The sequence below is a fragment of the Phalacrocorax aristotelis genome, chromosome 1, assembly GCF_949628215.1.
Source record: "Phalacrocorax aristotelis chromosome 1, bGulAri2.1, whole genome shotgun sequence".
NCBI lineage: Eukaryota > Metazoa > Chordata > Aves > Suliformes > Phalacrocoracidae > Phalacrocorax > Phalacrocorax aristotelis.
In genome coordinates this window covers 23,274,799-23,418,977 of record NC_134276.1, presented here as the reverse complement: position 1 = coordinate 23,418,977, position 144,179 = coordinate 23,274,799, and the positions used below count along the sequence as shown (strand labels likewise).

At 43.4% G+C, this 144,179-nt stretch overlaps 3 protein-coding genes across 5 annotated transcripts; 1 reads left to right on the top strand and 2 right to left on the bottom strand.

Annotated features, from left to right (window-relative positions):
* Nucleotides 1-6,753: 6,753 nt before the first annotated feature.
* On the bottom strand, nt 6,754-7,895 carry GSX1 (GS homeobox 1). The gene is made up of 2 exons (XM_075081905.1): nt 7,508-7,895; nt 6,754-7,109 (listed from the first exon to the last, which is right to left on the bottom strand). Exons 1-2 carry the CDS (start codon nt 7,893-7,895, stop codon nt 6,754-6,756), a joined length of 744 nt encoding a protein of 247 aa, XP_074938006.1.
* A 54,108-nt stretch (nt 7,896-62,003) lies between these two features.
* On the bottom strand, nt 62,004-81,402 carry POLR1D (RNA polymerase I and III subunit D). 2 transcript variants are annotated; one of them, XM_075084198.1, is made up of 4 exons: nt 81,022-81,402; nt 71,425-71,499; nt 68,742-68,915; nt 62,004-63,389 (listed from the first exon to the last, which is right to left on the bottom strand). In XM_075084198.1, exons 1-4 carry the CDS (start codon nt 81,374-81,376, stop codon nt 63,385-63,387), a joined length of 609 nt encoding a protein of 202 aa, XP_074940299.1. In that variant the 5' UTR covers nt 81,377-81,402; the 3' UTR covers nt 62,004-63,384. The 2 variants fall into 2 exon arrangements, with proteins under 2 accessions (XP_074940299.1, XP_074940308.1); XM_075084207.1 differs by lacking the exon at nt 68,742-68,915 and having other exon boundaries at nt 81,022-81,176.
* A 356-nt stretch (nt 81,403-81,758) lies between these two features.
* On the top strand, nt 81,759-141,964 carry LNX2 (ligand of numb-protein X 2). Of its 2 annotated transcripts, none has more exons than XM_075084186.1 (10): nt 81,759-81,971; nt 113,749-114,267; nt 122,753-122,991; nt 124,063-124,262; nt 128,392-128,763; nt 130,288-130,434; nt 132,636-132,813; nt 134,585-134,816; nt 136,581-136,739; nt 139,577-141,964. In XM_075084186.1, exons 2-10 carry the CDS (start codon nt 113,867-113,869, stop codon nt 139,710-139,712), a joined length of 2,064 nt encoding a protein of 687 aa, XP_074940287.1. In that variant the 5' UTR covers nt 81,759-81,971; nt 113,749-113,866; the 3' UTR covers nt 139,713-141,964. The 2 variants fall into 2 exon arrangements, with proteins under 2 accessions (XP_074940287.1, XP_074940278.1); XM_075084177.1 differs by lacking the exon at nt 81,759-81,971 and adding an exon at nt 110,455-110,520.
* The last annotated feature ends 2,215 nt before the right edge of the window (nt 141,965-144,179 follow it).

Genomic DNA, 144,179 nt, shown 5'->3' with positions numbered 1-144,179 from the left:
TCAAGAATGCTTTGTGTCACTCTACTGTATTCGGCCTCTGCAAACACATTGAAAGGTTTCTTTACATGTATGCTTAACTAAAGAAAACGAAAGGAAGAGAAAGGGGAAGAGAGCTTCACTTTTGGTAGCATGCTTCATACAAAGTGTAACCTAAACTGTGTGCAAAATTAAACATTAGAGCTGGATATATGTCCTCCTTATGTTCTGGGGAAACGGTGAGGGGGTAGTTATCAAACAGAGGGTGGAAAACAACCTAAGAAAATCTAGGGCTCATTCTGGCAGGGTATTTAAGCATGTGCTTAACTTTAAACAGATGATCAACTGAAATACAGGAAAGGAAAATGAAAATACATGGAGATGTGAGAAAAGATAGGTTAGCAGAAGAAGAGAGAATAGTCATGATGTGGATTCAGCCATAGAAGGGCCAGGATGGGTGTGTAGGGTGAAGGCGGTGTTGGCTGGGAGGAGCTAGCTGGTGGGTCGGAAGGGTGCATGGAGAGCTGCACTGGGACGCCCTGTCTAGGGAAGTCAGTGTGGCGGTCAGTGGTGCATCCAGGTATCAGCTCGTATAAATTGATGTGGGTCCTCTGCACTGAATGAAGCTCTGCTTGCTCACCGCTGCTGGCAAGCTAAGTAATGTCTTCAACGGTTGTGCGGGCAGGGCTGGGGGTGAAACAGAACCACAGAAGCTCTCTGGAAGGGTGGGGCCTGGGGAGAAGACAGGAATTGAGGGAAGAATTGTGAATGATGGGAGAAAATGGCCAAGAGCATGCAAAGCCAAAGCTGGGGTCTGCCAGGGAGGTAGAGATGTCACCAGTCAGTGCCAGTTGGGCTGGAAGTCCTGGAGGTGACGCTAAGCAAATGTGCAAGAGCAGAGCAGACTTTTCAGGGTGCTGGAGCAGCTAGGATCTGGGTCACAAAAGGTTAAATCAGCTCTGGGTGGGGCCAGGGTAGGACTCAGACGGGCCACAGACACCATCAGAACCATTTTACTGCAGTTATGGGCACCTAGGTAGAAGGCGTGAGGTCCAGCACGTTTGACATTGGCAACTCTCTAGCTGCCTTGTCTCCCCTCCATGCCCATAGCACAGCTAGGCTGAGGGCTGCTCATGCTCGAGAGAGCATCTTCATGATCAGGAACTAAGGACAGGAGTTTCCCATGTCATCAACTTTCACTTACCTACCTCCTAGCACAGTGTGGTGTCCTCCCTGCTTGGGCACTTAAGAAAATTCAGGTTTGCCATGGTAGCATGGAAGATAAATATCTTTTGTGGATTCTGTGAACCTTTGAGACTCTGGTTGACTTTTCAGTAAGGCATGTTAATATTTCTGTGCCTGCTAAAATAAATGATTCTGCAATTCCATATACTACTCATAGCAACTGGAGGCCAATCCAGACCTGATACTCCTACCCAAGATCAAAAATACTAGCACACACTTTTGTGTAAGCGTGGGAGCCACTACCCGTCTGGCTGCAAAGTGCATAAAATAATGTATTCATAGTCTGTGACTGATGCTAATGCTTTTAATAACTGGAAAGTTGAGACTGAGGAAGGGAAGAGAAGAGACACGGGTTTGACAGGAATGTCCATCTCCAAGGCACATTTTGGGTCCATCCTGAGATTCTTTTGATGGTTTTTCCAATTTGGTCTATATGGACTTGTAATAAATATATGCAGAAAATCTACTCTTTTCCAGGTGTCCTTTGTTGGGAACAAGCCTAATAGAAAATGCCAAGAGGGAAAAGGGAAATTTGAGAAAGTTCCAGCAGAATGAGAGAGGGGATAGAGCAAAGCTAAGAATGAAGATTTTTGTTTTCCTGTTTATGATTATTGTACTACTTCTTTTAGGTTTGTTTTGTTTTAATTTTAAAAATTATATATATTAGAGTATATATGGGTTATATAGTAGATAGAGTTATAGGGTACCTCCAGAGAAGTTAGCTGTCCAGCACCAGGCAGCCACACCTGTCTGGCTACAGCCACATTAAGCAATAGGCCCAGCCATTTGCTGCTGTCATCAGTGTCAGTATCCTAGGAGATCTCCTGGTCTTGCACAATTACATCCTGATAAATTAGTACTTTGTGTTCATAGCAAAACACTTTCAAAATTAGTGTAACTGAGAGATAGCTACTGTTGATGTATGTCTTCAAATTATTAGGAATATCATGCAAAAACATTTTATTCAGAGTCTTTAGTTAACACTCACCTATATTTTAAAGTAATTGCATTCACAGACAAAATTATATAATCGTTACAGAATCAAATTTCATAGCCTCTCTCAGGAACTTAAGGATTAAAAATGAAGCCTCGTTATCCCAGTAAATTCATAGGTAAGATCCATTTGAAGTAAACAAAAGTGAAAGAAATACCCAGCTACACCTGAGGTAATGCTGTTTCAAAGCAGAGAGAGTCTGTTTACTCCTAACACTATTCCAGATCCATGGGGCCAGCTCAGACTTGACGCTGTACAAATGCATTAACTGCAGATAAACTGAATTATGAAATTCCTGGGTTAATAATATTAGTTTTGTGGTTAAGAGCAACAACCTTTAACATACCAATACATTATTTCAACCATAAAACTATTCAGTGCAGCCTTTGTGTGGAATGAAGTGAGGACTAGGGATAAAAATCAAAATCACATGAATATAAAAGTCAAATGATGCAAATTAATATTATGATAGCCCAAAAAAAATACAGTAATTTAGTGCTGAAAAGCTTCTTTGTTCCAAAGCTTTGTTTTTTCCAGGTATGTGTAATTTCTTATGGTCACATTTTGTGCCTGGACTGGTGAAGGGAGAGTGGCTGGGTATGGGATGGGGTGTGGGACACTCATACTTAGCGATGCCAGAGGGGAGACCCAAACACTGGCATCATCCTCTGTCCTCCTTCCCCTGCCAGGATCGCCACCTTCGCTCTGGGACACAGTCTTTAAAGCCTCAATAGCATCCAAAGAGTCTCCTCTCTGCATGCTAGGGCAGAAATAATTCAACTTCTAGATAGAAATATGGTAAAAAAAGTATGTGCTGGAAAATACGCAAACTCTTTTTGTGGATTTGCAAATGTGGCTCCCATCACAATCAGGAGAGAGTGGGCATTTTAGATGCTAAAATGCTTAAGTAACTTTCAGAAACCTGCCGTCAAAACGGCTAGAGAAAGTTGAAAATTGGTGTGTTATGACATTCGCTTTAGCAGAGGTGCCCACACTCTTCCCACAGCAAAATGACTTTAATTTGCCCAACCCCAGAGTCCTTGAAAATGACACTCCGAGCATTTGCCATAATGATTTCTCACTAAATTAGAAAAATGCCCAACTAAGGAGGGATTATCTCTGCATGTGGATGTGGCATAATGACTGTCAAGTGCACTGAGAGCCCCACTGGGCTTTGCAATGTACACAGGGTCTGCAGCAGAGGCCAGCGTGTATTGGAGAATATTAATACTGTCTTGTTGGGGGCATCCATTGTGATACTCTACTGCTGTTCAGACAAAATTATACCATATGGGGGAATTCTCTTTGCTACTTTACATATATGAGGTACCTTTTAGGGACGAGGATTAGTCCTAATTTGTCTAGCTGACAAACTCAGTCCATAAAGGACACAGGCACATGTGTGCACACCCTCTTGGTGATGTGCACACCCATGGTGACAGTGTCATTGGAACATTCTGCCTAGCAGCCCATGGCCACTGTGCCTGCAGTGAGGATGTGCTAGTGAACTTGCATCCGTACATCCGGAAGGTGTCCTGGCTGCTCCCCAGAAGGAGCCCAGCAGCTCTTATCCTACAGGATGAAATGTGTTTGTCCCCCAGATGCTGGTACGTTGCTGCCCAGGTTTCAGGGTGAGTGAGGAGCTGGGTGGGCAGTGCCACTGCCTCATCATTCCTACCACAAGGGACAAAAACTGTCCCTGGCTGCCTCCACTCAGCCCCAAAACAGGAGAATGAGGAGACACATTTCTTTTTTAAATCAGTGCTTGTGCCATGAAGGACTAGAGAGATGGTGGGAATGTACAGGCAGACAAGGATGTCAGGAGCTTCAACACAACTGCCACAACAGCACTTTAATAGTAGCACTCAAATGCCGAGCGTTGGTGTTCCTCACATCCCACTTCCAGACTTCTGGCTCAAACCCATGCTGCTGAACAGGCACAAGGAGCACACACGCATGCCTCTACGATGCTCGTTCACTTCAGTGCCAGGGCCCTGTTTATGAGCATGCCAGATCCTTTGGTAAACCCGCATCAGGCTGTTTCTGTCTCTGTGTGCTGCAATGACTTTTCAAAACAAGCCTGATAAATGTGGGCAGAAAGGGTTGGAGGGGCTGCAGGGCCTCACTGAGCCAATTAGTGTCCCCTGAGGGGTCTTCCCTGTTGGAACAGGGCCACTGCGGAAGGACACACAGGAAACGTCACGGTGCCAAGCATCAGGCGAGACTGACTCCTGTAGCAAGGTCAGGTTTTGATCCTTCATCTGCCAAGTTCATCCCCAACAGTCACAGGAAAAGGAGCTAGAAAGGTGCTGCCCACAGAGTGTCCTAACCATTAGCCTGCCTGGCTGTCATATCTCAGATGGGCGATGCAGGGAGCCAGCAGAGAAGGAAGCAAGGAGGGAGAAGCTAGAGAGGCTCTTCAGATGTGAGAAGCCAGACGTCTGATCTCAGATGGACTCTTGGCCTAATATCACCAAGGCCTTGCCGTCTTCCAGCCAGGGGGAACACAAATCAGGACAGTCACAGCAGGGCATGGGTACTGCCTAGTGTTTGTCCTGCACTGCCACGTCTTCAGAGCCCTCCTGCCCCACCTCACATTGTCCTGGGCTGGCCAGAAATATCCACAGTGCATCGTGGTCTGCAGGGTCGTGCTCTCCCCTCACCAGTGCACGGGAGCTGTAGGAGCCTGTAGGTGTCCCAGCCATGCAGCTATACAAAGAGCTGCAGGGTCCTGGGAAGGGCAGAGCGTGACACATTTGTTTTATGGACAGGGCTTGAGGCTGTCCCAGCAGTGGCAATTTTACCAGCTCTGCCTTCACCCTCAGTGCTCGGGGATCCCAGACCCACAGCTACCCACACCAAGCTCAGCCCCTGTGCGGAGCTGCGTGGGCCTTCTCCACGGGGATGATCCGGGAGGGATGACATCTCCATTCCTGGCTCTTCCCGGTGGCCTCGTTTACTTCAGGCCTGCTCCGGGATGAAAAGCAGGTCCCATCCCGGTGTGAAGAGGGACCGATGGCAGCCCAGGGACCCAAGCACGTTCCCCAGGCTGCAGGGCGTGAAACCCGCCAGGCCAGGTGGTGCAGCTCTGCGGCCCTGCGGGGAGACCCGAGGCACCGGCTGCCCGTGCAGGGCCGGCCGCTGCGGCCCCCCGAAGAGCGTGTCCCCGTGACCCGCAGGGAGCTGGTGGTCCCCGCACAAAGAGCCTTTCCCTGCACAACCGGAGTGGCGGCGGAAGCGCGGGGCGCGGGGTGTCCCGCAGCCTCGGGGTGGGCAGGTGCCGCCGCGACCCCGCGTTTGGCACCGCCGGGGGCTGCGGGACCTGCAGGCTGCTTTTCCGCCGGGGCTTTCCACCGAGAAGCCGCGCGTAAAAACGGGCGCCCCGCTTCCCCGACGGCAAAGCGGGGCCGGGAGGCTGCGGGGCCGGAGCGGGGCTGCCGGAGCGGGGCGGCAGTGCAAGCGGGAGCCCCGGCAGGGCCGGCCCCGGCCCCGGCGGTTAGCGGAAGGCCGGGTCCGCCCTTCCCGGGTAGAGGCGGCGGGCACCTGGAGCAAGGAGCCGACCCCAGCCGCCAGCCGGGTGTTTATATTCACCTATAGCCGTACCTATAGGTGTGTGCAAATGGCGTATCTCTCTCCCGCAGAGCTGCTAACGGGAAGAGAGGCGTGATGGAAAAGGAAAGGTGTTCAGCTGAGCCAGACTCCTTTAGCTTTGCGGGGAGGACCGAGAGAGCCTCCGGGACAGGAGGGGGTCCCCCGCAGCCCTGTACCTTCAACACGGGCCGGAGAATGGAAGAGTTCCCGCCATCCGCGGTCGCCGGGGCGGGCGAGTCCCGGTGGCGGGCTACAGCGGAGAGGGATGGGGAGCAACGCCCACAGACCTCGAGCGGCTGCTTTCTACGTGAGAGGAGGGAAATAAACCAACAACGAGCTTTTATTGTTGTCATCATCATTATTATCATCGCCATCGTCGTTTCTCTGCACATAAATAAATAAATAAATATCTCCCGGGGCGGGGGAACAGTACAACCACAGCTGCGCACCCGGCAGCGACCAAGTGAAAACAAAACTGAGAACAATTATAGAAGAAAAACAAATAAAATAGAAGAGTTAAAAATAGCCCAAACATCCCCCGACCCTCCCCATCCACCGGTTTTCGGGCCCCGCCGAGTTACCAGAGCGAGCCCCGGGGCAGCATCCCTCCGGCGGCCCGCACTGCCCGCCGCCACGCAGCATCCCCCGGAGCGCGGGGAGGTCTATGAGGAGCCTCCCGGGCCCGGGGCTCTGCCTGCGGGGAGACAAGTGAGACAGCACTACGGGGGGAGGCCTGGGGTCCTAGGGAGCAGTTTATTTACAACAGGGTGCACGGACCCCCGGCCCTTGGGCCGGGGGTCTAGAAAGGCAAGGAAGTCCTTCGTAAATTACACAGATTATACAAAACGGTATAAAATCCTTCGGCTGCGTGTCAGCACCGGAGCAGGTAGGACTCCCCCTCCTGCTCTCGCCACAGTTCCTGGGGAGCCGAGGTGGGCGTCGGGGAGCTAAGGGGTGACTGCGAGGCCTCTGTCGTCCTTCCCCGAGGAGGACGGAGACATACGCAAGTCCTCGTCGTCTTCCGAGCACTTGGTGGTGGAAAGGGACGAGCATTTGCAGCTGTGGCCGGCCCCCCCGCCCCGGTGGGAGCTGCTTTTGCCTTCTTTCTTGTGCTTGACCCGTCGGTTCTGGAACCAGATCTTCACCTGCTTCTCGGAGAGGTTCAGGTAGGTGGCGATCTCGATTCGCCGCAGCCGGGAGAGGTACATGTTGGAGGCGAACTCCCTCTCCAGCTCCAGGAGCTGGGTGCTGGTGAAGGCGGTGCGCATCCGCTTGCTGCTGGGCAGCTGGCTGGACGTGCTGTCTGCGGAGCGGAGCGGGGCGCACCATCAGGGCCTGCCGGACCCGCCGCCCCCCGCCCCGCAGCGCCCGCACCCCCCGGGCCCTGCTGCGCCCCCGCCCCGCCGCCCTCTCTGCGGGGCCGCAACGCTCCCTCCCCGGGCGCCCCGGCAAGCGGCTGCCGGGCTCACGGTGTGCCGGGGCCGCCTTCCCCCCGTTTCCACCGCCTGGGGCGGAGGCTCGGCGGGCAGCGACGGCGCTTCCCCTGCGCATCCCTCGGGGCACCGGCGAAGGGAAGCGCTCGGACTCCCCGTCCAGCCCTTCGGCATGGACCTGCCCCCCTCCTCGGGATCCCCATCAGCTCCCCGCAGCGACCACGGCTGGCATGCAGGCGTGTTCCCCCCCCACGCGTGCCCCCCTTACCCACGGAGATGCAGTGGAACTGCCGGGGGTCGGGCAGCGGGTAGGCGCCCTGGTAGAGCGCCGGTGCGTGCCCGACGCTGACGGCGGAGACGGAGTGCTGCTGGCGGGCCAGGGGCGAGTGGCAGTACTGGGAGCCGAAGGGAGGGAAGGAAGCCTTGATGAGGGGGATGGCGGGCGGCGGCGGGTGCAGCTGGGAGGCGGTGACACAGAGCGGGCAGACGCAGAGCAGCCCGGCCTTCCCGGCGTGGCAGGCGCCGGCCGGCAGCCCGGGCAGCGGGTGCGAGGGATGCACGGCGTAGGGGAAGAGCGGCGGCGGCGGGCTGCCCTCCCCCTTCTTCTCGCCCGCCTCCCGCAGCACCAGCGAATCCACCAGGAAGGAGCGCGGCATGGCCCCGCGCAGCGCCCCGCGCAGCGCCCGCGCAGCGCCGCTGGCCAGCCCGAGTGGTGCTGAACGCCGCCCGCCCGCCCGCTTTAAATAGCACCCGCGCCATGTGATGGCGGCGCCGGGGCGCTCAATAGGCTTTCTGTGCCTCTTCTCTTGGCATTCACGCCGCACGCTCCCTCATTATTTCCCTTGTTAACTAAATGAACTGCATAATGTACTCTATTCTTGTCGACCCCACCCACGCCGTAGCAGGCGGCCTCTCCCCTCCTCTCCCTTTGGCGGGGTTATTTTCTCATTCTCTCGCGATTTAATATTCTTTTCTTTCTCTTTATCGCTCTCCTTCGCTTTCAGCCCAGCTTTCAGCCCGCTCCCCCTTGTTTATTTTGCCGGCTGCAGCCGCGGTCTCCGCCGGCGCCAGCTTCCCCTGCCAGCCCCCCGGCGCCTTTCCCACCTGTGGCACCGGCTCGGCCCCCCAGCCACGCCGGCCCCTCTTTCTCCCTCTCTCCCCTCGCCGCCGGGCTGCTTCGTCCCTGTTACCGCGCCCACCGCCGGCCCCAGCCCCGTCTCTTTGTTCCCAGCCCGGTAGCCGGGACCTGCCGCTTATCGCTGTTGCCGCCGTCGGGCGAGACCCCCGGCTACCGGGATGTGCCAGCCGGCGCTCCACTCCCAGGTGCTCCCTGCGTGGGCGTGGGCACCGATACGGGCCACGGAGCGCCACGAGCATCGCGGGTGTGCCGGTGCGGGTATAGAAACCCCGCCACGCAAGATGCCGTGCCGTCTCGGCGGCACCCACGGCCAGCGCTTCAGCGGAGGGAGAAGAGGCGCTCGAAACATTCCGCACCTCTTTATACCTGCTCCCTTTGCCCCGTTTTAGCGGTAACACCCGCCTCTCACCGTCGTGCCCCGGTCCTGGTCCCCGTCCCCGTCCCGCACCGCCCGGGACCGCAGCTGGGGCTGCGGGGACCGGCAGGGAAACGGCTTATTTCTCCCGTACGGCGAGAATTAGCATCAGTACACCGGCCGGGGTCTGGATTTCTTAGCACAGGGATCTGCAAAACTTCTAGCGGGGTCTAAAGCTCGTTTCTGCGCGTTCGTCTGAGCTAATGCGCACCGGCGCTTCCCCGCGCAGGAGCTCCCGGCGTGGGGCTCCCCGCAGCTTGCTCAGTTTGTAGGTGAATAAGGGATGCTAACAATAAGAAGGAAAAAAAATATTAATCGGGATACATTTTCTTCCCCCATCTTCCCGTTTAATATACGGGAGGGAAAAAAAGGCAAAGGCACCCGCCAACTCCCGTCAAAATGTGGGGAGATTTCTCCCTACAGTAACCTGCCCGCCTCAAAAACAAATGGACTTTTTAAAATGAAGGGAAGGAAAAGCCTTGGAAGCAGTGTACGTGGCTTGTACATGGCTTGTACAAAGGCTGTTCTTGCCTGCAGCCGCATTTCTCACCGAAGCTCAGCCGAGGTACTGTTGATGCCCGAGCTAGAAGTGTACATATGTGCACAAATAAATGATGAAAAATACAGAACGGACAAAAACGAATGCTAGTTAAAAACTCGGTCCCGCAATGATTTAGAAAGGATTTCCAAGCGCCCTTCCCCTGAAAACGTTGATGGGGTTTGGATTTTTTTGTTTTGTTTTGTTTTTAAGGAACTGAAATTTAAAGCATTTTCCCCCGGAGCTGGCGCCCGGGAAGGGGCATCTCTCCCCGCTGAGAAGTGGCCAGCCGCCGATGGGGGGGTTTGATTCAGTCTGAGCCCGAGGGATTCCCGCTGCCCAGGGGCTGAACCCCAGGGCTCCGAGCCGCAGGGAGGCAAAGGGTTAACAGCCCCTGAATGCACACCAAGCCCAAAGCTACTGGGAAAGAATATCCAAAAAAATAACCAGTTTTTTTTTTTTTTTCCAGCCGCTGGACCTTATTGAATGTCATTGAAGAAAGTTTTGAATGCCAGATAAAGAGAGGCGAATTAAAGTGTGTGACAGCAGAGGATAAGCAAACACAAAGAGAACTCTGTCACACTTTGGGCAAAATCCGTGGGCTTTTTACCAAGCCTCTTCGCTATGATTGAATTAAGTAATAGGAAAACATTTTCTTTCAGTTTAGAGCCATTAGACAAAAACTTCAAAGCGAATAACACTTTTTAATGTGCAGCCCAACAATGGAATCTGTTTTGTGCTGAAATGTTTAAATGGTTTGTTGTGCAACTGTGGGCTGAAATAACCCAGACTGCAGCAAAATAGCATCCTTCAGGCCGTTTTATGAGCGCCTGAAACTAGCACAGACCTTTAATCCCAGCTCTTTAAACTAGCCTCCCCTGTCTTTTTCGCCGCCCCCCCCATTTTCTTAATAGGGGAAATTCTCGTATATTTGCCGCCTCGAAGCCATCGCCGCTAAACGAAAACGGCACCGGGAGCGGGGGAGAGGCTGCCGCCGAGGGGGTAGGCGCTGCCGGCGGCTCGGGGTGTCGCGGGGGGACAGGGGGAGCCCCCCCTGCGGCTGCGGGGTTACCCCCGGACAGGCTGCCCCGGCCCCGCGGAGGTCGTGCCGGGACAGGGTCGCCGGTGCCACCGGGACGTGCCGGCACTCGGGCTCCGGAGGTTGAGAAATGCCCGGTGGTGAATCCTGGCCCCCGCGCCCTGCGCTGGCTCTCGGACCCCCCACCCCAACCCGCGGGTGGAGCATGAGAAGAGGGAGACATTACGGTGCGCAGCAGCCGGGGGGACCCTCGATGAAGGGAGGGTCCGGTACCGCTGCGGGGGATGAAGGAGAGGGAGCAAAAGCGTTAGCACTGACTGAGGCGCGTCTTCCCGTTTGGGAGCTGTGGGGTCTATGGCACTGCTGCCTGCGAGGGGAGAAGGTGTCAGCCTGCCACTGCCTGGGGACAGCTGTATGGACACTGGCTGGAGAGAGGTCCCTCATCGTCTGGAGGGACCAGCCGTTGCCTTTTGTGACGAGGCCCTCACTGTCCGGGGTAGCGGCCATTAATATCTGGGGGTGGGAGGTGACAAACCCTATTAGGAGAGCACGGAGAGGTGCGTTAGCTCAGGGACAGAGGGGGTGAGGCTGGGATCCTGCTGGGGTGGGATGGACTCACTGTCACTACCACACGGTAGCTGAGAAGGACTCATGATTTTGGGGGGACTGTAATATTCCCCCGCCTAGCCCAATAAATGATTTTCTAATGGCAAATAACAAAACATAAATGAAAGCCACTACTGAACCACAAGCCACACACCACGTGGTGGATTATCCAAAGAATGTGTCTTTTTGAAGACACACCCAGGAGCAAGACCATGAGGTACCTGTGCACCCCTTTAATTAACTTGTCCACAGAATGAACCTGAGTTTACTTGAGTAACCAGAAATATATTTTTAAAAAATCACTGCTTTATCAGCAACATTGATTTTTGTGCCTGCTGCACTTTCCTCACTGGCCTCTTGCTTTGCTGAACAGGACTAACTGCATGAACAGATACCCAAAGCACATTATTTTGGGCTCCTGACTCAAACTGTACTCTGTACAGAATGGTTGTTTCCTCATGGACTTATCTTGCACCCTGACACAACAGAGCCTGCGTGACCAGCCAGTTTTGCAGTGTTTATTTCCACAGCATCTCAGAGGAGAGGTAGTGCAAGCTCCATTCTGCTGAAGGACCAACCAAGACAAAGTGGTGAGGACTGGTACCCTTCTGGGACCGGCAGATAGATGATGCCAGTGGGGTGCTCATGTCACTCTATGTTTATGTGAAGCTCAGTGTCTGAAAACTGCAGTGTGTATTTTGTGCCCTGCCTTTGGTCAAATGCTGAAAGTGTTTGGCACCCTCAAAGCCAGGCTTCAGGGGAGGGAAGCAGTCTGTGAGACAGTGAGAAGAACAGCGGTATTGAGTACCTGCAGAAAAAGAGAGATCCCTTTCAAGCATTTGCTGGGTGATCTACTTTGCACTGTCTGTGAATACAGTCAGAGAAGCAGAAATAAACTCCAGTCTAAACACAGGCCACTTTGCATCACACCAGAAGCCCATCTACAGCTGTAATTTCTCTGCAGCAGTGGCTGTAGTGGAAAGCTGAGGAAGCCTATGGGAAAAAGGCAAGTGTAGGGTGATCATTCCCTGGCTTCTAGAAACAGAGGTTAGATGTTTACGTTCAAACCCAGTTCTTCCAAAATAAAAGGCAAAACCACAGCTTGATTTGTCATGAAGTTGCCCTATGTTTTCCTTCAGCTCTTGTCGTATCTATCAATTCCTTCCAAATTTATCATTGTATAAGTTTGGTAGCCTGCCAGCAATGGCTTTCACCATGCAGCCCTGCTACATTTCCGTCACAGTTGATTCAGTTTTATCTAGTTTCCTTCACAAACTGTCAAGGCAATAATTAATCTATGTCAGTAAAACCTGTGCCAGAGGAGGACCAAATCAAAGCTGCCTGTTTCCAGGACCTGGATTTTTTTTCCTTTGATTACTTTCAACAGCAGATATTGAAGGTGGAGATTTGCCATTTAGTTTTCCTTCGGGCCTGTTGCTTGCTAACAGAGTGGGTCTATAAGTGAATCCTTTAATCACCTTCCAAGGAGACAGTTTGGTCCTCTGTTTCCCCTCCGTGATTTGACCTTTCAGTCAGGAGGAGTCAAAGAAGTAGTTGGACGGAAATGGGAAAAAGTAACAGAAAAAGTAGGAATGTGTAAAATACACAATTTAAAATAGACCTTTGCTTTTATAGAGAGACCACATTTCAGATTGCTGGTGACCTTGTAAGACAAAAGGACACACAGGATAGAGAAGTCCCTGAGAGTAATGAAGACAAGGAATTGCAAAAAGGAGCTGCATGTGAGTTCTGCAAATCTGGTTAAATTATTAAATTGTTAGAGAAATGTTAATTCAACCTCAGAATCCATGCTGTTTCCCAGGCATTTATGATTGTCATCTTCTCCTTTCTCCAAATTTCTCACCTTTACATATGCTGAGTCCTTTACAAACTGAACGTTTTTGAAGTTGTCAGTCTGCCCTTTGAGAACATCCAAGGGGAAATTCTGTCATCTCTTACAGTAAGACACTATATTGTATCTATTATTTCTGTGAATCATTTGAACAGTTTTCTGCAGCCTGATGGGCTTATTTGCAGGTTTTAATCACATTCCTGTGGCAAGTACTCAACAAACCATTTTGATCTGTAGCATGTTTACCTGGGATTATGGAGATGCTGGTTTCAGTGTTGGCTTCTCATCCCCTGCTGGTAGATTTGGAAGGTTCTGCATTAATTATGGTTATTACTGAATGAGGCATCCAGTTAGTTCATTCCGTGATGGAAGAGAGTCAAATAAAGGTCTATTAGAGGTATTTTAGAGTCACTGTTAAAGATTTTTCTTCAACTCCTCCTAAGTGAAGTGGTACATGAAACTGGTAGGAAAAAGCAGAATTTTCCTGTCATTTAAAAAAGAATATCATAGAGCTGAAGACGTTGGAGTCAATAAAGATACTCAAGATCAAACTCTGCTTGAAAGACTACCAGGACTTGTACTTCCCAGGCAGAGTTCCCCAACACACAGAAGACATTTCCTAGATGTTTTTGCAGTGTGGCTACACAGCCACATGCAGAAACACACCATGAGTGTTGTCGGAGGAGTATAGCAAATGGGACATGGTATCTTGCTTTGGATCAATGGCTAGTAGGTTGTGCACGGTGAGTGGCAAGGGTTGAGAGAAAAGAGGGAGGCCTGCTCGTCTGCAGCAAGGTTTCCTGGCCATTGCTGGTGGTGTAGAGGTAGAGCCTAAAAGCTGCAGACAAGAACTGCGTAGCTTGGTTCTTTCTTTGATGTTGGTGAATGCATGTTCCTCAAGTGTTTATCACACATGTATGTGAAATGATTATCTTGGATGTTTATTCGGCATGTGGAAAGCAGATCTCACCAAGTTAATTCGTTTAACTTGCCAGTCCTGGCAGTAGACTGAGAAGAGGAACACTCTGAACTGGCAAAATTATTTTCTTCTTTTTATGGTATTTTGAAGACTTAAGAAACCATTTTGAATACAGTAGAGTATTCAGAACATACTAGGTTACATGTGTTTGTGTATCTGGATATGAACTTGTATATTATATTATTAAATATATCGATCAATATATCAAGTGTATAGGATAAGATTGTACAGCCGTACACAATAATATTGTAAAATTTAATAGAAATAATTTCCTGGAAGCTGATCACAGTAATTTGTTGACCTCCTTATATATGCATGGAAGTCTTCCAGTACAGAGCAGAACATTTTTTTAGAGACACAAAACAAGCATTAGTTAACAAAAACAGCAACATGGGTATCCAAGTTAGCGTATGACAAAAGTATGTGATGGCACTGTGGTTTTCTGTACATTTCAAATGGAAGTAAAGCCTGCAAACCTCATTCTTCCACTTCCTTGGTTTTGCAAGTATAATGACCCAACACAAAGAAAGTTTGGATCCGTAGTTGTTGCACAGCTGAGCTACTGCTGGTGATGTGCACGAGCAAGGAAGCTTGAAGTTTCTCTTGAAGGAGCTCACTTCTTGACTTTAGTCTAATGCCCCAATCACTCCCATCATGGGCTAAGGTGTTTCCCTCCATCATGCTTTAGAGATCCTGTTGATCAGATGATCCCAAGCAGAGCTGTCTTATGTTTTGGGAAGGTAAGCCAAAGCTGTGTGCTCTGGTAGCTCTATGAAAGACACCACCACAGGTTAAGGGCCTTATTCCAGTGAAGTTCAATGGGAAGACAGCATATACCAATATCCAAGTTGGTTATCATGGACTTTTGGAATCCCACAGAGTTTGTCAGACCCTTGAACTTCAACTCTTGCAGTCTGCATGAAATACTTACCTATGAAAAGATACATTTGTGGCAGTATAAATGCTTACCAGCAGCCGTTCAAAATATACTTTATCCCCTGTAAGAAGTTAAATAATCATTGTCAAACTTTGTAGTACTACTGTGTGTTAACTTCCGCTGTACCTATTACAGATATATAGAGAATGTGCTGTTGCAAAAGGAGGGAGTCTACATAAGAGCTGTGGTCCTCTTTGGCTCCCTTTGTAGTCAGTGGGGAGAAGCAAGTACCTGCAGGGAGGGATTAATTTGACTTACTTCAGAAATCCTTAAAGTGAAATAAAACCCACCAGAAATGTCTGTCTTGTGCTACAAAGAATCCCTAAATGCCTAATCCAGATGTATGTGTCCAGGTGAAGTCCACTCATGCTGTCTCTCTGTACTGCTCTGTTTAAGCTGTTGCCTTTTCTCATGGGTGGAGGCTCCAACATTTTGGAGCATGGACTCTCCAAAAGCAGTGAGTTTGCACAGCAAGGTAGCCAGGAGCAGGCTATGAGGAGCCCCTCTACTCTATGGCTTCCCCCACTTGTTACGTCTATGCTTGTTTCCTTGCTCTTCTGCTACCTTTGGCAGCTTATACAGGTGAGGTCAGAGCCCATTAACTCCACCCCCGTCCCAGAGTACAGAAACTAATTAGAGCCCTGGGTGTTAAAAATGTGTCTTGGGAGATCAAAGTGATCCATTAGATTTTAGTCAGCCATTCTTCTTCACTCTGTATTTTCTACATTTTCCCTCCAGTTTTCCAACTTCACTCCTTCTTTGGATGCTCTTCTTATTTTTCCTCCTCTTCTTCAGTGTCTATAATTTTGTCCATCACCATCTTCATTAGCTGTCTTTGTTTTCTTCTCTTCAGCCAGATCACTATCTCAGTAAATGGAGCAATTCTTCTAATAGCCCTTCACTCAGAAGTGTGAGAGAAGAGGTCAGAGTCTGGATGAATGAAGTCTTCCACTTATCCCTGCCAAAAGATCAAACTAGGAGGGAGGACAAACAGGACTGATAGTATCTTCTCCAAATTTTTCATGTTGCCCAGATACAGGGCTTGGGGTGTGGGGTGGGGTGGGGTAAGAATATACCATAGAAGGACAGCATTTTGTCTGCTGCAGATTAGGAGACTCTACTGTCTTGGTCACAGACACATAAAATGAAATAATAAATTAATCTCACCATTAAGAACAGGCTGGGGGAAAAATCAATGTTGCAGTCAAGTAAGATGAGAGAAATTTCAGAATTTTCTACATATGTCATGAGACCAGTTGTGGCCAGAGATGAATAAACACAGACCCAATCTTCAGCACCAATTGATAAACCTCAGCAACTGCACAAACCATTCCTTTTTCTTCCTGAGAGATTTTAACCAAACTTCGTTCTGCTCTTTTTTTCATGTCCAAGCTCAGATCAAATATTGAAATAGTTTCCTTCATGGTTAAAAACAGCTGGAAAGGGACTGGAAGTGGGGAGGGTGTCAGAGGTCTCCAGACCCAGGCTGGCTTTTGGTGTGTTCATCGATATGCTTAATGTACACACAAAAGCACCTAGGAGATCTTCTTTGCTAAGTAGTATCCTGGCCAGGTTGCTTAAGGAAAAGACGGGGACTCTCTGGAGGCATCATTATTATGGCGATGCCTGAAGGGCAAAACTATGGCCAATGCATGTCCTCCAGCTGTTTTGTCATTAAAATAGACCATATTTGGCTTGATCAAAGAGAGAAAGCAGGGTCACATAAAGGAGCTTAAACATCCTGGCAAATGCTCACCAGTATTGTCATCACAGAGACATCTCTTCTCTGCGGCCTCTGGGCCACGAGAGGTATGTAGTGCAGAGTCTTCTCTGCAGCCTTGCTGGTATCCACAGAAACTCTTCAGTACTGGCAAAAGCAGAGCAAGGAAAAGCAGCAGTAAACCTCTTACTTGTGTTTTCAGTTTTACCCCCTTTAACAAACGAGCTGGCCTACAGAAAGAAAAAATAGACTGGACTGTGTCTGCCACAAGTTTTAATCTCTTTCTTCCTGTGGACACTCTCTGTCTTTTATTTTCTTGATTCTTTTTCTTTCCAGCAGTATAATCAACCTCATGTCAGGAAAGAAGATCCTCCCTTCAGAAGGGATGGGGTTTTCTTTATCACCAATGGCCTCAAAACTACATCTTCCTTTTTCAGAGGTGAAGCAGCGAGGGAAGGCTCCTGAACCAAATTTCCTTTGCTGTTCTGGGCAAGATCCTACAGCATCTCTCAGTATAGGAAGCACCTTGCTCTTAAAGGCAGCAGCACTTTCGAGGAGTCTTTGACCAACCTGGGTGCTGCTGGGCTTTTCTCTCCAGTACAGGACTCATTTTGGTAGCTGTAGCTCACAAGTCTTGGCCTTACCATCGTCCTCTTCATGAAGCTGCAGCACCCTCTCTTACCTTTGCCCAGGGTACTTGCCTGGGCTGATCTGTTTTATGGTACCAACTTTTTCTTTGTCTGGTCCATCTGTGCTTTGTTCAGAGTGCTATTTTTGGCCTAGGGAAGCTTGGCTTCTCTCAGCAGAGATAACAACCAAATCATTTGCAACACTGAGTGCTTCCACAGGGAAAAAACAATCCTACAGCTCTCTCTTATTTTAGACATTTTGAGGCAGTTATTTTTAGACTTGATTACTAATCATTTCACTTTCATGTACATTTTGGCTTTACTATAGTACTTAAAATGAAAAGTTACTATAATATATGGGGTTAGCAGAACTTCCATGAGGCACAGCTGTTCAGCACCCCATTAGGTACAGTCCACAGCATTTATCATTTTTTTACACACACACACAGATACAGAGGCAGACAGTGAGCACAACTACATGTCTCTCCCAGGGCAGCAAAGCTATAGACTCATTTCTCACAGACACCGGGGCTTAGGCTCTGCTCCCCAGATGTGTTAGGATTGGAGAAGACCTGCAGGTAAATCCAGCTGGAGCTGCAGGCTGTTACTGCCCTGGGGACATAGCCTTCTGCGGCTTGACCCCACATCGTCCCTGCTCCATGGACATCACATCTGCTCCTGCCCCGCCTGGGGTGGTTGGGTTAACCACCTTTTTGCAAGCTCAACAAAATAGATTTTTAAAAGTGAGAGAAAGTGTCTGACGTGTTTATGCTGTGTTATTTAAGCAGTAGATTCAGCAGAGCACAAATGTGGTTCTTAGAGAAATAAAAAAGGGTTAGGAAGAAAGAGGAAAGCATTACCATAAGGAGGCAGAAGTGCAGGACTTTCATTGTCTTGTGCCATACTGTTGTGTGAAGGTGTATATCTGTGTGTTGGTTGTTCGCTCCCCTGGTGTGGTGGGTGACCCAGCAGAAACACACTTGTCTGAAGAATCTCATTGTCCCAGTTTTGGAAACATGGGTTTTCTTTAAGGTACTCTGGCTGTGGCCTGTGGGGAGGGCAGCGCACACCACGGTGGGTCCATCCCAGGGCTGATTGTAGTCACTGTGCAGCAGAGGGGCCCCATCCCAGCTTGGCGTCTCTGGAGCGCAGCAGCTCTGTGGCCAGCCCCTCTCCTATCAGTCACCCTCCCACATGGCCAGCCAGGACTCCAGGGGTGGCTGGAGAGGCTCTCCAGGAGCCCCCACAGTGCTTTCCCGAGCCAACCCTGGAGACATCAGCAGTCACAGAGCCAAGGTTGGGGTCAGAGTTGTTTGTTTCTCCCCAGCAAGTTGGCAAAGAATGAGTGGCGTACATGGTGCTCCCCCTGCCCCCCGCTCGGCTGGGGGGTGCAGCCCTCTTGTTGCCCCTCGGCCTCTCCTGCTGACCTTTTCTCCACCGCCACGTTTTCCCACACAGAGGATGTTTGTGTGTGGCTGTGAAAGGGGGTCTCCCGATTGTCCCGTGGCCGTTGCTGCACAGCACATGCCGAAACAGCTGTAGCAGGGTGAGAGCATTGCTCAGGGACAGCCTCTGAGATGCTGGGGCCAGCGGCTTTGCAGTGCCTGCCAGCTGGGTTTTGGCAGCACGTGGTGCTGGCTGTAGCCAGCAGTCCTCAAGGTTGGTGTCTGTGGTGGCAACAGCTCCACAACTTCAGTGTTGCTGTATATTTCAGAAAGGCTCCTCTGCCTCTTCATAGAGTAACACAATTTAGATCAACAGTAAAATCTCCCTTTGAAGGGAAGAGACCTTAGAGTGAATGATTGTATTGGCTGCATGTGACATGGAAAAGGATCACAATAGTACATGTGTGTTTGTGCCTGTGTATTCAGGACTGTCCCATGTTTGTCTGTAAAAAAGATGCTCCATTGAGGCAGGTGTTTGCAATCTAAATTAGATGGCAAGAAATATTTTGCAGACACGACAGCGAATCAAATATAAAGCATGACCAGAAGTAGACTGAATAGCTGGTGAAGGCTCCTAATACAGTCAAAGTCATGACAAATGTTTCCCTTTCCCTGAAAAACAAAGTCAAAGAAATACCAAAGATAAACTTTTAAAAAATCCAAAATACAAACACACGCAGAGATGCAATACCTGAGGCTGAAAATCACCGTTGTGGGCCCCGTGAAGCCTACCAGCATGCAGAATTTAATTCAGCTGCAGGTCCTGTAAGTGGGGGAAAGGCAGCCAAGATGTGAGTGTAAGCAAAGGGAAGAGCTCTGGCACTGCCATACCAGAGCATGTGTGGCATTGGATGGGAAAGGCAAAGACTACTTACCCTCCATCCCCCTGAGGGGATACACACTGCCACCTGCTTTCTAGCAATTTCCTCAGCTCTGCATTTTCACCATGTAATTTTTGCAGTATAATGCCTATATCTGCTGAAAAGCCTTTCAGATTTGTGTTGAGTATCATGAAGAATAGTGTGAGGTTCTCAACTGGGGCATCTCCCTAAGTTTAAAAGTGTAAAAATCTCAGCTACCTGTTCCTTAACTAACATGTGCCAGAAGGCTGAAGTGTTGAGCATTACAGTGCCAGAGAAACCTGGTCCAGGGCAGCACAGCACGGTGGGGTTCAGACATGTATCTGCAGCAACAGCACACTGCAGACTGTTGCTGTGCTGCTTTCACTTGGCCAAGTCGCGTATTGTCCCACTTGGGATTAATGACCATGGAATAGACCCTCCTCAGGATGCTGTTGGGTACATGGGTTTGAGTTGATTTGCCTGCTGTTTCACTGCTGACATGGCCATTCGGGGAGCCATGTCTGAGGACAGGGCTGCACCCACACCTCCCTCCTGCACAGGCAGAGCTCACAGTGGTTGCTGGACCAGTAAATGAAAAGGAAGGGCAAGTCACCTTTGTGGTATTACTGGCTGGATGCTGAGAAACAAGTACGTTTAACTTTGATTAGAAGAATTAGATTAGAAGTGAAACTTGTTTCCCTGTCTTTTCTCAAAGCTTCACCTCAGCCTTTGCTCACACAGACAGAGCTTGCACACAGAGAAAGGTCAGAAAAAGCGCCAGCAAATGAGTGCTTGTGAGACAGGCTTGGGACAGCTGAATGTGCATGTGTGTGCACATCTCTGTGCGTTTGCAGGTCTTTTGGTACCATGACAATGCCAATTTACACTTTGCCTTGAAGTCGTGGAGTTATGAAAAACTGATGTGGCCAAAACAAACAGAAAAGAGTGTAACGTCATAACATTTTGAAATGCAACCCCTCTGGCACTCACACTGTCCTTCAGCCTGTCTTTCAGTGTCCATCCTCAGGTCTTTCCTTAGGCTCCTCAGGGCAGAAACCACTTTCTGAGTGAGTGTTTGTACAGCACCAGGCTCTCCCAGGATCAGCCCCAAAAGCCTTCTATTTCCACAAACCAACCCCAAACCAAAGGTGTGGAAGCCCAAGCTGGCAGAGTGACACTTTATCACAGCTTTTTGCAGCTCTTCTTTCAGTTCAGAGATCCTGGAGCAGCTCAGACTTCAAATGTAAATCAAACTGGAGAAAATTTTACCCTTCTCCAGCCCAGAGGAGGGGAGGAATTAGGTCCTTCCTGAAATGCCGCTCAAAAAGAGCGTTTTTTTCAAGCAAGAATCCTTTTGTGCCAGTTGGAGAGATGGGTCCGAGAAGAGCAGAAAACAAAATCGTTGTGATGTATTCACATTATTTTGTGCACTTTCTCTTAATTCGGCATACAGGCTGACATGGAGAAGTTTTTTTAACATTGAGTGCCTGTGGCAGTATTTTAGATAGTGAGGCAAATGATTTCTCCTACATGGAGAGCTTGGTCAGGGAAACTTTATGATCTCTCACATATTTTAGTACACACTTGCTTGGAAATATACTTATGGTAGAGATATATAACATAAAGCAAATTAGGAGGAAGTAAAAGCCACAGAAAGGTGTTCTGGTTAGCAGGGCATTCAGAAAAATTATAAAATAATTAATATTGAAGAGGATGAAGAACTCCAGAACAGATAGAGTAATTATTTTACCATGAGATTTTTATGTGTGTTAAAATGCAAGGGAATAACCTAGAGCTCGGTGGGTCAGAGGAGAAGCCTGACTCCCTTTGGTTGCATTAGTCTCAAATCTCTGAGTGCACCCATGTATTTGTCCCTGGGAAGATGGCAATGCAATTCCACCCACCACAGCATCTTATGAAACACACCATGGTGTGAGAGTTGGAAGAATATGGTTCAATCAAGGTGTTAAGAAAGTTGCTGCTGCACTCTAAATTATTGGGTTTTCACCTCAGTGATGAAGGTCTTCACCCCAGCACCCCTCTGGACCAGCTGAAGGCAGTCTGTGCAGTGGAGCCGTCCTAGGTGGGACGGTCCCTGTAAATGGGGTATTTCTGGTCGAGGCGTACTTGAAATCATAGTAAAACTGATAGAAAACTAGAAAGCTAGCTGCAAGAAAAAAATAGGCATCTCTGGAGTTTGCAGACATAACAGTGAGTGTATCTTTGTTAATGCCGGGTATTGGACAGAAATGGCTGGTGGCTAAATGTTTTGTGTATCAACAAATATCTCACTGTTCTTCCTCTCATGGCCATGAAGAGAAGAAGGAAAAAGCAGGTCCTCTGGACCCCTGGGCGGAGCAAGCACAGACACTGTCTAAAGGAGAGCAGAGGGAATGTGCAAGCAATGCCATACCCGAGGGTTGCCTACCTGAGCACAACAGCTCCCTGCTAAGCCACCTGCATGATGGGCTGAGGTCCCAGGCGGTGGCTTTCTCGGCACTTTAAGTAAAGACAGCTTGGGACTCCACCAATTCACTTAATGGCAACATTTTGCGGAGTCAGTAGGTGAACTTCTAAAGGTTAAGGCCTTAATCCATAAAGATTAAGGTCTAGCAAAATCAAGAGATGAGTGCTATTAATGCAAATGTAACACATGGAAGACAAATACCATATATTTCTGAGGCTTCCTTTATGGTTTTTCATTGCTTTGGTTTGGCAGTGTTAGACAGCTTCACAGCTAGAGGGGAAAACTGCCAGAGGTTGTTTTTCTACTGTTTTCATATCTTAAAGTATCTTTTTCAGTATAGCTTAACAATATCTCACCATAAAAAAAAAAAACCCCACAAAAAAAACCCCAACCCCAACCAAGTCGAAAACAACAAAAGCCAACCAAAACAAACTTCCCTCTTTCAAGCTGGCTGGTGCTCACTGCCATTCTCCATGTCCCCATCATCACTTTCAAATGAAAACCAGCAGCTCTGTAAACTGGACAGAGAGAAGAGTAACTGTCAGTTTTCTCCAACTGGAATTTATGGATTATGCTTTCTTGCAGAAAAAACAAACCTTCTGAAGACTTTAGTGGCATCTGAAAATATTAGATATTATCTATGTCTAGATACTGTGAATTACTATGTTCCCCACACTTTCAACAAATACTATTTTTACTATTTAAATTTTTCTTGTAAAAATGAGGTAATAATCAAGAGAAATTCTCCCTTAATCATGGAAAAATGCCCCAGCAGACTCTCACAGAATGGCTCAGGAGACAGAGGCACGCCTTTCATTAGGATTAAAAATTAACAAAGGACACAGTGAGCACCCAAACATGAGAAACATCAGACAAAAATCCATTCATTCTACCTTTTTAAAAAATTGTGAATCAGGGAAAAAAACCCAACTTTTCATAAAAATGTTGCTGTTCACAATGCATATGGTGATTTTTTTTCCTCAAACAAACATATTCTACCTGCTCTGTTACTTCTTTATCTTGTTTCACGTCAGCCTCTGGGCAGCAGAGCACAGTGGGTGGCTCCTGGCATTTGTCCACCTCTCAGCCTCCAAACAGGACTGGTGCTGAGAGACTGTGCATCCTTGCAAGGAGAAAAAGTACTACACCTCCTTGCCTCAAATTAAACCTTATTTCTTAAATATTACCATGTGTTTGGGATCCTGGTCAAATGTGCTTTGAAGTCAGTGGACGAACTGCCATTACTTCCAATGGCTTTTGAACACCTATCACCTTGCAATGCTTTCTGGCGTTTTGTTGTTGTCCACTCTTCAGTGCTGCTGTTTTGTGCTGCTCTCCATACCAGCACAAGGAATAAGGTTCAGAGGTCTTTGATTCTCCTTCCCCTTCATGGTTTATCTTCACAAAGCTTTATTTCCCATTCTGACATCATGGCATCCCTGAAGAACAGTCCAGCCATCCTCCCTGTGTCCTGAAGGTGCCAATAGCAACAGCAGCAGCTGCTGAGCACTTTAGGGGGCCTCCAGACAAGGGGAAGTCCTGTGTGACTAAACTGAAGGCAGGAGCTCATGTCAGGCAATGCATCATGCTTAGGCTGTGTTTACATTAGTGTTTTTGTAGGGGGCAATAACACTGTTTGAAGTAACCCCTGATCATCTCCTTATAACACACTTGGGCTTGGCCAACAGCACGGTTTGAGTGTGGGCAAACCAGGTGCCTTCTGGAGAAAAGCCAAATGGGAAGCTCTGCCCAAGAGGCACATCAAGTAGGCTCCAACCAGTCAATGTGGACATGAGGGTCTGAACTAGTCACTGCCCCCTTGAAAAGAAACAAAGCAGAGGCCCAGTGGAGACATTTGATCCAGGGGACAACACCAAAGCTTGTTCAGAAGATAGCCCTTCATCTGAAAATGAATGTAAAAGGGGTTGCAGCACTGGTGGCTTCAGGCTACACACTTGTCCCTACTACGCTGCTTTACTGCTGGGGTGGGTGCAGCCCTGGAAGGCGAAGGGCACCCACCCACAGGGACAAGCGCATCCTGTCCCTAGCCAGGCCATCTAAATTCACCATGCTGAGTCTGCGTCTTTGTTTCAAAGTTATCAAGTGGATGGAAAGCTGAGCTACAATGGAAAAACAATACATCTAAAACCTAAATACTGTTTTTTCTACTCCTAAGAAATGTCCAGGTTTTGACCATTTTGCTGAAGAAGTAACAAGGATTTGGGGCCTTAAACTCAGCTTTCTCGTACTTGGCAATCACTGACAACCATGAGTGCTACTCGCACTACTAACACATCAGTCCTAGAGCAGAGGAAGCCACAATTAGTGCATGGTTTGGCCCCCTCCATCTGCACATCTGTGGCTATTTCCCAGAAGGTCACTTTTCTGAAAGCTCATCTCCAGAAGAAGAGCGTGAAGCAGAGTGCATGCTTGCTGCTATGTGCCACGGCTTCTCCTAGAGGACAATTACCCCACAAGCTGCACACAATACAACATTTCTTCCAACACAGGAGGCTAAATCCCAAAGAGAGAATTATGAGGTGCCTGAGTCACGTTCACTACCTCCTCGTCCATGAAAGAGAAGTGCACCCAGAAGTGGGAAAACACTGAAGAACAAGAGTATTAAAGCAGAGAAACAACTGAAGTCCCATTTCCGTGTTAAGTCCAGTGCAATACATCCACCTTACTACACAGACTTTGTAAAATCAATGGTATTTTTACCTTTCATGACTTTAGGGTAGGAGACAGCTCTGCATTTATAGATTTTACATTGGCTGACATTTTTAACCATTTTGCAGATTTTGCTTATTAATTTTATCATTAGAATAGAATGAACAGTTTTGTGAGAGATAAGGACATAAGTGCAATGCAATTAATTAATGTGATTAGTAAAAGGAAGGACACTTGTCTTTCTATAGCACAAGAAGAAAACCAGACACGAACATATTCTTGAGCTTTTTTCTGCATATGAAACTGCCTCAAAGGTTTCTTTGTCCACTTTCTAGATTGCTCATAGAAATGCCTTTCTCAAGCGGTGATTATTCATGGTTTCACAATGGACATGGAGGTCACTATTAGAAACAAAAATTAAAACCTCCAAATTTTTCTTTTACCATTAACTTCAAATATGGAACAAAAAAGTCTTTATTTCCATCAATAATAGTTAAGGGTCAAAGGCTACACATTAAAATCCCCTCCATTAGGCACAGTCAATTGAATTTTGAAGTTTGGTTTTCTATTCTGGAGTCTTGGTTGGGAACTAAATGTAAGAAGAAGTCACACTTCCTGGAAAAAAAAAAAAGCCTGAGGACAAAGGGACCTGCTGATGAGTGTTCACACGACTGTGGGCTATGGCAGCAATACGGACCAGGTTCTGACTCCTGGCTTTAAGGAGGCAGTGATGGATGATGTCCCAGTGTGAAGGCTGAGCAGTGATAAATGAGGCAGCCACACTGAGCACACTCAGGGTAGCGTGGTAGTTTTACAACACATCATAAAACAACACTGGCTGCTGCTTTGATGGACAAAACTCATGGAGACTGTAGAGGAAATATCAGCTGTCTGTGATAAGGCATTGGGAATGTCTGCCTGGTGACCACATGCAAACAAGAGCACCTTTGCTGGTGCCTTTGCTGGGAGAGCAGGCACAGCCATTTGGTAGGTAAAGACAGCTTGTTCCTTTGCTCTGTGGATGGCCATCAAGGGGCTGTGGGTGAAGAACACTGAGCAACACTGGACAGAAAACCTCTGAGGTGTTTTGAGCTTTAGTCTCAGACACACAGGTATGGTGGGATATTTGGGACCTTGCTCCTGGACTTTGGAAAGAGATAGGTGCCAAAAGTGGGTGGTACAAAACTCAGAGAGATTAACCGAGTCTGTGTTCATGTTTGTATTGGTCCTTTGAGTGGATTTTCCACATTGAAGGTATGAGATCTCAAGACTGAATAAGAGGAGACTGGCCAGATGGCACAGGCCTCATGACAGGGGACCTGTCCCTGTAACCCGCAGATCTGCAAAAGCAAGCAGGGCTGGGGCTGGGGATGGCTGCAACAGGCAAGGTGGTGTGGGCAGTTGGAGGCACGAGGGAAAGAGGTGTTGGAGAGGATTGAGGTGAAATCAAAGTAACAGGCCTTTGCTAATGCCTGTTCCATTGTCTCGTCTGTTGGCCATGGATGGCACAGAGCCACATGGTAAGTAAAAGTCCTGACGCAATGAAGGCATGTCAGAGAGTGGGAGTTCAAGGCACCAAAGCATGGGCTTAGCAGAGCAAACACTGACTAGTTTTGTGGTGGAATACAACACCACACATACAGTTTCTGACCGCAGAGGCTGGAGAGGGGAAGCAGGAGGAAGGGGAAGGCTGGCTGACCCTCACTGCTAAGCAGGAACCAGCAGCAGATACCCTCTGAAGGTGGCCCCAGCCACCCCTTGGAAGTACAAAGGCATTCCCTTCTGTCTGGCAGTTACCTAAAAATGGGGGGTACTGAACCTTCTTCATGGACCTCCAGAATCACATCCACCCTTGGCTGCCCAAAATTTTGGAGGCAGAAGTAGGTGAGTCAGCTGGGCTCCTGCTGCAGCTCATGGAGAGAGGTAGGGATCTCCAGCTGGCAATTCATCCTCTGGCAGGGCAACCTCACTTCTCTAGGACCCCACCCCAAAACTCAACCACATACGTCATCTGTCAAAGTCACATTCTACCTCTGAGCTGTGACAGTAACCATGGTGCAGTTACATTACCCAAGGCTGCAAACTCTCCTGCATGTGCCTGGCTTTCCCCATGTGAGCAGTCCCTCTGAAATAAGTGAAGTTAAGGACACGCATCAGGTGTTGCATTATCAATGACTAAATTAATAATATGGATCCTGAATTATTAGTACAGATCCTATCTAAAAATTATTAAAATGAATAGGTTCATGCAATACTGAGGTCATATGCTGAACACTATAAAAATCTTAAGCTGATTCATTTTCATGTTAATATAATTAAAAAAATATGTTTATACACATGACAATTTGCATACACTGCACAATCCAACAGGTAGGCCATATACAATCTTCAGATTGTGATTACAAGTGTGGATCAGTGAAACCAACAAAGTGAGCCAAGATTGAAAGAGGAGATAAAAAAGCTTATTTATTTATAAATGTTTGTTTGGTTTATTTAATGCAGAATTGTCAATTCAGCAGCAGTTCTCAAAGGGAAGACAAAACACAGAGACCCTATGAGGCAACTTTCAGTTCCTTTTGCCATCCACGAAGTCAGGGTGCCTTTAAAAAGGACTCATCGTTTATTCAACTGAATGATTCAATTTATTTTATTTGATTAAATTATCCTGTGTAATGGGTAGATAGATAACCTACAGTATCCCTAGAATGTTGGCTTGTTTTAGGTCTGGCTAAGATGGAGTTAATTTTCCCCATAGCAGCCCTCATAGTGCTGTTCTTTTTATCGGTAGCTAGAGAGGTGTTGGTAACACACCAGTATTTTGGCTACTGCTGAGCAGTGCCTGCACAGCATCAAGGCTCTCTCTCCCACATTCCCCCCTCACCAGTAGGCTAGGGGTGGGCAAGATCTTGGGAGGGGACATAGCCAGGACAGCTGACCCAAACTGACTTTCCTGGTTTTGGCTGGGATAGAGTTCGTTTTCTTTCTAGAAGCTGCTATAGTGCTTTGTTTTGTGTTTAGGATAAGAATAATGTTGATAACACAGGGATGTTTCAGTTAACACTGAGCAGTGCTTACACAGAGTCAAGGTCCTTTCCTGCTTCTCATACCATCCCACCAGCTAGTAGGCTGGGGGTGCACAAGAAGTTGGGAGGGGACATGGCTGGAACAGTCTAGTCTAGACATATCAAGCTGACAACTGACATCCCTGACCAAAGGGATATTCCATACCATATAATGTCATGCTCAGTATATAAACTAGGGGAAAAACTGGTTGGGGGGGGGGGGGGCTGCTGCTTGGGAACTGGCTGGGCATTGGTCAATGGGTGGTGAGCAATTTGCATTGTGCATCACCTGTTTTCTATATTCTTTTGTCAATTATTATAATTTTCCCTTTCTTTTCTGTCCTATGAAATTGTCTTTATTTCAAGCCATGAGTTTTACCTTTTTTTTTAGATTCTCTCCCCCATCCCACGTGGTGGGAATGGGTGAACAGCTGTGTGGTGTTTAGCTGCCTGCCAGGTTAAACAACAACACTGACCAAAGGGATATTCCATACCATGTGATATCTGCTCAGCAATAAAAGCTAAGGGAAAGGAGGGGGAGGGTGGCATTTGTTATTATGATGTTTGTCTTCTGGAACAACCGCTACATGTACTGAGGTTCCACTTCCCGGGAAGTGGCTGGACATTGCCTGCTCATGGGAAGTAGAGAATACATCTTCTTTTTACCTTTGCTTCCATGTGCAGCCTTTGCTTCTGCTTTATTAAACTGCCTTTATCTTGATCCATGAGTGTTTTTCCATCTTATTTTCTCCCCCTTTGTCCTGCTGAGAAGGAGAGTGATAGAGTGGCTTGGTGGGCACCTGGCTTCCAGCCAAGGTCAACCCACCACATAGTTTTAATCCCTAACTTCCTTGATTGTGTAAATGTATGTATCGTTGGTGTCCAGTTCCAGCCTGAAAAAGCAAATAGCTCAACTGAAATATGGAGATCTTCACCAAAAGAAACAAAAGCTGTGGGACACCAAGCTCAGGGAGAGATACCTACACACAAGCATCTGACCCTCTTGCCCAGTCCTATCCAGCCACTTATGGCAGTGTGGTCCTATGGAATGTATGCAAATATTCAAAAGTCAGATCTCAAAGGGGAAATACCACAGTGACAGAATGTATCACAAAACCAACAAATTAAAAGAAGTGTGTTGTTCTCTGTGCAGTCTGCTGTGCCTGCTAGCAGGAAGGTTCACCAGCAGGCATGTCCATATGGCAGATTGCTTGGCACCTCTCCTTTGAAGAGCACCTGGTCTCAACTCTTTTCAACCAGCTGCCCTGTAACCCTGCAGTTTGGACTACGCAGTCCAGGTGTTTCTTGCACAACACATAGTCAAATAATAGCAAATTGGACATTTCTGAGTAAAATACATTTTTGTGCCCATGTTTGATGCAACATTTTTATTCACTGTGAAGCTGTACCATGTGTTTTGGAGAAAGGACTGGGAATTTGCCCCAGAGGAAGAAAAAGAAGGGGTGTTATTATGCCTTTGCTCTTTCTGTTAGTTATCACCTCACTTTGCCCCAGGATCTTAAGGAACACATTTTGGACTTGCTCAGTAGACTTTGCAGGCTTGAACAACTCTTACTTAGTGAACTTAATTCCATCTCAGGGCCATCCTGGGATACAAGTTCAGAGGGACTCAGTCATTGCTGTGGACTCAGTCTACTGCATCCAAGGAGGACAGGGTGGAGAATGGGTCAGGTAAGAGCTGGGCAGGAGGGGATGGCTGGGAGGATTACAGTGAGCCAGCGATGCTGTGGAGGCAGGACTAGATGTGTGGTGGAGATGTAAGGACTGTGAGTTGGTACATGGGATAGCCAGCTACAGAGTCTGGATCAGAGAGTCCAGGACTTAGTCAGCAAGGATGGAGAAGAGCTTGTGACAGAAATATTGTCACTGGCCTGTGACAATAGTTGACAAGAGTGGAGGCCTGAAAAGAGACAAAAGGGGGAAAAATGGCAGAAATATGAGTCAGGGTGATAAGGAGAAATGGGATGAGGAGGATGGTCAGAAGGGGTCAGACAAGGGCAGAAGAGCTGTAACATCATACCACAGAAGGCAATTTCTACTCCTTCATTGTGCCTGAGGCACACATTGAAGTATAAAGCTGCCATGAACGCTAAGCATGGATTGATACCCTGGGTTCTCATGTACATATTGCAAAGCACTCTCTGTGCAAAACAAGGGAAAAGGAAGCACACTTCAGAGTCATGAACCGCCTATGGCTGCCAAAGTTGGGTGCAGAGGAATAAGAAACCTGGATCCAGTGCCAGGCAGAGTATGTTTGATGTGATGCAAACAAGTAAGTTTGTATTGATCTGGACCTCAAAAACACAGCAGGAAATAGAATCACAGAATCATAGAAACATTAAGGTTGGATCAACCCAATGCCACCATGCCTCGTAAACCATGCCTTGAAGTGCCATGTCTAACAGGTTTTTTTGAACACCTCCAGGGATGGTGACTCCACCACCTCTCTGGGCAGCCTCTTCCAATGCCTGACCACTCTTTCAAGAATGACATTTTTCCTTATACCCAATCTAAACCTCCCCTGAAGCAGCTTGAGGCCATTTCCTCTTGTCCTGTTGCTGGTAACTTTGGAGAAGAGACCAACACCCACCTCACTACAACCTCCTTTCAGGTAGCTGTAGAGAGCGATAAGGTCTCCCCTCAGCCTCCTCTTCTCCAGGCTAAACAACCCCAGTTCCCTCAGCTGCTCCTCAGAAGACCCTTCACCAGCTTCATTGCTCTTCCCTGGACATGTTCCAGCAGCTCACATGTCCCTCTTGTAGTGAGGGGCCCAAAACTGAACACAGTATTTGAGGTGTGGCCTCACCAGTGCCGAGTACAGGGGCACAATCACTTCCCTACTCCTGCTGGCCCCACTCTTGCTGGTACAAGCCAGGATGCTGTTGGCCTTCTTGGCCACCCGGGCAGACTGCTGGCTGATATTCAGCTGGCTGTTGACCAGCACCCCTCGGTCCTTCTCTGCCAGGCAGGTTTCCAGCCACTCCTCCCCAAGCCTGTAGTGTTGCATGGGGTTGTTGTGACCCAAGTGCAGGACCCGGCACTTGGCCTTTTTAAACTTCATACAATACAAATAAATACAGTCCCCAGGCACAAGGACATTAGCCCTTCTGATTCACGACCAAGATGTAAGAAATGCCAAGAAAACATTTATAGCAACAGCTTTGCAAGGCCACGGGACCTCAGAGCTACCGCTGTTGGCCATTGCCTGTACCCCATTCTGCACCCATCCTGCTGCAGTTTCTCGACCTGCCTCACCTGCTCCTCTGTGCAACCTTGCAGTGTCCCCCATCAAACTGGGCATTTTTTCCCGGAATACTCAAAGACTGGCTTTGTAGTTTCCCTTTGTTTTTCCCCTGTATTTTGAGAGGCATTATGGTCTTCCATTGCATGATTCCTCTTGATCAGCGCCGCTGCAGTGAAGTATACACCTGAAAACTCCCTTTTTTGTATCCTGGGGATTTCATTCAAGTTTGCTGACAAGGTAGTGCTGTTGCTGGTTCAGAATTATGATAGACATCACTGCTGCACTTTATGTCCAAGATAAGCAATATAGAGAGCTCCAGACCTTAGTGAATAAGATGTTGAGCTCACAGAATTTATGCCTGTAATAATAAATCTGAGTTTGTCTTTTTCCTTTCTGCTGTGTTTTAGCCAATAGCAACCACCTTTTCAAACTGTCCTCTACAATTAGGACACCATGCAACATGTTACGGTTGTTTCTTAGCCCAAGCTGAGAACATCATATAACTCAGAACCGTAGGAACCAGGACTGAGAAAAAACAGAAATCATGAGACAATAAAGTCTGCCAATCTCGGCAAATGATGAAGCTCACTGTGCTTTTTTTTCCTGCTGCTGTCAGATCAGCCTGTCCCATTTGCTATGTTGATCTGGCAGCAAGTAACCTAGGTGAGGACCCTTTACAGGCTTCCTGCAGTCAGGGCTCCCCCTGCACTGGGCTCTTGCCCTGATTGCTGAGTCTTTTCCCCCCTCTGCTCCTTTTCATGTGGTCCCTCCTTTCTGTTACCTTGGACCCAGGGCTTGTGATTGTAGCTGCTCTGCTTCTCATCTACAGGACAATTCCAGCTCCAACCATCATTCAACCTCTGAATGAAGTTTAATGTTTCTCCACTTTTCTTTCTTTAATGTTTACTTTATTTTTCCTGCAGTTCTATAAAAATAATATTTGCCTTTTGTTTCATAAAGAAATAATCTGACACATTAAAGAAAGAAGCACAGCTATCACTGCTTTCACCTTCCCAAGTGAAACAACGCCCACACTACCATATCCTGTCAAGTGGATAACAGTGATAACTGAACCTGGATGAAAACACCTAACAACAATTTTCTACCATAAAAACAGCTTTGTCAAAATCAAAATGTGTCCAAGGAAGATATCAAGCCTGAAAAATTTTCAGTTAGAAGAAGTTGCAGTGGTTTGCCTTTTGGTTTGACTTTATTATTCCATACTAATAACACTGTAAAATATTCCATTTTGATAAAGTCAAAATATGATGGTTTGATATTTTTATTCCAGTACTGGTGTTATTGTAGCACATATATTTTATCATTACCTATCATTTTGTTATAATGCTTTCACTTTATTGATGTTAAACGAATTGTAAAAAGAAAACATGCTGAATTACCAAAGCAAAATCTTTCAAGGATCCTAAATCACACTTTTAAAAATTCAAACGTGCATTAGGCAGGAAATTTAAAGTGCTGGCTTTGCATCTGGATATAGCTTAATACAAAATGCCAGCCAGAGAGGTGTATCCACAGCATTCCTGTCCCTCCCTCCAGCCTCCTTGGAATGGAGCTGTTGGCTCCTTGGTGCTCTAAGTGTGCTCCCACCCATCATGGAACTCCTTATACAGGTAGCAGTTATCATAACTTGCTATCTGAAAACACATTACATTAGCTTCTGGTAACATTATAGGCTGGCTTTTATGTTGACGTGGTTGATAACAAAACATAACAAGCACAAAGCATGTTATAGCTACTGATGGGAAAGTCACCGCTTTGTTCTCAGGTGCTTTTAACTGCTACAAAATATATAAATTCAAATGAAAATCCAGAAGCAAATAAAGCTCACATCAGTGCAGATTAGATAAAAATGTAGTTCTCTGTCTTTTCAATTTTGATTTTTTACTTCTGAAATGCAGAATTTCATGAAACTTGCCTAATAAAATACCCAAGTGTTTGAACTTTTCCACTTGCACCAGGGCAGGGTGCACTGAAGACACTCACACTACAGTTTAAGATTTTTGGGTTTGATTTAATGACAGTAATTCCCAGTTAACTTCAGTTAAAATGCATTTAAAACAAAGAAGGATGTTTACAAGGCTTTTCCACCAGTTTGACTAAACCAATTCAAACTCCTGATTTCAGGCCAGCCTTAGCCATGTTCTGTCACTAATAAGGCTGAACTAATACATAGAAAGGAGATGTCTCCAAGAGCCTGCAAAACTAAAACATGAGTGGTCAAAACAGGTCATGGTCCCTCTGCTCTGCTGCATATTCACCTTCTTGTCTTTCAGGTAAAAGCCTTTACAGTCAAACCCTTGTTTACATGCCCCTAATCAAAGAACGTGCTTGAACAACACATCTGGGAGTGATGATATGTTTGAATGGTTTTCATCTATCCTGCAAACACCTACCTGGAGCAACAGGAAAGGCAAGCGTTGAGATGTTTGTTCAGTTGGTGTCTTCCACCTCATGTGGAGTTGTGGCAACAATTAACTAAGCTAAACTAGCAAAGAATATCATCAAAACCCTATGGAAATTAACAGAACATCTCTGACTTCAATAGGATTATGAGAAATTATCTAAAATGTTATTTTAATGTTTATAATAGCCTGTGGCTCAGTGGGAAGACATTAATGTACCATGAACGTCAATAAATTAATTTTCCTGCTCAAGCATTGCGTATTGCTTCTCAGATCAAGATAACATTTGTCCAAGTCTGTTTGCATGAAGCAAAGTGAACTCATTAGTGGATAAGATGGAAAGTCTAGGGAGGAGCCATGGGCTTACTGTTGAATTTCTTCATGGGATAACCAAACAGAGATCGCCTTCAATATTCTCTGCTCCATTGGACCTTTGAATGGAGTAGAGGTGATTAAATATTTTTCCTTTTTTCTCACAGGCTGTGATGCCAATCTGTGTTATGCACTGACTTCACTGTTTAGCCCTGCATAGGTATAAATCACTTTGATGGGATGCTTACAGACCTGTAACTGCTTCTTGCAACCTCATCCAAAGGGTCAATATCTGACTGACTCCCCTACATTTGCTCACCTATATCTACCTTGGCACAGTGGAAGCAAAAAAAGCTGTTTTCCATAACAAAAAAAGTGCACATCCTGTCCTTTCCAATGAAATCAACATATCTTGTGAGAGACTTGTCAGTGGTCCAGTGAAAATTATCCTGTCCTCTCTTTCCAGTCTGGCTACCATGAGCAGGAATAATTGAAACCAAGGTTTTGACTCTAGGGGTGCACTGGTGTTAGGGTGGGAACCTCCCTGACTCTTCTTCACAGTCTGGGAGCCTCATAAGAGAGCAGCTAGTCTTTACTATGTACATCCTGTACACCCAAATGGTAGGGAGACCATGAACATATGGCTTTTCTTTTCCAAAAACTGAGCAGCTGCTATATCCCTTTGCAGGCCTCCTGGAGACATACTGCCTACCTTATTTCCCACCTGGCCCTCAAACATTACAGCAGAGAAAACGTGCTGCCTGTAAGACCTGTCCACCCTAGAGCTTTAGCAGCAGTGTCTTAGCTATGCAACTGCTGTCATCCAGCTACGATGCTGGATGGTGCTCAAGAGAAAGGTGAAAGGATCATAATAATTATTATGCTCATTTCCACCAGGCTTTGGTTCCGCAGTATTTCCCTTTTTTTAATGTAGAGATGTGACAAGACATGAAATAGCGGGCAGCTGGAAGGTGTATTCCTCTCCATTGTCCAGCTGTGACTCTTACAGCACTATAAATTGCAGAAGATGTTGCCTTATTGAATCTTATATCCTTCTTGCTAATGGATGTGAGGATAAGTATAATACCCTGTTGTCTGCAGTCCTACATGATACAGGCACTCTCTCGCTACTGTACTTTGGCTGGATTGTCTTCTCATGCATGAGTTTAATACACACACTGTCATCATCAGAATGAAACCTGTTTATGCTCTTAATATTTTAAATGAAGGAGAGTTCAAATGCTTGGGATTTAGTTTCCTTTAACGGAACTTAAACTTGTGAATCTAATATTTTTGGAGAAAGCTCAGATTGTTAAGGAATCAGCAGGACACATCACCGCGCTACAATAGGTTCACTTTCATGTGGATGCTGTAGCAGGCAAGCCTTCATGGAAAAACTCTGAATGTGAATTTAGCTAGTTTTGGATAAAGACGCCTTTCAGCGTCAATAAACACCATGAATGCAGCCACGGTAGAGTTACAACTTAATGAGATGAGGGGAAGTGCACAGGGTCAGGCCTCATCTCCCGGCCTCTGTCATGCTAATCAGCTGGGCAGCCTGCAGCTGAAAAACTGCTGGAATTTTTATTTGCATTTCATTTAGTTGGAAGGAAATTGACCCAGATGGTCCACAAAGGCAATAGAAGGCTGGCAAGCAGTCTAGTGCTGCACACTTTTCCGAGGGGCTGCACTTGTCCGTCCGTCCCTCTTGGAGCCCAAAACATAAAAGATTAAAACAGCGTAAGGGAATTGATTTCATGATTTTTAGATAATTTCCCTAAGATTTCAGAAAAGACCTAAAAAACCTAATTTAATCAGCCAGGAGCTCAACAGTAATTAAAGGGAAGAAAAGCTGAGATAATGAAAGAGGTGGTGGGGATTTTTGCTGTTGCTGGTGGGAACCTTTCTTAATTAGAAAAAGTCTAAAATCTAAATGATGTTAATGATGACAAGCATGAACATTTATTGCAAAGGCACTCTATCCTTGGTCAACTTAGATGATTGATTGCCAAATCTAATAAACTTCCTTAGAAAAAAAGCTAAAATTATTTGCTATGCATTTGTCCAAGCCCTGTATTTCCATGTGTTTGCTTAAATGAACAATATCGGTGTCACTGTTATTGGTTTGGCCAAAGTTTAGATATTTGTGCAAGTGATGCGTGATTCCACACCATCTGCTCATGGTTTCACCTATTTTGCTTTGAAAGATTAGTTAAAACTGATAAAATAAAGACACTTCAGACTCCACCTACTTTTGCACTGTGATTTGAGAGACTATAACATTTCAGAGAAAGTGCAGCAACCTCATGGATGGCCATCTGCAGGCTGCATGGAGGGCCACTTAATAGATATATTAAGTATATCTACTTAATTGGAAGATATAAAAAGTAATAGTAATCACATCACCAAAAGTATTTTGTAAGGGTGAACTTTCAGCCATCAATTTTCATGACACCCCAGAAGTGCATGGAGCTGGAGTAAATGGCTGGGGATCCCTTATCTTCCAGTTACACCAGTGGAGGTGCTGCCCTTTACCTCCACCCTGGCCTGAAAGGTTGGAACCAACTCGTCTTTCATTTCTACCAGCATTACTCTAGTCAGGGTGAAGCTTCATCTTCTTGTATAAGTTATCTTTCTAGATGGTTACGTTGCTTCAGACAGTGGTATGCTCACCCCTCTGGTCTGGATAGTTACTGAACATGTGCAAATGAGTCTTCCCAGTGCAAGTCCTGGGGAATCAAATCCAGCAACTTCTGTGGAATTGCTTCTGATTTGCACTTGTATAAAAGTGTGTGTAAATCTGGACTAACTCCCTTGAATTACTGGGCTGACACAGGCTTTTGTTTTCCTTCTGATTTTGGGGAAAAGTGATAAGAAGAGCTAGCAGTACCCACAAAACCACACAACAGTGTGAGCGGTGTGACAGCTCATGCAGGAATGGAAAGATCTGGGATTTTCCAGCTCCTTCTGGTTCTCCAAGGACTTACAGTTGGTTTGACTTGTGGCAGCTCAACCGCTAAGCAGCTCCGTGAGTACACCACCAAGGTGACCAAAATATACCACATGGTCCCTGCTACAAACCAGACAGAGACCTGGTCTTTGTCTTCCAGGGCTTCATTGATTCAGCCATGAGTTAGCTCAAGGATTGTTTCTTCCTATGGTTATGACAGTCACACTTGAGCTTTGATTTTATAAAGCTTACATAAGGCACTTGTCCACAGTCCTCTGTGCAAAGCAGATTGGGATAATTTACATTTCCAGCACAGTCAGAAGTCCCAAACTTCTCCTAATGTCCCTGTTAAAGGTTCAGTAGCTAAGAAAGAATGGAAGAACAATAGGTCATTAGCTCCATTTCTTGATCTGGCAGTGGCCTCTTTAGTAACCTAGAGCAATTTATGGGGCAAATATTTATAAGGGTGCCAAGATTTATGTGGTTCTGAAGATCAAATACTCAAGATATAACACTTTCAACTCATACCTGGGAACCGTAAAGCAGCATGCATAGCCACTGTCCCCACTAAAGGTGGCTGAAGGAGCTTCTGGCACTGCAAGTCGTTGAATTATCCTCTCTGAAAGACAGGAAGAGATCAGTATTTTCGATGCGGCTTTCAATACCCCTGCTTGCCCTCCACTGTAGAAGGGAAGGATGCTGACTGTGGGCTGTCTCACAGGGGCTGAACACACTGTGTAGAAGTGGTCTTGGCTTGCTTGAATGAACATGCTGGTTAAGAAACATTTTTATTTGTATGCACCCTCCTATCCATTTAGGAGCCTGGAGGTGAGAGAATTTGACAGAAAATATGGAGCATTCAGATGATGCACTAATTACATTAAACCCTAAAGCACATGAGAAGCCCCTAGGGAAGTTTAAAACAGCTCTTGCCAGTGGGGATAGCAACGGCTTCACTGCAGGTTGCTCCCCTGGGAATAGCAGTGGGTTCAGCAATGAAACGGAGTGAAGGGCTTAGAAAGATCTGGATGGACATTCAACATCATGTGGACAAACCTACTCACAGATATGGGTATTTCTGTCTCCTCTGGAGTCTTCTCAGTGAAGATACAATCCAGCTTTGCAACTGAAGAGATGCTCAGTGCTAGAACTGAGTGTGACATACCCTAGTGTCAAGGCAGCGCCTAAGATACATTTTGACTTGTGCCTGAAAGCCAGGTGTAAAACCAAAATTGCCTCCTTTTCATACTGACAAGGCAGAAGAAAAAAGTTTGAGGTAAACTGGGAGCTTTTTAACGGTAGCTGTACCGCTGCTGACGCAGTGCTGTCCCACCTGCAGTGCGGGTGAGATGCTCACCACCTGGTTGCCCATTTCATGTTTCAATGTTGCATGAAATTGTGGTGTGTAGGTGGGCTGAATTCAACATACCATACATGAGGGCAGCAGTGGGCTGAGCCTTGTGAGTCCCACTCATAAGCCCTGTAGAATGCCCACAGTCACATCAGGGCAGATGATGGAGAGAGCTCGCTCTCTGCCCATCATGCTCATGAAGCTCTTGCTGGAGAAGTGTTGATAAGCAGAATAGAAATGGAAGTTAAAATCTGGGAAAAAAAAGGAAAAACACCTGTGAAAACCATCAATTTCTTTTAAAATCATTCAGTATGGTTAAACAGGCTTGCTATCTTCACATTTCAGCAGCTGTCACTAACAAGTTACCAGAGCACAAGCCATACCTGCTGGAGGAAATGGAAAGACTCAGTTCAAAGTATGAAGTGTAGCCTTCAGAAGAACAGTTAGGAATAAAACTAAAAGCTGACAGATAAACCAAACGCAGTTCTGGGACTGGTGAGTCCAGTCAGCTCTCACTGCAGGACCCTGAGCACTGCTGGCTTCTCAGTTTGTTTCAAAGTATTTTGGTGTCTTTACCACATTTTCCTTGAAGAGTGCAAAAGCCAAAATTTGTTGTTTATTCTGAAATCCTGAGAAGGTCTTGGGCAAAACAGGAAATGTTTATTAAAACATCTGGCAAGGAGATCTACAGGCTGAACTGGCTAACTCTCCCTCCCTGCTAAGTGCTGGTGCTGTGCTGGGGCTCAGCCTGGGACCCGCATATCTGGGAAGCTGCAGGCAAATCAGAGAGTCCAGAGGAGGACAAGGAGAACGACAGTAAGTCCAGAAAGTGTGATAGACAATGAAAGAACTGTAGTTGCTACAATGTATGTGAGGGATTTCCTGATAATGTTTTTCAAATATACCAACAGCTTTGCAAAGAAGGAGCAAAATACTCTTCATGCCCATATAGAACAAGAAATAACACACTTAGGTATAGTCAGGAGGTTCCAGTAAGACACTAGAAACTTTTGATGATGGTATGGAGAGAGGAGTTGTGCTAGAGAGGTGTGTGCATCCATCACAGGAAATCTTTAAGAACAGCTTAGAGAAACCTCCATCTGGCAGGTAAGGGTGATCGTGTCTTGTGGCGACAGTCTGGACTAAAACACTGCTTGAAAAACTCCTTCAGCCTTATTCTGATACTTTGCTTTTCTGTAACCTTTCAGAGTGAATTTACTTTGATGACTTCAGCTCTCCGGATACTTTTGGTTTGATTATGTAGAGTCACCTTACACCATGAATAGGGACGTTTGCACTGGTTCAACTCTCTAAAAAGTAAAATAGTGCCAAATATAGAGCTGCAGTATGTGGATACAACTCAGCCAAATGTCATATAGTTTTGCAAATTCTTATCCTAAGTCTGAATTTGATCCTTGTGAACCCTATAGAAAAATTGTCATAGAACCAGTAAATTAAAGGGAAATAATTCCAATGAGCTAAATGATTTTAATAGAAGAAAGAACATGCTCAGAACTCTGTAAATTAGTTTAAAATTCAACAGAAAGTTAATTCATTAGTCAAGTTACTCAAGCTTGACTAATAACAGCCCGAGCCAGAAAATCTAGCAATTTAAAGTAAACCTTTAGTTGCACGCATAACTTGATGCATATGATGCCAGCTGCAGAAATTGCCATTTCAAACCTCGCTCTGGTTGGCACAATGGGAACAAATAGCTCTCAGCTGCAGGTGAAGCCTACCAGACCTTTCTCCTCAATCTTTGTATAGTGTCAGTTCTTCTTAAAAAACAGCCATTAAATTATCACCATTGTCTTGGTGGAATGGTGATTGATGCCTCTTCTTTTATGCTAACTCAGCTTGTCTCTCTGCTCTAAATGGCCTTGTCTTTGGCGTGGATGTTGGTAGTACATCATTAGGTTTTGGTACGCTTCGTGCCACTCGCTTGCTCGCAGCTTGGCAAACAAGGCTGTCAGATGACGTGGCTCTTCAGCGGATTAATACAACTCTCCTGAACTCCTTAACAGAAAAAGCCATGGGCTCCCTCCTGTTGGGACTCAAGCAGGGTGCTTTGTAGGGAACGCCTTCTTCTTGTGAATGCTAAAGTGACAAGGTAAAATAACCAGGCTTTGGGTGTCTGTGGTATCCATTGAGTTTCACCCCCGCTGCCGCAGGCAGCCTGGGAGGATGCACACAGGGGAGTGGGAGCTACAGGAATGCGCTACAATGGCTGCAGAGCCCAAAACAACCATTTCAGGTGCTTATGTTTGCATTCAAGCACTGTTGCTTTGTTGTTGCACTGAAAATGTGAGCTACTCCCTCGTGTGTTTGTGCGCTGCAGAGGAGGGCCCTTTTTTGTACACAGCTGATGCTATTTGTTAAAGTACAACCATATACCTTTGGAGGGGGACCACAAGAGAAGTGAAAGCAAGGAGAAAGAGAAAACTCTAAGGGTCTGTAAAGAGCTAAAAGCCTATTCTGCTAACACCGGTACAAGCCCACAGCAAACCCAGAGACACTGGTGGTGCAGTTTTCCCTGTGACGACGGCCACTACAGTCCCGTGTGCTGTTTGCCATGCTGGTCCTCTGGGAAATGCTGAGTGGTCTCAAAGGTGACCCTCGCCTTCATGCTGACAGAGCAGAGGGGTGGCTGCTGCTCCCAAGAGCCGCTGTGCTGGGATGGTGACTGAGCCTGGGGAGCTGGGAAACCGGACCTGACAGCGCTGCATTTTGGAAGAAGGGGGTTAGCAGTCTGAGCTATATGGTTCCACCCCAAGTGGGTTGTTTCACTGGGTGTTTCTGCAAAACAGGAATAACTGTGGGATGCTCACCAGGTGACTTCTGAGCATTTCTAAGGAGCTGTGAGATACTTTGACAAGGAGATTCAGGGGGCAGGGAGGAAAAAGGTAAGTGTTTGAAGATGCTTTTCTTGCATGAAGAGTCTTTCTTCTCAAGACAATAAACCTGGAAAGGAAAAAAAAACAGCTTTTACATCTCTCTGGTACCCCACATAGCATCACCCTTCACCTTGCTGGTTGTGTTCCCCTTCTTTCTCCCTTGCCCATTTTGGTTGTAAGTTTTTCAAGCAGGGAACATTTCCTGTCATGTGTTTGAATCAGCATAACATACCTCTAGTGCTGGCTGTGGCTTGTCAGAGTAAAATTAGCCTTAAATGCTTTATTTTTTCCTTTCTGCCCCTCAAACAGCCATAGTTTGGATTGGCCGTAATCTTCACAGCTTGTAGACTTCAAATTTCCAAGTGAAGACAGGAAGTACTAAAATAAATAGACACATCAAAATTGTTATCTTAAAAGGATAAAAAAGCTTAGCCTATCATCTATACATCCTACCTGGGGAGTGTGTGAGGCTTAGGCATACATCTGTACTTCAGAGGTGGTGACCTGAGCTCAGGGGTTGTTATTCAGACTCATATATTTAAGCAGCCTCTGCCTCAGGAGGCAGCCTATGTGTGCTGCAGCCACCAGAGCACCTGGCAGACTTCATGTGGGCAAAATCTCTCCCACTGGGAGCCTTATTTGAACCCAGGCTACTCACAGGACACTACTAGTGAGATTACTATGGTGTTCATGGTATGACATAATCATCTTTAATTAGTGCATGATGTGGTTTACGATTAACTTAAGTTTTGTATACTTTTTTGCTTTCTTTTTTAGAGTGAAGAGAAGCCGAAAATCTTATTTCTCCCATACATTGAGTATTGGGTGCAGTTCAGGTGTCTGCATCTCAAGAAGGTTGTCGTGAAGTCAGAAGATAGAGAAAAAGGCAATGAAAATGACTGGGGGGTGCAGCTGCCACTTTATGTGGAGACACTGAAAAGACTCCACAGTTTAGAGGAGGGAAGGCTGAAGGGATATGTACAAAGTTCACAAAGCCATGAAGGTGATGGGTAAGGCAAGCACAGGACTGCTGTTATCCAAATCCCTTAATGCAAGCACTGGAGAGTGCTCAGTGAAACTTGGGGACATCTGTTTAAAACAGGCACAGGCCAGTACATGGCTGGTAGCAAACATCTGGAAATCATGTCCATGGGAGGTCGCAAAGGTGAATGGTATCAGCAGGTTCACAAGGGGATTAGACACATTTGTGGACAGCAAGTCCATGAGGTGGTACTCAGAAGCCTATGTAGGTACCTCCCACTTATAGCCCATCACCTCTGGGCTGGGGGCTCCCAACAGTGCGAACAGACCACAGCAAGTGGTGAAACTCCTGTGCTGTCCCTCATAGCAGCTCCTACTGCCACTGACGGAGACAGAGTAGGGGGGTAGGGGACCACTGCTCTAACCCAGCAGGGCGTTTCTCAAGCTCACCTTCTGCAGTGTCTCCCCCAACAGCTTCTTGCTCTCCCCAGAGCCCAAAGAAAGCTCTCATTGCAAAGGGACCACCATGGGCTGGCAGGAAGGGGGAGCACGCCATGCACTACATGGTTCCCACATCTCTGGATGTGGTCCTGGAGTCACTTTTATTCTGCTTTGGTGGCCAAGAACAATACTCCTTTAATAGAGACACTGTTTTAGAGTGACTGTTTACAGCTAACTCCAAAGAGAGTTTTGCAAATGTTTTCCCAAATACAAAATAATCATTCTGCTTTGGTGGCATTCAACTCCTTCTTCATCTCATTCCTTTCCAGCGATGTGAGTGGAGTATGGTTTGCTAGGATGTTCATGGACATAGAGCCTCTGGCAAACATGCTCCTCCATGAAGAGTCACAGTAGGAAAGGATCATCTGGTAAATCTTCAAAGCTCCAGGAATTGCCCAACTGGACATCAGAAAAAAAGTGTCTCTAAGTTACCAATTATGGCCCAGTCACAAAATATATTAAAAAAATCATCTTAGGAATGCACAAAGCAGTAGACAAGGAGTCTGCAGACAACCCAGAGACTGCCCAACTGCTGAGCAAATCGCTACAGGTGAATAATAAATAAGACAAACAAAATCCTTTTATAGATAATTTTTCAAACAAGAAAATGTCAAGTAAACTAGTCTTGGTTAGGAGTCAAGTTCTAGCTTTTGGAATCTTGATTTTGTACAAAACGGGAATCATAGAAAATAATGGCTCAAAGGGCTGTTTTAGATCTGGGTTGGGTTTTTTCCTTAAGTTTGCAATTGCTTCTTTTGAATGAACACTACGCTCTTGGAAGATGTCAGATTGACCTTTCTGGGAACCACAGAATTAATCCAAAAGCTAAAGAAACTTTTATTCCTCCATTTTTCCAGCCAGACTTTCTGTAAGGTGACATCCTGCTACTACCCAACATCAAAGGTTTTCCATGTGTTTTTTCTGCTGCTTCCTTTCCTCTACATCTTTTAGGTGTTGAGTTCTGTAAAAATGTAATATATGAACCTAGAAATAGAAGTAGAACCTACACTTTTAGAGACCCACTGCTAGATGAAGAAGATTTTACCTGTGCCTGGACTTTCTTTTGAACATTTAAATGCATTGGTGATCCCCATGTGGCCTGCTGTGTTTACTGAGTTCATTTGTTTTATGGATTAAAGCACTCAGTTTGTCCTGTTCTGCATCAGGTCAGAGTGGGATGCGGTCTGCTGGAAGCACCTGAAAAAGCATTTTAACCACTTCAAAGCTCCTGAGAGCGTTGCTGCTGCAAGGGGACCAAAAGCAGACAGCTGTGTTCAGGGAGGAAGAGGAGAAAGGGTGGGATGGCCAAACTTCTGAGCACTGAGCACACAAACACAGCACTGGCCCACACCTCTCTCTTCCACTCATTCCTTCTGCTCTCTTCCCACCACCATGACTCTGGACTCTACACTGCTTTAGCATCTCTTAACTTCACAGTTGCTCATGGCTGTAAACAGGTCTCCAGATTCAATGTGAAAAATGAATGGTCAGGTCACTGGAAAAGAAAATCAGCTTCTCCAGATCTTGTGGAGATATACTCCAACAGCCATGCTCTTCAGGCTGCAGCTGATTTCTTCAGTAAGGATCACCCACATTTCTGAAATGCATTCATCCCATACCCATCCTGCCTGTAAATCACTCTGTGCGCAGGGTGATGTGCAAGCTGAATGCGTGAGCCACCCCGGCTCCCAGGAGTGGAAGTGTCAGTGAGCCACTCGACTGTCTGCGAGGAGGAAATTTGCATCCAGCATTAGGTGTAACACTTAGATAGCTAAAAGGCTTTATTGAGGTGCCTAATTCAGATGTCTAGGACTATCTGAGATGCCGCCACAGTTGCTAACATGAGGCTCGCAGCTTTGCTGTGGGTGCTGGTGCTCAGCCCCACATGCACACCTAGGCACACAGATGCCCCATGCCCAGGAAAGTAGCTAGAAAAGGAGTTTAATGAGAAGATGGGACAGACTATGGGCATCAGGCACATGGACAGACCAGTAGCTTCGTTGCACACAACCAGTCCTTTTTATTCTCTTTCCCTCTGTTTTCCCATACTTATTTCCCCAAAGCACTTCCATCCCTCTCTGACTTCACCTTCAGTCCTTCCCTTACAGGTCCCACAGCAAGTTCTGTATAATCCCAAAATGTTCTTCCCCCTTTTCCCATACTGAGTCCCAAACCCTGTAGGCACTAACCCCCTCAGTCTGTAAGGTGCTCAGGGAGCCTTTTGGTTGGGGGCTGTTACCCCCAGACTATGGGGCCGATGCCTTGTCTGCGACAGCCCTGGAAACGGTAGATTTTCTCAGTTAGGTTATCTTGGTTTTCTCCAGTCAGGTTATGGGGGTACCTGCCCTGCCATCACTGTTCCTCTGTGCTTCTTTGTGTTCACAAAGATGAGCCTTCAGTCACAAAACCTAACACCTCTAGACAGCTGAATCCCACTCCTAATGTCAGTCATTAAAATAACAGTTTCTGGAAAACTGTACCAAGTACTTGGATCATGCATGATCCTTTTTATTGAAATTGTAAGCTTGCAGATCTTCTCAAGGCAAGTTGTTGTTTTTGAAGATCTGTACAGCCTGTCATTTGGCTAAAGCTTACTTTCATATTTGTAATTTATTTTTCTTTCACTCCACTTTCCCTGGTGAAAATAAGCCATAAACCTCAGCTGTAGGTGTGTGCAGGATAAGGTGACCAGCCCACTCCAGCCTTGCACAAGTGCATCCCAGAGGCCAGATGGGGCCCTTGGAGTATCCTCTTGTTCACATCCCCACAGGGCAGAACCTGCCTTCCTGCTCAACCTGACTGCCCTGGTAGTTTACAAGCAGTCTCTTCCTTCTCAGATCCACAACATCAACTGGGTCAGCCATGTGCAGAAATATCTGTTGGTCTAAGCCTGTACTCTTTACTAGGGATGCATGAAACCCAGGTTTCAAGCTTTTTGATGTCTGAGTCCTAGTTGAAATCTAAATTAAGACTTAAAACTGTTTTTTCTCTAAAGGCCTTGGGTTTTATGCTGTATTCCCAGGAAGAATAAACACTAGTTCCAAAGTTTTGTCTCCAAATGCAGAAGAGGTTTTGTTTCTTGACATGTAAAAGCTCATCACTTCTTTTTCTCCACTAGTGCAGTTGACCAGATACTGCATGTCCCAGATAGTCCACGTCAAGAGTCTAATGTAAAGCAACAAACCTCATCCCTGCCTGTCCGCGTGCTAAAGAGATTTAAATAATATTTATCTACCACTGAACTTTGCTATGCCCTGTTGAATGGACAGAAAAAATGGTCAGTGGGGCTGTCTGCAAGCTTCAACTTTTTTGTCCTCATTTAAGAGAGGGAAAGCTCTGATGAATCCCTTCAATGCTCTTGAAAAAAACTGGACAAAACTGCCACTCCAGCTATAGCCCCACACTTCAAATGGCCGTGAGATGGCCTTTTCTGAATGTTACATAGTTCAAGGAGGCAGTGAAGTGCTCGGTGGAAGATTTTGTATGGGAACTTTAACTTCCCATTCCATTTGACTTTTGGTCTTTAAAATACAGGTCAAATCAATGAATTTAATGAAGGCCGTGGAACACAAAGGCTTTGCCTTGCATTTTGACCTAGATAAAGGAGAGTCAGTCCAGGTCAAAAGGCTTTAGCAGCACTTTAAGTGGTTAGTACACAAATGTGACAGAGTGTTTAGACTCTCAGAGACTTGCAAGACCCAGTGACAAGCCGTTAAAAGTATTTGAAATAGCTGCTTGAATGAACTTTGATAAGGTACTGCTATTGTCTTCTATTGTCTCTTTCTTTTCATACCAAAGCACCCCCAAAAGAACAAGAGTCAATGAATGTATAATGCAGTCCTACTTTTACTGGATTTGGAACTTCTTTTGGCCCTTTGGACTTTTTTTGTGAACTGTTTATGCCATTTTCATTCATTTCCCCACATTAAGCCTTTCTCAGATGCTAGTGATTAATGTGACTTGTCAGTAAGAGCTTTTAAAATGCAATGATACTTTCAGAAGCTATAACATGTCAATCGAACCTAAGATTAAGAACAAATTAAGATTAAATTTACTCTTACTGAGTCTTCTTCCAAGATGAAACTACCTTACGTGGAGGTGGTGGTGGCACTTTCCAGCTCCAACACCACAGATCCAGACACCTGAGACAAAACTAGCACAGCGCAGCAGACCTGTATATTAAATTCTGGATTCATACCTTTCCACTCACTGGGATTAAATAGCCCGGTGAGACCATCAGGCACCTAACACACATTCACATACTCTACACAGGCATCTAAATTAGGTGGTTGAAATCAGCTTGTTGGTACAGGTAAGTTTCTACTACCAACAATAAACATATTCTAATGGTGGGAAGTGTACTGTCAGGAAGCGCGTGATCATAAGAAATGCCAGAAAGCAAATCCCCATTTAAATACATAATTATGCTCCATTACCAGAAAGCATTTGTCCAAGGAAAACTGGTAAAATGTGTAACAGTTCATTATGCAGGACCAAATTTGTCTAGAAAGACTGAAATCCTAGTTAATTTGTGCAAGGCAGAAAGGTTCAGTTTTGTTTTGCTTTTCAATTTTGTTGTAAAAAGTCTGCTTCTTGAAAGCTTTCCAGGCCAGAGATCAGGTTCCCCCTTTATAATGGGAGCTATTAATGCCTCAAATGGGCCGCTCTAAAGAACCACATGTCTGTTTCACATGGTTTGATAGCTCCAAGATTTTGCTCACTGTGCTTTTGGGACTTTTCTCAGTATTCTCTATAGCAAGATTTTTATTGTATTTTACCCTTTTGTCTGGTTTTTGTGTTCGAAAATTTTCCCTTATTCATTGACCAGCAACTTTCTGTCACCCATCTTTGACTTTTCTTCTTACATCTGCATTAAAGCTGTCATTTACTTCTGCTTTTTCCCCTCTCTCCATATTTGACAGCAAAAGCCTTCATCAGCTTTTATCCCTTTTTGTTCACATTATGACATAACCTGCGCAAAGTGGCACAGCTCCCCAATTCTTGTATATAAAATTTGCAACATTTTTTGAGACGGGTCAATGCCCATTTTTGGGATCCTTTTCTTTATCTGAGTACCGTGTTAAAACTTTTTGCAGATGTGAGCTATTCAGGAGCAGCCTGCGGCTGCATGCAGAGATGGGGAAAAGAAGAAAAGGCCTTCCTATTTTGTGATTGCCATAGTAACTCAAACATTGCCAGGGTGTTTGTCAGTTTGGTAGGGCACAGCCAGGGAATTTTATTTCCTGTGCAATCAAGCCCTCTACTGGAGATCATGGCTTGTATGACACAGGGTTACAGAGAGGACAGTGGGCTTGTTAGGGCTGGGATTAAGCATTTCGCTTTAAAATAATACCCATTTGTATCCATTTTGTTCAACATAACAACAGCTGCTGGCCTTGGGATGACAGGCTTGCCTTTTTAACCAAAGTCTCATATGACATTTATGAATGAGGCAGACTCCATTCATTTTCGCTTTGAATTCACACTGGTTATTTTTGGTTGTTTGATTTTTTTTTTTAAAGCTTGTGGTGATAGTTAACATTGTTCTTGCAATTATATTCACAGTTTATGACAGGGAAAATTCAGCTTTATTTGTAGTGTCAAATTATCACTTCAATTTGGGGGCAAACAGGTTGAAAAAGAAAGGAGAAAGAAGCAAAGAAAGCATCTCATGTCAGTATAGCAGAAGCTTTTTATTAGACCTAGAGATAGAGATGGAGAAACAAACTTTCAGGCATAGAGGCTTTTCTTCAGACCTGAAACAGGAGACGCAGCCTTCAGGTTGAGAAGGTTTCTGCTTCCTTTCCTGGTCAGAAGATGACCTTGGTGCTCCAAGAGCTTCCCATTTTTTCCAGGCTGTGGCAGTCACCACCTCTCCCTGCAAGCAGTGCTTTCCGTGCACAACCCAAGGCCATTCCAACCACGGCTGCTGCAACTCCAACGCATCCCAGCTTTCACCTGCCTGTGTCTTAACTGAGCAGCAATGGCTCTGCCGACCTTGGCTCCTGGCCACCTTCTGCAATGGGTCCTAGCAGAGGATCAGAGACAGAGGCACTGATGCAGGCAGGAGGAGGAAAATAACAGCTTACAGGGAGGTTCCTTCAATCTGTCAATTTCAAAGGGAGTTCAATTTTCTGCTACTTCATGGTCATGCTTTCTGCTAAGCACCTCAGGGCTGTGCTGAAAGGGCTGACCCACCTGAGCAGCAGTGATGAGGCTGAGAGACATCCTTCATCCCTCATTCCTTCAACTTCCCAAAACAGCTTGTTGTTTTGGTTTGAATTTTTAACCTGAAGCAAGTAAAAAAGTGAGGACCACATTGACCCTGGCAGCAAGTTTTCCACCCGGAGGATGTGGGGGTGCTCTGTAGCTGTGAGCCTCATGGCCTTTGGCCCTGGTGAGCCTTCATGCTGGTGTCAGGTAAGCACAGGACATTCCCATTTCAGTCAGGCAGCAATTGCACTCCTACCTAAGAGAAATTAAAGGAGTAAGACCAGCATGAATTATTGCAGTTTGCTACCATAGTTCTGCACAAGAGTGTTAGCCCTCTTTCCCCACCCCCACCCTCACAGGGCCATTCCCAAGTCCAGGGCTGCCCTGAAGTCTCTGAGGAACTCAGGACACAGACACAAGATCCATGTGTCCCATCAGCTCCTCTCCTGTCTTCCCAGCTCCTGCAGCAGAGCTTCAAGAGACTCCCAGACCTATCTTGATGCATCTCTCCAAGCTAGGACTCCACATTCCCTGAAGACTTCTAGCTCCATTTAAATAACAGCCAAAGTACTTAAAACCGGGCACATTGGGAAGGCTGTAAGGGAAGGCTTCCTTTGACGAAGCCAGAGGTGAAATTTGGCTTTTCTTTTCCCTGAAATATTTCCTAGAGGAAAGAGTCACCCTGATCTTTCTCCCCCACCGAAGCTCATATTTATAAGTTTCCCCAATCCAGGACAGCAGCATGAAGCAGTTTGGTGGAGTCTCCTCATGGGTGCAGGTGATCTTCTGCAGTGCCTTGCAGCTGCCTGGAGAAGAAGTGAGATGGGATGGGAGGAAGGAGAGTGTTCCTGGCTACTCTGGCACCTCAGGGACCTGGAGCTTGGTATCAGATCCTGCCTGAATGAGAGAAGTTGCCTTATGCAATATCAGATCATTAAAAAAGCTCCCTCCGTCCCCGTGAGGTCCAAATGTTTCATTCCTACATCATGAAAGAGGTTTCAAGTCAGATAGGACCTGAAAGCATCCTTCAGTGCTGGTGACTCAGGGAACAAAGACAAGAACCGCTTGTGATATCAGAGGGGCTACAGTCTGACTCAGACACATGAACTACCGGGAAACATTTATTTCATTGTGCACACCACCTTGTAAAGCTGGCCTTTGTGTAAACTGGAGCTTCCTTAGTCCTGAGTCCTAATATGTTCAGGGTCCAACTCCTGGCTTGCCGGTGAGATGTAGGAAAAGCCAATGAGGACTGCAGTTACCTTTCTACCAACTTTGGAAATGAAATAAAATTATTTGCTTTCATACAGAGACTGAAGCAATAATGCTCAAAACCATCATTAACCAAATCCGGTGGTTCAGAGAGGGACTTTTCCTGCAAGTGGTATGTTGTTAAGAGATTTGGGATGTGGTTTGTTTTGCTTTTCCACTCCAGAGTGGATTCACAGCTGTGAGACTGGTGGGTACGTCCCATACTGCCACATGGATTCAGCCTTAGCCAGGCTGGAGTGCAACCGCAGCCATGACCCATTTGAACTGTATGACCATGGAAATGTCTTATAAGTTGCACCACTATGAACCAGAACAGGGATTAGGATCACCAGTCACACAGAGTTCATAGATAAGACATTGGAAAAATCTCTTAGCTCACATTTACTGCAGGATCAGCCTTTTTTTCCTCTCAAAATAAATGAAGGAAGCTGATGTAGAATGAAGAGAAAAAAAATCATGTACATTAGGATTATGGAGTGGCCAATCTTCTTAAGTCTCTGTTTTCCATGAAGCACCCACTTTCAGATCAAAAAGATTAAGATTAATATTGAGCTATCTCCCTGAAGCAAACAGGACTGTGGCCCATGACTACTTCTTTAAATACGCTTAGGGACCTGGATCCAGGTCACTCCGACTACAGTGGGAGTAAAGCCTAGGAGAAACCTGAACATGCACATGACTCATTTATCCATGGAAGATCTTCCTCAAGGCCAGCTCTCCTCTGTGCTACCCCCTCACTTTGTGCACAGAGGTGGAAAAGCTAATGTGGGGACTTCTGAAGGTGTTGCCCAGCACGTGCACCTCTTCTGTATGTGCTACCCACGTGGTAGGTGGCACTGCACAAAGCTACATTTGGGCTGGATTGCGGCAGCCCTTTCCCCGTTGCCCATTGCCCATTGCCCACTGCCCACTGCCCACTGCATGGGCTTGCTCACTTGAGGCTCAGATCCAACAAATGAACATAGGCACTAAATGCAACACAGAATAACCTGCAGATGTGAACCGCATCCTCCTGCTCCATGTGAGAGCACTTCTGCCATGCGTGGGCAGCTGGCTTGGACAGGCACAGCTGGTCACTCTGCTCTGGGACTGGACAGGACTTGCAGTCCAAGACCTGCCTTCTTAGTGCTCCCAGCTGTACTAACCAATACTGTAACCACTTGTACCTAAGAGGATCACACACAATAAGGCAGAAGCATCGGGAAATATCACCAAGTTCACCACTCTGGCAGAGGACAGGATCTATCCAAAAATCCAAATTCTGCCCTGAGATAAAGTCAGCAATCTCAAAAAGTCTCATATACAATCCAGAGGAAGACTTTCCTCATTAACGCAAAACTGTCTATATTTTGCATTCTTGCAACCTCTACTTTGTTGTGTGCTCTTTACACAAGAAAGACATGGAACAGTTGGAGCGGGTCCAGAGGAGGGCCACAAAAATGATCCGAGGGCTGGAGCACCTCTCCTACAAGGACAGGCTGAGAGAGTTGGGGTTGTTCAGCCTGGAGAAGAGAAGGCTCCAGGGAGACCTGATTGAGGCCTTCCAGTACTCAAAGGGGGACTATAGGAAGGATGGGGGCAATCTCTTTAGCAAGGCCTGTTGTGACAGGACAAGGGCTAATGGTTTTAAACTAAAGGAGGGTAGATTTAGACTGGATATAAGGAAAAAATTTTTTACAGTGAGGGTGGTGAAACACTGGAACAGGTTGCCCAGAGAGGTTGTGGAGGTCCCATCCCTGGAAACATTCAAGGTCAGGTTGGATGGGGCTGTGAGCAACCTGATCTAGTTGAAGATGTCCCTGCTCACTGCAGGGGCTTGGACTAGATGGCCTCAAAAGGTCCCTTCCAACCCAAAACATTCTATGATTCTATGATTCTTTGCCAATAAATATGTTTTCCCTTTTCACCTCTCCCTTCCCTTGCCCCAAACATACAATCCCACTGGGAGAGCCACCATCACACTGTCATAGTTCACATCACTGTATTCTTTAAATATTTCCCTGTTTCCACTACCAGGAATTCTTCCTCTCCCCTTACAGAAGGTAAAAAAATTCAGGGGGTTCACATGCTTTTATGGTGTCCATTGTCTACATACAGTGAAATCAGTCCTATGGTTATTGATAGAAGTTGCACCTATAATAAATCATCACAATATGGTAATGTAACACTAGGATGTTTGGAGATACTCGTAACTCCTTGGAGATATTCAGAAGCCATCTGGACACAAACCTGGCAACCAGCTCTAGGTGACCCTACTTGAGCAGGAAGGTTGGACCAGGTGACCTCCAGAGAATTTCAACACCTCTGTGATGCTAAGTTGAACACTGGCCATTATAATATTGCTAAAAACTCATCATGGCATTGGTACAGTGCTGTAAAGTCTTCAGAAAGTAAGGATAGCAAGAATTGACAAAGGTTGTTGAACTTTAGGGTAAGAGAGACTATGAAACAGCTTCACTTCTAATTTTCACCAGCATGAATTCACGGTAACTCTTCTGATGTCTATAGATTTGCACAGATGTAAGAAGGGAATCCTGCTCAAGCCCCATGTTTCTGAAATAAGGAGATGTTTTAAAGGTCAGTCAAATACAGTGATGCATGAAAACCTGTTGTTGAAGGCTTCACTTGCAAGCCGTATCACATCTTGCCTACTTACATTATCTGCAGAAAAATTTAACTTTTTTTTTTTAATGTGACGATTTATAACCTTTACAAGCCCAGCCTATTAAAAATGTATCTGAATGTAGCTGTTTTCATCATGGTCAGGCTCAGGTTTGATGGGATCACTGTCTTTTCTGTGAGTCATGAATCACTGGGCAGCAAAGGATGCTGGGTATCCTAGGAATTAGGATGGTAACGTTTGCCTTTAGGTTACAAATATTAAAATCCAGACGGTGGTGACCTTTGAAATAGGGAGGTGACCTGTCTTTTATATAAATTCCCAAATGTACTCTAGAATTTTATATAAAATCTCAAATGAACTTGTACAAAATACTTCGTTCTCAGAACCCAGCAATAGGAGAAACTTATTAAAATAGTGTGCCACATGCTGTAATCAACTTCTAGGGAGAGCGCTGATGTGGCTCAGAGCTTGCCTTCAAGGTGTGCCCATCTAAACCACCAGTAGAATCTCAGTCTTCTTCACTACAGTTGTCGTATGAAGATTATTATGGGACACTAAAACAGACAGCTGTACAGGGAAAATCAGCTCTGTTAAGCTCAAAATTTGTGAGATGAAATAGCAGTGGACTGCTTTGTCTCACAAATTTTGAGCTTAACAGAGCTTCGAAGCTACTTCCATCATTTTGTCATTTGCAAAGAAAAGGCTGCAGTGGGACTTAACTTCAGTACAATTCTTCACTGTGTTATTGCCTCATCAGGTACTTTAACGTGATATAAGCACAAGGAAAACCAAATAAAACCTGCAGCCAACTCCTCCTCAGCAAGGTAAATGGTGTACATCTTCGTTGCCCATGCTGATGGAGAAAGATGCTCAGACAAGATGCTTAACGGCACAGGAGAGAGGAGAAAAGAGCCTGTGCTAGCCATCACACGTCTGTAGCTGACTCTGTCCCGGGAAGGGTTAACCGCTTTGTGGTGAGGTGGGACAAACTTCACTTAAACTCAATTCTGCGGGCCAGCCTGATTGTTTTGACACCTGCACTATGTGAGGGATGGCATGGTCTCCTTTGTGGCGCATAATGGCACATCTTCATTATTGTTCTAATACCCTGCAAAAAAAAAAAAATCCCTAATCTTTCTGTGGTGCCAGTGACTGTAACAATGCTGGGGTGTTTTATTTTCCTCCTTGCTCTCTCTTTCCCTTAACCCGCTATTGTTGCCATAGCCACGATGGTGCAGTACTGCTGGTTCGGGGAAGTTTCTGTACTGTACCGCCCTGAGCTTATTGTTTAAATCTTTATTATTCAACTGTTCTGAAGATTTACATTTTTAATGGCTCATTTATGTAATCCCATAAATAAAGTAGCAGAAAAGCATCCCACACAAATGAGTGAATTGGGGTTTGAAAAAAGCTGCTGAAGCAGGTCACTCAGGGTCTCAGCTGCGGGGCCTTGATTGGTATCAGCGATATAGCCACTGTGGCAATGGACTTAAGACCACCCAGTCAGCCCCAAAATGGTGCATTACCAGGGAATAGTGGAATGGTGCTATAGTTCAATCTCCCCTATTTAGCAGGGAGCAGAGTTCTGCTGCAAAAACCATTTTAGCCTCAGACTCATTTACCTTATTGCTTTGACAGCTGCACCTCTCCCGCAGTAAAGTTTAGATGATTAGCTTTTCCCTCCTAGCAGCTGATGGTGATAGTTTTTTTTTTTTCTTAACCAGTATATTCCTGGGGCTGATAAATTCCCTCTAAAGAGTCTGTGAATTCAAGCACCTGCCTGAAGAATTTGTTTTATAAACTGAGCGCTGAAATGGAGATATGTTCTAACAATTCACTTTTAAGCTTCTCCCCAGTGCTCCCCTCACCAGCTCCCTCCCCACACATAAATCCTTCATGAACTGTAAATCCTTTGAGCAGGACGAGTGCATTCGTAGCTGCAGCCACTGTGCTAATGAAAGACAGGGAAGATATTTTGTTTCCGGTCAGTTCTTACCCTTCAAAGTAAATTTTTCGACTATCTCAAAGAGCAGGGACACAGCTGCTGAGCATCCTGGGGACTATGTCTCAGGGCATCCACCACGTCTCCCGAAGCATCCTGCTCCCTAGGACAGCTACCAGTGGCCAGCTGTGTGCCCTACACCTTGCACCTTTATGCTACTCCGCTGAGGCAGCAGGAGAAACCCACCTAATTCCAATCTTGTCTCTTCAGCACTACCTCTGGTCAGTGCCACCCTGGCATGGCTTTGGCCCCACCAGCTAGCATCCCCCCGGAGTGTGCCCAGGCTCAGCGCGGGCAGCTTGCCTGGGGCTGTCCTGCTTAAGGGACAGCAGCTCGACAGACGTGAGCTGGCAGCCCCAGGGCTGGAGGACCACTCCTGCCCCATTTTATTTATTAGCACAGACATTAGAGCTGGTCCTCGGCATGAGCCCTCATCACCTGGACAGCTTGGGGCTCCAGGGGCGCTCAGGTCATGGCAAGACGGGGTAGCTGGCACAGAGGGACAAACTGGTGCTGCCTGACAAACGGACATAGGACTGGCCACTCCTCCCCCTCCTCACTCCCAGGAGCTCTTCTAGGGGCCTCGGAGCAGCATGTTTGGGGAACAGTTTGCCCTCCTCTAAAATGGGAGGTGGACACGCCTGCAGCTGCAGAGGGGGAGCTTGGCAGTGGCACGAGCTGAGACCCCAACATGGTGAGCACATACCCTGGGGGCCAGCAATGGCTCATCCCTGCCAGTTCCCACCTCCCAAATCATGACGCCAGGTAATAACAGACACCAGCCTCTCCCTGCCGCAGGACAGCCAGGCCAGGTCCTCGCAGTGCTGCTCCCACACACGTTCCCTTGTCCCAGAGAGCTGCAGGAGTACATGGCTGCAGAGGCGGCCCCATCCACCCTCCCCAGCTCCTCCCAAGGCTGCCAGGATGAGCGCCAGCCAAGGCATGGGCTGCTGGACAGACAACAAGCACACAGTCAGAGTTGAAACGATGCGACCTGTGCCCAGGACCCAAACCATGACACACAGTCTGCTGTTAGTGAGACATATCAATGCTGCCTTCCTCACGCACAAGCATTTTAAGCACGAAGAAGCAATGTGTTTTCCCCTAATTAAAAAGCAAAGCAGTTCTTTACAGAGGTACGCCCACATGAAGCTCTGCCAGCAGATAAACCAGAGCGGTCCACCGGCGAGGGGTAGCCAGACAATAGCCCTTCCTCAGTTTACCTGCTGGATCTCGTTCTGCCTGGCTGCGTGGAGCAGAGTCAAAGGAAACTGCTCATAATCAGGGAGCAGGCAGTGCAACAAAGGCAGGGAGAATACCAGCCGGCCCAAAGGAACAGTGGGGAAGCTGGTAATTGGGCCATGTGTGTTTGGCTTTCGCCAGGCTAGCAGGTTTGTTTTTCCCAGGCTGGAGCCTAGGCTGAAAGAGACACAAAATTATTAAAGATCTCAATCTAGAAAGAAGGAAAAAGGAAAAAAAGTTGGCAGCGGCGGCTGGAGGTGAATCTTGAGTAATGAGAGGGTGGTGGGGGCCCTCTGCTTTCTCCTGAGGGGGGAGATGCCTGGGAAATAATTTTCAAACGGCAAAGAAAAACGGAGTTTAGGTAAAATTCATCCCTGTAGAATTTTGTTTCTAGTTTAATTAATTTCTCAGACAGCAGGGAGCCTACTGGGCAGAATGCAATAGGTCCTGATGTGGAAAGGTAGAGCTGTGCCTTCCCAGTCTCTTCCTTCTTGCAAGAGGATTCCCACAGGGATCCAAGTCCAAATGGAACCCATTGGTGAGGCAGACTTAGAGCCACCCTCGGGAAGGGACTCCCCCATGGTGGGGCTGATCTTAGGTCCTTTTACCAGGCAGATGTCATGAGGAGCTGCACGTTTGCCTGGAGGTTTACAGTGTTTCTTGCAGGCAAGATGTGCACAGGAGCTCAGGGCAGACCAAAAGCTGTGCCAGCGCTGCACTAAGCCTGAACTGCTACACCCTGCTCTGGCCTAACACCCTGCTAATGCCAGGTGTTAGCAGAGAGGACTGCAATTCCTTCTATACATTTGCAAAGCACATTGTAGATATAAAATTTTCAATAAGGTAATAACCACCTTAAATATAAGCCTGGTGATAAAGAGGGAAAATACATTTGCAGCCTTTTTCCCTTTTAGTTCAGGGAGTACCTGCCCTGAATGGTGCAAACCAGCCCAGCTCTGCTGATAGCAGCACGACTTCACTGATTCATATCAGACAAGAATTTACTCCCAGATACAGTACCATCCACTTTCCCAGGAGCCTATGCTTTCTCCCATAGATTTATTTAACCAGAACAGTCCCGGTGTTTTCCATGAAGGGGGTCCTTGTGGTAGCCATGCCGCGCACAGCATCTTGCCAGGCTCCTTGAGGAGGGAGTCGCAGGGCCAGACCATGGGAAACTCCACCTGCCTCTCCTCGAGGCATCCCCCAGCTTGGTAAATTGAGACCAGGAGAGAAAGGAGATTGAACAGAGTCCAACTCTTTTCTAGACAAAACATATTCTGTCCTCCAAGGGCTTTGCAAGTGCCTTCTCGGTGTGGAGGGGTTCAGAGAGGCACTAACCAGCCAGCACTGGCCGGAGGAGCACTTGGAACTGAACCAGCAATGCCATGAAATCCCAGCAACACCACCTCTCCGCTGCTTTAGCAACACAGTGGATTATGCTGAAGAGTGATGTTTTAATTTAGAGGTCTGCTGTGGGAAGAGTTGTCCAAGTTTAGACATCCAGATTGACAATGCCAACTATTTTGCTGACCTTCCTTTCAGCTTTTGCTATTATTCTGGCATCTGCTAATATGGTAGGGAAAGAAGAATGTATTTGAATATAATATACAGAATGAAGGCAAAGCAATAGCTTACATACAGCCTTGGTCTTCTTCAGGTGTTATACTTCCTTCTTAATATTCTTATTATTGAAGTTAAACAATGGCTCATTACCAGGAACTGACTGTCATTGCTATTCCTTATGAATTAGCTGCTTGCTGGCATTTTTATCTCCCTGCAACATTTTGAATGATTAGAGCTGGGCAAACTTTCAAACCTTGTGGGATGTTTCAAAAGACATAGGCTGTTCCTCTCCAGGAAAAGATCAAGAATTCAGAAGGCAGAGTCTCCAGCAGAATGCCCACTCACTTTTCCCAAAACCATACTTTTGTTGCATTTACACAATTGATATTAAGCTGCCTGTAACATTGCACCTGTAGCATTTCCTACAGTCTTTCCCCATTCCTGTCCATTTGCCCCAGGAAAGCACAGATGGCTTGGCTGGGCTGTGGGTTTCACAGTGAGCAGAGGACCAAGGACATGCCTGTCTGGGCGTGATCGGGTGTGCTCCTGCTTGGCAGGAGGGAGAAGTGATGCTGTGCTAAGACTATTCCAGCTGCCAATTGCCCAAGCAAACGTGAGGCCACTTCCCTCCTACATTCATGCTCATCTTTCAGACCCTCCATGACAAAACTGAACTCCCCCAGGCTGGAGCCCTGCAGCAGCTAACCTGCTTGAGCTGCGACCGTGCAGGCACAAACCGAGGAGAGATCTCCAGAAGGTGAACTTTACTGGAAGTACTAAACATACAATTTAAAAGGATCAATGATTAAGTAGTTACAGTATATGTTAGGGATTTTTTTATTATTCTAATTACCACACATTTTTGACAAGCATCTGAGTCAACTCTACCAAGTTGCAGGGCTTGTGCCTTTAGCCTTAAAGCTGACAAACGGTGCAGATCTTTGCAATCTCAGCACAGACCTGAGATGGGTCAGGACTGATGAGAGAGCAGGGAAGACTCTCATGTACTGCATCTGCCACCCAAGGGAACGTGAACTCGGTGCGATGGGGTAGCCACAGTTCCTCCCACACAAAGCTGAACTGGCGGGGGTGGGAGGATGGCAGAGGGCAGCAGGATTTCCTTTCCACTTGCTAGCAAGAGTCTCTCTTGGCTCTCCGGGGCTGCACTTTCAGACTTAGAATTCAATTAAATCTGCAGTTACACTGGTTTTCTGCTGTGGTCAAGACAGCCTTTTCTCATCCGCACCAATAAAGATGCCATTATCTTCACTTTCTGACGAAGTTTTGATTTCTGCCTTTGTGACTGTAGTGTCATAGCCTTGTAACGCTCTTTCTGTGACCACGTCCTAGCCTGCGATGATACGGAGATGGCAGAACACAAGCCTTGTTTGTCATGCCATACTCCAGACTGTAACGGTGCTTCACGGGTGATACAGAGTGCCTGAGGTTATCGACATGAGGCTGCCATTTTCTCAAAGTATTCCTATGTATCTATGCTGGGTATTCCTATATCTCAAATCCACATTTATAGAGAAGAAATTATGCCCTGAATATTCCCTGCTCGCTGCCAAAGCCACGGTGGTCTGGCTTGCCTGCATCCACAGCCAGCCTCATGGCAGCGGTGGCCAGCAGGTCTGGAGGACACAGGGCTGCACAAGGGACCTTATCAAACATGGCCACGCTGGGAAGCTGATGGCCATCTGCAAAGCAGCCAAGAGGACAGAAGATGGGTGAGAAACACAGCCTACAGTACTTATGACCACGCAAAAGTTACTTTTTTTAGGTACAGACATATCCAGAGCAACATGAAACCCTGCCAAAGATCCTACAAGGAAGCAGTAGATGGGAACTGAACTCTTCTCCAGAGACCTACACCAACATTACAGGGCACTGCATCCCCTCTCCGCGGCACCACACCACTTCTCACAGAGTGCGTATGCAGTTAGCCCTGTGCCATCGCAATATAAAAGACACAGGACGCTCTTGGGAGAACTACGCAGAACTTGCACTGTTCCTTAGTCTAAAGTATTTGGCTCAACATTCTGTTTGTAACACAAGACTCATCATTGTGGGTAGCGGTGAATATTGTATGAACAGCAATTTTGTGTAAAAATAGCATGCTCTTCTTGCTTGCCCTTACGAACAAGTTTCTTTTTGTTGCATACAGATGGATTTTGAGATTCAGTATAGATGCAGCCTTCTAGAAGCATTTTATACTGTGGGGGGTAATGGCCTGAGAGTTACTAAACCATATTTGGCAAATTTAGAGTCTAAGCAATACTGAACCAATGTAAAATAAATGAGGAAGATACATCCAGTGCTCGAGACTTTGATAGACTGCTAAGTAATTGGCAAAAAAGTATTTGAGTTTTTTTCTGTTGTAAAACTATTGTATCTAGAAATGAGGGTGCGAATATATATAGTTTGCAAAAATTTTAAGGCTTTTCTTTTTAATTGGAGCTCTGTCCTCTTTAACATTTACTCCTGATTACTTCCTATAGCCAGTCACTAAAACAAAGAGTGTCTATTAATGCAGACGAGAGTTTCATTCATAGATGGTGAGCTACACAGGATTATTTGCAAGTGCAAAGATCACTCACATGAATAAAGATTTGGTAGATCATTGAATCCACTGATAAAATGAATAAAACCCTTCTCCAAACACAATCCAAATATGTTTTCTCGCTACTTATCCAAGCAAGTCTACTTTTGTGTCGTTCCAGTTTAATTAACTGAAAACACATAATTATTAAAGAGAGCTCTGATGGGGCAGGAGAGGAAACATGCTTCTCAGTGATCAACTTGCAGCTACAACACAAAAACCAGTTCTGTTTGTGCAGGAAAAGCAACCCCCTCCTGCTACATTATTCCATTGATCTACAAACATTTACATCTCCTTTGTTAACTAGTTTTCTGTAGAAATTTCATAATCACTAAGGAACGCTCTTCCAACTGCACCTCAAGAAACTTCTGTGACATAAACTTGGATCAGCCTAAAAAACAGGGCCTATTTTTGCCTTTAAGTTGTGTTATATGTCAAATCTGTTGGGCTTTTCTTGGATGTTCATGATTCATTGCAAATAATCCAAACTGGATTTACAAAAGAGCAGAGGCTGTACAATGAATGTAAGAACTGCACGTTACTACATCCCTGACAGTCAAAACTGAAGTATTTCATAAAGCCCAATCATAAAATGTGTTCTCCTCTTTTATGCTGTTTTGTGATCTGCATTCAGTATCGGGTTGATGAAAATGAACATTTTTCAGGGTTTCTGTCCAACTTAAAGTCTAATTAACAAGTTCTCATGGCTATGGCAAGAGAATACCCTCACCTGAATAAACTGTTACCCGTACAATGTGCACTGAAGCTAAAAAAGGCAACATTAGTAGCTCACAGATAAACAAGAAACACCTTTGAAGTTTGCTGCAGCAACATTAACGTGAGGTGTGTTCCCCTCCCATGTGAGTAACTATGCTGCAAAGCACTACTATGGGAAGCTGAGACCAAGAACACGCTATATATTTATATATTTAAGAACTAGGTATTATAACAAGTAACAAGTGGTCTGAGTTACAGGAGTTAACAACACATTTTGAAAGTCATGTTCAGCTTTAAGTTTCAGGGTTTCAATCCTACCTTTAAGATACCTTATAAATGTGATGCTGGTGCTGCACAATGAGCAACTGCAGACACAATACAAACCTGGCTTTATGCACCCAATTTTTGATTAAAAAAGTGATCAGCAGGGGAAGATTTGCCTTAACAGTTAACAAGCAGCAGAGCTTTTTATTATACACACTTATGAAAGACAGCACTAAAATATGGAATCAACCAATGAAAGATTAATAAATCACATATGTTCTGTAAGTCAGAAAAAAAGTGGAATTAGATGTGAACCTACCACCATAGATGAAAAGAGGCTTTCTCCAGCTATCTGGTTTGGGTCATGTCAGATCCTGTAGTGGAGCATTTCTAGTAGCAAAGCGCTCTCTATCAACAGCTTAGACTGATTTTTAAAGCATACTCTAATCACTTTCCCTACCTGAAAGCCCGACTTAAATGAATGTAGAATCTACAGCAGAACTTATCCTAAAGGGGTGTTTGAAGGCCTAAGTGTGAAAAGCTCTCAGGGCACCACATTATCACTGCAAGCCAGACCAGCAAGAATTCACAGGGATTTGTCCTGTGGAACATCTCCAGCCCCAATCTTGACTAACTGTGAGATGAATTCTCTGCTGCAAAGCCACATCCACCCAGCACTGTCACTGCAGCAGAGCCTGGCTGGTATAGGTGCTATCCTTCCAAAGAGGACTATTAAGGAGAACACAACCAGTGTCCAGCAAAATAAGGACTGCAAACAACATCTGTTTATTTAAACCAAAGATAGTCCCACATTCTCCAAAGATACTACTTCTTCCTCGATCTCACTTAAATCGTTGGACATTTTCTGAAAGGATGGGACTTCTATTACAGTGCCATGGCTCCTGCAGGGAAACAGAGAAACTATCCACAGCTCCTCAGAAGAAACATGAAAGTGTTGCGTATGCTGACCTGGCAGCCACCGGTGGCCTCAACGCCTGCTTACTCAGAAGAGTAATTCCCAACACATGCATCAAAATTCAGCCATGGCAGATCTCCGCTTTGGCCTCCCCATCTCCTAGCTAACATGATCTTTCCAAGAGAGACAGGCAAGTATAGCAAGACAAGGTATGGATAAGCCTATAGGTGGCACTCTTGCCCTGACACAACACCAAAGGACCATGAAGCGCTGGTTCTCCTTTCCCTTAGGAGAGGCCCATGTCAGTTAAGAAATCCACTAAAAGCATTAATTCCACAAAGTACTTTTAATGAACATTTTTGATTTTATTGTCAACACACTTAAAAACAGAAACCTAGGTTCAAAACAATTATTTCTGAGAATATCGAAATACAAAATATTTCACACAGAAGTTGGTTACTGTAACACAAACAGAAGTGGGACGTAGAATATGCCAATGTGTCTTATATGCACTCCAAGTCATGACAAGTTTAAAACTGTACCACTACAGAATTGTCACACAGGCTTGGAAAGTGAGCATTCGACTGTTTTTAAGTATCACCTCTGTATTTCTAGTATTACACACTTACTTGGAAACTTTCTAGCAGGGGACAGAGAACATGACAATCTTGACTTCAAGGTTTGTTTTGAAAGCACCATGACAACAGACTGTTCAAACTACTTCCTTACAGAGGGAAGTCTAAACAGAGACAATTATTGCAGTTATGGCTTTTTAGGGGTAATGTTTATTATTATCTATGACAGGTCTCTGAATATACAATAACAAGAAAAATCAGTATTTCCTGGTAGTTCCTCCTGGAAAGCAAAACCAGCGTTGCCCATTTAAAATTTGTTCCTTTTATACTAAAGAAAGCAAACACTCATATTCTATACATATGTACGTGCTTGGCCACGGACTGACCAGCTTTCCCTTCTTCTAGGTTCTGTAAAACTAAACTAACCTAAACATGCAAAACTTCTTTATTTGTTAGCAGCAAAGAAGTTCTGCCAACTTTACACAATAAATAAATCTCTGCTTAATTTAAATTTCTTTCCAAAAGAGTGACAGGACTAAACGAGTTGTATCAGACAGCGACACGCGTATCACGCTCCATCACCAAGACCCTAAGCTTAGAAGGGGAGACAGGAATGGAGCAAAGGGAAAGGAATGTCTGTTCTAAAACAACTGAAAAGTTTATGCTGCACTTTGTTTTTCTCTTAAAGGACCTGAAGAAAAGTTTTCTAAATCTACCTCAAGGTTACTTCTCACACAAGCAACTCAGTTCAAAATTCAATTTTGAACAGCATCTTTTCCTGAAAAACTGACACATCCCTGCAGTCTGACACTTAATGACATTCCTGGCTTATAACAACACGTATTCGTCACTCTCCTCATCGCTTGCTTGATTGCTTTTCATGCTTATCCTTTGTGTGCTGGTTCCTGTTTTGGTGCCTTGGAGGAGAGCAGCTGACTCTCCTTCTGGACTGAAAGCTGGGTGTATATGGGTGAATTCTGTGTTTCTTTGGTTTTTCTTCTTTCCTACTTTTGTTTGGCTCAGGCTCCTTACTGTCTTCCTTTTGCTCGCGTTCTTGGTCTTGTTCTTTTTGAGATGGTAACGTGTTTTTGATGGTATTAATAAGAAATCTTTTATTTGTACCAGCAAGAGGACATTTCAACCTGTAAAGACATTTAAAAGTGATCAAAAGACAAGATAAAAACATCCTGAAACAAGTCTGAGATTTAAACTTCAATAATTTTAAGACATTTGTGCTTTTGGCTTTCCTTGCATGCCACCTAGTGTAAACTCTCAGTACAGAAAGATACGCTCAAGGTTGTCTCCATTCTCCTTTTATCTTACTCTTTATAGAATGAAAATCATTCTACTTCAACACAGCAAAAATCCACATGATTTTCACAAGGTTGTGTGTGCAGGGGGAAGCAGAAGATGACAATATATTTTAAGGTTGACAGTGCTTAACTTAGGTATTCAGGAATCAAATATTTAGTATCATATTCTAAGTCAGACCGGAATGGTTTACAAAATCGTGATCTACTACAGTCAGCATTATTTAATGAACTGAGATATTCAGAAAGTAAGAGATACACCTGCATGAAGAACCCAAACAGCTGCAGCAATAAAACACAAGGCATACCAGTTTTAACTTATATCTAGCAACCACCAAACAAAATATTTATTTTTCTTAAACAGAAAGGATACTTATCCAACCCTTTTCCATTGTTTCTGACTTTCTCCTCTTGCAGCTTAACACTTTGGCACATAATTTATCAGCTAGGTTTTGTAAACAAGTACCATACATTTCTTTTATCTTGTTGGTATCAGCTGTACTCTTATTCCCAATTTATCATCTAAAAGAATGGATTGAGGAAAACCAAGTTTGAATATATTCCTGCAGTCAGCAGAAATCACTCAGAAGACTTTATTTATAGTGGGAGCTGCCATGGTGTTTGTCTTCACAGCATTTTTGAGTCTGCATGCTAATGGAAAAGTTATGGGATTACTCTAAAAGAGGAGAGCTGTTGGAAATCCCAGTGCTCCTTACTGAATCAACTGGGATCAATGAGTCCTATCAACACAATATTAAGATCATTTATTCTACCTGAATATTTTGTGTAAGCATAGAAACTATACCCTGACCATTTAAAAACCTTTCACACCTCTGAATAATCAGAGGTATCAGAACAACAAGAAAATTATAATGAAGATCCTGCCTGATTATTTAGCACACTTAATGACTTTTAACTGGACATGGCATTTACCATGGTGTTTTGCTTCAGATCTGCCTACTAAGCATTACCGATAACTGTTCTTGTCCTAAATCTTCAAAGAATTTAGGAGAGTAGTTTTAGAAGTATAAAGAGCCACACTGTTTTATTTCTGTTAGGTATTCCTTGACACATTTCTATAGCATAACTAGTTTTAGAGTTTTCTAAACTTTCTGCATATAAATCCACACCATTTTGCTCAAATCCTGGTTAAAAAAACCCCACACAACATTAAACAAAGTTGAGGTCTTTATGTAGTACAGCTGTTTTGTAAATTAGGAAGACAGTATTTATCCACTAACTGTATTACTAAGTAAAAATACAAGGCTGACATATGTCAGTATTATAGAGTTTCTACTTCAAGCTACATCAGCTATGACCATGGTTCTGGACATGCCATGGCACAGGTTACACTAAAGACATACCACAAAACACCCAACATTTAAGTCCTCTGTATGTCTTTGGCAGCATTAAACTGTTGCATTTCAATACTTGCTACCGAGGAGGGCAGCTTTCTCTAGGCTGCATCCAGGCAAAACTATTTCACATTTGTCTCCTTCCTCTTGCTTTTTCTTAAAAGCTAATGCATTGATTAAGCACTAATATATATAGCACCAGAATGAAACAACCTGCCCTAAATAAATTCATGTTGCTGCAGTATTTCTTTCTTTTTGGCACTATGAGTGCTGCCTGAGCTACACTAAGAATGAAAACTGATGTGAAATGCAGGGCTTCAGAGTCAGCTGAGAGATGCCATTAGTTCACCATCATACAGTGATATAAGCGAGCCACAGGGCTTTCATGGAGCAGCAGTAAGTTACAGCACTGAAAAGAAACACGAGTCCTTAGTTTTATTGACCTCAGGCTTCAAAAAAGCAAATTCTGCCTTTAAGTCTTAAAGGAAAGGAGATACATGGCACATGCTACATTACACATCCACACACACAAGCCCATAATATTTACATATATCCATGGTATACATGGAACTGTGGAGATTAAAAGTGAACTGTATTAACCCACTGGTATCTTTGAGAACACTTCTAATTGAGCAAATTGTAGAATACTCCTACAGTTGACCTCCCTGAAGACAAGCCTTTGGCTTGCTGTAGGTCTGATCAATTCAATGACAGCTTTGCCCTCAACATAAGTTCTGAAGGGCTGGGAGGCAAGCTCAGCCTGTGCAAGGTGGAACGCAATACTGCTGACTAGTGAACAGAGCCACAGAACAGCTTTTAAAAGCTTTTCTTAAAAAAAAAAAAAGAAAAAAGACATGTTAAAAGAACATTAAAGTTCCAAACTGAAGCATGCCTGAAGCAGGGATGCAGGCGTGACCAAAGCAAGCATGCAACCTGCAATTCTAGAGCAGTCTTGTCTACAAAACGGACTCTAGTTCTGTAGCAATGTATTCACTCAATGTAAGGGTTCACCTTCTCCTGTGCATGCCCCAATAAACTAAACCAAGCTATTCTTACCCACAGAACTTCATCCCCCTCCACAGACAAGTTCCACATACCCCAAAATACCTACGCTATGCAACTATGAAGTGTCAATATCGCATTTTGAGCAAGAAAAAAAGATTAAATCCATATTAAATCCATAAAAAAGATTAAATCCGTAGGTCAAATCTTATCTTAACCCTACTTCTGACATTTTAAGTCAACTTCTATGCAATAACACAGAATTCCAGCCGATACCTGTCATCAAATGTAGCAGTGCAGTTCAACACAGAAGTGTATCATACAACTTATCAGTAAGACACATTGACAGCACTTAAGACAGAAGAGTACAGTGCCATGCACTGTAGTCTTTTCTCCACCGAATAACTGGACATATCAAACAGGCTTGGCACAGTCAGCCTCAGCATGTGGAGTAAATCAGATCTTTCCAGGAAACAGAGTTCATTATGCATGAATTTACAAGTACATTTCTACCACTTCCAAACTGCCATGGAAAATATAGTGCTTAACAAGGAGCGACTGAAAGGAGGGGGGGGGGAAGGCAGCTAGAGGATTTTTTGCCAAACCAACTAATCTGGGCTGTTATCCTCTCACAGGGGATCTCACAAAAGAGGATGCCTGGGATGACACTGCCAGCTTTTATGTATGGCCTTGGCAGCTAGATACAGCTGGCAGGACTTTGGATAGGAACCTGTGATCTGATCACAAGATTTTAACATATTCACTTTGCAACCTCTGTCTGTACCCTGTTTCTCCTCCTTTTCACATTCAAATGAAGGAGATGTAATGGAATCACACTGCAGTGTTTCTGCACAGTCATGCAACACCTATTCAAAGACAAGATGCAAATACCATTTCGCAGTTCCAGTGCCCTCAAACCCTTCAGCCTCATCTACATTGTTTTGTATTCTGCAGTACTTACAGGAGATTTGGTATTGAACAGAAAGCTACCTATAGGAATGAAAGCAATTTGAGGACTGCTGTACAAGAAATAGGGTTAAAAATAATGTTTCCAACATTTGTCTTGTTTTTGCAATTTCATCTGCTGTTACAATGCTGAGCTGAACAAACCATCCCAAAATATCCTCTTTTCCATTCCTTAGTTTAGGTATTTTAGTGAGCAGAGAAGACTGCATTCAGTTCAGCCTTAGCTCACATGTTACCAGCATCCTTGAAGACCAGACCTATACACTGGACCCCTCCCCCCCTCCAAAAAAAACCACGCCTCTAGAACTTGTCCACAGAGTGGCTGTTGCAGCATTTTAACTGCCCTTCTCAATTACAGCAGAACAACCCCTTAAAATGGGACCTAACTCCATTGCTATAGGAAGCTTATGTATTACGTACATACGACTGACAAAATCACTTGTAGAGATCTCAGCTTTTAGCTTGATTTTACCTAGCCACCCAATGGAAATCCCAGTATCTTGCAGCTTTATTCCATCTGATGAATCAAGGATATATTTATCTGTTTCAACTGTTCTTATGCTATTTGTCCACCAGTTCCTATCTTGGATCCAGCTGGCCCTTCGAGCATTAACTTTCAGACAGCTGCTCTGATGTCTTTTCTCATCTCGGAAGTTCCAGCACCACAGCAGCATCACTGAGATTTAGCCACAGATTCTGCTCTCTTTTGTTCAATGCTTCTGGGATTAAGACATCTTCAGAAGAAGATTCTTCCTTCCCCTCCTCTCACACATTTTCTTACTTGTGATTAGCTCCACTAATGCTTTGAACAGACACATCATCATCAGGATCTGTATCTTGTGGAATCATAAGGATGTAGGAGACCCCCAACAAGAATCGCTATGGCCACAGAGTGCATACGAAAGGAGCACTGCAGGAACTAGAAATACTGTGGTGCTGAGAGCAAGAACCTTGAGGACATCCAAGCAACAAGTCAACACTGAAAAGCCAGTAATGCAAGATCTACAAATACCAATATCCAGTACTTCTTGGATGAATTTGCCATGGACCTAGATACTATCAATCTAAGCAGTCCTGAGAGCACGGAGGCCAGCGAAGCTAGACTGTCAACCAACTAAGAGCTCATGCAGCCCATTGGCAATACTGACAGTTGCTCCATGTCCAGTGAGTCCCAGATTACATCCCTTCCTGCATAAGCCCTTGGCTGGTATCATCGCCAACCTCCCTGTTTGGGACAAGCCTTTCTTCTACTAGCATCTAACCCCTACTGGTTGCAGCACCTACCCGTGCCATCCACAGCAAACCTGTAAGACAATGCAACATTGGCAAAACATTCCCAAATTGGAAGAAATACTAGCAACACTGTCTCATATGTCAAGGCTGAGTCTTCATATCACAGACTGTGGGCTAAAGGATGACCGCTTGGTACATTTCTCCTGTACCATCTATGCTATCTTGGATGCTTGCAATTTAGGCTCAAACAGCAGCTGACTATCCATCCCACATGAGGAGGCAGCAAAAAGCTAGGCAGGGGTGCTTGGGGAACTTCTTTGAGCCGTGCATTTGAGCTACGGAGAACTAATCACTCAGCGAAAGCAGTGCCAAAACAGTGTTCAGAGGCTTGCTGGCTAAGGTTTTGCTACCATCAACACCCACCAGGAGACACTATTCCTTTGTAACGGTACTCACAGGAATGGTAGTTCCCCAGGAACGCCACCTCCCCAGATACCTCCCTTTAACCAATTCCTGTCAAATGCCACTGACTCCAGAAATCCATTTACCAGTATCCAACAGCTGCTGGAGAGCAACATAAACTGGAATCAGCAAAGTATGAGCAGTAGCAGCCTCTGCTTCTCCTTACCCAAAGACAGATGGCAGAACAAATCTTTCTTCATAGGCCGAGTTGCTTCAACTATCCAGTGCCAATGCAGGATTGGTGGCCTTACACTAGATGTCTCCAGGGTTTGTGCATCTCTTCTCCAGGACTCCTCTGACAAAGGGCTGAGGAAATCCCAGAAGTCCTCATGAAACACACCTGTAAGCATTTTGAGTTTGGCAAGGAAGGAAGGTTTTGCGTTTTACCTGTTAAGATGGTGCTTTTAGACAAGTTCGTGATGACCTTGTCTCTTTGCTTCTACCAGCTGTGCTTTCCTGGATTTGGTCTACTAATAAACATTTTCACAAACTAACTTTTCTGCTTATTTTATCTGGTATCCACAAAGCTCAGAGCAGCAGTTACCTTCCTCTCAGTACTTTACAGTTGCAAGGTTACATGTCAGTCCTGGATCTAATTTCTGAAGCCCTTCAGGATTTACTGTAGCATCAGTTAAATCTGATGGCATTTTGCTGGAGTGTGATACTCAACTCAATTTTCCTTCCAAGTATCTTATTGGTTATCTCATCTCCCACGTATATATGCAATACCTAGCTGTCGGGCCAGTTCAGAAGGACCAGAACAGCAAAATGGGGCATGCAAAATATTAAAGGGAAGATAGCAGTGGCAGCTTCCAGCTGCTGTTCTGCCTCTTGCACTTGCAGAGCTATACACCAAAGACTTATTGGGAGTCTGCCTATGGGGGACTTTATACCTTCCTTACGGCCACACACACCAGCTGTACACTAGCCTATGCCAAACTCTACAGCAGCAGATTTGTGACAAATGGGATTACTACCAGTCTCTCTAAGGATAAATTCAGAGAGGGAAAAATCCCTAGAGAAGCGTCATATACAAAAAAAAAAAAAAATCTCTGAGTGCAGAATAACCTGAGCTGCAGACTGCCCAAAGCTGGGATCGTACCTTGAGGAAACACTGCTACTTTCTTGTACTTTTCTTCCTCCATTTCCTAGGCACTGGCTATTGACCACTGATGGAAACAGGGCACTGCAGAGAGAGATCATTTGTTTGACCCAGTATAGCTATTCTCATTTTCCTCTGCAGTTGAAAGGATCCTTACTTCAACAGTCTCAGTTCAGGATATCACCGTGTCAATCCCTGTGTCAAAGGTCTTACTCTGCCTGAAGCCTTCCTGACAATCCCCTCCTCCTACACCTTTAGCATAACCCTGGCCCAGCCAGCCACTATTTCACTCTAGCAGAATCTGCAACTGTTCTTCAGAACAGGTTGCCCTCGGCTATCCCATCCTCTGGCAGGTCTTCAGCATCAGGCTTTAGCAAACTGCACATTACCCCAAGCCGATCATCAGAGCCAGCTGAGCAGGACCACTAATCTTTTCCAGACAAGGAATAAGTAGCCAGAGCTCGGAGTAGAAGCTCATACACACTCGTGGCAGGTATTCCAGACTGCACAAGTGGCAGCGAAGTTGCACAGGGACACTTGGTTATCTTCCAACAGAAATCTTTAGTCTCTATACCTAGAATTAACTTGCAAATTCAGAGTAACTGGATACATGCAACACTTCATGGTGCTAATTATCTGCACTGGTTTACCTGGCGATTTGGCAAGGCAGACAGGGTAAAACAATGCTGTATCAGTATAGCCGTAACCACTCTAGGGGATTAAACCAACCTAACTATTTTAACCTGAAGGGTATAAATTGCATCCGTATCTGAAATACTGGGTAAAACATACAAAAAGCCCAGAACTTGTTTAGCAAATATAAAGTATTAACTTTTTTCAGCGAGACAGTATTTTAATCACTTCAGAGCTACTAAAACAAACATTGCCAAGAAATCGGCTGAGAACTTAATTAACAGCACAGGCTTATCTTTTACTACTGTTGCTGGAGGAGGCCAAACCTTATCTACAAATGAGTTTAATGCAGTCAGCTGGTGCACTACTTGTGTGAACATCCCTAGATCCAACAGCTTCTTACCAAAGTCCTCTACATTATTTTAAGATGAATGACTCTTCTCAGCATGTTATTACTTCTTTAATTACAATTACATGCATTATATTTCGTGATAATCTAGCTGTAAAACCTGAAATACTGCACTGAAGAACTAATACTGTATTTCACTTAAGATTTAAATACCGTGATTATTTTCCCACTTGCTACAGAAATTAGCCCTTGAGATTTAGGGATTTTTTAATTATTATTATTATAAGAAATACCTACTCCAAAATTATACACATGGATTCTCTACTAGAGAGTATTGTTTTTAGGGCTTAGGTTTCTTTGTCAGGCTATGAATTCCTTTAACTTAAACAGAATCTAACCTGGTAACATGTGGCCAGCATGCAAGTACATGCACAGTGAGGCTACCCGGTATTTGCAAGACTCACAAGGCTCCAATCCAAACTTTGCAGTTCCATCTATTATAGGGAGATACTGTTACAGAAGCTAATCCCTGTTTTCCAATTGCTTTGACTTCAACACATTCAGTCAAGCAATTTTATGCAGGGAGAATTTACTTCAACTTCTTTCTATCTGGACTCAAATTTTGGCCAGACAAATTAATACCTGGATGAAGACAAATTATTTAAACATGAAGCAAATTAAACAGTAGAGACTTCTGTCACACATTAAATGTAAAATTTATTTTGGCACCGGTTATAGTGTTCATTTCCTCTTGGCACAACTTACCAACCCATAGCTCCCATTGTTTCAGCTCTGGTTCTCCCACGTTTTGCCTCTTTAAGTAACTCTTCCACAGCTTTCCTAAATAGGAGGAAAAGAAAAAAAAAAGTTACCACTTGCAGAACACAAGAACTTGCCACTTCATGCACTTATGTAAATAAAGTGGAGACCTTCTTCACTGTAATGAATTAAATAATAGAGAGGCTACCAAAATCACCTTAAGACAATTCAGATTCTTATGCACCAAGATTAAAAGAAACATTCTGGCATATTAAAAGCAATTAAAGCTGTTGCAAATACAACAATTGGAATACAAATTGAAGAGTAGAAATAAAGTGTGCAAAACTGGTGTGGTACAGTGAAAAGCACAGTCCCTGTCACTTCACCTTGGGAATGCTCTTCCCTGCTGTCACTTTGCTTAGATTCTTCCTAAAGCCTTTCAACCACACGAGACCTATTTTGAGCACAGTTAAACAACACCAGTAAACCAGCAAGCAGTCAGATGACAGTAAAGATCAGTGTAACTATCAGTTGTCAAACTGCACTAGCTTTCTGTAACAGCAGGAGAAAAGAGCTCATCTTTGTGACTATGATCCACCACGATCCAAAACCACCAACCTTTATGTTATCAGCATCTTCTAGAACAAACTGGCCAGATTAACACTAAAGCAATTAAATAACTATGCTCACAAAAAAAGTAATCAGTGTAAATTATGCAAATTGTAGAGAACTCCTGCAATGTCAGTCTTTCAGTTCTCTTTACGAATTAATTTCAATCTCAAATAAAACTTAAGTAACTGCTCTACAGTACATGGTTGAAGTTAATGGGAAAACCAATGAACGGATAACGCGAGCCATTTCTTATATAAATTGAATGCATAAACTAACAACCTGGTTAGTTAACTGTAAGGAACTGTATATGCCAACCACAAGTAACTGCAAGATAAAAAATGAAAACTATGCACCTGGCCCTAATACCCAGGATATCAATCTAAGCATTAACAACAGTGACACAGGCAAGTCTGAAGGCTTGAGGAACTGAAGGTAGGAGGTAATAAAGAGGGTGTTTATTGTTTAGCTCTCCCAGCTATGATGTGCCAGAATGGCTGCTGGCATTTGGATTATGTGAGCAACACAATCATCACTGACAGTGAAGTGTGCAAGTAGACTGTGCAGAAAAGGTAACTGCCAACAGACTTCAACTCAAACTTCAAGGAAGCCATGTCCCATCTTGTTGTTACGGTACTATCAGCATAGCAGGATTTTGCTGCTTTGCCACAGATAAAAAAAAGCCTGAATATCTTGTCAAGCCAAAATTGAGGCTAGAGAAGTCAAAAGTCATCATCTAATAGCAGAAGCAGGTCTGAGAAGAAAAGCAATTTATATGGCAGGTTCATGTGAAGATCTAATAAGTTAATGCTGGGCTCTGAATATCTAACAGAGTGGGTTATTACCATTTAGGTTATTAAAGTCCACACAGAAAACACAAGAGGTCTTAGCTTTAAATGAATACACTGCATGTGCATAACAGGGAATGAAAATATGCAGTACAGAATTTCCTTCAATAGCTAATAAGAAAACGTTATGCCATTACATAGAAAGCTACGTCTGTCAGTCTAGACCTAGCCTTCTTCAGTTTGTTATGATCTTAACATAAGCCTTTACTGGCCGCCCTCACATTTGTGATTTTGAATTCATTCATTCATTCATCCGTTAGGATAGGCTGGAGACGTTTTATAAACACGGACACACTTTTTCTTCTGTCTGTATTGCTTTTGGGCATGCTTTGGTTTTCCCTGGCAACAGAAAACAAATCGGTGCTAAATGAGGACAAGTATAATATACACCAAGGCATAGCCACTCTTTCTACTGTCAGTCTGCAGTTCTGCTTGAATACAGTTTTCATATTTTATACTTACAACCACGTATCATAGATTACTTCATCAGTTTATAGTAATTTCCAGCAAGCAATACTTTAGCTAAAGATTCCTAAATATGCCTCCAGAATTGGTCAAAAGTTCTCAGATAACATGTAAATAATCCTTGATCAACATATTTATAGATGTATGTCTCTGTTGTAAAGGGAAACCATTTTACCCAGCAAAAGCTGAGATATGTGCTAGACAGACATGCAAATACTCACAGGTCGTAACTTTTTCCTTTGAGAGTTTGAATTTGAAGGGCTTTGCAAAGGAAAGTGTCTAAGACTTCCACAGAAAAAATAGTAGAGAAATGCATTAAAAAAGTAGCATTGCTTCTCCATGCACTAGTCTATTAAGGGCACATTGATTTAAGGATGCTCACAGAAGTCTCCCTCTGTCTCATTTAAGGTTATTAGTATGATCTCAGTAGCAGCTGGGCTTAGGGTACTTCAAATCCTTTTTTAAGTATACATCTGACTGTGGGAACATGTTGCATATCCAGTGGTATCACAGGCATTCCTGGAAACCAAGTATCTGCCCAGGTAAGCTGTCACCTGCTCAAGATACCTGCACTTGGATGTTAAATACAGTTTCAGCAACCTCACCAGCTGCCTTCTCAGGCAGGAGCAGTAGGGTGTATGGGATGGCTACTCCCCAAGAACAAAAAAAGAAAAAAAAGGGTAAGAAACACAGGTCCTGCCATTGGGAGATGTTGCAGACTGAAATTATGGCAATTTTTTTTCTCCAGAGCCAGAATTTGCTATTTGAGCAGCCCAAGCTAGTTTATAGTGATAGTTACAGTGATGACACCAGGAACATATAGCCTTTATAAAAGCATGTCCTGAACACTCAAACAGCAATGTCAGACAAAGGGGAAGAAAGAGGGGAAAAAAAAAAAGTCTGACTTACTTACCACAGTTACCAAACTTAGTGATTCTGTTTTGAGAAGCCTGACTAGGAAGCAGATTAAATGCCACTATATCTGTCATTACTTTATAATTAAAATCATAAACCAAAGTATCTGAGCTACAAAGCACATACATACCTATTTTAAACAGCTACAATTCAGTTTTAGGGGAAATACCACAGTATGAATGTGGTGACACCAATTCTATTAACTTAAGCAGGAATTATAAGACATTAAGTATTTGAGACTTTTTTTTTGCTCTGGTTATATCAAAGATCAGACTGACTTGGCATCCATTTTAGTAGCCTTATAAGTCGACATCTTCCTTTCTTATCAAACGTTGTATCCTAAGATTGGTCCTTCAGCATCACTCTTACTCACTGCACCTTTACAAAGCCCTTTCGACTTGCACAGACAAATGAAAAAATGCTCAGATCCTCTTTGAAATCATGTATTTCCACCCACTGAACTTATATCCTCCACACCAGTAAGCCAAAAGCTTAAAAGCTATGCAAACAAAGTCTTTACATTTGCTTTTAGAGGCCTCTTGGGATACAGCATTCCTTGCTCTCTTCATTTTTACAGCTTGGTTAGAATACAAACAGTCCTGTGGCTGCCAGCTTCAACTCCAAGAGCAGCAGCATGAGCAAAGGGAACGCAGCATGCAACGTTCACGTGAGAACTCAAACACTGGGGGATTGATAGGAGGGAAAATTAGGGCACATATAAGACCACTGCCATCATTCTGACATCTTTTATAGCAAGCACCACTTAAAACTTGCTGTGGCAATCCTTTTTGAGCAATCAAGCTTAGCTGCAGAATTACAGTGACACGAAGGTATAAGCAGTGATGTTTTTATCTTCAAGAGTATGGTCCAAGACCTATTTACATTTCTGAGGGATTAGAATTTTTCCTCTATATTCCAAGGTTACAAGCAAAGATCCTGTTGCATAAATCCTAACAACTTGCATCTACAAATGCATGTGCTCAAAGAATGGGAGAATGTTAAAGGCTCTGAAGTCAGGCAAAACCAGAGATATTTTCTATTCTTCACTCAGGGAAAGAGCTTCGTCATTTTTTCCAAAAGATCAAACATTTAGACTGAAAATGAGTAATTGGTAATAAAGAGCTGTCTGATACAGTTACAGGCAATGAAAACACCATGTCATTACAGAGACCACCCAACGTTTGTAATTATAGACCACTCTGTTAGGACAAGATATATCATGCTGGATCTGACAGCTGAGAGGCCATGCAGCCACAGCTCCGTGCCCAGGCCCAACCAGTAGCAAGGCTGAAAATCTGCTCCCAGCCGGCAGATGCACACACCACATGTATACACCACTGGCCACACCAATCACAGACAGACACGCAGAGCGCTCACATCAACACCTTCATCCTGCTCCTCTCTCTGGCCAGGCATAGGAGCCCCCAAAGCTTCAGCCCAACTCCAGCTGCCAGTACAGACCATAATGCAGAGCTGGCATGGGCGTACACACGTGTCTCACCCCTGGAGACTCCCTGACCCTACAGCCTCTCCAGCAGCTGGGCCAGGACTCCCCCGTGCCTCCAACAGCTAGCTCCTCCCATTGTCTTGCTCTTAGAGATACACGCACACATCCCAGCTCCCACCTTATTCACCCACTGATCCAGCTTGATCTTCACAAACAGCCACATGCTCCCTCACACACCCACACTTGCTCCAGTATTGCAGCACAGATTAATAGGTCCCCAATCCCACTCCAGTGTCTGACTCATGGTTTTACTCACTCTGTGAAGGGTCCCCAGGCTGCTGGCACCTGGCCCTCCAGCCCAGGGTCCCAGCATGACTGCCGGCACCCAGAGCTGCATTCATTCCAGTTGCTGGCACCACAGACATGGCACCCTCCAACCCATGGTTTACCACTAGTTGCTAGCACTGAGATGTACACCCTGTTCCCTCAAATAGGGTCCCTCACCCAAGAAAGAGTTAGAAAGGAATTTAACAGGAAGACAGGACAGACTGTGCTGATCAGGTGCAGGGCACAGCCAGACAAGCGTACCAACCAGCAGCCTATTCGCACATGACCAGACCATTTTATCCCCTTATTCCTCTATTTTCCCACTCGCTTCTCCCCAGATCACCTAAACGCATCCCCTTCCCTGCCTTTGGTTCCTCCCCTACACATTCCATAACAAGCCTTATGCAATCTCAAAACACTCTTCTCCTGTATCCCACAATGTGTCCCAAACCCTCAGGCAGCAACACCCTTAAGTCCCAAAGGCACTCCAGCACTGACTCATTTTGCTTGGTGTCATGCCTGGAGGCCGAGGCTGTCTCCTGGCACCAGCCCTGGGAGGGGCCCAGAGATTATGTTCATTCCTCTGAGACCTTACTGTGGGTTCCCACCTGCCACTGTGCCCCCTACCCCGTGCTCCTCTGGGCTCATGGAGATGGACCTCTGATGGGCTGGTGGCTCCTGGGATGGGCCTGGGAAAAGCCAGGGCTGGAGACTATTTGGGCTCCCCCACCCACCACGGACTCTCTTTAGTCCTCTGTGGGTGTGCCTGGGAGCTTTTGGCACATAACCTAACCAACTGCCATCTCTACCCACGCCATCATCTCATTAAAGAGCCCGATGAGAACTCTAATGAAAATATATCCACTGAAATTGCTTCACAGAACACAGCCGGCTACAGAAGTGCACAAACCTGGAGCAGGAGGGCAGTGTTCATATTCAACATCTCCCAGAGTAAGAGAAGGGACATCTTTATCGAACACGTCTTTGTGAAAGACCTTTGCAGCATTAGAACTGCTTGCAGTCTATACCACTACTATTCAAAGGCCAGGCTGCTCAGCTACTGCGGTCCCCAAAATCATGCTTAAAAATCTACCTCCTGAGGCGCTCTAGGTCCTGACAGCAAGCTGCAGCAAGGCCAGGAAAAAATTAGCAGGTTTTTTAATCAATTTTCTTAAAGTGGTTTTATGCTGACTATACAACTTATTTTTAACCATGCATGGGACTGGAAATAGAAGTGGCTGTTGGTATTCTGATTACATCTGAATAATTAATATCAAGACCTGCAGTCAAGTGAAGGACTGAAGATACCGCCTTCTGCAATAAAGGCATGGTAATGAAGGTCAGTGTTATTTATAACTAACTCCTGTGAGCTGGTTTGTCCTATCTGCTCACACTTACTACAACAACTGATGAAAAGGAATGTCAAGAATAAAGCCTAAGCCACAACATTAAGAGCAAGAATAAAAAAAGGCGCAAATATGCCACAAACTTCCTAATGCTTATTCAAAGGCAAAGACACCCCACATTGGACACGTGAATGCTCTCATTCTTTGTCTATCAGGTTTCTTACTTTTTAGATATTCTACTTGTCATTCTCACAGGTGCTATTTGCATCATACTTCTGTGCTGATATTCTCACCAGCTTGACTAGTGAACATACCACTCAATTTCAAACACTGATTTTAGCTTGCAGACCACTTTTTTTTGCCACAAATATGGGAAAGAACAGCATATTGAATCCTGACACTTTGATTTTTAGCTGTTAAAAAACAATAGTAAGAAGTATCAATTAATTTCTCCAAGGTACAAAGCTTACTCATTAAGAAGCGTAATTGGGATGCCTGTGCAGCAAAAATATTAAGACTATTGATTCACAACAGCAGGCCTCTTGTTACAGAATTATAGCATTCCTTGTGATTCAGAGCAGCATCTCTGAACACTTAATTCCAAGTAAATGGTGCTCCAAACAAGCTTGGTAGGCGTTTCTAATAAGGTATGGTATCCAAGGTTGTGAAATATTTATAGCTGTTGAAAGACAGAACAGATTATGGAAGGATTTGGACACACAGTATAACAAAGCCACTTGATTTATATTTGCAGAGAAATGACACGTTTTCTGTGCTTCAAACACATAGAACAACCATGATGACAATTTAGGAAGGAGAGGGGGAAGAAAGTTTTTTTTTTTAGATAGAGATGAAGATGGTGACCTCTGGATATTGAGGTGAAATAAACTACGAAAAGCACATACACTTGCAGGGGAAACAAACTAAACAGTTCCTAGCAGCTGACTTGTAACCTTTTTTTTTCCTACTAATTCTTGGGTCATATCTTCATAATACCATTAATTATATATTAACAGAATTTAGCCTAGAATTCTCTTAGGATCACATTGTATCTCAATACTCTGGGTCTTCACTGATGTACCAGCAATTCCACAGGAGAAAACGCCAGTTCATGCTTCCAGCAAAAGTTACTGTGTGAGACGGAGCAGAGGAAATAATTTTGTAGAATGTAGCAATTATTACTATTTTACACACCTGTGGTATTTACAGCTTTCAGAGTTTTAAAATCCAGAGTATGCAACAATCACATGGTAACTTGCGACTTAGTATTCAGCTTTGGTAGCAACTATCACTTCCTATTAAAGTAAGGAAAACATCAAACGCAAGGTCAAGCTAGAGCCAGACACAGTAAAATTGAAAAACAATAGCAGGAAAATGTGGCAGTAAGGACAAATAGAACAAGCAAGATGAAGAGACCTCTTCTTAGATAATTAAAAAAAACCAAACAACCCAGGACAACTGACTTGCTTTTCAGATTGCTTTTTGGAATGCTGGGACTCAAAATTCATTTCAGACCTGAAAAAAACATGCACAACAATAGTTACAATTCTTTTTTTGCCCCATGGTAAATCCAATAAAAGCCACCCATACAAAAACCTTGAGCTTTTTAAGACTTGCGCACTGCAAGACAAGCCTTAATTCAGAGACGGAATACTGAAAATATTCCAAATAAACCCACTTTTAAACACTAAAAATCTACCTAAAATAGTTAACACTGTGGCTACAGAAGAGAAATGCCATTATTTGTATGCTATAGCCATATTATAAAGAGCATAAAAGTTATAAACCCTAACTACAATCGCTGTACTACTCACAGGAGAGTATGATCAACAGGTCATTGAATATGAAACTAAGGAGTTATGTCTGTAAACCACAGGATAAGGAAAGGTCTGTATTAGGCCCTTGAAGACTGTACGGGGAAGTATTTAGAATAAGAAATACCCAAGTATAACCTCTAAATGCACATAGCATGAACTGAATTCAGGGTGCTACTAGTGAAGCAAGCCATTATGAGAGTGCAGGGTAGGAAAAAGTAACTAATGATATAGGTGGATCCAGGACAGATAGTGGTAATCATCAAGTACACTATTTTGTACTTCTAATATGTTCAGAGCTGGATAAACACATATGGAGGTGAACAGTAGCGTGGATTGAAGACATCGGATGGCTAAACCCTAACATGTACCACTCAGTAAGTAACACTGAGCTTCATCCCTGCTATCCACCATGCTGCCATAGAAAAGGAGTAGCAAATCCCAACTCAGCTTGAATCTATGAGGCTGGATAAAACTTCAAATCTGGTTCCTGGGAAGGAGAGTCGTAGAAGGCGACTGCGGGGAGCAGTCAGCTATAACTGGTGAGCGAGCAGCTGTGCCTGGAACTGCCCGGAGGACCCCAAGTCCCCAGCACAGCAATCGCAGCCAGAAGACAGACAGCATAGAGGAACAGTTTAAGTTTGGTTTGGAGCAGCACTAGTAAAAATAACTAATTCATGCATATATATATAAAGAAGCTTTAATTATTAGACTGATGATCCAACAGCAGAAGTAGCTTACCAAGCATTAAAGACCTCTTAGAATGTTCTCCAGCCTTCCCACCACCCCAGTGCTATCGCTTTTGTCCCATTTACAATACTCGCCAGACATAAACAGAAACGGGATTTTCTATAAGCACTCTCAGACACAGTTTCTTAAAATTAATGGAGAGAATCTCCAAAAGTAAGTTTTGAAAGCCTCTGGTCATCACTTCACTGTAACAGTTTTAAACAGCCGTAAGAGATGTGCAGTTACTCACAAACAAGCTTGCCAAAAAAAAAAAAAAGATAGAATTATTACCCCCAAAATCTGTGATATAAACACCTAAAGTCTATTCCTGAAGCAAAAGTAAGAGGGGCCTGCTATTACTGAGTATCCAGACACAGAAATCTGCATTTTCATCTTTAATATTTCCTTGGGAACACTGTAACTCAATATGCACTTAGTCCCAATGAAATGCAACGTAAAAAGCAATTTTATTTTTTGACAAAATAACTGCCAAGCATTTTGCATTATTCCGTACAAGGAAGAGGGGAATCTTAACTATTAGTCAACTGGCACATCTCCAACACTGAAAATAAAAATTCATAACAATATAAATTTAACCAGTTTTTTTAATTTTACCAAGGAGACCTCAGTTTATAACTGATGAGAAATAAGCCACCTAACACTTCTCAATCTCATTTCTATATGGTAGCAGCATACATAACAAGAATATATTTTTTTAAAATAATGGATTTTTTCCCCCACTACGTAGGAGGATTTATTTTCTATCGCAACTCCCTCAGCAAGGGCTCCGAAGGCCTGCACCCCTCCCTCGGAGCGCAGCCGGAGGGGCGGCGGCGATGCCGCGCAGAGCCAGGCCGGGCCCCGGGCCCTCCCCTCCGCCGCTCCCCGCCCGGCAGCCGAGGCCCTCCGCCGGGAGGGGCCGTCCCAGGCCCGCAGCCAGCCGGGGCACACCGCCGCACCGCACCGTCCCCCGCAACCCGCCCCGGGCGCCCACAGGCCAGCGCTGCCCAGGCCTTGCGGGACGGGAGGCTGCGCTGGGCCCTGTCCGGCGGGGAGGCCCCACCGAGGCCGTAAGCTCCCGGGGACGCTCCGCCGCCCCTCACCTCTCCAGCTCTGGGTCCTCCTCCATGGCGGCGCGGCGAGGGCGGGCGGCTGCTGCTCCCCCCCCACCCTGCGGCCCAGCTCCTCAGGCGAAGGCCGGCGCCATACCCCGCTCAGGCCCGGCTCGGGGTGGGGCGGAGCAGAGCGGCGGGGGCAGGCGCAGAGGACGGCGAGGACCCCGGCGGGGGAGGAGCGGGGCGGTGCGAGCCGGGCCGCCGCCACACCCCGCCGGGCACCGGCGGCCGCGCCCGGAGGGGGGTGTGTGTGTCCCCACGTGCCTCCCCGAGGGGATAGCAGGGGCGTAACCGGCCCCGTGGGCTCCTGCCAGCCCCACTGTGTGCCGGCGGCACCCACCATCAACCTCAACCCCGGCGGCGGCGGGAACGCTCACCGCTCTCTCGCCCGTGGCTGAGCGGGGGTGGGCGGGAGCGGGTTTAGCTGGAGAGGGGCTGCCGCCTCCCGTCAGCGGCGGTGCGCCCCCCCCCCCGAGTTTGCCCCCTAGCGGGGCTGAGGCGGGCGGGGACGGGTCTCTGGGCAGGGCTCCGGGAGAGCTCCCCCGCCGGCCCCTCCTCTGCCCCGACCCCGCCCGCCGCCCTCCGGCCCCGCACGGCGGGCTGCCGTCAGGCGAGTTGCGGGGACACCCCGGCCCGGGGCTCCGCCGCGGCGCGGCCCGCCCCGGCCCCGCTCCCATAGGCTGCGGCGCGCCCCGCCGCCCGGCCCCGCGCCCCGGGCTGCCGCCGGAGTGGCGGAGCGGGGCTGTCACTTGGGCCGCGCCGCTGCCCGGGGCGGAGGCGGCGGCACCGACCCGACCCGGCGGAGACACGCTCCGCCAAGTGCTGGCCGGAGTTTGCCTCCCGCCAGGCGGGAGGGCACAGCCGGCTGGGCTGAGGGGCGCGGCGGCGGCGGCTGAGGAGAGCGCGGCGCGGAGCCGAGCCGAGCCGAGCCGGCGGCGGTGAGTAACTTCCCTGCCCCGCCGCGGCACCGGGCGGCTCAGCCTCCCCTCAGCCGGCGGCGGGAGGGCCGTCGGGCAGGGCGGTGGCCGCCGCACCGCCGCCTCACCGCCTCCTCTCGGGGGGGTCTCCTCGCGGGAGCGGCGGGGCCGGGCCTGCTGCGGACGGCGGGTCGGGCCGCCTTGTGGGGGCAACAAGTGCGGGAGAGAGGGGCCGGGGCCCGGGAGCCGCCGTGCGGGGCTGAGGCGTGGGCGCCTGTCAGCGGGAACCCCCGCCCCGAGCCCCGGCGGCGCGGCCCTGCCCTCGCCCGGGAGCAGCGGGTGCCGCTGTGGGCTGGGCACCCCGCGGCGGGTCCCAGCCCCCGCCGGAGGCGAGCGGGGGCTGCGCCTGGACCCGCAGCCAGCCCCCGCGAAGCTGAGGTGCTGGGAACCTGCTCTAAAGGCGCCTGATTTTGGGGATCCCTAAATACACCTATGCTGCTCTCGTGTAGCTTTATTCAAGAAGCTGCTGCCTGAAAAGGAGTCAAATTACAGCGTGCGGGGGATGCAGAAGAACAGCTGCAAGCAAACCCCTGCTGCAGGAGCTGGTTTCAGGTTATGTGTTTTACAGCTGCGCCAGAGGAAATCAGAGCTGTATGTAAAATGTCTCTGAAGCCGATGTACTTGGCAGCTATTTCGAAATGTAAACTCTAGTCCTCGGTGCTTGGACCCAGGCTCTCCACTTTTTCCCCGTTTGTTAGCTCTTATCACCGAAAATGTGGTTTAAATACTTAAGACCTCGTGCCTTTTCAAACTTCAGCATGGCATACTTCGAAATTATCATTGCTCTTGACAGAATATTAGTACTCGGTCAGCTAACTGAGAAAACAGTTGCTGAAGCTCTAGTAGTGGCTAATGTGACGGTCCCTTGTGACTTTTCTTACCAGATTCCTAACGCATAGCACTGATTGTAGAAATCCCTTATTAAGTACTTCTGAGCTTCATTTAAATCCTTTTTTAAATTACACGATATTGTGGGTTTGTTTTTGTCTCTGTGTGCAAAGTAAAAAATGTCTGTGAGGGATTAGCTTTGAGATACTTTTGATAGTCTCCGGAAATAAATTTTGAATCATAAATACATTTGAGCTTCTCTTCAAAAGAGAAATTGTTCTGAGCTAGGCTTTCATTAAATAAACACTTTGAATTACCGATTTTTTTATATTCTCCTACTCAGTTCCTTTTGGCTTCACGATGCTTTATTCTAAGCTGCAATCCAGCAACAGATCAAGGAGGCTTAGGAAGACACATCAGATGGTTTTGGTTAGTGTCCCTACCACTTGGAAAATAAACATGTTAGTACCATATGCTGCCCTGACTTTACTAAAACAATTTTCCTCAAAATGGAAACGAGGTGTGTCAGTGTACATGCTACAACCACAAGACTTAATAGGGTCCTTTATCATTTACTTTTTTAATTTTAAATTATCAGCTCACTGAGGGAGGAATGCTCGTTGCTGAACACAATGCTATATAAAATGATTAACTCCAAATTCAGCAGGCTGCAGAGAACACCATTGTGCCCAATTAGGTTGGGGTTTTTTTTTTAATAGAAGTAGTATGTAATGTTATGTTTTAAAGTACTTGTATTGTTACAATTCTAAAATCTCTGGATATAGTAAAAAAATTAAAAGCATAATTTAAAAATGATCGTTCAGTACTGAATTTATAACTGTACTGACCCTTAATGCTGCCTAGGCCTTCAGCAAGAGATAGCCCAGGACATTGGACTCAGACTCGGGTCTGAGATATGCAAACACAGTGTGATTTCCTAACACACGACTCGAATCTTCTGTTTGGGGTGGGGGGGGTGTATGTGTGTGTGGAAGCTACAATTTAGGGATGAAACTTTGCAAAAGAAATCAAAAGAAATGTAAGCTGGTGACTGGGTGGAAAAGCACTGTTCTCTTGAGGCAGGTTAAAAAATAAGCTTACTAAAACCTGTCATGCGTAATTACAAAAATGTTGGCTTTGACATTGCAAGCTTTGGCATTTGTCTGGAGTGTGCTCTAATGGAAGCCCTGATGACCTCAGTGAAACTTGTTTTCGGGGTTTTTTTTTTTTTTGTAAGGCTTTACCTGCACTGAACAGCCTGTCAGTCTTGATCTTGGTATCTGTTTATGGGCCTGTATCACTGAAAAGCAGCAGAAGTTTATTAGCTTCTAGTTAAAACTGCCTACTTTAAAATACTTCAAAATATTCCCTTCCTTCTATCCCTTTTTTCTGTACTCTTAAAAAATGTCTTAATATAGTTGAAAGCAACTGTGAAGGACTGATAGCAACAATGTCAAAGTGAAATGTGTAAGGATAGGATGTGTACTAGACATTGGATTACTATAAATTAGTGTCATAAATCAACAAGATGCTGCTTATTTAAAGAGCTGTTAGCTATTAAGAGCTGTGACTAATAAGAAAACAGCATTCATTCAGTGTTAAAATGCTCCCTGGTATAAAAGGCACTGGAGGAAGCTGGTTGCCTGTTTGATACAGCAGTGGCTTGTCTCTGATATTTGAAAATTCTTTGCTGCTTTGGTTTGCAGAAGCAATTTGAATGTGACCCCATTGAATTGCATGCTGCTTAATTGATTTATTAGGTCGATGGAGTTTGTTGCTTAGAAATTGTAGTGCCTTTTGAAGATGAAAATTCTTCTAAATATCACTAGTAAATGATGTAATTGTTGGGTCATGATGTCTACGACGGAGCAATAAAAAATAATAATGTTGCCATGTGTGCTTTTTGGTTTTTTATGGCCCCAGTTCTGTACGTTTGCACTTACATATGTTTAATTTTAAACACCCAAGTATTTCTTTTGGAATTAGTAGGTCTCTTCTTAGGCTTAATGTTAAGCCTGCATGTAAATGTTTTCAGGGTCAGGATTTATGTTCGCAAAGTTCATGGGATAAAGCTGTCGTGTTTTCATACTGGCTGTTCTGCGTTCTGTACGAGATAATGTAGGTAGCTGACTTCTGCTTTGGAACTGGGGGCTAGTTTACCTACTGACACGTAAAGGGATGCTCCCAGCCCTGCTGCTGCATTACGTTGCTGTACCTGAGCTGATTTCATCCTTGCAATGTGCTTTGCAATGCTACAGGCATCTCTTATTTCTAAAGTATTTTTACTGATATAAATGTGCATAGATGTCAATCCTTTACATTCTTGTAGATGCTTATTTCAACTGATTAGTTTTACAAGTGATTTGGGGGCTGGAAGAGGAGGGGAGTCTCTTGCTGAGTCTCTCACGCTGAGCTGTGCACTAGGTGGTGAAAAGAAAAGCTTACATATGCAGTTGTTTGATATAAAATCAGGTAACTTGTGAACATGCAAGATTTTAAATTGTTTTGCACGTCTGCATTTTTTCCACCCAATTAGTGGGAACTATTTTTATTTAAAAAATGGAACCTTGGGGTAACATAGCTCAACATTTGCAGCCTCATTTTTGTTTTAAGCAAGCAGGTTGTGATGTCACTCTGGGGTTGTGGGATTTTTTTAATAGTGTCTAGAATTTTCTTGCTGTCATCACAGCAAAACAGACCAAATCTGGTAAGAAAATAGTTGTAGGGTTATAAATGTGTCAGCTCAACATTATACAGAAGTTGGTTTTTGGTTAACTTTGGGATGGAATGGTAGATGTTGCATTTTGCCTGGCTGTTTTTTCCTTCATTCCACAGAGGAGGATATGTGTTTATATTTCATTGCAGAGATTCATCACGCTTAACCAGTGTTTGATGGGGTGTACAGAATTTTTATGAAGAACCCTTGTTTGTAGAGCAAAATAGAGTTTGATCAAGGAGTATATCCAGTATATGAACTGATCCGTTTTTAAAATGTTGTAAAAGGTAGTGAATAGGAAGGAACCATGACTCACTTTTCTTTCTAGCAAGAGAGCACAACAGAAAGTGGCATGTGCTAAAGGAGAACCCGTATGTGTCTGGGTGAAGGGAGGAACCCAGTAGTTGCAGAAAGGCAAAGCGGGGCTTTTGGATTGGGTTGCCTGGAGTGGTGTAGTGTTGTCGGACATCATTCTGCTCGGTGGGGAAAAATGAGCAACAAGCTACCTTCTTCTGCATTGCTGCGTTCTTTGCAGTGGGAGTGATTTTTGAAGTGTGCTGTAGGCTCTGCTCCCCACCCAAACCCTCGAGATAGCACTGCCGCTGCACATTCCCATGACCTTCTCCGAAGAGGTTGCACAAGCCCAGTGGAAGGTGTCAGGATGCCGGTGTTGTGCATTCCCAAGGGCTGGCTCTTTAGAAAGCAATTGGGAATAAGCACAGTTTATTATTGGGTTCAAGCCAGTGTTCCTATACGTTCCTATATGTTCCTATACTTTTATCGACTTTTGCAGTGGTACTCATTGTGGAGGTGGATTTTTTTCTTTGTGTGCAATTTTGCTTGAATCTGAGCTCTCTTTCACAGACAACCCTCTCTTAAAGCAGTGTCATTTTCAAAATATTGGCCCTGAAAGGCCAAGGAATACTTAGTGATGGAGGATTTTAAACTCTTATCTTCCGGTACCTTTCTTTGTTCTTCAAATTGGTGCTAATCCTAGTTTCTGAGTTCATACATAGGAAAAAGAAAGCTGGTGCAGCAGAGATTTTTGGCACAACAGAGGCAAATGGAAATTCAAGCAAAGCTAAAGGAGGTGAAACATCTATGACTTGTGTTCTGAAACCAGTTCGTTGAAAGCGGTTTTCAGTGGTTGCTATATCACGTTTGGATAAGCTGTCGTGTCCTGCCACAGGAATGTTGTGTTTGCTTTAAAAGGACCAGCCCATGGGTTTTTTTTCCTGACACAAAGAAACATTTCAGAATCTAGGCGTGTCATAATTTTTCTGGCTATCCAGTTTTGGTTGGCATTCCTGAACGAAGTCTTCATTTAAAAAAAAGAAAAAAGCTTGGCTGGTATGATCAAGCCTTCTTTGTCAATGCATTTTACGTTATCATAACGTGACTGTGCTTCTGCCTGTGTACCTTGTATTAGTCCCCAGATAAAACTAGCTATATCAGCCATGTACTCTTACGGCAGTAGAATAGGGCCTGTACTGGGGTTTTCTACAGGTATAGCGATGTCATCCAAATCATTCCACTAATTGACGTCACTACCTGCTACACCAGCAAAACCAAGACAACAACAAGAAGAAGAAAACCCACAACCCCCACAAGGCTCTTAACCAAACCACGTTTTGACTTCAACGCGTTTGGTTTTTCCGCTGTCTTCAGGATCAGTCTGTGCAGAACAGTACGTTCCTTGTCCATCTTATGCTGGATAGGCTACATCTAGAGCAAGTCCCATTTCAGGGAGGACACTGGAGACGTTAATACCTGTATGCACCTCATGGATAGTGCACTGAATATCTGCAACAGATTAAATACTTAAATATGGACTTCTACACATTTGGAGGTTAAAAGTTACTGAAAAAAAAGATCAGTAGCAGCTATTGCTGCTTCAAGCAGAGGAGGATGCCTTATTGTTACTTCCAAGTTCATGCATTTATTTACCAGTAACCCACCCTTCCTTGTGTTCTGGCCTGTGTTTATTAGATCTGTTCTCCTCCCCCATATCATCTTCTCCTATATTTTTTTAATCAAGTTGTTTAAAATTTGTTTATAACCAGACTGAAATAACTGTAAGTGAAAGTTGATCGATATATCACAAGACCACATAGATCCTGAAGCGTTGTATAAACTTACTGGTCATGTTCAAAGTGTTTGCTACAAACCCCATACTGATCGTACAGCTGTAACTGTACCCTTGGTACAGTATGTATGCATCGTAGCTGTCATCCAAAGCCTCCTGTTCCCTGGGGCCGCCTCAACTGTAAGTTGAAGTAACTTGGTTTTTAAACTTTAAAAAAAAATCTTTTTCAGTCAAGCTTCTTCAGGAGCAGATTGATGAGGATTTCCTTCTATCTGGCTTCTTTTTCCTGTCTTTACGTCTTGTTTGCTCTGGAGGGGTTTTCTCAGCTGTTCATTGTTACTGACAGAAGCTAATGATGGCTCACACAGTGAATTAGTGAAATAGTTCTGTGTCTGTGCTAGATGTTGCATTTATGTTAACTAAAAATTAGTACAAGTCAGCTCCTGGACTGTTTTTACAAGTAGTCCATTACTAAGCTGCCATTGCTGCTTCTTATGAAGATTAAAGCTTAAAAATCACAGGGATCCTGCCTTATACTAAAGCAGGATCAAATGCTATTCTTTCAGTACTGAATGCCTTCAGAATTTAGTTTTGCTTCTTAACTATTTTGATTCCTTTTAAATGCTAAAGGTAAAGCTTATCTCATCCAGGTTATATGAGGCTAAAATACAGATATGTTTGTGTACTTGTGCATCTGTCATGCATCTCATCCGAATATCTTAAAAAGGTATGTTAGATCTTCACTTACACATTACAAAGGTTCATAAGAATTCAGTAACAACCACCAAATGTGTTTCTTTTTCGAATCACCAGTTAAAAAAGGTATTTTTCTACTTCGTCTGGCAAAATAACCACTCTTCATTCCTGCTATCTGGGGTATGGCTCAGCGTGTCTGTTCAGCACTGATACTTTTATATTCTATAGATTCTGATACGTGTCTGCATATATCTGGAATTGACACACGCTGAGCTAGGCTTCACCGCATGTACAGCAGCAAACATGCCTGTTGTGGTGTATTTATACAGTATGGACATGATCCTGCATAAATAATACTTGCTGGCTTAGTTGTGGGGAGGTTTTCTTCCCACTTTGAAATCCATTTTGACTGATAGCTGCTGACTTATCTATTGACTGTGGCTCTCGTGCTTTCTGCAGGGAAAATAACTTTCCAGTGAAGCAAAAGTGAAGGTGATTCAGTGGTGGTAAAAAGGAGAATCAGCAGCATAGCTTGTCTGCGCACTTGACCTGAGCTGTCTTGCCATGTAAGCAGAAAAAGAGAATCTATGGGAAAATTAACACTAAAGTGAGCGGTAGTGCAGAATTTTGCGTTACTGGAGTGTGAAATGAAACTGTTACAGTTCTTCCTTCTGCAGTAGGGATGTGTGCCATCGACTAGAGAAATGCTGTAGGAGTTTAATGCTTTCCTATTTTGAAAAGTTTGAAGAGCTGTGAAGCCAGGAAATGTTCATAACTAAGTGTCTTGCCATTATGAAGCAGACTATTTGATGAAGAGCAACTGTGTCCAGCTTGACATGTTACCTCCTACAAATGATCAGAACCGTATGGATTTCACAACAGGTATCGTTTGTCTTTGAGTAAGTTTCAAGTTTAGCGAAGGCAACTTCACATAGTAATGTCAACATTGTGCTGTGATTTCTTTATTTTTTTTGCCTCAAAGGGTCAAAGAGGAAAGATTTCTTGTTTAGTTGCGATACTGACTTTCAGGATAATGATGGTTTGTTCTAAAGTGTTGATATAAGTGAGGCCGTGTATACCTGAAAACCTGCTAAGCAGGTTAAGTTGAAATGCAGGAGAGAAGGGTCTTCACTACAATGCACCCACATGTGTCGGGAGCAGTTGCTATCCCATATATGCTATTTTTCAGATGATGTATCACATGCAGAGTCCTACTTAGCCATCTTTACAGCTTGACTGGACAATTGAATCTGCAGTGGTGATTCCATGGGGTCCTTTGTGGGCATGAGAGTCCTCCTGCTTGCTTCTGCTCCTGAGGAAGTCACTGAATTCACCACAGCTAGGATTATGTGGTTATAGCAAAGCATCTCTTATGGGATTTCTTTGCTAGGGCTCGATTACTGCTGGTACAAATCGGGTTAGCATTTTACTTGTCATTGAAATTACTTTAAATATACGTGTATATATATGAACTTAATTTCTATATATAAATAAACCAAACAGTATAAAAAGAAAAAAAAACCCAAATCCTGTACTTTTTTTCTTTCAACAATTTTTTTTGCTCTCTTTTCAGATCTTACCTTAGAATCCTTGCAAATTTAGATCTAACATTAAGCATTTTTATGGAAGAATGAAGTTGAAATACAGTGGGTAAAGGCATTATAGAAATCTGGTCCAATATGTTTTTACTAACTTAATTATTTTTACATTTTTGTAGTTTTTGCTTTTACTTCTTAGTTGTGGAATAACTTCATTCTGCTGGTGCTGTAAGCACTTGTAGCAGTGAGGAGCTTCAATAATGTGTTTTTTAAATAGAAGATCTGTATAAATATTACGATTATCAACATGGATTATAGAAGAATGTCATGAATGATTTATGGGTTTTATTGGGGGGATTTTCACATAAATCGCCACAACAAAACTTCAGAAAACAGTAAATGAGTAATGGAAAAATAACAACATTTATAAGATAGAAGGATTTATTTTCTTAATTTTCCAGCTGATGAGTAGGTGCATACAAAAAGACAGACACCAGATTGCTTTTGCTGTCATGATATATTTTCCTGTAGTCCAGAGGTTACGTTCTATCTTTATTTAATAATAAACTGATTCAGTTTTCTGACTTAAAATAAGCCTGCTTGCCCGCCTCTCAAATTTGAAGTACAATGGAAGCAATCAAAAAAGGTGGAATAGCCAATCATTTAATGAGATATTAAAAATGTATTTAAAAATATTTCAATGTTTATTTATAAAATTGCATTAAAATAGATTGATAATACTCTTTCTTGGAAAAAATGTTCTGCCTTAACATGAATTGGAGAGGATTAGGATTTAATAGAGTGAATTACCCTTTTTCTGTTGAGGGGAAAAAATATTTTCCCCCAAGGTTTTGCTTTTAAAACTATCATCTTTCTTCCCAGATGTGCTTGAATACATTCTGCATTGTTTTAAAACAACTCTAATCTTTAATACGGTTATCTGTAAACTTCCTTTGTTTACTGAGGAATTTTTTCAGATTATAAAATAATTTTATATACAAATCCTCCTTTCCTTGGTGCATATTGTAAGTCTCTGTTGCATGCCTGAGGCAGTGCCCCGAATGAAGCCAATTGACATCAATTATTGATGATGATACTCTGTGCGCTGGGAAGTGGAATCGAGTCTCCGGTCTTGATTCTTGGTCTGTTTCAAATGTAGGGTAATGAGAGGAGGTGCGTTGATTTACAGCATAAACATAGACAAGTTACTTAAGAGTATATGGGATTGAGAAGATAAAATAGTTGGAGCTGAAGTTGTCATGTGCTTTTAAAGAACTTGGTCAATATGGTTTCCTGGTACCCATACACCAAAATGAGAGGAGCTATTTTATCTCATTGTAGTGGTGATATTTCATTACACTGGGGCACAGGATAGCACTTAACAGGAGGGAAGAGCCCCTCCATCCCAGTACTCCATCCCACCTAAGTGTGGCCTGATCTGATTTGCTCTGACTCCATCAGACTTCACAAGCTAAAATTGTACTGCATATTTCTCATGCACCAATAACTCTCTTTCAGTGGGGTTTTTAAAATGTGAAATCAAGCAGCCTAACATTGGAAATGTGCTTGTGCATCCCTCATGCTCCTCCTTTTTGCACAGGACTGGGTTGCTGGGGTAAAAAGGCTTCTGAACAGAAACCAGCAACTAGGTTACAACACAGGTACAGGAGGGGTGGGGAAAACTGAAAGGCAGTGGGTAAGCTAAAAAGTGACATTTCTTAATTTTGTAAATTAGCTTGCAACCTGAATCATCATGTTTTAATATTGCTACATGTAATTGTTGACGTTGTCTTTTTAAATGACTGCAACAGTTGCAGCAAGTACATCATTAATAAAATCCTTACTGCTTATGAGGTTTAGAAGGAGCTGGTAATACTGCCTGAGCTACAAGACAGCTTAGAGACACAAGAGAAGTTTATTATCCTATAGAGGGAAAGTAGTCTGCTTGTTTTTTTCTGGAGGACAAAATGATCAGTGAGGATTTGGGTTCAGCCGGGTTTCCCCGACTGCAGTTCTTTCCAACGCTGGCAGCTTCTCACAGGTCCGGCTGCCTGGGTTTCCCTGTGAAGTGTTCCCTCTTGGGTATTGCTTTGGCAAGCTGTCTTCAGGCTTTTGAAGGACGGACAAAAGAAGGGAAATACAAATTTTTATCAAAACCCAGTGTGGAATTTCTTGGACAGAGCAAGCTGTGCAGGTACATGAGGATTCTTCATGTTTGAAGTTGTCAAAATCTGTTGTAGGGAAGAAGGTCGGATGTGAATGCAGGCACCTGGTATTTCCCCATCAGGACTGCCCCTCCATCCTCTGGATGCAGGAGTTCAAACGCCAAATGTAGTGGGGGAAGTAAGAAGTAAGCAAAAGAGGATGCGTCTTCAAAGGACAAATCAGTGTGTTAAGAGCTTCCCTTGCTGGCAAAAGCCTGAGTAAGCAGGTGGGGCTGGCAGCATGCCCTGAAGGTTAATGTAGTCAGTCACCAAGCCAGAGGGGGGGGTGAATCCCTCCTTTCTGCCAGGGTTCTCAAGAAAGATGCTCTGGGAAGGATTCTGACTGCTGCCTCTCATTTCACCTTGGGTGCTGGGAGAAAAAAATGGTATCTAGGACTGAGATAATGCAAGGCTAGACAAAAAAAAAATCAATGTGTTTAGTATTGGTGACATTTAGAACCACGTTGTATTCTTTGGAGCAGCAGCTGGGCTGGTGTTTCATTTCTTCTGCGGCTCAGCTGCCCAGGCAGGCTCAGAGTCTGCCATCCACCCTCCCAACCACCGGAGCTGCCCGCCACACTAGCCGAGGTTTTATGGTGCCTCTGAGGCTATTCCTGGATGTCAAGTCTATACTGGAGAAATACTGCCAAACTTTTTTTAGCGCTAATGCAGGAGAGGTCTAGCTGAGCAGAGACAGTGATATTGTTAATTTTCCAGGCTGTTGCTATCTTACTCTCAGCTGTCCCTAGACATCGTCACCATTTTATGTTTCCTCTCTAATGGTATAAGCTGGGATGTCATAATATCCAAAATCAAATGTACCAGAAAATATAATAAATTAGAGTTTGGCTAGCAGAGTAATTGAAGAATAAACTGAATTTTAAACAACACAAGATTGCGTTCTGAACTGATTGCTATGCACAAAATGCACCAGAGGAGTGCGACTTCATGTAGATTTACAATTGATGGCACTGTTTCCTCGATTGCTACTGGTAATAAAGAAATGAAAATGGTTTGAACTTTTGAGTTAGTACCACAACATAATATTGCAGCAAAGGAGAAGTACCATTCAAGTTACACTGCAAAGTAATCCTGGAAGGAAAATGTTCATGGTGCTTTATTTATTTATTTATTTATTTAAGAGGTTTACATGTATTTAGCAGTTCTGGAGTTTATAAAGCCACAAACTGAATGCAGGCTTTGGCGTGGAAAGAACTAAATTTGTCCTCTACGCCTAGTGTAATTCTTACAGGAGAAATTGCTTAGGAAATGTAGCAGTACAGTGGATTCCTCTCAATTCAGCAAACTGAGTGTAAGTACATTTGATGTCCTCAAGGAATTCTAAGGCTGTTTACCAGGTCAGTTTTACAGCAGGTAGGCTGCATACTTTGTTTGAATAATTTTCTTATAATTTTTATTTCGTTAAAAAGAGGTAATGCACATGCCTAAGACATTTTAAAAACAACCCTCTAGCTGTGATGCTAGTAGAGATGTAGGGAGATGGCATAAGAATTTCTGGTTCTTGAGCTAGAAGTTACCTCAGCTGAGCCCTGGAAGCTGAGCATCCATGTTCTCCTGGTCTGTTGAAATGTGAAATGAGATGGTGCTGGTGAAAGCTACCCTGAAGCCTGCTCTTACAACCAGAGGCTATGGGAAAGCCTCTGAAATGCAAATAGTCAGTAGCAGGTATTTGCTAAAAGATCACAGATGTTGCTTGAGCTGCTGGATTGAAGAATCTGAGTGGACTCTATGAAAGTGGGTCCTGTGCAGAGGCATTGGTGTTGAGGTAGCCAAGCTGCTGATGTTTAGAGAAACCTGAAAAACATTTTTGATTGAACTTTATTTTCTGTTCATCCTAATTTTGAGAATCCAAAGGAGATTTTGTAGGGATGAGAGTTTTGGCAGCAATAATCCAAGCTCAGGCAAGACACTGCCACGTCCAAAATTATGTTATGCGATGAAATACCAGCGGGTGGAAGGGCTGTTCATTAGCAGAAATCAAACATCAGGCTTCTTTGGTGGCAGGGAGGACAGGAAGGCAAAAAAAAGCAGTATTACTGCACTGAAAGACTCTCATTTTGTAGTGATATGTTGTATGATTTGTTTAAGTGCATACTTTTAAGTTTAAAGGTTTAAGTTGTATTTGAACATAAAATGGTGTTGTTTATTTTCATGATTGTAAAATTTAAATAAGGTTCTCTACCAGGAATGGTAATGCAATACATTTGATTTTTAAACTAATTTTATAAAGTAGTGAAAAAAGGTAGCTCTTGTGAGTTAAATACTTGAATATCTATGGTAAGCTTTAGCATTATTAAACTAATTCAAAGTGCTGTAAATCCCTTGATTTAAATTACTTCACTGTGCCATGACCTAATGGAAGCAGGAATTAATCTAGATGATGCAATTAATAAAATACTTACATCCCCTGTGTAATATTTTAAATGAATTATTTTTCTGGTTGTATTGTGATCACTTAACTTACCTCCTCATGTCCATCCTGTGGCCCCATAAAAGTGAGCTTTGAGATCACTGGGAGGCAGGAGGGAGATACGTCGGCTGCTGTGTGCACTTCCAGGCTGACTGGGGAGACAGTAAGGGCCAGTTTCACAAACAACCTGCAGACCACTGCTGTTCTGGCTCTTCAAACTTGTGTAGCAGGAAACTTGGGGGAATGGTGTTACAAAGGAAAAAAAAAAATCTGCCTATCAATAAGGGAAAGTAGACAGGATTTAACCCATTTAAAAAGAAACAAACTTGAGCAGTACAGGAATTCCTACAGGTAGGTTGTGAGGAAGGTCATCTTCAAGATCTGATATTTCTGCTCTCTTCAGTGACACCATTTATCTTCGAGCGCTTCCCCAGCAGGACATGACACCTGTAACAAATATTTGTACGAATAAGCCTTTCTCTAGCTGTGGTCAGTCTCTTTTCTAACGTTTGTTACCTCGTTATCCTAGCACATGAAATCTGCGTACCACGGACGTGCTCTAACTGCAGGTAAGACCACTTGAGAAACTTTGAGTGCAATTGTTAGGGCTATATATAATGGGTAAATGGAGTTCTTTTAAGGAGTCATGGAGCATCATCTTATTTCAAAATATGTTAGTGGCATGGAAGAAGGCGAGTGTTTCTCATAGTTTATTGCAATAGTAAATGTTAGAAACAACTCAGCAATATTGAGCAGTCCAGGTCGTTTTGGAAGCTGCAGGCAGTTGAATGATATATTGCAATTTAAGCAATGTATTTCTATAACATTTAGAAGCAGAAAATCTAAACCATTTTCACAGGGTGAATGCATCCTGGAAACATGCAGCAGTCACCATGATTAACCATTGGAAAACAGCTCTGTGTTCAGTCCCACGGTAAGATGCCGAAGAGTCCTTTGAGGAAGGATATCTAAGGGAGTATTAACAAGGCACCCAAAGGTGCTGTTGCTGGGCTATGGGGCATGGGTTGTACCTGGGACCTGCTGGTTTCTGATGTGAATGCTTTTAAAGAGTTAACACATGAAAGCTGGAAAGACTTTAAAAAAAGTTACAAAAATTATTAGAGGCTGCTTTATGGTATTTATTCAAGAACCCTTCTTGCCTCATCTAATTGGTAAATAAACGGTAGTGCATAAAAGTAATGGGAGATTTCAACATTTTAAAGAGATGTTTACATATCTTGTGGCATCGCTGACAGGCAGCTAATACAGCTAGGTAGGCCTGGTAATGGTTTGCTACAGACTGAGTAAATATCATAAACACTTAAGGATGGAAAACCCTCAGGAACAGTAAACATGACTAGCTAATACCGATAAGTAAAGATTTCACTGTTGGATGCAAAATTGCAGAAATGTGTATTTAATGTGTACACGCAAACTAATCGCTTCAGCTAGATACGCCGTACAGTGATGCTGTTGGAATCAGCGCTTAATGGTACAATTTCTATTAAGGAATGCTTTTCCTGTAATAGGTGGGCAGGGAGCCAAGGTACGTAAAGTCATTGATATCTGCTCAAGGATGCTGATAGGGGGGCAGCTTGGACCAGAGACCCTAAGATCGATGTACGAGGCAGCTGCATCCATCCTTGCACGCCACTGCTGCTGCGGTGTCGGACTGCTGAGGATCATTTTATGGTGCGTTGTTAAGTCCTGTAAGGAAAGTCTTTTAGTCTGGCAATCAACTTTCCAGTGGAGGCTGCTATGCTTGAAGAATCTCTTCAGTCTGTTATTTTAAATTATGTATGCCCCAAAGCAGATATAAATGAATGCTCCTAGTGTGTCCATTAGAAAGGGAGACGGACAGCTCATAAATTCAGATGTTGCTGTGTTTCATGTTCAGTCAAATAGACTTTGATGGATGTAATGTAGCAGCACAAAAGCATTTTGAGTTTTGTGAATGCAAGAAGGAATATTAATTGAGTTCAGCTTTATCCCTGAAAAGTCCAATGAAAAAAAATGAGGAAGAGCCTTTCATGTATTTTGTTACATTGTTTTCCTACCTTGGTAAAAGCTGCTGTTTTTCCAGAGTTAATAAAAGATGCAGTAGCTGAAAGGAAGCTTTTCCCACTTGAAGGAAAAGGGTGAGAAATTACAAAATGAGTTTACAAGATCGTCAGCAGAAGTATTTCATGGGGCTTACAGAGGATCGTGTTGTATGAAAGTGGGAGAACTACAGATATAAACTAAGTCCCTACGTGAGGCGATAGTTTGTTTGAAGTGGCATACCAACAAAATTGCTCTTTTTTCCTCCCAACTCTTCTGCATTTTAGAAAAAGCCCATCAAAGGAGTGCGTAAAGGTTAAGACCTTTATGGTTGTAAGTGACTTTGAGGTTCTTAGGTAAAGGCATTAAATAACTGGAGTATACAGTGACTATATTGTGGGCAGTACGTTGTTCTGTCACACCTCACAAAGTTAAAAATGTCAATAGTTCAAAATGTGTTTCCTCGTATTTATGCACAACATAGAACAGCACAATTGCTCAGCTAAATAAACAGGACATTTCAATTATAAGGTGCCATTACCTTTGTGTGTTCTTGTCATTTATGAAATCAGCAGGTGGTTAATTAAATTGCTCCTTTGGACTCTTCTGAAGGCTGTGTATTAATTATGTTTTAGTAGCAGTGTGCACGTTTCTCAACTTTTTAATGAGGCTAAAAGTTGTTTACCTCTTCCTTCGGAAATACGTTGTGTTTTGTTTTTTTTTTTCTTGAGGTTAGTATGATATGGTGTTTTCTTTCTTTCCCATAAAACCTCATTATTCAGCTGCTCATTGCAATCATGTGGCATGCTTAGTTGAAATAAAATCTTAAAATCTTATTTTTCCTGCTGCAAAGCACCACTAAAACTGCTGAGTCTGTGTGTTAAACCTCATGTTGATGGAATAGGTTCATAGGAGGAGGACATGCTTCCTTCAGCCATTCAGGTCTTTTGAAGACAAGGCTCCTGAAGGCAATTTTGGGGCTCAGACCCAGAATTTTCGTTCAGTCCGTTGCCTGAGCAGACAGATCCTGGCTATCCTCCTCCGCCTTCATCAGTAGCAAGAGCAGTGCTGGTATGTGGGGGTTCAGATGAGACCTTGCGGCAGTAGGACTGGGCTGGGGAGCAATCTTTGTGCAGCAGGCGAAGGCTCTGTTTTTTCCCTTTCCTTTGCTGTGTGGCGTTTCACCATGCCCTTTCACGGTACATGTTAAAAGTCTTGGTATCTTAGCAGATGCCGTTTCCCACCATTATTTTCTTTTTGTTTCAATTAATGACATTCGCATGCTAAAGGAGGCCCATATCGGTGTAGTATTGGTGTGTTGACAGAGGAATGCGGTAGCTGGGGTTGGTTTATATTGGTTGTCCAGATGAAATGGTGTATTACAGGCTCAAACCCAGAGAAAATGCCCCTAGCCTAGCGTAAATATCGACGTCATCATTTTAGTGCCATTGGAAATGTCTGTAGCAGAGGTCAGAAGTTTCCATAATGCTCTCTAGGTGTTTGAAATACTATCGCAGGTTTTATCTCACAGGAAGGAGCAGAATGGGCCTTGCTTCTGATCAGACAATTTATTTAACTGGTATGGTAGCCTCACCAGGGATGATGTCTCATCTAGGCCGTGCAGCTCTCCTGTGAACCAGAAGGACATCGGTCCTCTTCATTACACTGTTTATCCAAGCCCATCTGTTTAAGACCATACCAAACCAAGAAGAGTCAAGAAAAAAAGTTTTGGTACTTTTTCAGATGGGTTATTGACTTTGCAATCGTGTTTTCTCAAGCAGAGGGTGGTATAAAGACCACCCTGAAGTGTTCTCAAGCATCCACTGAGACGTCAAACTGAACCCTTCGCCACTGGAGCATACTTGTCTACTGCTGATTTATCGCGGTGTTTGTAGGATTAGAGATTTTTTTCATCCACTTCATGGAACTAAGTGAAGGGAGAGGACAGTGTCTTGAGGGATATGGTGGTCAGCACGTTTAGCTGGTTGTAGACTCTTCTGGATGTCATTTGGATTATGACTAGTATAATGGAAAAACAATACTTAAGTACTCAATTTGAAACTGGAGTTACTGAAGTCCAATATATTGGACTCTGTAAAAGCTGCCGTGGAAGATAGTGGTTTGTAATTTGTGAGTCTGCAAATATGCAGTATATTTAGTATTCAGAAAGCCAGGAAGTTAGTTATGTTGAAAGAAAACCAGAAAATTCTTTTTTTTGTTGTTGTTTTTGTTTTTTTCTTTTTTTAATTGACAAAAGCAGAATGATTTCAGGATGTAAAACTGGCTTTCTGCACTGGGCACGCCTTGTATTGAGAATCTGAATTACAAAATTATACAGAAATGGAGACTTTTTCAGAAAGTATGCGCAGTTTTGAGAACAGTTTCAACATTTCATTTTAATTTTCTTTTTAGAAAGCAGAGTTTTCTTAAATAGAGGAGGAGAGGAAAGAAAAATAACATTATATAATCCAATTTGTTTTCTTGCAAACTTTATGTTGCTTTACATAATATTCATAGCACATGGAGAGTATGACGGAGACTTGAAATGCCCTGTATGTGTTGTAAAGCCACTATATATGTGGATTTATTGCAAATATTCCTGTGTGTGTGATACCCACACATGTTTGCCGGGTGTGCTTACAAAACTGTGATGCGCTAGATGTAGTAGCACTGTTTCATTATGCATTCATGAGAAACTGCTGGCGACATTTTAGCCTGCGGTTAATTTTAATGTTAGGCTTAGGATTTGAAAAGGACACAGTGCAAGAGAGCGCCTGCAGATCTTTTACACCGGCTTCTGCTCCGGTTAGTATTTACTGAGCCACAGCTATTAGGGTTTCACTTGTATTCGTGCGAGGTTAGGTGATTAGATGAATTTACTGCTTTAAGTAAATCAAACCCTGAGAGCTGCTTAGTGGTTATAGGAGGGGCTGGTCCCGTTCTAATTACCCACTGGTGAATTAATTTGTGTGTACTGGCATGCTGACAACCTTTTTCCTTGAAGTTCCCTGTTGTCATGTGATAACCCCTCCTCCGGAGAACAACAATATATTCTTCTTTTCCTTTATGTTGAGCAGGTATGCTGTGCTCCCTCCTCGCCTCTGCTGGGATGGAAGGGTAAGAAATGTTGACTAAAAAGGTGATGAAGGGAAGGGGCTGTCGTGCTCTGTGTTGCAGGTTTTGTAACGGATCCTTGGTGCCGGCTGCCGAGGAGTCGTACCTGGGTGTTTCTGGGGCTCTGTTTGGCATTTTAAAGATGCTGTTCTTTAGAGGCAGGGTGCCGAGTGCTTAATTGCACATTAGACCCTGTGACGAGAATTACAAACAAGAAACGAAGGGAATGCTTTCGATTCAGCTTGTTTCAAATGCATAGGCTATCCTAATCTGAAGTGTAAAGTGAGTCTCTCTTGAATTAGCTGGTTTGTGCTTTTTGTTTATTTTTTTTCCTATGTTTTTTTTTTCCTGAGGGTTTTTCCTAAATTATATGGTTCTCTGATATGTTGTATATAACATGTTGATGCTTTGCAAAATGTGGTTAGGAATCTAAATTTTGCTTGCACAAATAAAAAAGCTCTTTCTGGTAATTTGCATGTATGTGCACGAATTTTTAAAGATTAAAAAATTTTAGCTTTGCTCAGTTGTACAATTCAAGTTTGAAAACACATTTCATGAATTCCGTGAGATTTCTGACACCTTTGTAGTCATAAGATGAGAAAGAAGTGAAATAAAATGAAACATGTGTGCTGATATAAGCAGAGGCCAGTGTACATTCTGGCTGAAATTAAACCAATGTCCTCCTTTCTCACGGCTATTTGTATTATTTATAAATGCATGAGATGTGTATCAAGAGGGTGGCTGGGAAATAAGCTCTTAAATGTGAAAGCTCTTTGGTCTCCTAGGATACATATGTAGTAATAGTTGTACAGTTATCCATAAGGTTTTCCAATAGGCATCCTAGAAACCCTGGTAAACTTCCAGGTAGCCTTTATAACCACCTTGCAAAAAAGGCTTCTCATTTTGTTGGGCGTTGTGCAGTGCATGCAAACTTTAAGTAACATGAGTCCTTTGGTTAAGACTTTTTTAAAAACAAAGAGGGGTGATAAACTTATGAAAAACAGAATGAGAAACAGAAGATCATTCATGCATTTGTTCCTTCTTTTTACTAAATCTGTTTGCTTTCAAGATTTCTTGGAGAAAAATAAAAGTTAAGAGCTCTACTGTGTTGGTATTTTGAAATAACTGTACTTAATGTTTTCAAGTGGAAATGTTTGTCCCAGAAGGATAATTCCTGTTCTGCTGGTTTTCCAGGATTTGGGGAGGGGAAGGAGGGAGACAGAAAAATGGGAGAGCAAGTGAGCTGTCAGGTCTGGCTGTTAGGAGGTTTTTTTAATTGAAGATTTGAAATAGTTGCTGAGGTTCAGCAGTCTTGTTTGTGTATTTTGTTACCCTAAGCATGGTGTGTACCAATGTTTGCAATAATTATTTAGGACAGGATTTTATAGCTAGCTCATTGCATGCTCTTACCCCCAGTTGCAGCTAAATAGGAATCTGTGAACCAAAGCGTCCCCTCAGTTGCAGTCACAAGTCTGAAGGGAGTCAGGAGGGCAGTGGAGAATGTGGGCCTCCAACCAGCTGGAGCCCCAGCAGATGAGCTGTTCTCCAAATCAAGCATCTCCCCCCAAAAAAAATCCATGTTCTGTTGCATATGGAAAAGGTGAAGTGATTTATTTTCATTTACTTAGTGAAAAAAACCAAGACTCTTTGTAAACTCCTTTAGCTTTAAATTTACTTCCATTTAGTAGTAGTGATTGGCTGAAGTTAGAGCAACACAATATGCTTTAAAAACAAAATAACTATCAGTTTAGAATCTACCATTCCTGAAACTCTCATGTTCAATTAAACCAGTTTGTATGGACAAGCAGTAAATCCAGAAATGTATGCAAATTACTCCTTTTAGCCAAAGTATGTTATATTATTACAGTAGCTTTCTAGTGTAACTTCTCAGTTCTGTGAAAGGTTTTGCCTTTTCCATCTTAAAATTGTTCAGCTAGGATGGCCTTTCCAGGACTCTTCCCTTTTTTCTATATGTTTTCTTTACATTCACTCAACATATGGAGGCAGACAAGTTGCCTGGGATTTTATTGTTTCTCTGTTCTCTTCCCATATGACTGATAGTAAGAGACAGTGTTGCTTGTAGTTGAATCTACTGCTTTTAAAGTAAGATGTCTCCTTTGAATGAAAAACTCATCATGTTCTTGACTGCGCTTTTGGTTTTCAGATTGCACACCAAAAGGACAGGATAAGGGCTTTTAATTACACTGCTTGCCCACCTCTTGGTTCGTTAAATTGGAATGAGTAGCTTTTTAACTCTGAAAACCAATGAAAATCAGGCTGGTTTTTATTGCAATATTAAACAGTTGGTTACAGAAATGTGAAATGTTGTTTTTCTGGCCCAAATGTCTGTGTCTATCTGGAAACGAATAACCATAGAGAAGACCAATTTCTTGTGTGGATTTCCTCATACTTCTCTATATTACAAGCTTATTGCAGCAGGGATCATTCTCAGGATAAAGCGTGCACTCATTTCCTAGCTATTCCTTAGCTTTTTAGGAACTCTGCAGGTGAAGATGACTTGTGACATAGTCTCTTTGACCCCCACTAGACCCTGTACCTGCCAGCTGCTGAACTGCTCCAAACTTGAGAGTAAGTTTGAGTCATTTCTTACAAGATCTGGATTTTATGAACTGGCAGCTTGCAGGTGAACTTCTGACTAATTCCTTGAATCCCCATTGTTTCTGGTAGGAGCAGAGGAGCTTGGAAGTATCTTATTTCCAAACACTCCATCGTATGCTAGTGCCATTGTATTAAGTTAACCTGGCCTTATCAACACAGCTGCTACTGCTCCTTCTGCACAAAGGGTAGGCAGGTGTCTACAGCAGCACTGGACCTTGTGTAGCATTTCTGGGGTCTCATCACCTTGGTGCACAGCTCCCTTTTTATGAAAAAAAGATACATCCCATGCAAATGTGAGTCTTATCTCACAGAGACAGCATTATCTTTTGGGTTCATTTGTCTGGCTCCCAGTGCAGTAGGAGTGTTGTCTGTGATGGACAATATAGCAATTACAAAAAAAGGTTTATAAAATTTAAAAAATGTTTCATCTAAGTATTGGACATATAAAACATGTGAAAGTGTTTAGCATGGGTTAGGAGTAACAAAAAAAAAGTATGGAAATAAATGAGAGTTTGAATTTTTTATGTCTGTGAACCTAACCTAACTTGTTGAGAAGTGCTTCGTTCGGGAAAATGAGCATTGTGGTTAGGGAGTGCAAAGAAGATGGGCAGTCCTGAGGCTGAATCGTCTGCCTCTTAAAGACCTTTTTCCAAAAGCAATGCTAATGAAGTAATATCCTTCAAAGCAAGACTGGTATTTTAAAAGCTAGCTTTTAAGGGTTGAATGCATGGAATAAATGAGGAAGTGAAAATTGTATCATCCCCCACAGAATCGCAAATGAAAAATTTTAGTGTGCTGAGAAGAGATTGGACAGGGAGGATGAGGAGGAGGAGGAGGAGGAGGAGAAGGTTGGCTCCTTCCCAGTGTAGCATGCTTCTGTCAGCCTCTGTTGCTGGAGCCATTTTGACCACGGATATAGGAAAGTGGTGCCTTAAGTTAGGAACCTGAACGTCCTGCTTAGTTGGACTCTTTAGCGCATCGCTGCTTTCCCACTCTCTTCCCAAAATGCGGTGAACCAGAATTTCCTACTGATGTGAGTAAATGTCTTCTGTATGATTGCAAATTCATGATTAAATATCTGAGACCTGAAATGCGTTACTTTTTTCATAATTCTAGGCCTGTGGTTTTTTAACAACTCACCTTTTGTTCACTAGATCAGCATAGCAGTTGGAGCCCTGATGCTTCCCTGCTCCAGCAAACTTCTCCTGACCCTTCTCCTGTTTACTTGTAGGACAAGTACCCTTCTCTGAGCACTTAACCCTCTTGTGCTTTTATTTGACAATTTTAGTCTAGTTTATTTCTTTATTGGTAGTTATATAAATACATGTTCTATATAATTTCTGCATATGGCTACCAGTTCAGTGTTTTATGTAGGTGCTACCACTTGCATGACTTTAGTGTAATTTTTTAAAATTTTATTTTAATTTATGCTACTGACTTAGAAGGTAAATATTCCCAATTCTCTGCCTTTGTTTAGGAATCTTATTTTTTTAAACAAAGAGAATGAAATAACCAAGGAAAGCAGACAGAAATGCTGTAACAGCGGTTTTGTGCTCACTCTTCCACATTATTTGTTCTGCGAGGGGGAGGTAGAAGATTGCTGCTTAATATTTAGCCCCATCATTATTTGAGAACACATACCAGGACCTGTTGGCGTACTGTGTGTTACTATGCATCTTTGCTAACGTTTCACTTGAATCTTCAAGGGCTGTTTTTCAACAGGTCTCCTGCTGAAGTATTTTCTTTCTAAGAGTGCTAACAGGATTCAGGGGACGCACTGCAACAGCCAAACTTTGGACCTCAGACAGATAAATAACTGCACTGTAAAAGCCTCCCTATCTGATATATGCTGAAATTAGAATTTTTTTTTAGATATGTATGTATATATTTAATGTTCAGTCAGCCAAGCTAATAGGGAAAGTAATTGAAAGGAACAGCTAGCACCCATGGTTAGGGGATAAATATTTTATGAAAAATGTTTGGGGGGTGGTGTTGTTTTTACTTCAACAAATGTTGTCTCCACCCTTTCTTGGTGTCTGAGGAATTACAAGGCTGAAGAGGAGAATGTGTGGTTCCTACAGTTCAATGCAAAACAAACGCAGTGTTGTCTTTGCTTCCATATTCTTTGTCTCGGTCAAATCTGTATAACCAGACTTGACTTTACATAGTCAACTTGATGTCTGCTTCCCTCTCTGAATCCTGTGTGCAGGCCCCATGTACTAGTCTACTGTGTATGTAAAGACCTGTTTACATACAAAATATTTAAATGTGTTTTATTTAAGATACTATTTGTATATTTAACACTGCAGCGTCTAGATCTAACTTGTTCTTGTTATGTAAATTCTGATCATGTGCGGAGCCATTTATTTTCAGTATCCGTGTGCAGAGTACATCAGTCTGAGGTACGGTACGTGTACATTTAGAGAGTGTAAGCAGAATATGTTTTTATTTTCTGACAAGTGTCCTGCAAAATAATATCGGAGTATCTTGTGCAAATATACAAGAGCACGAGGACAGGTTGCGATCTGCCTTTCCTGTGTGCTCAAAGCTGGGTCGAGCAGCTGGCTCTGAAAATTACCTTTTTATGTGGATCAGAAGGAAATTTCTCCCTGGAAATTACGTGGAAATTAAGTTACATACACCAGCAAAGCGAAATGGCATCAGCAGCATTAATAGGGAGAGGTGCAGTCATCACCCTAAAGCATTAAGAATCAAAGAATTTGCCTTTATCATGGAGTTAATTCAAGTGACAGCTAGTAGATGGCATCCTAACGTCATTCCCAGGCGCAGGCAGGGACTGCTCGGCCGCGGCAGTTCTTTCAGGATGAGTCACCTGCTTGTCAAGGGGTGGCCGGAGCTGGCACAGCTTTCTGCTGCTCCCTGGTCACACCGGGCTGCAGACCTGGTTTCGCAGGTGAACCAGTCGCTCTGCGTGCGGTACCCCTGCTTGCGAGCAAGTCATGTCTCCTGGCTAACTTGGCCTGCGTGTAGGTAGCCTGAGTTAAACACTGTTTTGACTGTGGGCATAAGAAGGCTTTTATTTTCTTATTTTTTAGAGAGTCCTGATGTGGTGATATTTGTTTTCTTTCATCAGGGAGAAAATAAGCAGTCTCTAGGCAGAGCAGACCGGTTTAGGGGATTGCCTTAGCTCTTCAAGTGATGCTCCTGAGCTACCAGGGTGCTGCTTGGGGGGTTGAGGCTGGAGGCTGAAGCAGCAAACCTTCTGTCTAGACCATCCACTGCACTCTTTCTCCCGTACTTTCAGGTTTCTTCCTCTGGCCATGGGTTGTCAGGGGTTACTCGCAGCTGATGGGCAACTCAGTCCCACGGAGGACTCTACCTGCTTTCCTGCAGAGCAAGGACAGGGTGTGGCTTATCATTTACCTGAGCTGTCTCTGAAATGCTTCCTCTTGGCTCCATCTTGCACAGATCTTAATAATTCTTGTTTTGAGAGAGATTCTTCTTTTTGGTTAGCTTAGTAGGGGCTGGCTTCATTTTTTCAATTATGTGGCTGAGCTAAAGAACTGCTTAGTAACAGCGTAGTTTACCTTTCAAAATAGCTTTCCACATCACTCAAGTTGTGGTTGATGGGGGAAACCAGCTGCAACACGTTAGGCAAGGTGGCATATGCCTGAAGGAAGAGATGGGGCTGGTGTTTCTCCCTGAAAATAGTCCTGCGATTCAACTACCCAGAAAGTTCTTTTATCCTTCTTTCCACCCCTCCACCCCCAGCTTCTCTCTGTCATCAAAGGCATTTTGTGATTAATCCGAATGTTGTCTCCCTGAATTTCTCCATGCACACCCATAGGGGTGGGGGGCTGGTCATACAGAAGAGCAGAAGAAGGAAACATAGTTCATCGCTTCCTTCTTTATTTTCTTTGAATCTCTTCAGCTCCTTAAAATTTGAATTAATCAAATCAAATTCTCTCTGTGTATACCCAGGAACCATCTACATTTAATCTAGTTAAGTGTTTTCTGTTCATCCACGGAAGTCCCCGTTTCAGGGTAAAGTGCGCGGGGAGGGCTTTCCAGAAGGTTTAGCATCTTGATGGACAGCTTTCTGCTGCCTTCATCTCTCCAAACAGAAAGGGTGGCACATATGGCAAGGGCTGGTGGACAGATTGCACTGCAGAAAATAGCCATGGCAGATAAGCAAATTTTTTACTCTTTCTTGCCTTTTTCCTCTGCTCCATCAGTGAGAAGAAAGCCTCGCTAATAGTCTCCTTGTCATGGATTTTTGACTGTTGGGGTACTTTTTTTGCTCCCACTGGATGTTAAAGCCCACCTGTATAACAGCAGTAATGAGGTACTTCTTTCTTTATGCTTTTTGTGCTAGGAAGGAAATTTGTCTTTGGCTCTACTGGCAGGTAAGTGTGGGTTATTTTACTTTTCATTTCACTTCTTTTTTTTTTTTTTTTTCACTGCTGTAAAATCCAAGAAGGGATTTAGGAGCTTGAAGGAGGCTTCATGGAGAATTTTTTTATATGCCTAGGCCTAGAAGTTGCAAACCTGCTTGGTTGTTGGGAGACCTGGCAGCATCTTGAGCCCCCAGGCGCTTGTCCCACATTTGGGGGTTCCTGTGGTAGTATGGCTTCTGACACCAAGCAGGGTTAGCCTCTAGAAATAGGCTTTTTGCTTTCCACTCAGCAGGAAAGTAAATGTGCCCACAGAAAATGGATCTTGCAAATTGTAAAGGTGGCTGCCACCTCTCTTGTGAAACAGGATGGCAGAGAAGGGTAAATACTTGTGAGTGAGACTTTGGGTGAGGTGGGCAACAGTGGCTGCCATGGCTGCGGAGGAGGAGGTGCAAGTTCAAGTCCTTTCTCCTCCAGGGGGTTCAGGCTTCCTGCAGGCCAGAAGAGCAGCCCAGCCATCTGAACTTGGGTGACTTGTCCAGCTTGGCTTGTGTGTTTTACCTCTTCCTTTTTCAGCGCTCCTCTTGTTCAGTAGGAATATGCAAAGTTTAATCTGTAGATGCGTAGATGTATCTTCATTAAAGATTCATGCTCTTGTCTCCTTTTCTTCTATTCTGAGATGATTTGTCAGATGTAGCTCTGTGATTCTGTGATTTGCTATAAAGAATGGATATTTTGTTGCAGAGACCTCTGTAGGGTCACAATCCTCATCTTCCTTGTCTCGTTCGAGACCAATTTGACTAAAGTAAAGCTATTTTAATCTCCTCGTCCCAAAATAGAAGCCAGTCCATTTGTGCAACAGAAAATGGCTGCAGGATGATCTTTGCTGTTTGAGCAAAACGTTCTGGCCACTTATTTTATCTCTGGGCACCGCGTCCTTCTCTTTCCTCTTGTCATCCCCTGGTTTTGAGCATCCCTGAGTTTGAGGTGCTGGTTTTGGGAGGCAGGCGTTATCCATATTCTCTCCGAAGGTCAGATGGTCTTGTGCTTCCCCTTGGTTTCCCCTTTCTTCACATCTTTTCCTTCCCTGGTGCGATGGGTGTTCGCACCCCCTAAACCTCCGCAGGCAGCCGCGGGGCAGAGAGGACAGCACAGGCATTCCTCCTGCCAGTTCCCCTGCCGGGCAGCGTGTCTCGCACACGCCGCTGTACAGCAGGGGCCCTTAACGTTGTGGCGGTAATTAAAGCCCGTAGCCCCCCGTTGCCACGGAAACCAGCACTCCACAAATACCGAACACAACTTATAGTCCTATTAAATTTTCCCAAACACTCCTTATTCACCAGATTTAAGCAGGGTTTCATTTCGCAGCCTGGAAGAATGCCATACTCCAGAAATACCCAGCAAGGGGAGCACGCATGCACATCTTTTTTAGGATATTGCATGTAAAAACCTGCGCCCCTGAAGTGGGGAAGCAGCATCACCTGCGACCCACTGTCTTTGCAGTGATGATGCCACGCCAACATCTGGTATAGGGCTGACACCTTCTCTGTGTGGGCATTGCTTTGATGGAGCAAAAAAGCAAGCACAGAGGCAAAGAAATAATCAGTGGAGAGATGTTTTTTAACTGCAAGCCCAGCCTTGCCTGGTTGTGGTTCAGTAGAACAAAGTTACCATTCATGCACAATTTTATTTAATTTGAATATAAAAATTCCAGTCATTCTGCTGAATGACTTTAAAAAAACGTGGAAAAGGAGTGTCCATCGGTACAAAAAGTAGGTGTATTGGATAATTGGCATGTGGTGACAGTGTGGCTGCAGCGTTAGCAGAAATCTGTCCCGGTCTAATTTCTGTGCTCTGCCCGTCTCTCATAGGTTTTTTCCTGACTTTGAGCTGCCAGATGCCATCTTTTGACAACACTTTCAGTTATTTGCATTTTGAAAAGAGAGTCTAACAGGGTTAGTCTCATAAACTTGGACTAAAATCAAATTGGGGTTTGGTGTTGGAAGGCAGTGCAGCCCTCAGATACCTGTATAATTAACATAGATATTGTAAAGTCAATACAAATTGCTAGTTCTGGTTCACTTGTTTGTTGTATGGCTTTAATATTAAAGCAGAGATTGTATCTAATGAGCTAGGTCATGCTTATTGGAAGATGTGGAATAACACTTTTCCCCTCTAGTGCTGTGTGTCAGCTATTTATTCTCATCATGTTTTTTATTACAGTCTCTGCTATCTTTTATTTTTCCACTCGAGCTAGGGTCTGCTTTGAAAACAGTTATGAATCATCAGCCTGATGCTGCAATTCCTGTGAAGGATACTGGACTGGAAGCTAAGAACTAATTTTTAATCAGTTATGATGTGGTTGTAAGCAACGGATGTAACCATTGTCTAGTTTCCCGCTCCTGGGACTTGCGTTGATCCACTCCTCCACTCCTGGCTGCTAAGAGGTCCTGTTCACAGCCCCGGCATTTGAACAAGGCAGGAGGGGAATTTGGTTATCCTGAGATCCTTCCTAGCTAGCTGGGGCACTCCAGTGCCATGGCCATGGAAACAGGCTTCAGAAATCCTGCGACATTTTAAAATTAAGCCAACCTTTCCTGAAATCCAGGGTGATGACCATACTGCTGTTCCAAATGTTTGATCGATACGTGTTGTGTGTTGCCTTGCAAGTACAAATATGAATTACTAGGAAAGGACCGCCTGAGTTTAGGGTCATATGAAACTTTACCCATAGCTGTTATAACTTCTTTCCATACCTGCCCTTTCTCCACTGTGGAGAGATAAGAAAGGGACATGCTGAGGCATTCCTGTGCTGCCAGCAGGCAGCAAAATTTTGAGCCCCCTGGAGTGAGAAAAAGCAGCCAGCACCTGGTAGCATTTAATCGAGAGGAAATACAGGTGGACATTTTCTCACCTGCAGTTGGTTTAAGCTACACAGTATAAATTAGGCATTAATTCAGTGGTTAGAGACATCTCCGTTCTGTCGTAGAGCGTTGTTAGCCACAGAACTGAGAGATCTGCATCCCAGCTGTTTTGGGATACAGGTACACCAGAGTCCAGCAAAGGAACAGGGGTGTCATTCATCAAAGGATGTTCTTTTGACCTTTGCTTTTGGTTAAGGAAATTTCATAAGGTAGTAAACAAAATGGGAAATTGTGGTATAAAATTTTTGAAGAGATTAGTTGGTAAGGTGGATATTTTCCCTAGTTGTTTGCTTCTGGCGTATACTCAGATTTTTTTTTGGTAAAATTTTGAACAGTCAGTTAATGGGCTCGAAATGTCCAGGACGTTAATATGAGAATTTAGAAACAGATTACTTAAATCTCTGAGAGCATTCATTGCAAAATATGTATTTCCATTAACTTCAAACTGAAGTGTTGTTTTTTTTTTAATAGTGCCCATTCAGACAGAAGGAATAAACATCATGAAATCTGATGTGGGTATAAAGCCTGACATCTTATGCTTTTGTAAAAATGTGTCAAGCTTCTCCAAAGAATGTTAGCTGAATGAATAAGTCAGAACTAGAGGAGGCCTAAGGATAAAGCTGTCTTTTTCAGTCTAAAATTGCTCTCATGCACACTCCACTTAAAAAAAAAATAATTAAAATTTGCACAGTTGGATGTCCAGTCTTGCCCAGCTCCCAAGTGGATTGTGATTTAAAACTGAAAGCAGGGCACCACCTGCACTGTTCGGCTGTTGTAATGAAGTCCCAGGAGAATTATTTCCTAGGGAATTATATGACTTGAATAACAGGCCTGGCTGGCTCTTTTACCCTCTTTATATTTTTTATAATTCTGACTATTTTTTCTGTCTGCAGCTTTCCTGAGCTGATACGGTCCTGTGGAGCTGGTGATCTGCAGTGATAAGATATACAGCAAATAATGTAAGGGATGCATAAACAGGGTTGAAGGAGGGTATTTTAAATGGCAGTGCTCCAGTACTGTGGATTTCAGGGTATAGTGCTTTACATCAGTGAAATTTAGACCGTGCCTGCCATCCCAGTTTTTGCTCAGACCACAGATACTGTATTTGTGGACTTTGTAAATCAGTTAATATTTTACATTGGGAATATTCTGTAAAAAGTCTCGGAATAAATAATTAGGCAGCTGTGGTATATAAACAATAGAAATCCTGGTGACACATTTCTCATTCATGGAACAGACTTGTCCCAAATGCAGCACAGCAGTGAAGGGAGCAGACAGCAGTGCAAAAGTGAAGAAATCTCAATGCGGCTTTTGGTTGATTTTTGGGTTTAGGGGTTTTTTTGGGGGGGGACGGGGGGAGGGATTGGGTTAGGGTTTGTTTTTTTTTTCAATCTTCATGTTGTAATCCGCTATCTATTTCTCCCACAGCACTGCTGGCAGAGAAGTAGTGGAAGGGTGGTCACGTCAGCTGCAGAAAAGGTGGTGGGGTTAGTTTATATGGAATTTATTGATGGTTTAAGCTAACAGGATGCTGGTGGCGCTGCGAAGCGGCTAGAGGCAATGTCAGCAGCCTACAGAAACAACTTGCTTCTGGCCTGAAGTGGCACCTCCGCAGCAAAGCGCAGCCAAGGGCTCTTGTCCCTGCACCAGCAGTGTTACGACACATGGGAACAGGTCTGTCTGCTCACTTCCTTTGGTGGTGAGCAATAGGGAGTGACTGCCTGTGTTTCACTGAGGACAAACTCTTGTGATTCCAGTAAATAGAGCTTGTCTCTGGATGTACCTTTCCTAAGAGAGAAGGCTTGTCATGAAAATCTAAAACATGACAGTGAAAGTCTCATCTCTCAGTAACTTTTCTTATTTTACTTTTTGTTCAAAATTTATAGTAAGCTATTTAAAAAAGCTTTTAACGCACAAAATTATTTAATTACAACCTTCCAAAAGAGGGGTGAAGGTATCTTTGACTATAGCAAGTATATGGTCAAAGTATCTCATGGGTATATTTACTGTGTGACACTGCCTGGTGCTCTGTAGCAGACTGCCACGTGAGTCATGTAGACTTCAAAGAATAGCTATGCTACAAGCCTTAAAGAAAGCAGATTCAGGATGCTTGCTGTTAGAGGTCTGTAACCAGAGCTCCATAACTGCAGTACACAGAATGGTCCCAGGGTGTTTCCATAGCCTTGCTGATAGAGGACTTGCTCCCTTGTTGGGACCTGGGCTACTTGGAGGAAGAGGAAGACTCCTGGTTGTAGTCAATAGTAGGAGTGGGTCTAGCTCTTAAAATGGCTTTCTCTGCCTGTTCTCTATGTCCCTTTCCTCTGCTCTGCGTATTGGTGTTGCCGGTACCCCTAAGTACAATAAAACACACACTGTGTGTTCCTCTCATAGTGTCCTAAGTGGCAAAATAATTTGGTAAAGTCACAAACCAATGCAGCGTTTTTCTAGAACGTTTATCTGGTTTATTTTACATTACATAAAGGACAGCCATTAGATGGGTCTCATCCTTTCTGCGTTAATCCAGTAGCATGAAAACAGAGCGAGAGTGCGCTGCGGTTTGAGCATGAGGGCCCCATGTGCAGCTCTCCTTATCTGCTCTCCAATCTCTCAACTCTTACGTAACACATTTAAGACTGTTTTTTGAGTAATCTCTTTTAGGGTCTCATTTTGCATTCTTAGTTTCCAGTAACAAAGAACTGCTATGTTCTTCCCTCATTAAATCCTTTCCAGAAGGTGCACATTATCTACAACAAGACAGGGCAGTGATGAGCATCAATTTCCATGGCAGAATAGAAGCCTGGATTACAAATTACTATTTAATCCTTTTTGCGTCAAAGGATATAATAATCCTTGTAAAATGTGCTCTAAGTCTTGTGCTTGGATGTATGAGGTTCAGGGGCAAAAACCAAAATAGGGATTCTCTTAAACGGTAAGACATGGTGAAATGCATGCGTTCTACATGAATTGAATTTCAGTGTATATTTATGACTACATTTCAGCAGCTAAAAATAAAGATGATGGGCTGGTACCTAGACTAGCGGTTTTCATTTCTCTGTATGCTTGCTACTACTCTGCTACAATACAGTAAGTGTCTGTCATGAGTGTTGCTTGCTGAAGTGCAATAAAGAATTTAGGCGCAAAGTAAGCATTGCTCAAATTTGATCCCCCCCCCCGAGAACATTTACCAAAACTAGAATTAGAAGGTCTCTTAAGAATGTGAAAAAACTTGTTTTGTTTGCTAAATCATCCTGTTATGAGTGTCAAGCAATGTGATTCTGTAAGGGAGAGACAGGTAAATAAGGTTGGGAGAGATAAAGATTTAGTTTTAGTGTTTGAAACTGCAGACTGACGGCTGCACAGTTTCCTGAGCAGGTAGCTATTTTAAGAGGGGAAAAGTTAATAACTTACAAAGTTTAGAAAATAAATTCCACAGTGACAGACCTACAGTCCTTTGACTGACATGATTATCATCACACTGAGTATGCTGTAATTTTGTTGGATAAAAAGCAGAACAGGTTAGTTGTTTAGAACCAATAGCTTCATATGATTAGCTTATTCCATATTTGTATTACTGGGCTCTATATTAAATCAAATGTGGCGTATTGGATAGACTCAGCCCCTCTTATTGTGTAGCAAGCCACAGGGAAAACCTGGAGGTAAGTGGTGACATATATGCAATATTACTAATAGGAAAGTACAGGGTAAGCGGTTTGTTGCCATTATTTTTAATGCAATGTATTTAGACCTGTAATGTGTAATATTCTACATTAATATTCAAAAAAATGTAGCACCAGATTAAAATTATAATCTCATATTAAAGAACACATTTAATTACTTGATCATACAACCGTTATTCCACAATAGGGTATTTTTGTGCTAGACACTAATTATGCGCTTTTAGTGTGACATTGCATAATGCAGTGTCCTTGCTGTCACAAACTGGTAGTCTTGCAGGTGAAAACTATGCAGTGCAGTAGTTGTTATGAAGCTGTAAAAGATTTATGTTGTAAAAGGAATTATGCTTTCAGATTTTTTTTGTTGCTCTTTTCTATGACAAATTTACAGAAAACAGGAATATTCGCTTAATCTGTCTAGCCGTTGTGTTTTGGTAAACCCAGAAGTCAAAAGTTCTGACAAGAACTTTCATAATTCATGCAAAATGAATAATTTTTATTTATTTGTTGCAGAGAATGACATTTGGCCGAAGAGTGTAAGTCACCCTGGAAGAAGTTGCTTCCCTCTGAGCTTTACATGAGCAACTCCATCCTATGAGGAGGAGGATCGCTCAGCCTTCTTAGGTGTACAATGGGGACTGCAGGTGACGACATGGCTTTGGTGGAGCAGAATGCCTCCTTGAACCCTCTGTGCTTTGAGTGTGGCCAGCAGCACTGGACAAGGGAGAACCACCTCTATAACTACCAGAATGAAGTGGACGACGACTTGGTCTGCCACATTTGCCTTCAGCCCTTGTTGCAGCCATTGGACACTCCCTGTGGACACACTTTCTGCTACAAGTGCCTAAGGAACTTTCTGCAGGAGAAGGATTTCTGCCCGCTGGATCGAAAAAGACTCCATTTTAAACTCTGCAAAAAATCCAGTATTCTTGTTCATAAACTGTTAGACAAGCTATTTGTTTTGTGCCCCTTCTCTTCCGTATGTCAGGAAGTCATGCAGCGGTGTGACCTGGCGGCACATCTCAAAAACAGGTGAGCGGTGCAGATGCTTGCGTTGCATGTTCCTTACACACTTGGTAGGCCAGTTTGTGTAGCAGTACAGTTTGGGGGCAGGACTGGGGAGAGGGTTGTTGTTGGTTTTTAAATTCACAGTAGATGACCGTAGGAAAGGGTCAGTCTGTAACTGTGAACAACTAGCGCACTGGATTCCAGTTTTGGACATTGCACCAGAAATAGTGAAGAACACTTGGAGAGAGTCATGGGGAGAACGACATGATTCATTAGAGGTCTCAAAAAACATGATTTAGAAGAAAAAGCTAAAGAAAATGGGGGTGGTTTATGGTAGGGGAAAAATGCTGAGGGAGGGGGAAAACGAGAGATGTGCAAACTCTGTCTGCAAAGAGGAAGGAAATAGTACAACAGGAACAAAAGAGATTTAGTTCAGATTTTAGGAAAAGCTTTAAAATGGTCCAGCACTGGCATAGATTGCTTGTGTGGTGGTTGTGTATTCCCCACTTTAACATGTTCATAAACGCTTCTGAAACAAACCTTTATCAGGAACAGTTACAGCAGAATTGATTCTCCTTTGAGGTAGGCAGATGAACAGGGTATCTCTGAAGACTCCTGCAAGACCTATTTTTCACTATTCAAAACAAAACCTGTTTACTGAACAGGTTGATGGAATGTCGTGCAAGCATGATGTAGTTTCTAGGATTTTTTGTTTGTTTTCATTTATTCTAGAATACTTGCAACACCCTGTTAATTTGGTAGAAATTAATCACTTCACACCAGTGGGAAGTTTTGGTGCAACCTTTGTGAGTGATTTTGTGTCAGATGCATTCCAATATTACCTGCACCTAAATGTGTAGGACCTTATTTTGAACTGTTAACAGTTTTATAGTTTTTCTGCTTTATGCTGCCCTACTCTAAATACTTAATTATTGAAAAGAGGCCATGATAGAAAGCGGGAAATAAGATTATTATAAGGTTGGACCAGATGATCCTTGTGGTCCCTTCCACCCTGGAATTCCATGATTCTATGACTGTCAGATTCAGATAGAATGATACTTCATGTTATGCAGACTAGTGCACTTTGTTCTTCCAGCAAAGGATTTGCCTCCATGCCATGTGTGTGATACCCTGCTACGTGAAGCTGTTTCATTCTTGTCTGTAAGGCAGTGCTATTTTTCTAATGGAAAAATGTTAAAACTTGTTTTGAGGGGTATGTTTGACTTCTTTTGTCTCCTGTATAGGTTGGAGAATATTTTCAGCAAATAAGCAGATAAGGTTTTTTTAATCATTAGTTATTTCATTACATGAGTCATGAATAAAAACTTGGACATGCCATTTATGTTAAAACTAAAATATGGTGGAATTAATGAGTTAGGGCTAAAAAAATGTTATGCATGTCTACACCAACTAACTTTAAACCATTTAGAGATTTATGAAATTATAAGAGGAGTATAGTAACATATTATGAGGAGACGGAAATCATGTATTCAAAGGAAATGCATCTGACTTCAAAGGATCCAGTTCAGGTGAATTGCATCTGCTACCAAAAAATATTCCCTGTGTACAACTCAACGCTATTTGAAAACCTATGTTTATTTTGCAGAGAGAGGTTTCAGAAGAGTATGTAACTGTCCTTGCAAAAAAGCATCAAGCCCAGAAGAATAAGCATTGCACATATCCATTGTACATAGACAAAAGGCGCTAGGAAAACACAGTTCAGTATGTGAGTGTTTTTGTCAGCAGCGCTGTAAAAACAAGCATATTTTCTGGCAACTCTTCATGAAAACTGATGAGTCCTAACTTTTCTGGTCACCTCAGTCATCAGCTGAGATGAGATCTTTTAATTTCCATGACTTTATCATGGGCTTTGTTCTTACCTGCTTTCCTTTCTTTCCATTTGATACCCTTTTTTTTCCTCTTTATATTTCAAACCAGCCTGCATAAACTTCAACAGTTGCCCATTTCGTGAGGGTGTTTCATGGTTTGGTAGTCTTATCTGTTCTGGCTCTTTGGGCAAAGAGCCCTCCACACTGGGATTGAAAACCCCGGGCCCAGAGGGAGGGACAGTGGTGGCTGCAGTGGGATGGGGAGAGGTTTCCTTTCCTGTCGCCCTCCCCAGAAGGAGGGTGATATTATTTCTGTGCCTCCTCCACCCACCCTCAGTCCGGTCCAGCAACACTGGTGCCTACTTGGATGGAAAGGTTTATTTGAGAGGTGCATGGATCTACCCCATGAACTTCTGTCCAAGTCTTGGTCTTTGTCCATTTGGTGACTTTTGGGGACTGTCTTTAGGTGAAGGGTGACATTGCAGAGGAGGTTGTTTGGGAGTGAGATGTGGTGTGGGTGTGTGTACAGGCAAGTGCTCCACAGAGAAGGGGAAAGAGCCACCGCCTGCCTTGGAAACAGTTTGTTCACATGTGTATTTCAAGCGTGCCCTCTTCCTTCTTCGCCACATCCTGAAGGCTTCTTGCGATTCAGAGCGTGGGAGGACCTTGGGCATGCAGGAAATGCAGCAACCCTGTGGTGAGCCTGGAGTTGCCTGGGTTTTGTTGGTTGTTATACCCACAGCATGAATGTACATATGTGTGGTGTCCATGTCAGGGAGGTATGAGGACTCATGAAGAGCCTTTCTCTCTAGTTTTTTTTGCCTTTTTTTATTTCTCCATGCTATTTCCATGTTAGCTTAGGCTCTTGCTTGTTTCCTCCAGTCAAGTAATTTCTGTTCTATATGATGACTTTAGGGTGGTGAGGAAGCCTGTTTCTTTGATTTATAATCCTAATATTGAACTAATTTGATTTTAATAAAAGGCAAAATGCTAGCAAGGCTCTCCTGCTACATATTTGTATCATCTTCTGTCAGTGTCGTATCCCTCACCTCTTCAGTCCATTTTCCTTGGTTGGCATCTCTTTGAATGATATTAGGGCTGTTTACAACAGGGTCACGTAATTTATTTGTACATGGAACACTATGTATGCGCTCTTTAGGTATATATGAAATATTCATTTACTTAATGCACAAGGTTATTATGAAATCTGAGTGAGCTGAGTCACTAGCTTTTACTGTTTGTCAGCTGGAAAAAAGCTTTCAGTTGCAGAAGGCTGCTCATTTTCAATTCCTTCTGTTGTCTTGGGATGCCGATACGCATTTTGAGTATATGGTGATTTACAGTTTTCAATTAAGTTTATCTGCAAACATCCGAACACCTGTAAATTATCATTGCTGACATAAACGATGCCAGCAACTGCATAGTTTGAATGTGATTTTATATGGATTAATGACTCCAGTAAATTCTACTACTGATCATTAAATGTAGGAAAGAAATATAAAATTCAGTATTATTTTAATTTTCAGCGTAGATTAATATAAACCAGTCTCAACAAGCCCTTACATGAGCTAGTTTGTATTTCTAAAAAATGCAATGTGTTTGGTTAGTATTCACTGTCTAAAAACATTCACACTCAGTTTTCCAGTGTTGTTTTAATCCGCTCCGTTTGAGCATAAGAGCTGGAAGAAAATGTCGTCATATCCAGAAGGCACCTCAGAGCATAAGGGTACTGCAAGCTGCTCCAGCAAGGAGATGGAGAGGCAGGAGATACAAACTTGATTACTTCATGGTCACTAATTGCACTCCATGATACCTCGTTGCATAAAAAAATATTCTTGATTTATCAGTCTTTCAGTTTCATGACATTCACTTGGAAACTGTGGTTTTCAAAGTTAAACACAATGCACTTAATCTGATTTAAAGCAAAAATATGTATGAGTAATGCTGAGTTGTACTGTTTTTCCCAGTCACTTGGTATAGAAAATTTGTTAATGTTTAGTAAAGCAGGTGCCAATTCCACTTCTAAATATCGAAGGTAAATTTATCAGAAGGAAATCTGACAAAAAAATTATTGAGCTTTTCTGTGTACAAATTTAATTCAGTTAATTCTTATGGATTTTTCAGACCTGAAGAAACTCCATTGTACAAAAACATACTCTGAAATTCATACAGCTTCTTAGTGAGAGGGTTAGGGACTGTGGTTTATACATTGCTTTTGAGTTGTACTTCAGTTTTCCCCTCCTATATTCTCCTATAGTAGTTTAAGTTATCCTTTTGAATAGTGATGTTTTTCCAAATGTTTTAATATTGAGGCCAACATTCAAGCAGTTTTTATGACAACGTTAAGTTATATAGGATTGTATTTTCTGGAACTGAAGAAATTATTGAGTTATTCACTGCATGTCAGTTGGCACACTTAATATATGGATTTAAATTAACATGATCCATGGGAAAATTAGTTGTATAGATACAGAATTTTATCATTCAAAATCTTGGCAATCCCAGTTATTTTGTTGTTTTATGATAGCGCTGCTGAGTCCCATTCCTCCCACCTGGTCCCATGTTAGCTGCAAGCACTGCCCTACCCTGCTCTTTGTAGCACCAGAACTATCTGTAGGATTTAACCCTCTTTTGGCAGGTCTTTTCTTACACCTGAGTAAGTGGATAGGCAACAGATTCAGAGTTTCTCCATGCCCTATGGACTCTTTCCATTGCTGGAAAGATGAAGGATCTTTCTGTGGTTGTTCTCTGCTCTGAGGTTACCTGGCTTCTTGTAGGGTCCTTAAATTGTTTGGGTGTGAGAGAGGAATATGCAACAAAACCACTCTTTTTTTCTTTTTCCTGAGTCTTCTCTGATTCCCAAACCTTGATAACTCCTAGTGCCCCTTTTCTTTCTTTCTTTTTTTTTTTTTTTCCTTCTTTGTTTCTTTGTTTTTCTGGCAAAAGAAAAACCAAGACCCAAACACTTAACTTTCCAAAGCAGCACCATGTTTTACTCTGAATTGCAGCTGTAAATCTTGCCAGAATTACTGTTTAAGGTCACTTCGCTGGCAAAGTTTTATGAGCAATAGCAAAGGCATTTGGGTTGCTTCTCTGCAGTCTTTGCTTAAATTCAGCTTCTGCTTGGAAGAGTGTTTTAGTGCAGCTGGTTTGAGGCTATTTGGTGTGGTTGCTTTTATCGAACCTCTAGACTGGGCAGAAGCTGATGACATAAGTTACAATGAAATCTTTCTTTTCAGTAGTAAGTGAGCAAACATGGTTTTTCTTGTGCCCCTACTGTTATTCCATGGAATACACTGTAAACTACATCTCAATTTTCTATGAAAGCTCTTTCTATCTGCAGAGTGGGATTGCTGCTAGTGTTCCAAGAAGTCACCTTTTAAATGAGAAACTTTTCTTCCCTGTCTGATATGGGTTAAGAGAAGTTGAAAGTAAAAGCTATGCTTTGTCCCACCCAGAATAGAGCAAAATCTGGTGCTGGAGGGAGGTGATGAATGTAAGAAGCTCATTTTACATCCCAAGAACAACTGCCCTTCGAGTTTTCCAATAAATAACATCACTCTGTTACTTTAGCTGGTTGTTTCAGTGTCTCTACTCTTAAGCATCTTGATTTATGAAAGAAATAAAATAATTTCTGGAAATTCTAAAAAATATTCCTGCCTTTCTTCTCACTCCTAGCCAAGATATTATAGCTTTGTAAGTAGAAATGCAGTTCCTGTAAGACACATTTCGGCCCCATTTCAGCCCTTATTTATGCTATTTGTTGTATGAGAATGGATTCCTGTACCCATAAAAACAACCTTCAGTGCTCATTTTGACCCTAAGATGCCCATCTGTGTACATAACTTGTAACAACATTTAGCCCAAAATGCTCTTGATCCCAGATATTTGGCAAAAACAGTATTAGTGAAGGTGTGCACCTTTAGCGATCTGTTGGTGCTTATTAACTGTTACAACTGCTGTATGATTTTGCTGTTTGTGAATAATACATTCCTACTGACAATAAAAATCTTTTTATGTTGCAAGTGGAAATGAAAGATGTCCTTATAGATGTGCTCAAAGATGTGCTCAAATACCAATACTGGGCTTTGCTGCTTGGTAGGTGGCATATCGTGTTTAAAGGCCTAGGAATTGTCATCCCATGAATTAATGTCTCCACCAGACAACTACTTTCCTGGCAATGCAGTTGCACTATACCAGGCTGAAAATTGTGGTCTGTTACAATTACTGGTTAATTTGGGGAAAAATCTAGGGGGGTTTTGGTTCTTTTTTTTCTTTTTTGCCTTGTAAATTGCTGCACGAAAGGGATTCCACTAAGCTGAGTACGTGTGCTCAGGAGGTTGTTTCCATTTCTTAATTTTAGTGTTTGAAATGGTAATTAAATATCATTGGCAAAAAAAACCCCTCAAATCTATTTATATTTTGTGTAATGACTTTCATCAGCTGCCAGGTGATGATGGGGGAACGTGCTCTGTGGAAGAGGATGGAAGAGGACCTGGCTGTGACTTGGAAGGCTCTGACAGAAACAGGACACTTCCAGGGGTGATTTTTGTTGCATCCTGGTTTGATACAGTTTAAAAAAAAAAAGCTCTCCAAGGTGTGCTTTGCCATCTACACCAACTAAAGGTCCTTTGGCATCCACCAACTATACCTACTAAAGGTCCTTTGGCATCCACAGGTCTTGTGAGCTGGCTGAATGAAGGTCAACATCACAGTGTTTTGGTAGAAGATACCTAAGGAAGTATCTAGTTCACAGAAATAGTCCGGTAAGCCCGGACTCTGCAATCCAAGCTCAGTGGGATTGAAGCGTGGTCCTCAGACAGTGTCAGTTTTGAGCTATTCATTCACCCTTTTGAAAAATCACCACTCCTATCGCAGAGCAGTACAGAGACAGCAAGTACGTGCAGCTTGGGGTGGCTTTGTCTTAAACTCTTGCTCTAAACATCTGTCAGAGCTCCCCAGTAGAGAAGAGGTTTCCTCTGCAAGAGCATTTACCCCTTGCCATGTTGCTGCAGAAGTGAATGATGCTGGAGATTAGTCCTTTTTTCCCAGTTGCCAGTGCTGGGATCTGGGGGAGTGTGAGGCTAACCCATCAAGCTCTAAAGTATTTTAGAAATTTTGAGGGAAGGGATCGCATCTCTCCTTTCTTGGCCTTCTGGGATTCTTGTTTTGAGGTTTGCATTGTGAAATGGTCAACGATAGAAAACTTCCTGCTGAGTTTGACCTGTAACTGTGTGTCTCTGGCCACCAGAATAAATTGAGACTTGCCAGATTTCTTAGCCGATCAGTCCCACTACGTCAGTGATTTTATGTAGTAAGTATTACCTGAACAAAACCAAGAAGTAGGGTTGCGTTCCATCATTAAAATCAGAGAAACTTTTTCACAAAGCAAAATCTTTCAAGTCATTTTCATCTTCTGGCCAGGAACATTTCTTCAAAATCCCTCATGATGAAACAGTCTAACCATATAATTATAAAATCCCCTTCACAGAATGTCAGAACAGAATTGTGATTCTCAAAACGTTCTGGTTTAACAAGTTAGGACATTGTTAGACTTTGCTGTCTTCTACTCTGTTAACGCATTTCTTCTCCTGTTGCAAAAATAAATAATTTCTTCTTTTGTTATAACAATCTGTCAAGTTCCCAAACAGGGAGGACTTTCAAGAGCACAGTTCTTTTTTTCTGGCACAGCTACAGTACGCGCATCTTTACGTGATCAGCAGCTCCAGAAGCAGGAACTTTAAGAAGGACATCAAATACTGTAAGAAGTGACATATCAGGCACTGGCAAAACTGTCACACAGGCAGATGGAAGATTGATGTCCACATCCAATTATCTACACATAATTTTAAGACCATGTAATAAATGAAGGCTTTCCGTGAATTTGCAGTGTTGCAGCCCTTCTTTGCAGTAAACTATTGTAGGATTTTGAACACAAGCAAAAAAATTATTGCATCAAGAATAGTGGGAACTCACAGAAATGACTTTACAGTGAAAAGTGCCACATGCTGATGGGACATTGTTACTTGAGGGAAAGCAAAAAAGTTGCACCCCCTGTGTGAAGTCTGGAAGGAAAAAGGGGAGACAGGAGGAGGATAAAACACCTACTGATTCAAGAGGAGATGATGAGCAAGAGCTGTTCCTTTTGCTAAACTTTTCATATGAACTCCTAGACAAGCATAATTTTTTTCAGTATTCTAACACTTAGATTGCAATATAGGTAAAATTTTCATCTCTTTCCTCCCCCAAATGACCCCAGGAAAATATGACGCTTCCTTCTCTTGGCTTACTAAGGTGAAAGGAGATTGCCTCAGTGGGTCTCCGAATGTGTCTTTAATGGGCCTTTTCTGTGGAATTTCATGCCGGTCCTGTTTAATTTTTTCAGCAAGACGGGAATGTACATAACAGAGTAAGTCCACATTCAGGAGATGTTACAGCACATTTATTTCCTGGCCAAAAAAATACATAGTAGAAGTTTTGTGAAGAAGGCAGTATTGTTTTGGGGCCTGTCCACTAAATTGTATTTTAGCCTTAAAATCTAATGTGTGTAATATTTTTTTATGACCAGTGTAAAGCTGTGGCTTTGGAGAAGGCGGATTTCATTTGATGGAGTACTCTGGCATTTTGTGCTACAAACATTGCTGCAGGCTTGAAGCATGGTATAAACTTTGTCTTCACAGGTGTCCTGGGGCTTCTCATCGAAGGGTTGCTCTGGAGAGAAGGAAAACGAGCAAGCTGCAAACAGAAGCAGAGTGTGAGAGTGGTCCAGGTGGGACGGAGCAGCCTAGCAGTTTATCTCCGGATGCAGATCAGGGAATAGTGCCAGCTGAGCAGAGCTTCACTTCACCCGCCCTTCCCACGTGGACAGATGAGCCCGGCGTCGACAATCTGCCTTTTGAGGAGAACACAGTAGCAGACAGTATGTCATCACTTATCTTCTCAAGTCTCTTTTATCAGATGTGGAAACATTTGTGGTGTCAGAGCTTATCTCTTCCCAACCATGAATGCACATCTTCATCTTCGGCTCTTTTCTTTTGCAGTTCCTGGAGAAATATTAGTGGGTTGTGGTTATGTGCAAGTGTACAGCTGGGATAAGGTCACAGTTAGGAAGGGAAGAAATATCCCAGAGCGTGTGCCAGATATCATGGTGCTGTATATTATTTATCATGTCATGTTACAGTAGTTTGTGTTAATCTACTAGTAGCACTGGCCAAGCAGCAAGTCAGAAGGAGTGTTTCTGTAAACGTACAAAGGTTGTTTTCTAAGATGAGATTTCTTTTTCCCCCCTTCCCCTTCCCCCCACCCCGGCCTGGATCAGCAGCCTTCTCACACATAGAGTGCTGTCCTGCTCAAACGAATAGGCAGCTAAGTAACTCCTGCGTCCATCTGCACCAAACTAGCATCTGGGATTTTAGAGAGGAAGCCCTGAGCCTTACCACAGAGGGAGGTGGTCCTGTCCCCTTCCTTCTCTGTATTTACCATCCTTTAGCATCCCCCTTTTTCCTCTTTAGTTGTCTCTGTGTTTGCTTCAGAAATGGGCTCCTTCTCTTGACCTGGCAACTCAACAGCAGCTCCTAGTGCAGTTGTGAGACCGGTCGACAAAGAGGCATGACCAAGTCATGTGCCATGGGGTAACCCCTAAAACACATTTTTATCATCATCATTAAATGTGAATACGCAAGTGATCCAATTGGAAATTGAGTGTATGAAATTTATTATAAAGGACATGATCTAAAGGTTTCAGAATATCCTTTTCCAATCCAAATGACCCCATTTCAGGAAGCATGGATGCTACTAAGTCATAAGAGAGTGTTTCTGACGAGCTAGGAGTTCCAACAAGTAGTGGAACTAATCCAATTGCACTTGTTTAGTTTGTTGTTAAACCATTGTCGTGTGGCCTGTCTACGTTGTCCTTTGGTGATTTGCTTTATTGAAAGTGAATGAGGTATAAAGAATATTAATCATCTTTCTTTTTAAAAATAATTGGCAGCAAATCAACAGCCACCTACCTTGCCTGAAGGAGAGATCACTACCATTGAAATTCATCGGTCCAATCCTTATATCGAATTAGGAATTAGCATAGTGGGTGGCAATGAAACGCCTTTGATCAACATTGTTATTCAAGAGGTTTATCGAGATGGGATTATTGCCAGAGATGGAAGACTTCTTGCTGGAGACCAAATACTTCAAGTATGGAACCTAATTATGTATTCTGTCTGCTTACTTTCCATTCACTCCTTGTAGAACTGCCTGTTAAATGAGATGGGATATCTTCCTTGTCAGACTATGTTTTGTAAATGTTAGCTTTGCAATTATCAGTTGGAAAGCAAATTAATATTCAGAGCAGAGCCTGTTGTTCTAGCACTTTTGGCTATCATGCTTTATGTTGTTTGTCAGATCAGTCCCTAGAATTATTTTTCCTCCTTAGCATCCCTTATCAATGTTTAAAATATGAGTTTATGTTTCTGTTTCTAAATGTTGTGGGTCTTAGTCTTGATCTCAAATTTATGCATGCTTTCCAAAGGAACCCAAGGTCATTTCTGGCTAACAAGTTGGCATGATTTGTCCTATGTAAAAAGCAATTTGTGGATTGTAAGGCTGACTTCATAGCATCATAGAATGGTTTAGGTTGGAAAGGACCCTTTGAGATCATCTAGTCCAACCCCCCTGCAGTGAGCAGGGACATCTTCAACTAGATCATGTTGCTCAGAGCCCCGTCCAACCTGACCTGGAATGTTTCTAGGGATGGGGCATCTGCCAACTCTCTGGGCGACCTGTTCCACTGTTTCACCACCCTCACAGTAAAAAATTTTTTCCTTCTACCCAGTCTAAATCTACCCTCCTTTAGTTTAAAACCATCACCCCTTGTCCTGTCACAACAGGCCTTGCTAAAGAGGTTGCCCCCATCCTTCCTGTAGTCCCCCTTTAAGTACCGAAAGGCTGCAATAAGGTTTCCCCACAGCCGCCTTCTTCAGGCTGAACAACCCCAACTCTCTCAGCCTGTCCCAGTAGGAGAGGTGCTCCAGCCCTTGGATCATTTTTGTGGCCCTTCTCTGGACCTGCTCCATCTAAACTTTATTTTGATTAGGCTTTGCTGTTACCTTCCAATGGCCTAGGCAGCTGACCTGCATCTTTCAGTATGTGTAAAAGAGTCAGTGATACTCTTCACTGGCATGACCTGAAGCAAGGTGCTCTAAATATTTTTCAAAAAAAATTAAACAAACCATTAAAATTTAAGTTGGTTATGATAGAGTGGGTATTTTTATTACAGTTTTAAGTCGTTCACCACAGACAGTGTAAAAAGATCAAATTCTATTAATTTTTGAGTTTTAATTTTATATTAGGGAAAGGGGTTGTTTATAGGACTCTTCAGAATGGTACTAACAGAGTTTTACATGGACAAGACAGTCCTCCAGCTTTTTTCTATTTTTAATCATTCCACCTGAAATAAATATATTACCATCATTTCAAAATTACTTCAGTAACAATGTTTGATTTTGATCTGGTAGCCTAAGATCAGTCCAAAATTAGTATCAGCCTTTTTCATTTCACTTTTTTGAAATCAAGCTGATAAAAGTAGCTTAAATGCTGTAGTTATCCTTGGAATGAAATTAGTTTGCACTTCAGAAAATAAAGTCCCTGTTGAGAAACGTGCCTTTTTCCTCTCTCTGAGTGTTAGCATAGTGGCTGGCCAAGAAAGTAACCCCAGAGATTTCCAAAATGTTGCCTTTTAATGAGCAATTGTAGACACTGTTCGAATGCTGCCTAATTTATTTCGATACTCAAGGGCTCTCCTTGGTTGCCAGAATAGGGAGCTTGAGTTCCAGTAACGCTTTGGAAATCATTGCTGGGCAGGTGGCAATTACAGTTTCCAAAGCCATAAGTGGCTATAAATTGACTATAAATAGGATTTATATGCTGCAGTGAGTCTTCCCTATCAATGTGCTGCCACTGGGGCTTTCAGATGCTAGGGGGGTGTCCATCAGAGTCATTCTGTCACGCCAAGAGAGACGTACAGAGGTAAAAGCCAAACTTTTTGGAAAATACAATGTCTTTACTGCTTTTAGTTTACCTGTGCGGGTGCTGAGCTGTTGTATTCAAGTGACGAGGCTCAGTCTCTGCCAGCTGTAATTAAGTGCAGAGTTAAGGTGCAGCTCAGCGCGTACACCTCAGTTGGATATTTCTGAAAATGTCTTTAAAGGCTTTTATGAGTAGTAAAGGACTAAAAGAAAGCCAGAAAGGACTGCAAGGTGAAACTCAGCATTTTCTTGCCCAGTCAAACAAGAAGTATTAGCCTTTCAAGATCTGAGGGAACAGCGTTTAGTAACAGCTACGTAAAAGCATATGTTGTCTGCAAGGTATAGATAGGTGCCTAATATTTTCAAAGTGCTCTACAAATTGTCCCTTTTTTTCTGCTGGACTGTGACTGTAATTCATGTAAACCATGTCCTAATGAGAATCACTTTCCCCAAGAAATGCTAAGGCTGTTTCATTCTGAAATTGTGAACTGCCTTGTAGAAAGAATTACATTTTATTGCATATATTCTTCTGTGCCCTTTGAATGCTTTTGTATTTTATGTATTTACTTTAGCTAGAGACAGTTAAAAATAAAACTAGATATAATTTAAAGGCTCTGTTGGAGGAGTCCTAGTGGGTTTTGCTGGTGGTAGCTCTAAATGTTATTTCTCCTAGCTAAGCCTCCTTTCCATCTGCCCAAGGTTACAGCCTGTCTTGGGGCAGTAGCGGACCAGGACACAGCCAGGGTTTGGTGTCTGAGCTTGCAGTGCTGCTGCACTGTTCTGGAGCGTGGAGGTGGCTCGGGCAGGGCTACCTCCCTCTTTGCTGCTGGAGCAGCAGCCTCTTGCAGGGGTAGGGTATTGGTGGGTGCGGAGCTGTACCCCGTGCTGAAACTGCCACAGCCACATTGTTTGGCATTGACCTCTCAGAGCCCCCCAGCTCAGATGCGTGATGTAATTGTGGCAGCTGTTGTATATAGATTTCTGGGCCCTTTCTCTTCATATTTTTTTTAAGTGTTAATATTGCTGTTAGATGATGGGAAGCTGCAAGTTTATTTTTTTGCTTACTTATGTTGTAATGGGGACCATTAAAAGGTTTAGTTAAGGCAAGTCAGTATAGTCCATTTGGTGTTAGTTTTATCTGCTGAAGTTACAGGGCAGGGGTTCTTCCACCAGGGCACAATAGTACGTGCTAAGGATGGAGTTGTAGTGTTAACTTCGAACCCCTTCTTACAGAAAAAGGCAAGTCCATCTTTTGTGCTGTTTTTTGTGGTGCTCCTGTGTTCTGCCAAATCTCATTGCACTGTTAATTTTTATCTTAACTTTATAGTGCAAGAAATGACTGAAGATTACTGATCTTTGTATCAGTGGGCCACATAACACGCACAGTACTTGTTTATAGGGAGGGAAAATTTAATCGTTTTTCATTTACAACTGAATTTTGAGTGCTACAGGTAATAAATCTGAAACTCTGACCCAGTTGAAGTCAGTGGAAAATCTTGTAAATTCATGCTAAGACTCGATATAACCACCTTTTTCTACTGTCCTAATAAATAAATTCCATTTTTTCTGGATTTCAAGGGTTTTTTAATTTTTCACATCATGGAAGTCCTGCATATTGTTAGACATAAGCTTTCTTCAGAGATTTGTATGTATTCTTTTTATTTTATTCTTTGTTCTATTATTTTATAATTTTAAGTGATGCTGAGCATTACACTAAAGCACATTCGAGGTTCTTGTCCTAGAGAACAAACCATGTAAAGATCTAAGGAAGAGAAATGAAGGAGACCAGAACAAAAACTCTGGACTATGATGACAGGTGTTCCCTGTTAAAGAGGTGTAGTCACCTTTGTGAGAAAAGGCCTCTAGTTGTGCCAGAGGAGGCTTAGATTGGCTATTAGGAAAAATCTCTTCACCAAAAGGGTTGTCAAGCACTGGAAGAGGCTGCCCAGGGAAGTGGCTGAGTCACCATCCCTGGAGGTATTTAAAAGACATGTAGATGTGGTGCTCAGTGACATGGTTTAGTGGTGGACTTGGCAGTGTTAGGTTAATGGTTGGACTCAGTGATCTTAAGGGTCTTTTCCAAACTAAAAATAGATTTGTAGCTTGAGCAGCCAAAGTGGGTTTGCAAGAGAGGATGTAAGGACAAGAGAGGAGGCCTGGTAGGGTCAGATAAGTAGGTTGCTCCAAGGTTGGTTTTATAGTAAGCTCTGAATTTAGTTTGGAAAGGACTTTATTTCCATAACTAAAAACAATTAAACATGTGAAAATATAATTCTGATTTTGTTGTTGTTGTTTTGCAGGTCAATAGCTTTGACATAAGCAATGTGTCTCACAACCACGCTCGAGCTGTGCTTTCCCAGCCTTGCTCGGTGCTGCACCTCACTGTGCTGAGAGAGAGGCGGTTCGGCAGCCGCACACACAACCACGCAGACACCACCAGCTCCTTGCGGGAAGACAGCTTTCAAGTGACGCTGCATAAACGCGACTCCAGCGAGCAGCTTGGCATTAAACTTGTACGCAGAACAGACGAGCCAGGAGTTTTCATTCTTGACCTTTTGGAAGGGGGGTTGGCTGCTCAAGATGGCAGGCTCTGCAGCAACGACCGTGTACTTGCCATCAATGGCCATGACTTGAAGCACGGGACACCCGAGCTTGCTGCTCAGGTTATACAGGTAATTTGCATTCCCTACCTGAGTCCTTAGCTCAGCTTTATTTCTTGGGTGAAGCCTGGGGTAGAGTCTGTCCTGGACAGAACAGCTTGTGTAACACCTAAAAGCCTGCAGCAATGCAATTCACTGTGATTTATGTTCTGGAAATAATAGTGCAAAACAAGGTCTGCTTTGGCACCTAGCAGATGAACTTTACCTCCTTAGAAGTGAAAAGTGCATTAGTCTTCCATGGCATACAGCCTGAAGGTTAGAAGACCACTCATGAGCAAGGAAAGTACCATGCAGCCTATTGCTTAGCAGAAAAAAAAGTGGGGATTATTATTATATTTATGTATATATTGTAGCTTTAATCTCTCAGTAAGCTCTATAGAAGTGGGCTTTGTTTTGTATTTATTTGCCTGTGCGTGGAATTGGGGTTAAAACAGGAAAAAGATCTATCAGACTTCGTAGAGGCAACAGGTAGCAGCTAGGAAGAAACAAATAAGTCTTCTCTGAGTCCCATGCCGTAAAATGCATTTTGTATGTGTTCAAGAAAGGGCTTTTCCAAATGATTGGCTCTGCTCTGGACACAAATATACCCAAAGCTTGATGCAGTCTGACACATGACCCTTCCTTGTTCCCACAGGAAAACCTTTACTCCATGCCCTTCTTCCAGTCTGTAAGGAAACAGCTGCAGCGTGTTGCTGCTTCCTGCTGACTGGATATTGGTGAAAATTACTCTTTTTTGTAGGAAAGTTGGAATAGACCAGTAATAGGTTCTTGCAGTCTAGCACAGTCATCTTTGCTTAACTGAGTACCACAGAGAGAGCTGTGATACAAATGAGTAGTAAATATTTGTTTCAGGTATCATTTTAAGAGCTTCCATGGCAGTTAAAAGAAAATGGCAATGATCTTGGGAATCATCATTTCAGTTCCCCAGTTTTTGGATACAGTGAAGTGGTCAGAATTTTACACTGAGTAACTCTTATCTATTGAGGTATATTTTTGCGGCAATAGAAAGAGTTGATGCTTCAGTTAACATCTGGTATCAGAGTTTCCTGATATTCCCCAAACTCCAGAATTTGATGGTCTGCTCATATATACCATGTTTCTTGGAAGACTCTTTGGGAAATACCAGAGGTGTTCAGAGCTTTTGACCAAAATCTGCAGACCCTGGAGCCATCATGTGGGGATTTCTTTATTTTATTGCTACATGTTGCAGAAGTTCATAGAGATTGCAAATGGAATTGGATGACTTTTAGTGTTTGAAGCTTCATAACAGAAAGTGAGAAATAATCCCTTCTGGCAAAGGATTTCCAGTTGATACAGATGTAACACCAGGGGAAAAGCAGGAATGTTAATATCCCCTCTGTTCTGGGAGGAACTGCAGCAAGAAATAAGTAAGGGACTATGCAGTCTAAAAAGTTTGTGGCACCCTGAGGAACTGGAAAACAAATTCTGCTGTTCCCTTGTTTCATCATTTTCCTCTCCCTCTGCTAATAATCAATATCCTATCAACTTCATTACTTTGTTTTATGTATTCGGCAGGCTAGTGGGGAGAGAGTGAATTTGATCATCTCTAGACCCCTGAAGTCACAGACCGTCAGTATTATCCGAGACACGGGGACTCACAACAGCAACTCACACCAACACCAGTCCCAGCAGCTGTTTCACAGCAGACCCAACTCACATAAGGTTGGTGTTTCGCTTTCTGAGTTATAAATACAGTTTTATTCTTGTGATGGTCTAAGTGTGTAGCAAGGCAAGATTGGAAGAAGGGGTTCTATCTTCTTTTTTACTTCTGGTTTTATGTTTGTTTGTTTTTTGTTTTTAAAAAGATTACTTTCAGGTACTCAAGTCCTGTATCATGTCTGGAGTGGGAACAAAAGATATGCAACAGCTTTTCAATATGTTTTGGATTTGCAGACTGCAGTGAAAGAAGAAAGTTCTCTGAGCTCATACAGCTGTAGTTGTTAGACCTTGTCTAAGACAGTGGCTTATGTGTTAGTGCTGCATGGGACAGCTGTCATTCAAGAATGCTCTCTTTGTTCCCGCTGTGCTGGCTGCAGCCAGCAAGGACAGGAGATGTGGTGCACACATACAAACAGCATGTTGGAGGCATGTGCCATCTCTTCCATGAGCCAGCAGTGCTGAGTTCTGCAGGGCCAAGCTGGGAGAGAAAGGCAGCATGAAGAGACATTCGTGAAGCTAGTGTCAAATTATCCAGAAGACCTGCAGAAATAAAGCCTGTGCTTGAGATGTTCTTGTAGTTAGAAAAATATGACCTCTCACTGTTGAGAATTTGATTTTGTGAAATAATTGTCACGTTGGCCATGTCAATGAAGCCACCTTTCCTCCTCTCCTCTCTGTTGTCATCACTGTTTGTCATACTTCTGTTGGGAGGATTTACATGTGTTATTAGTATTTTCTTCTAAAAGTTTGGGTAGTTTCAGAAAAGAAAAAGTGAGGCTCTAGGATGCTTGTTTTCCTCCTGAGAGACAAAGGTGAGGCTCCTGAATACAGTTAGTGGCTGTTAGTACATGCCACAATGTTGGGCCATATCAGCACAATGATTACAGCTCACCTACATCAGAGCTTGAACCCACTTTCCATCTGTTAGCATGGGTTGTATTCGTATCACAGTTCCAAAGTTGATCTGTTGGCAGAGCTGATTTCCCTCGCAGATCAGTACCACCCATGGGCTCTTTCAAAATGGGAAGTCCCATATAACCGCAAGTGGACATTTCCCATGTTTCATACCGTTTATCTTTGCCCCTCTCTCATTAACCTACAGTTGGCTTAGAAGTCCTGTGGCTTAAAAATGTTTACATAATTACATGGCACCGGCCAGTTAGTTCTAAAGCCCAGAGACTTAAGAAGGAGCTGTCTTTATAAGCTATGGTATGTGTACATATAGCTACATCTGTGATTAACATGTAATGTGAGGACCAGAGTGAGTCAGAAGGAGCATGTGGCATTGGAAGTTGAAGAAAGCAGTGTTGCCATTTTCCAAGAGAAGGCGGGAATAAATAAGTATTTGTAATTGGAAGAATCTCTCAGGTTATTTCTTCTGTTATTTTGGATTCCTTGCCAATATTCTGTTAAGATGCTAGTGAAGGTGTATGTGTAGTGGTTTAAATGTATCGGTAAATATCCTGAAGAGGAAGAGCTTCAGCAAATAAAATATACTTTGATTCAGGTTTAGATCCTTTTGATGGGGCAAAACTAAATATGGGCTAAACTTTATAATTCAGGTGTTAGAAAACTAAACATAGCATCTCCTCTTGCTTCGAGTTTGGGTCTCCTTTATAATTATTAGGGAGTCTGCATAAGGCACCCATCACCAGCCTATAGCACTGATTGGCCTTAGTACTCTGGGAGATTCAACATACCAGCTGCAAAAGAAAACATGATGTATAAGGGCTTTGAATGGTCTCTCTGTGTCAGTATGAAAACACATGCGTTTTCATTTCCTAGGAGCTTCTCTGTAGTTGTGGGCCATATTCTACTGACAATGAGGTAATGCTGATGTTCACCAAGACAGCAAAAGATTTGTTTCTGGTTTGTGTGCACTCTTTTGACAATATGGTTTTGTAGTGCAGTCTTAAAGTTCAGCCTATTCCATTGTAGGATGCTAAGAAAAGCTGGAGTGAGGTTTTCAAGACAGGCCTTTATAAACTTTCTGTCTATATTTAAGTGTCTACATTAGTGGCTTTTTTGATTTTGGGGTGGTTGGTTTTTTTTCTAACCTGGAGGAAATCCAGCCAAAGATGATTTGCACTACTTAGTCCTTTTAATCCATTCTGATAAAGTGCCAAAGTATAGCTTTGGGGTAAACTTAGTTTTGTTTGTTCTTTTTTAAAGTTTTAACAATGTCATATATCCTTGTTAAACAGGATCTCTCCCAGTGTGTTACATGCCAAGAAAAGCACATTACTGTGAAAAAAGAGCCACATGAATCTCTGGGAATGACAGTGGCAGGAGGCAGAGGCAGCAAAAGTGGTGAACTGCCCATCTTCGTGACAAGTGTGCAGCCTCACGGGTGTTTGGCAAGAGATGGCAGGATTAAACGAGGTGGGGCTCGGCTTTCCTGATGGCATGGGTGGCCTCTGCTGTTTGACGAATGTGTTCGCTGGAGTCTCGTGGTGTCAAAAAGTCTTTTCACAGATGTAGGGAAGCACCAATGGATGCTTTTCTTCATGTTTCAATAATGGAAATATGGTATTTAGTATCACACTTCCACCTTTTAAAGGAAAGGGATGTTTAGAGAATGATAGCAGGGGAAGCAGATAAGACCAGGAAATGTCTGGTTAAATTCTTTAAAGCTGATGGTAATCCCCTGAGCTGAGAGTCTGGTGCAATGCTTTGTACTGTAGTGCACGCATCCTGTTTTTGTGTTTAATGTGGTGGGCTGGGCCCCATCTCTGTCCAAGGAATCTCTGCACTTCAGCGTAATATCTAAACAGCAGAGATGCTCTGATGGCAGGCCACAGCTCACCCATGCTTAGTTTACCCCCAAAACTACTTCACTGTTGACCCTGCTTCCTGAATGCTTCCATATCCTCTGGGACAGCTTGGGTTTGCTAGTTGTCAGGGGTGCTGCAGCACCCATCCCTGTTCATCGCCTTTCAGATGGGAACCAGGAGGTGGATGTTAGGCTTGGTGTAGGTGAAGGCAGTCCTACCTGATCAATAACAAAGTATTTGATGATTAAAGCAAATTGTTCTGTATGTGAAAAGAAGACTTCTTATGGGAACTCTGCGATTCAGCATTCACAGAATTACAGATTTAGGAAAGAAATTTATGAAAAAAATACTTCACAGATTGCAAATTTAAAAAGAACGGTGTGGGAGCATCCTTATATGCTTCTGAGAGAGGGAGATTTACACCCACATACCAACAGGTATCCTTTCTTTTTCTGTACTACTATGAAAAACACACTTGATGGAAGAATGGCAATTGCTCTTTCATTGTGTAACATTAAAGTAACCACAGCAGCAACAGAAGTGATTTAAAGTTAAGCTGCACCTCAACTTTAGGTTTTCCTGGGAAGAAAAAGCTTTCAAAAAATGAGTCTCGTTCCAGATGTGATCCAGGTCTTCACACTTTTGCTTTGTTTTTTCTGGCTTGCATCAGTGAGACATTGCGTGAAAGAGGAGACTGTCTCTGGTTGGACAGTAAATAACATTCTTGTTTTCATCCTGAGGCTTTTTAAAAATATTCTGAAATAAAATAAAAATTGTGGTAGTTTTTTTAGTGGCCTAGACTCTTTCCAGATTATCTTTGTAGAGATGTTCTTTCTTCTAATGGACTGGTTTTTGTACCAACCTTTCCAGTAGTTTATGAATCCATTTTGTTCTCCTGAGTAACAAGTTAGAAAAAGCAGAAGACCTAAAACACCCTGTGGAGGCTCACTTACCTACAAGACTTGGTTACTTTGTGGTGCCCATAGTGTTGCTTCTGTCATTCTTCCTTCCCTTTTAAAGTTAGGTGGACCTAAGAGACACCACTGGAAACAATTATCTAGTGGCATCTGCAACGACAATTGCAGTAGCGATGAAGGTGCTTAGGCAATTTTTGTCTCAAATTTTCAGGGCAATGTACCATTGAAACTGCAACATTTGATGTGCTAAGTGGAAATAAATAATACTCATCCAGCTTAATAGTTCAGCACACCAGTGTTTCAAACTGGCAGTATAAGGCTTCAGAGCTATTCACGTTTCCAGGCTGTTAGTTCAGACTGCCTCAGCTCCAAAAAATACAGTGTGAAACCCTGGCGGGAGAGGTGCTGTCAGTAGGAACGACTCTGACAGACTGGTGTATTCTCCCTTGTGCCTTTGAACAGGTGATGTGCTGCTGAACATCAACGGCATTGATTTGACTAACCTAAGTCACAGTGAGGCGGTGGCCATGCTGAAAGCTAGTGCTGCCTCTTCGGTAGTTGCCCTGAAAGCCCTGGAAGTCCAGATTGTAGAAGAACAGCCCCAGGCTAATGAAGAACAATTGAGTACCATCAGTGAAAATGAATATGACGCCAGTTGGTCACCATCCTGGGTCATGTGGCTGGGACTTCCAAGGTATGGAATTAATTGGTAAAGTAATTAGTTACCTGTTTTAAGCTAAGTCTGAGAGAGATGCAAAAGCAGACCTGATTAGTTACAGCACATCTGCCCTTATTTCTGCCTGAGCGACCATCTCGGCTATATTCAGTTGGCATTGTGCTTACGAAGCAGACTGTGAACAGGAGCAATGTATCCTTAGGAAGCTGGAAAATGAATAGACTTGGTTTATCCCTTCACAAACCACAGCAACTACCTGTGTGGATTCTTCTCACTGAACGCAAGCCATCTTTTCTATTGCTTAAATATATCATAAGTTCCTGTAGCATATCTAAAACCAGAGAGATTATTAATAAAAACACAAAGGATTTACCCACATGTCTCTGCTAATCTGCTAGCTAAATTTATGAGGCCAAATACACAACTTCAGAATATTGGATCAGACTTGCCATTCTCACAGGCTCTCAACACAGGTATCTTCCAAACATATGAGCCTGTAGTTACAAATCCCCATCTATTTTTTTCAAGTACCCACTACCATCTCTGCCAAATGCAAAAACTCACCAAGATTTGCAGCAAGCTCCCTCCCCTTGACTAATCTGCAGTCTGCTGGGCATCAACATGTTTCATTTTTACTCTTCTGTTTTTCACTCTGTTGTGGCTGCAGCTATAAGCTCATTCCAGCACTGCTTGCTATCAGGAAAAGCTCCCACTAGAGCGAATAGCGTTATTAACTCCAGCACGGGGGTGCAGGTTAATGCGTCTCCCTCTGATAGAGTTACAGGGCTCAGGTCTGTGGTTTAAGCATAAAACCATGACAAGAACCAGGCGTATTGGTAGCAGAGCTGCAGCGAGCAGAACCATGCATTGGCTGTCCAAGCATTTCACATTTTTTATTTTCTGAGTTTCACTATCAATTAATTTCTCTTCCATTCAGGTATTAAGGAGTTACTTAATATTAATAAACATCTCTCAGTTTTGGTAAATGTACTTGCTTTCTATGCTTTAACTGTGTTTTATTGCTTATATACTGCAGATGCCCGTGCACGGCTCCTAAAGTTCCGCTATGCATTGTACTGCTATTCTTTAAAGGAGTGTTGTACATCTTTTTTACCCAAAAGCTAATTTGTATGTGTGTTTTGTTTTGGTTTTAGTTTTTTTTTTTTAATTATTCTCTATTTCATCAGCAAGAATTCATTTTCACTGAGAAGGATAACATCTGCCAGCACAGTTAGGGAAGCATGGTCTGGATTATTTACATTTTGTGTAAGAAAATGCCTATTTGTTTATATTTTCATCACTGGTGATGCATCAGTTCAGAGGTAGAGATGATGATGTGTGGATTCTTAGATCTTTATTTAAAGTAGAAAAAGCCTAAACTGGCTGGGGGTGGAAGAAAAATGCATTGCATTTTTGACTTGCAAACTAAAGACGTTGGGTATCTATTTTCCACCCACATTCTTGCCACCTGTGAAATCCCTAAAATGCCATTCTATTACTGTCAGTTTACAGAGTTAACTGTGTTTAAGTAATTATTCTAGCACTGCGTTATTTCTTTGAAAACACTTTCCTGCCTCAAGATTGTGGTTTTTTTTAGTAATCATTTGAATATTACAAAATTACTCTGTTTGGGAACAGAAGTCTAATCACCATCCCTCCCCTTCTCTTCCACGCTTAGCACGGTGGTAACGATGAGACAGCAGGTGTTGTGCCTACTATAAAAATATCTATATGTGGTATACACGGCTTTTTTTTATGCTATCCTGTGCTTCCATTCCACAGCTGCCTACATAGCTGCCACGATGTAGTACTGCGGCGGAGCAATTTAGGGAGCTGGGGTTTCAGCATTGTCGGTGGCTACGAGGAGAACCACACAAATCAGCCTTTCTTCATTAAAACGATTGTTCTTGGAACTCCTGCGTACTTTGATGGAAGACTAAAGTAAGCTAAAATAACAGTAATAATAATAATAATCAACACTTTTAAATAGTTGCGTGCTGGTGCAGCTAATTGCTTAATGAAATAGGCTGTAGCATCTCATGCTGAGGCAGGACATGCAGCCCAGTAGTGCTTTGCCTCCCTGATGAGTGTGATGCAGGGCAGTACAGGGCATTCCTGCTGGGGAAAGGGTGTCTGTCAGAGGTGGTGCTTGCGCTGACACCTCTGCCATCTCCCGTCCTCCTCCCTAGCTCTGGTGCTGATGTCACCTGCTGTCTCCATCTCGTTGTTGACTCTTCTTTAGGCCAGGAGACATTGCAAAATGCATATGTGCAGAACTGGCTAGTTTATAATTGTTTGTCTTCCTACGGAACAGCTAAAAAATCAGAACTTACTTCTGTAAAGTGGGGAGAACTGCTTTATCCTTTCATACAGACTTCTAAAGCCACTGCTGGAAACTGTGGTACTGAAGATGGGCACCGCTGCTTTAATGGAAGAGCAAGAAAGTAGATGAAAAAGATCTCTGAAAAGGTTGTTAAGGAACCAAGTCCCCATGCTAGTGCCCTGAGAGTCATTAGTTGGCGGGAAAGACACCAATAAATGAGGCAAGTTCAGTGAAGGCCCCTGAGATGGTGTGAGCTGGAGCACTTGCCCTGTGAGGAGAGGGCTTCAGGGGCACCTAACGGCCCCTTCCAGTACCTACAAGGAGATTATCAAGGATACAGAGCCTGGGCTTTTCACAGTGGTGCAGAGTGAGATGACAAGAAACAACAGGCACAAGTTGAACAAAAGAGGCTGAATCAGAATCATAGAATAGTTTGGTTTGGAAGGGACCTTTAAAGGTCACCTATTCCAACCCCCCTGCAATGAGCAGGGACATCTTCAACTAGATCAGACTGGTTATAAGGAGAAACTATTTCCCTGTGAGGATGGTCAGGCAGTGGCACAGGTTGTGTAGTCTCTGCCCTTGAGGGTTTCTGAGACCTGACTGGATAAGCCCTGAGAGAGATGGTCAGATCTCACAGCTGACCTTGCTTTGAGCAGGAGGTGGGACTATACCTCCTGAGGTCCCTTCTGACCTTAAAGACTATATGATTCTACTTATGTGTTATGTTTGGATGCAACCCCCAGGTTGACTATCCATATATGCATCTTAGCCTTGTTTAGGATTAGATCAGAACTAGGACTTAAATTCTTGTTAAAGGTTCCCTTGTTCATAAACTTATTTTTTGTGAAGACGGCAGTAAAGAATATGCAACTTGAAGTTTTATGGCATGATTTTTACATGTAGATTTACTTACAAAGCAACTTAAGAAAAAAATGTACTTACGCCTAGAGCCTTGCCAGTAATTCACGTTTTTTCAGTTCAATGACTAAACAAATAAATGAAAAAATAGCTTGGCTGAACACAAAATTACATTTCTTTGGCCAACTCTGGAACAGTTGGAATTAAATGAAAGATTTCAGTTCAACCCAAAGTAATTTCAGATTGGGGAATTAATAACTAGAAGTCTTCACAGAAAACATAATTCTTAAGAAGAGAGAAAGAGTGGTTGTGGTCACACTTACCCCCTTGTAAGGAATGGAAAAGATAATCTTGTGTGATATTGTAATGTAGTACCCTCTGTTCAAATGTACTGTCTCGCTGAGAACATGGACTTAAAAATGGGCCATCAACAAGGGAGAGCTCCTTAGAACCTGCACCATGAGTTATCATGGGGCAGGTCTTTTTGAAGCGGCTCTGTTCTGTTTAAATTATCTGAATGTTTTGTTAGGCTGGAGAGGAAGGGAGAAAATAACTTCACAGTTCAGCAGCTAAGACAGTTTTCTGCCTACATTATCTGTCTGGTGTGATTTTATAAAGCTGAAATTGTTTCAGCAGAAATGCTGGGTGAGTGAGACCGCAGTCAGTGAACTGTAGCATTTTGGTTTGGTTGGCAGGGGTACTTGGTTCAGGCAGAGAAGCGCTTTTGAGTGCGCATTTGACTGGTGTTGGCCACACTGCCTCTTCTTCCTCTGCTCTGCCCTAGTGGAGGGCACCAGGAGAGCATCTTTTTGCCATCCATTTTGGTGCCTCCAATAAATAGTTGGGAGGAGCAGTTTCAGGAAGAGTCTTGTTTGATCTCCAGAGTAATTTTCGACTGCTCTGGGGATGCGAAATACACACTCAAGTCACAGAAAAGAGGTGCTTGGAGACGGAGCATGCTCAACATAGGAGGAACTTGAGCGCTTTTTTTAAAGTTTCTCTTGCGCTTGTAAGAACTAAAACTTAACCCTTAGAGGTCAATTTTCTCAAGGCCAATAAGCAGCATCCTCCCAGATTTCAAGTCCCTTCTTCAAAGCACATAGATGCTACAGTTTCTCGTTTGAACCATCTGCTGAGGGGGATTTCAAGGCAAATGGTTACATTTGACAAAATCGTAAGCCATTGAAAACAAGGTTCTCGGTTGGGATGTGGTTGGTAACCATAAGTATCTTTACTTACACCTCCTACAGTAACGGCATGTTTGGTGTAAATGTGTTATAATCCACACAAACAAAGAGAAATGCTTCTGTCACGCACATGCTATCTTATTATCTTCTCTTGACTCCGTTAGATCTTGCCAACTGTCTTCCCTCGCATTTCCCTAGAGTTCAGCTCTTAATGCAGAACTATTATTTGTATTAGAATTGAATCCCACTGATTTGGGAATTTCCCAGATGAGTTTCAGTAGTAAAACAGGCTTAAAATTGAACCCTTTGGGGTTTTTATCACCCCAGAGTTGAAGTGCTGTTTGTTGGTGTGTACTAGTTACTGCAGATCAGTAGTCGTCATTTTTTTCCCCTTCTTATGTTTTTAGGTGTGGTGATATGATTGTTGCTGTAAATGGACTATCCACGGTTGGAATGAGCCATTCTGCACTCGTTCCCATGCTGAAGGAGCAGAGGAACAAAGTGACTTTAACGGTGATTTGCTGGCCTGGAAGTCTCATATAGATTTGTGAATCACTTCGGTTCAAGCAGCTTCTTTTTCTAGATAGCTGGCACAAATATCTCCTCTATCTTTTTTCCCCTATTGATACAGCTGGTTATACGCAGGGCCAAAACTGCTGTATTTTCTTTTTTTTACAGGCCTCTTAGACTCACTCTATGTATCTTTCCATCCTGAAATAGCCGTTTCTGTTTGCTATATCCATTGCTGATGCAAATGCAAATATACACGAGCTCACAAAGAAACTCCCACTCCGATATGCCTGTCATTGAGCTTTCCCCATGAGGCTTGTAGAGTGAGCAGAAGAACTTAGTGGTTCTTTGGGTTTCTCTGCACAGTCCTCAAGTTATATGTGATATATAAACGTAATAGCCATGTGCCCGTTCTTCCCTGTGGAGAGAACGTGTGTCAGTACCGCAGTGACACATCTATCTGCTGCTATGAATCAAAATCCATTTCCAAAGGTACGTCTCTTCATTCTGTATGCCTTTCCATTTTTGATTCAGTATTTCAGACTGATTCAAGTAATCCATCTTACTCATCAAAAATTACTTCATTCCCCAGATTTTTCTTGCAGGGCACCGGTGTTTATAGAAAAGTAGGACAAAAGCCTGGTATTACTGGAATTTTTGTAAAGTGCAATAATTGGACTCTTTGTTAGGAAACTTTAATATATTGGAGAGTTTGTATCCTATAATGGTAAGGAATATGGAAGTAATTACTGTTGCAACGCTGACAAGAATACACGTGCTCGAGGTTGCCTTTGAGTGAATGGCTTGCAGTGTTAGACTTTACTTTACAAATGAATGTTTTGCTATGTCAGAGAATTTTGATGAACATTTTTATGAAGATCATTTTTACAGTTTCTATTGTAGTTGTCAGCTCTCTTTATTCATGTGTGGAAACAATACTTTGACTTGCACTTTCTAAATGAGAGAATTATTTCCAGGAAAAAACCAAGCTATTAAGAAACCATACGTTATGGTTTACAGGTGGGCAGGCTAGAAAGAAGGCTCTTTGAATTCAAGTCCAACTGCAAAGTAAGCTGCAAAATTCACTTTTATTCCGTCACCTCCTGACAAATGTGCAAATGCCTTGATATCAAATGCTGAAACGATCTCTCTTGCATTTCAGGATATTTTTTTTCCCTTTAGAGAGCACCTGCTATTAAGTTGTCAGTAAGAGTAATACTATTTATCTTGGATTGTATTTAGTGTTTTTACGAACCAACCTGTAACTTCTCGACTTTGCCTTTCCGTGATATTTGCAGGCTAAGCACCCATTTGTTTAAGAAAAGAGGGGCTGAGCGCAGAAAGAAATGTGCTGACCTGGAGCTAACCCTGTGCGTTGTCAGTGTTCTGCGTATTTGAAAAAGACCTTCATTTATAAACAGGTTGCCAACCTGAACTCATTTTATGAATGACGTCTATATTGTATTATTGATTACCAGAGAATGTATTTGAGAATCACAGCATATTTCAATTGTGAAGCATGAACTTTATTTTCAGACTTAGCCAGTATAATATTGGGGCATATTATCGCATGTCATTAGTTCCAGTAGCTTTGTTTTCAAAAGAAATAAAGTTACTCTTTTGGAAAAAAATGGTAAAAATCTCATATGAATGAAGTGGTTTTATTCCTCTCTGTAATGTATGCTATCGGTTTAATTTGATTATATTAAAATACAAAAAATGCCCTCCGCAGTATATTACTGTACTGAGAATTTTTGTTTCTGAAGCAAACACCAAACTTATTTGACACCCTAACTGATTTAAGAACAAGTTTCCTCCCATCCCCAGATGCTGTTTAACTGTATGCTTTGCTCTTCATGCAGGTTTTTTTGTAAAGTACATCTTAGTGTAGACTTTAGTGAAGATTATGACGTATGTACTAGATCTAATGGTTTTTTATTTTAAAAATTACACTTTTCATTCAAAACCCTGCAAAAATCAGATTTTTAGATTTTTTTCTTTTATATGTATATGTAACAAAAGCATGGGTTAGCTTAAAATGTGCAGTTTTGTTTCTGTGTGCTGTAGCTTCTGATCAGAATGTCTAGCGATAAAACCTTTCTGAATTAATTACCTTCCTGAATCATCTTTCCCTTTTCTCTTGTAGCTACGTAGTTGGGTTTGGTTTTCTGTGCCTTCTGTTTTAAATTATTTCAAGTTTTTTTTTCCCCAGATATTGCTATCTAATTGTATGGTATTAATGAAGGATGAATGAAAATAAAAGTTCGTTCTACTCATTTTAATAACTCAAAGTATTGTCTCACTCTTTGCAAAAGATACGCGTAGCTCAATGCAGACTCAGTTTAAAGGTTTTATTTTTTTCCCCCCCTGTGGTGATTTATCATAAATTACAGTTAGTGAATGTACCAGAAGAGTCTGAGGGCATGCTCATCCCGCCAGGGTAACGTACCAGCTGTTTAAACAGTAATACCAGCACTGAAAAGTGTTTCTAAAGCAGAGGCAAGATCTGTGTCATACGGTACTTTGCCACAAGCAGCGTTTCCTTTTTCCCTTCAACACCAGCTGGTGCCGATCAGCTGGAGGATGTTTTCACAGCGTAGATTTGATGCAAGGAGACAGTCTTGCTGGAAACATCAGTTTTACAGCTGAAACTTGAGTCTCCTGGTAATCAATTCCCATCTCCATCTCCCGCAGGCAAGTATGCTCTATCTTTAGACGTCTGTGAAGCTGGAATGAGTCTAAAAGCAATTTCTTAATGATTTGCAGTAATGTTGCCCCAAACCTGGATTCTCATTCCTTGCAGTAGTTAGTCGGCTATGAATAGATAAGTTCCTTTAAAACAAAACCATGCCTACTTACAGAAATGCAGAAGAAACCAGTCACACCTGCCAGTAGGTTATTAGCTCTTGCACTTCTTGTAAGGTAAGAACTACCAAGATGATCAGGGGACTGGAGCATCTCCCTTATGAGGAAAGGCTGAGAGACTTGGGTTTGTTCAGCCTGGAGACAAGAAGACTGAGGGGGGACCTCGTCAATACTTATAAATATCTGAAGGGTGGGTGTCAAGAGGATGGGGCTGGACTCTTTTCAGTGGTGCCCAATGACAGGACAAGGGTCAATGGACACAGGCTGGAACACAGGAAGTTCCACTTAAACATGAGAAAAAACTCCTTTCCTGTGAGGGTGACAGAGCAGTGGAACCGGCTGCCCAGGGAGGCTGTGGAGTCTCCTTCCCTGGAGACATTCAAAACCCGCCTGGATGAGTTCCTGTGCCCCCTGCTCTGGGTGTGCCTGCTCAAGCAGGGGGTTGGACGAGATGATTTCCAGAGGTCCCTTCCAACCCCTACCATTCTGTGATTCTATAAGAGCCAGACCATCAGTGTTTTGATTTACAGGCAGATTAATGAATTCATTTTTGCAACTGAACATGCACAGAGCTGTTATGTGAGATGTTGGGACCTCATTATCTGTGGGCTGGAGCTTTGTGGGAGGAACACCTTTCCCAAACAACCCTAGGGATCTCCAGCAAAGATTGTAAAACAGTTCTATTCTGCTTCACAGCATGCCAGTGATATTTCATTTGCCTCTCTAAACTTCCTAGTTAGAGTCAGGAACAACTGAGGGGAAAATTCAGCATCACAAAAGAATTAAGAATTCATTTATTGTCAGGTCTGGGGCAGGTGTTACGAAAATCTAAGCCCAGTTCTCAGATATAGTGTGACCCAGATAATAACAGAAGCAAGGCAAGTTCCTTTTAGTTAAGGAGCTTGACCATTTACTTCTGAGGCAATGTTAATGGATCATAAAAATCTGTTGACAAATGAAGGTAGGAGATCCTGATGAGTTAAAAGAATGAGTATGCCAGGCAGGGCAGCAATGATGGCAAACACAGAGTTAAGTCCACACACGTCTGATGCCACATGGCCCAAGAAGATGTTGTAACACCAAGGAAGGTCAGTGAACATCATCCTTCTAGTTTTCTCAGGCAAATTCTAGGAAAGCTTATTTACCTAAAAAGTGGATCTCCCCTGACACATAGAAAAAGGAGAGGCAGAAAATTATTTGCAATGGCCTCATCACACCTGACATGAATCTGTCCAGCTAGTGAAGAACAAGTCTTAGATTACTTGTTGCCCAGAGGATGGAGAAACCCTTAGACTTCATGCTTCTGGGACAATTCAAATAATGTTACATGGATAAGAAAGCTTAATTCCAGCCAAATATTGATGATGCCCTTCTGTTTGTTGCCATATCGCATGGATGGGTCCCCTGAATGTTAGCAGTGCAATACGGATGCAACTCTCACCTCAGTGATGCATTGCAATTGATACGCTGGTGATGAGCTCCCTTCTGTAGAGACACAGAAAACTTCAGACAACTCAAGAAATCAGAGGCTTGAGAGTCCGGTCAAAGGTGCCGGAGCCTGCTCAGCATCAGCCATGGCATTCACTGTGCCTGAAGCTGTTTTAGATGAAGGAGGAATGTGTTTGGGTTTGGAAG

Coding starts and splice junctions, on each gene's coding strand:
- LNX2 (XM_075084186.1), top strand. CDS start 113,867: ATGGGGACTGCAGGTGACGACATGGCTTTGGTGGAGCAGAATGCCTCC. Junction 128,764..130,287: donor TTGCTGCTCAGGTTATACAG/GTAATTTGCATT, acceptor TGTATTCGGCAG/GCTAGTGGGGAGAGAGTGAA. Junction 132,814..134,584: donor AGATGGCAGGATTAAACGAG/GTGGGGCTCGGC, acceptor GCCTTTGAACAG/GTGATGTGCTGCTGAACATC.
- GSX1 (XM_075081905.1), bottom strand. CDS start 7,895: ATGCCGCGCTCCTTCCTGGTGGATTCGCTGGTGCTGCGGGAGGCGGGC. Junction 7,110..7,507: donor GTTCCACTGCATCTCCGTGG/GTAAGGGGGGCA, acceptor TCCGCTCCGCAG/ACAGCACGTCCAGCCAGCTG.
- POLR1D (XM_075084198.1), bottom strand. CDS start 81,376: ATGGTGGGTGCCGCCGGCACACAGTGGGGCTGGCAGGAGCCCACGGGG. Junction 71,500..81,021: donor GAGGACCCAGAGCTGGAGAG/GTGAGGGGCGGC, acceptor CCTCCTATTTAG/GAAAGCTGTGGAAGAGTTAC. Junction 68,916..71,424: donor ACAATGGGAGCTATGGGTTG/GTAAGTTGTGCC, acceptor AAATGCTTACAG/GTGTGTTTCATGAGGACTTC.